Source organism: Mesoplodon bidens (genome assembly GCF_964165515.1).
Source record: "Mesoplodon bidens genome assembly, chromosome: 14".
Lineage (NCBI taxonomy): Eukaryota > Metazoa > Chordata > Mammalia > Artiodactyla > Ziphiidae > Mesoplodon > Mesoplodon bidens.
In genome coordinates this window covers 2,067,588-2,211,766 of record NC_138170.1, presented here as the reverse complement: position 1 = coordinate 2,211,766, position 144,179 = coordinate 2,067,588, and the positions used below count along the sequence as shown (strand labels likewise).

The window sequence follows — 144,179 nt, the reverse complement described above, 5'->3', positions numbered from 1 at the left end:
ACTTTCAGAGGTGTCACTACAGTGGGTTCTCGTGTTTGCTATCAGTCAATTATTAAGGATATGCTATGACTGCTGAGCCAGGAGTAGCTGGAGGAGTGGTGTCTACAGGACTATGGCCCCAGTCCTCTTTTTCTGGCATCATCTTCTGATCTGGTTCTGCACAGATTCCCATTTATGGCCCATGATGATCTGGGCTATTGTACATCATTCTGGTCATTTCCTAACAAAACAAGTAGTTAACGGGGGACAAAAACAAGGTAAGGACCCCATCATGAATAAAGAAAAGAAAAACACTGGGACTGGACACATCCTCTGGCCAACCAAGAGCCAGCCACACTGACCCTGTCTACTCTCCACCTGCCATCCTCACTTCCTGTGCCTATTAACAAACGACTAGGTTGGGATCCAAAATGTCATCAGAATTGTGAGCAGTCAATCTAAAGAGAAGGGCTTCAGCTTTTCCTCTTGGTCACACTGAATGAAGAGAGGAAGTTTCCCTCTCCCCAAACTACCAAGGGAGGAACAAAGAGACTCATGTATTGAGATGCAGAGGCCTATAGGAAGGGAAGACACATCTCATTATAAAGATAGCTTTTGAAGCAGATTACTGAAAAGCCCTCCAGTGCCTATATGAACTACAGGAGATGAGAATCAGTGAGAAGTGCAGGACAAAATAGGGGTAAAAGGAGGAAGCCTGCAGTCTCATCCTTTCTCATGTCAAAGATATGTCACTTGCATTGAGTCAAGTAAGCACATATGCAAGGTAGCTGGAATGGAGTCTACAAGAGACTGTGGGGAGACAGGAGGGAGGCAGAAAGAGGAAAGTGGGGTAGAAAAGCAGAAGCCAGAGTTATGTCTCTTATGGGGGCATCTTTGGTATCACCATATCTCTTGACCCTTGTGTCTCCCTCCCTCCCACCCTCCCTATCCCACCCCTCTAGGTGGTCACAACGCAGCAAGCTGATATCCCTGTGCCATGCAGCTGCTTCCAACTACCTTTCTACTTTACATTTGGTAGTGTATATATGTCCATGCCACTCTCTCACTTTGTCCCAGCATACCCTTCCCCCTCCCCATATCCTCTAGTCCATTCTCTAGTAGGTCTGCGTCTTTATTCCCATGTTGACCCAAGGTTCTTCATGACCATTTTTTGTTGTTTGCTTTTTACATTCCATATATATGTGTTAGCATACGGTATTTGTTTTTCCCTTTCTGACTTACTTCACTCTGTATGACAGACTCTAGGTCCATCCACCTCATTACAAATAGCTCAATTTCGTTTCTTTTTATGGCTGAGTAATATTCCACTGTATATATGTGCCATATCTATCATTGTATGTATGTGCCATATCATTCATCTGTTGCTGGACACATAAGTTGCTTCCATGTCCTGGCTATTGTAAATAGAGCTGCAATGAACATTGTGGTACATGACTCTTTTTGAATTATGATTTTCTCAGGGTATATGCCCAGTAGTGGGATTGGTGGGTCATATGGTCGTTCTATTTGTAGTTTTTTAAGGAACCTCCATACTGTTCTCCACAGTGGTTGTATCAATTTACATTCACGCCAACAGTGCAAGAGGGTCCCCTTTCTCCACACCGTCTCCAACATTTATTGTTTGTAGATTTTTTGATGATGGCCATTCTGACCAGTGTGAGATGATATCTCATTGTAGTTTTTTTTTTTTTTTTTTTTTTTTTTTTTTGCGGCACGCGGGCCTCTCACCGCTGTGGCCTCTCCCGCTGCGGAGCACAGACTCCAGACGCGCAGGCCCAGCGGCCATGGCTCACGGGCCCAGCCGCTCCGCGGCACGTGGGATCCTCCCGGACCGGGGCACGAACCCGCGCCCCCTGAATCGGCAGGTGGACGCCCAACCACTGCGCCACCAGGGAAGCCCCTCATTGTAGTTTTGATTTGTATTTCTCTAATGATTAAGGATGTTGAGCATTCTTTCATGAGTTTGCTGGCAATTGGTATATCTTCTTTGGAGAAATGTCTATTTAGGTCTTCTGCCCATTTTCCAATTGAGTTGTTTGTTTTTTTGATATTGAGCTGCATGAGCTGCTTGTAAATTTTGGAGATTAATTCTTTGTCATTTGCTTCATTGGCAGATATTTTATTTCCCATTCTGAGGGTTGCCTTTTCATCTTGTTTATGGTTTCTTTGCTGTGCAAAAGATTTTAAGTTTCATTAGGTCCCATTTGCTTTTTTTTTTTTTTTTTTTTTGTATTTACTTCCATTTCTCTAGGAGGTGGGTCAAAAAGGATCTTGCTGTGATTTATGCCATAGAGTGTTCTGCCTATGTTTTCCTCTAAGAGTTTTATAGTGTCCGGCCTTACATTTAGGTCTTTAATCCATTTTTATTTTATTTATATGTATGGTGTTAGGGAGTGTTCTAATTTCATTCTTTTATATGTAGCTTTCCAGTTTTCGCAGCACCACCTATTGAAGAGGCTGTCTTTTCTCCACTGTATATTATTGCCTCCTTTATCAAAGATAAGGTGACCATATGTGTGTGCGTTTATCTCTGGGCTTTCTATCCTGTTCCATTGATCTTTCTATTTTTGTGCCAGTACCATACTGTCTTGATTACTGTAGCTTTCTAATATAGTCTGAAGTCAGGGAGCCTGATTCCTCCAGCTCCACTTTTCTTTCTCAAGACTGCTTTGGCTATTTAGGGTCTTTTGTGTTTCCATACAAATTGTGAATTTTTTTTTCTAGTTCTGTGAAAAACGCCAGTGGTAGTTTGATAGGGATTGCATTGAATCTGTAGATTGCTTTGGGTAGTAGAGTCATTTTCACAATGTTGATTCTTCCAATCCAAGAACATCGTATATCCCTCCAACTGTTTGTATCATCTTTAATTTCTTTCATCAGTGTCTTATAATTTTCTGCATACAGGTTTTTTGTCTCCTTAGGTAGGTTTATTCCTAGATATTTTATTCTTTTTTTTTTTTTCGGGACGTGGGCCTCTCACTGTTGTGGCCTCTCCCTTAGCAGAGCACAGGCTCTGGACGTGTAGGCTCAGCGGCCATGGCTCACGGGCCCAGCCACTCCATGGCATGTGGGATCTTCCTGGACTGGGCCACGAACCCATGTCCCCTGCATTGGCAGGCAGACTCTCAACCACTGCACCACCAGGGAAGCCCTGGATATTTTATGCTTTTTTGTTGTGATGGTAAATGGGAGTGTTTTCTTAATTTCACTTTCAGATTTTTCATCATTAGTGTATAGGAATGCAAGAGATTTCTGTGCATTAATTTTGTATCCTGCTACTTTACCAAAGTCATTAATTAGCTCTAGTAGTTTTCTGGTAGCATCTTTACGATTATCTATGTATAGTATCATGTCATCTGCAGACAGTGATAGATTTATTTCTTCTTTTCCAATTTGTATCCCTTTTATTTCTTTTTCTTCTCTGATTGCTGTGCTTAAAACTTCCAAAACTATGTTGAATAATAGTGGTGAAAGTTGGCAAACTTGTCTTGTTCATGATCTTATTGGAAATGGTTTCAGTGTTTCACCATTGAGAATGATGTTTGCTGTAGCTTTGTCATATATGGCCTTTATTATGTTGAGGAAAGTTCCCTCTATGCATACTTTCTGCAGGTTTTTTAACATAAATGGCTGTTGAATTTTGTCAAAAGCTTTGTCTGCATCTATTGAGATGATTGAATGGTTTTTCTCCTTCAGTTTGTTCATATGGTGTATCACATTGATTGATTTGTGTATATTGAAGAATACTTGCATTCCTGGGATAAATCCCACTTAATCATTGTGTATGATCCTTATAATGTGCTGTTGGATTCTGTTTGCTAGTATTTTGTTGAGAATTTTTGCATCCATGTTCATCAGTGATATTGGCCTGTAGTTTTCTTTCTGACATCTTTGTCTGCTTTTGCTATCAGGGTGATGATGTCCTCGTAGAATGAGTTTGGGAGTGTTCATCTCTCTGCTATATTTTGGAAGAGTTTGAGAAGGATAGGTGTTAGCTCTTCTCTAAATGTTTGATAGAATTCGCCTGTGAAGCCATCTGGTTCTGGGCTTTTGTTTGTTGGAAGAGTTTTAATCACAGTTTCAATTTCAGTGCTTGTGATTGGTCTGTTCATATTTTCTATTCCTTTCTGGTTCAGTCTCGGCAGGTTGTGCATTTCTAAGAATTTGTCCATTTCTTCCAGGTTGTCCATTTTATTGGCATAGAGTTGCCTGTAGTAATCTCTCATGATCCTTTGTATTTCTGCAGTGTCAGTTGTTACTTCTTCTTTTTCATTTCTAATTCTATTGATTTGAGTGTTCTCGCTTTATTTCTTGATAGTCTGGCTAATGGTTTATCAATTTTGTTTATCTTATCAATGAACCAGCTTTAAGTTTCATTGATCTTTGCTATCATTTCCTTCATTTCTTTTTATTTCTGATCTGATCTTTATGATTTCTTTCCTTCTGTTAACTTTGAGGTGTTTTTGTTCTTCTTTCTCTAATTGCTTTAGGTTTTAAGGTTAGGTTTATATTTGAGATGTTTCCTGTTTCTTAAGGTAGGATTGTAATGCTATAAACTTCCCTCTTAGAACTGCTTTTGCTGCATCATATAGGTTTTGGGTCATCGTGTTTTCATTGTCATTTGTTTCTAGGTATTTTTTTATTTTCCCTTTGATTTCTTCAGTGATCTCTTCGTTATTCAGTAGGGTATTGTTTAGCCACAATGTGTTTGTATTTTTTACAGATTTTTTCCTGTAATTGATAGCTAGTCTCATAGCATTGCAGTCGGAAAAGATACTTGATATGATTTCAATTTTCTTAAAGTTACTGAGGCTTGATTTGTGACCCAAGATATGATGTATACTGGAGAATGTCCCATGAGCACTTGAGAAGAAAATGTATTCTGTTGTTTTTGGACAGAGTGTCCTATAAATATCAGTTAAGTCCATCTTGTTTAATGTGTGATTTAAAGCTTGTGTTTCCTTATATATTTTCATTTTTGTTGATCTGTCCATTGGTGAAAGTGGGGTGTTAAAGCCCCCTACTATGATTGTGTTACTGTCGATTTCCCCTTTTATGGCTGTTAGTATTTGCCTTATGTATTGAGGTGCTCCTATTTTGGGTGCATAAATATTTACAATTATTATATCTTCTTCTTGGATCGATCCCTTGATCATTATGTAGTGTCCTTCTTTGTCTCTTGTAATAGTCTTCATTTTAAAGTCTATTTTGTCTAACAAGAGAATTGCTACTCCAGCTTTCTTTTGATTTCCATTCACATGGAATATCTTTTTCCATCCCCTCACTTTCAGTCTGTATGTGTCTGTAGGTCTGAAGTGGGTCTCTTGTAGACAGCATATATATGGGCCTTGTTTTTGTATCCATTCAACCAGTCTGTGTCTTTTGGTGGGAACATTTAATCCATTTACATTTAAGGTAATTATCAATATGTATGTTCTTATTACCATTTTGTTAATTGTTTTGGGTTTGTTATTGTAGGTCTTTTCCTTCTGTTGTGTTTCTTGCCTAGAGAAATTTCTTTAGCATTTGTTGTAAAGCTGGTTTGGTGGTGCTGAATTCTCTTAGGCTTTGCTTGTCTGTAAAGGTTTTAATTTTTCTATCAAATCTGAATGATATCCTTGCTGTGTAGAGTAATCTTGGTTGTAGTTTTTTCCACTGCATCACTTTAAATATGTCCTGCCAGTCACTTTTGGCTTGCAGAGCTTCTGCTGAAAGATCAGCACTTTAACCTTATGGAGATTCCTTTGTGTGTTATTTGTTGTTTTTCCCTTGCTGCTTTTAATATTTTTTCTTTGTATTTGTAAGTTTGATTTGTAAGTGTCTTTGCGTATTTCTCCTTGGGTTTATCCTGTATGGGACTCTCTGTGCCTCCTGGACTTGATTAACTATTTCCTTTCCCATATAAGGGTAGTTTTCAACTATAATCTCTTCAAATATTTTCGCAGTCCCTTTCTTTTTCTCTTCTTCTTCTGGAATCCCTATAATTCGAATGTTGGTCCGTTTAATCTTGTCCAAGTGGTCTCTGAGACTGTCCTCAATTCTTTTCATTGTTTTGTCTTCATTCTGCTATGCAATAGTTCTTTCCACTATTTTATCTTCCAGGTAACTTATCCGTTCTTCTGCCTCAGTTATTCTGCTATTGATCCCTTCTAGAGAATTTTCAATTTCATTTATTGTGTTGTTCACCACTGATTGTTTGCTCTTCAGTTCTTCTAGGTCCTTGTTAAATGTTCCTTGTATTTTCTTCGTTCTATTTCCAAGATTTGGGATCACCTTTACCATCATTATTCTGAATTCTTTTTCAGGTAGACTGCCTATTTCCTCTTCATTTGTTAGGTCTGGTGTGTTTTTCCCTTGCTACTTCATCTGCTGTGTGTTTCTCTGTCTTCTCACTTTGCTTAACTTACTGTTTGGCGTCCTCTTTTCACAGTCTGCAGGTTTGTACTTCCTGTTGTTTTTGGTGTCTGTTCCCAGTGTCTAAGGTTGTTTCAGTGGGCTGTGTAGGCTTCCTGGTGGAGGGGACTAGTGCCTGTGTTCTGGTGGGTGAACCTGGATCTTGTCTTTCTGGTGGGTGGGTCCACGTCTGGTGGTGTGTTTTGGGGTGTCTGTGGCCTTATTATGATTTTAGGCAGCCTCTGTGCTAATGGGTCAGTTTGTGTTCCTGTCTTGCTAGTTGTTTGGCATAGGGTGTCCAGCACTGTAGCTTGCTGGTCATTGAGTGGAGCTGGGTCTTGGCATTGAGATGAAGATCTCTGCGAGATTTTCACCATTTGATATTATATGGAGCTGGGAGGTCTCTTGTGGACCAATGACCTGAACTTGGCTCTCCCACCTCAGAGGAAAAGCCCTGATGACTGGCTGGTGCACTTACAGCCTGTCATCCACTCAGCTCAGAATAAAAGGGAGAAAAAGAAAGAAGAAAGAAAGAAAGAAAGAAAGAAAGAAAGAAAGAAAGAAAGAAGATAAAATAAAATAAAATAAAAGTTATTAAAATAAAAAATAATTATTAAAAACACTTTTAAAGTAATAAAAAAGAGAGAGCAACCAAACCAAAAAACAAATCCAGCAATAACAACAAGCACTAAAAACTATACTAAAAAAAAAAAATAGAACTCTAGGAGAAATGGTAAAAACAAAGCTATACAGACAAAATCACACACAGAAGCATACACATACACACTCACAAAAAGAGAAAAAGGGAAAACATATATATTTATCATTGCTCCCAAAGTCCACCTCCTCAATTTGGGATCATTCATTGTGTTTTCAGGTATTCCACTGACGCAGGGTACATCAGGTTGATTGTGGAGTTTTAATCCACTGCTCCTGCGGCTGCTGGGAGAGATTTCCCTTTCTCTTCTTTGTTCGCACAGCTCCTGGGGTTCAGCGTTGGATTTGGCCCTGCCTCTGCGTGTAGGTTGCCTGAGGGCATCATTTGTTCACTCAGACAGGACAGGGTTAAAGGAGCAGCTGATTCAGGGGCTCTGGCTCACTCAGGCCAGGGGGATGGAGGGGTACAGAATGCAAAGTGAGCCTGCAGAGGCAGAGGCCAGCGTGACATTGCAACAGCCTGAGGTGCACCTTGTGTTCTCCAGGAGACGTTGTCCCTGGATCACAGGACCCTGGCAGTGGTGGGCTGCATAGGCTCCTGGGAGGGGAGGTGTGGATAGTGACCTGTGCTCACACACAGGATTCTTGTTGGCTGCAGCAGCAGTCTTAATATCTCATGCACGTCTCTGGGTTCTGTGCTGATAGCTGCAGCCATCGCCTGTCTCTGGAGCTCCTTTAAGTGGCGTTCTTTTTTTTTTTTTTTTTTTTTTTTTTAGTTTCTGCTTTATAACAAAGTGAATCAGTCATACATATACATCTGTTCCCACATCCCTTCCCTCATGCATCTCCCTCCCTCCCACCTTCCCCATCCCACCCCACCAGGCGGTCACAAAGCACCGAGCTGATCTCCCTGTGCTCTGCAGCTGCTTCCCACCATCTATCTAGCTTACGTTTGGTAGTGTATATATGTCCATGCCTCTCTTTGGCTTTGTCACAGCTTACCCTTCCCCCTCCCCATATCCTCAAGTCCATTCTCAAGTAGGTCTCTGTCTTTATTCCCGTTTTACCCCTAGGTTCTTCATGACATTTTTTTTAATTCCATATATATGTGTTAGCATACGGTATTTGTCCTTCTCTTTCTGACTTACTTCACTCTGTATGACAGACTCTAGGTCTATCCACCTCATTACAAATAGCTCAGTTTCGTTTCTTTTTATGGCTGAGTAATATTCCATTGTATATATGTGCCACATCTTCTTTATCTATTCATCTGATGATGGACACTTAGGTTGTTTCCAGCTCCAGGCTATTGTGAATAGAGCTGCAATGAACATTTTGGTACATGTCTCTTTTTGAATTATGGTTTTCTCAGGGTATATGCCTAGTAGTGGGATTGCTGGGTCATATGGTAGTTCTATTTTTAGTTTTTTAAGGAACCTCCATACTGTTCTCCATAGTGGCTGTACCAATTCACATTCCCACCAGCAGTGCAAGAGTGTTCCCTTTTCTCCACACTCTCTCCAGCATTTATTATTTCTAAATTTCTTGATGATGGCCATTCTGACTGGTGTGAGATGATATCTCATTGTAGTTTTGATTTGCATTTCTCTAATGATTAATGATGTTGAGCATTGTTTCATGTGTTTGTTGGCAGTCTGTATATCTTCTTTGGAGAAATGCCTATTTAAGTCTTCTGCCCGTTTTTGGATTGGGTTGTTTGTTTTTTTGCTATTGAGCTGCATGAGCTGTTTATAAATTTTGGAGATAAATCCTTTGTCAGTTGCTTCATTTGCAAATATTTTCTCCCATTCTAAGCGTTGTCTTTCTTAATCCCTTCTCCTCGCACACCAGGAAACAAAGAGGAAAGAAAAACTTTCTTGCTTCTTTGGCAGCTCCAGACTTTTTCCTGGACTCACTCCCGGCTAGCTGTGGTGCACTAGCCCCCTTCGAACTGTGTTCACACAACCAAACCCAGTCCTCTCCCTGGGGTCTGACCTCCGAAGCCCGAGCCCCAGCTCCCAGCCCCTGCCAGTCCCAGCAGGTGAGCCGACAAGCCTCTCAGGCTGGTGAGTGCTGGTCGGCACCAATCCTCTGTGAGGGAATCTCTCCACTTTGCCCTCTGCACCCCTGTTGCTGCACTCTCCTCCAAGGTTCTGAAGCTTCCCCCCTCCACCACCCACAGTCTCCGCCCGTGAAGGGGCTTCTAGTGCGTGGAAACCTTTCCTCCTTCACAGCTCCCTCCCACTGGTACAGGTCCCATCCCTATTCTTTTGTCTCTGTTTTTTCTTTTTTCTTTTGCCCTACCCAGGTACATAGGGGAGTTTCTTCCATTTGGGGAGGTCTGAGGTCTTCTGCCAGCGTTCAGTAGGGGTTCTGTAGGAGTTGTTCCACATGTAGATGTATTCCTGATGTATTTGTGGAGAGGAAGGTGATCTCCACGTCTTAGTCTTCTGCCGTCTTGAAGCTCCTCCTCAAAGCAATTTTAAAGTTCAAATATTTGCTTCTAGGATATTTCAAACATTAGCAAGTTTTCTGTCTTTGCAGCTAGGAGTAATGTCTGTATGTCCTTTCTATAAGAAACAGGTAAGGTTTCCATTTACTCAGCAACATATAAGTAATGGATAGATGAGATGGGCATGGAACTTACAAACTATATTGTTTGTGGCATAAAATTTACAGTTCTTTTCTTTATTTCCTCAAGGTTATTGTATTTCATAATTTGTTAAGACTCAATTTTAATTTTAAGGATCAGAAAACATTTATAGAACTACCCTTTGGGTACAAATAACACTCCAGTGATGTTACTGAACAGTACAAACCCAACACTTTGAGTCCTTGACAGTACTCTGACTAGAAATGGCACAGGCTGTGTACTGACTTTGCCATTCATTATGCAACCTTTGAATTAATAAGATGGTGTTTTTCTATGATGATCTATAATTATAGTTTTCATTAATCTAACTCAAATTGGTTTCTACTGTAGTAAGTACAAAATAGCTGCATTTTAGTCTCTCTGACAAACAAAGCAAGGTCCAATCTCTTCCACATAAGCCAGAAACAAGGTTGTAAGATTGGGATGACATGAGTGTAGTTGAATGGCCTGAGGTTGAAACGTGAGAAACTTAGGGCTATGTTCAGGGAAAACTTAAAAGCCAAGCAGGGAGTCTACCTGAGGGATCAATACAAAAAGGCTAGATAAATCTTCAGGCAATGGGTAGCATTTACAGGTTCTTTTTATACAGTACCCATGGCCTTAATTAAAAATTTAGAAACCTCACCAAAATATGTTGGCTTTTTTTTAAAAAATGAGACTCAAAGTTCAAGATGAATCTCAGCCTAGATTTTCTGGAAGTGGACCTAACCCTAAAGTCTTTAGAGTTAACTTTTTTTACCTGGGGCGTTTCTCTGGTGTTATGAACTGAATTATGTACTCCTCAAATTCATATGTTGAAGCCCAAACCCCCATTGTGACTGTATTTGGAGATAGAGCCTTTAAAAAAAGTAATTAATATTAAGTAAGGTAATAAGGATGGGGCCGTAATTCAATATGACTGGTGTCCTTCTAAGAAGAGGAAGGGATACCAGGGATGCAAACACCACAGAGAAAAGGCCAATGTGAAGGCACAGTGAGAAGACATCCATCTGCAAGCAAAGAAGAGAAGATTCAAGAGAAATCAAATTTATCAACACCTTGATCCTGAACTTCCAAATTTCAGAACTCTGAAAAATAAATTTGTTGTTTATAAAATAAGGTAAGAAAAATAATCACAATTTCTGAAAGAACAGCTCACTGAAAAGGGAGCCTTGATAAACCATTTTGTGAAAATTCCATATGATCCTATTAGACTTCCTCACTTAAATAGTATTAAGGATATGAATACTTAAAGGAATACATTGACAATTTTCATTAAAGATTTTGAGGATCAGAGCCTCACAAGCCATCAGAGCATGTGAACATGGGCTGATTCTCATTTAAAAGAATGTTTAATAGTTTGGGGTTTTTTTTGGTTTGTTTTTTTTACTCAGCTTCTTGGCTTCAAGGACCCCAGTCATATTGCAAGAAACTTTGTCGAGCTGTTTTGGGAACAGACTGATTTGCCAAGTACAATTAACAACTGCAAAGTATTGTAAAACACAGACATTCATATATGTAGGTCCCAAACTCAAAGCATAAAAAAGATTTTTTTTTAAATAAAAGGAAAAGACAACCCTTTTACCTTCATTTGCAAAGGCAGTGTTGCATACTAGAACTTTTACCCAGAAGATTTAGATTTCCTTACCAGCAGTGCCACTACCCAGTGGGAGGGACCTGGCAGTGTTTAACCCCTCTTAGCCACACCTTTCATTTCTACAAAATGACGGGGTTGGAATAAGTGACCTCTAAATTGACTCTTTTCTGTTCTAACCCAGAGCCTCTCAGACATAGTAAAGGATTGGGAGCTTCATGTTGAGTGGGCAAAGACAACAGAAAGCACCATTTATGAAGGCCATCAAAGACACCAGCAGATATGGAGGCTTTGTTTGTGTCTCCCAGTGTGGGAGAGCCACTTGCCAGCCTCTGAGTTGCAGTACTGAGTTTCCACCTGCAGATTTAAGCTTGTTACACAGGCAGAGCTCCAACCAGCATTAATGGAACTTGTGTGCACACATCAATGCTGAGAATGGTGGCTGTGTTTCAGAAACCCCCAGTATGGAGCTGAAAGGAAAACTGTGGCTGTAATTTAAAACTTGCCTTTTGAGCAGACTGAATTATATATAAGAAGGAATAAAATGTCCCAATTTTATTGCTTCCCTGAAACACTTACATTTCACCTTACTGGGGAAATGATAATTAGGAACCTAGGTTTTAGTGAATTAACTCTCTAGAAATGATGGCCTCAAAAAACAAAAGAATGGCCCATGGTTGCCCACTGTTTCTGTTTTTACTGTATGGTTTGTCTCATCACACGATAATTATCTGGGATACCATGCAACAGAAGAGAATGCAGAACCATTTAAATAAATAATTGTTTTTGTTTGTTTTCACTACTGCAGAATTTACCGAATTAGTTGTACCCTGGCATGGAGCTTTGCAAATCTCAGTCAAGAAATCATTTAAATTGCCTTTGCAGTTTTTTATAAAAATTAATTTGGATGAAACCTTCAAGATGGCAGAGGCATAAGATGTGGAGATCACCTTCCTCCCCACAAATATATCAAAAATGAACCTACTGAACACTGGCAGAAATCCACAGACTTCCCAAAAGGCAAGAAACTCCCCACATACATGGGTAGGGCAAACAAAAAATGAAAAAACAGAGACAAAAGAATAGGGATGGGACCTGCACCTCTGAGAGGGAGTTGTGAAGGAGGAAAAGTTTCCACACACTAGGAAGCCCCTTCACTGGTGGAGATGGGGGTGGGGGGAAGGAAGCTTCAGAGCCATGGAGGGCAGTGCAGCAACAGGGGTGCATGAGGCAAAGTGGAGAGATTCTCCCACAGAGGATCAGTGCTGACCCACACTCACCAGCCTGAGAGGCTTGTCTGCTCACCCACTGGGATGGATGATGGCTGGGAGCTGAGGCTTGGGCTTTAGAGACCAGACCCCAGTGAGAGGACTGGGTTTGGTTGCATGAACACAGCCTGAAGCGGGCTGGTGCACCACAGCTAGCCAGGAGGGAGTCTGGGAAAACGTCTGGAACTGCCTAAGAGTCAAAAGACAATTGTTTCAGAGTGTGCAAGGAGAGGAGATTCAGAGCACCACCTAAACAAGCTTCAGAGACAGGCATAAGCTGCAGTTATCAGCACAGACCACAGAGATGGGCATGAAATGCTAACACTGCTGTTGCGACCACCAAGAATCCTGTGTGCAAGCACAGGTCACTGTCCGCACCTCCCCTCCTGGGAGCCTGTGCAGTCCGCCACTGCCAGGTCCTGTGATCAAAAGACAACTTTCCGGGAGAACACATGGTGCAACTCAGGCTGTTGCAATGTCACACTGGCCTCTGCCACTGCAGGGTAACCCTGCATTCCAATTATAACTACCATACCATCCCTCTTCCCACCCTGAGTGAGCCAGAGCCCCCTAATCAGCCGCTCCTTTAACCCCCTCCCCATCTGGGTGAAGAACAGATGCGAGAGGGTGACCTACATGCAGAGGCAGGGCCAAATCCAACACTGAAACCCAGATGCTGTGCAAACAAAGAAGAGAAAGGGAAATTTCTCTGTGCAGCCTCAGGAGCAGCAGATGAAATATCCACAATCAACCTGATGTACCCTGCACCTGTGGAATACCTGATAGACAAAGAATCAACCCAAAATTGAGGCAGTGGACTTTGGGAGCAACTGTAGACTTGGGGTTTGCTGTACGCAACTGACTAGTTTCTGATTTATATATTTATCTTAGTTTAGTTTTAGCACTTTTTATTACTGGTGGAATTATTTATTGGTTTGGCTTCTCTCATCTTTTTAAATTACTTAATTTTTTTATTTTAATAATTTTTATTGCAATAACTTTAATTTATTTTATTTATTTTTCTTTATTTTCTACCTTTTCTTCTGAATTGTGTGGCTGACTGGGTCCCGGTGCTCTGGCCAGGTGTCAGGCCTGAGACTCTGAGGTGGGAGAGCCAAGTTCAGGACAACGGACCACCAGAGACCTCCCAGCTCCACGTAATATCAATCAGCGAGAGCTCTCCCAAAGATCTCCATCTCAATGCTAAGACCCTGCTCTACTCAATGACCAGCAAGCTACAGTGCTGGATACCCAAAGCCAAGCAAGTAGCAAGGCAGGAAGACAACCTCACCCATTAGAAGAGAGGCTGCCTAAAATCATAATAAGGTCACAAACACCCCAAAACAAACCAATGTATGCAGACCTCCCCATCAGAAACACAAGATCCAGACTCATATATAAGAACACAGACACCAGTCCGTTCAACCAGGAAGGATAAACAACACACTAAACAAACCTTACCCACTGGTGGCACACACCAAAAACAACAGGAACTACGAACCTGAAGCCTGTGAAAAGCAGACCCCAAACACTGTAGGTTAAGCAAAATGAGAAGACAGAGAAATATGCAGCAAATGAAGGAGCAAGGTAAAAACCAACCAGACCAAACAAATAAAGAGGAAATAGGCAGTCTACCTGAAAAAGAATTCAGAGTAATGATAGTAAAGATGATCCAAAATCTTGGAAATAGAGGGGAAAATACAAGTAATGTTTAACAAGAACCAGAAAAACTAAAGAGCAAACAAGCAATGATGAACAATAAAATAAATGAAATTTAAAATTCTCTGGCCATCATCAAAAAATCTATGGCCATCATCAAAAAATCTAGAAACAATAAATGCTGGAGAGGGTGTGGAGAAAAGGGAACACTCTTGCACTGCTGGTGAGAATGTGAATTGGTACAGCCACTATGGAGAACAGTATGGAGGTTCCTTAAAAAACTACAAATAGAACTACCATGTGACCCAGCAATCCCACTACTGGGGATATACCCTGAGAAAACCATAATTCAAAAAGAGACATGTACCAAAATGTTCATTGCAGCTCTATTTACAATAGCCAGGAGATGGAAACAACCTAAGTGTCCATCAATGGATGAATGGATAAAGAAGATGTAGCACATATATACAATGGAATATTACTCAGCCATAAAAAGAAACGAAACTGAGCTATTTGTAATGAGGTGGATAGACCTAGAGTCTGTCATACAGAGTGAAGTAAGTCAGAAAGGGAAAGACAAATACTGTATGTTAACACATATATATATGGAATTTAAGAAAAAAAAATGTCATGAAGAACCTAGGGGTAAGACAGGAAGAAAGACACAGACCTACTAGAAAATGGACTTGAGGATATGGGGAGAGGGAAGGATAAGCTGTGAGATAGCGAGAGAGAGGCATGGACATATATACACTACCAGACGTAAGGTAGATAGCTAGTGGGAAGCAGCCGCATAGCACAGGGAGATCAGCTCGGTGCTTTATGACCTCCTGGAGGGGTGGGATAAGGAGGGTGGGAGGGAGGGAGACACAAGAGGGAAGGGATATGGGAACAGATGTATATGTATAACTGATTCACCTTGTTATAAAGCAGAAACAAATAAAAAAAAAGAACATATTGAGAGTCAGACTGTCAGAACACTGACACCCTGGTTCTCACTTAGGACCTGTGAACCCGAAATGGTCCAGTGTGTTCATGGGTCACTGCCTCACTTCAGGCAGATCTCTAAAAAAACAATAAAAATAAAAATAAAATAAAATTTTCTAGAACGAATCAATAGCAGAATAACTGAGGCAGAAGAATGGATAAGTAACCTGGAAGACAAAATAGTGGGAATAACTACCACAGAGCAGATTAAAGAAAATAGAAAGAAAAGAATTGAGGACAGCCTCAGAGACTTCTGGGACAACATTAAACGCACCACCATTTGAATAATAGGGGTCCTAGAAGAAGTAGAGAAAAAGAAAGGGACTGAGAAAATATTTGAAGAACTTATAGTTGAAAACTCCCCTAATATGGGAAAGGAAATAGTCAATCAAGTCTAGGAAGTGCAGAGAGTCCCATACATGAAAAATCCAAGGAGAAATATGCCAAGACACATATTAATCAAATTATCCAAAATTGAAATACAAAGAAAGAATATTAAAAGCAGCAAAGGAAAATCAAAAAATAACATACAAGGGAATCCACATAAGGTTGACAGCTGATCGTTCAGCAAACTCTGCAAGCCAGAAGGGAGTGGCAGGACATATTTAAAGTGATGAAAGGGAAAAACTTACAACCAAGATTATTCTACCCAGCAAGGATCTCATTCAGATTTGATGGAGAAATTAAAACCTTTACAGACAAGCAAAAGCTAAGAGAATTCAGCACCACCAAACTAGCTTTATGACAAATGATAAAGGAACTTCCCTAGGCAGGAAACACAAGAAAAGGATAAGACCAACAATAACAAGCCCAAAACAATTAAGAAAATGCTAATAGGAACATACATATCGATAATTACCTTAAATGTAAGTGGATTAAATGCAACAACCAAAAGACATAGACTGGCTGAATGGATACAAAAAGAAGACCTATATATATGCTGGTTACAAGAGACCCACTTCAGACCTAGGGACAAATATGACTGAAAGTGAGGGAATGGAAAAAGATATTCCATGCAAATGGAAATCAAAGGAAAGCTGCATTAGCAATTCTCATATTAGACAAAATAGACTTTAAAATAAAGACTATTACAAGAGACAAAGAAGGACACTACATAATGATCTAGGGATCAATTCAGTACAAGAAGAAGATATAACAATTGTAAATATTTATGCACCAACATAGGAGCACCTCATTAATAAGGAAAATGCTAACGGCCATAAAAGAGGAAATCAACAGTAACACAATCATAGTAGGGGACTTTAACACCCCACTTTAACCAAAGGACAGATCAAGAAAAATGAAAATAATTAAGGAAACCCAAGTTTTAAATGCCAGATTAAACAAGTTGGACTTAACTGATATTTATAGGACATTTCATCCAAAATCAACAGAATACACTTTCTTCTCAAGTGCTCATGGAACATTCTCCAGGATTGTTCATATCCTGGGTCACAAATCAAACCTTGGTAAATTTTAAATAAATTTATTTATTTATTTTTGGCTGAGTTGGGTCTTCTTTCTGTGCGAGGGCTTTCTCCAGTTGTGGAGAGAGGAGGCCACTCTTCAGCGCGGTGCGCGGGCCTCTCACTGTCACGGCCTCTCCCGTTGCGGAGCACAGGCTCCAGACGCGCAGGCTCAGTAGTTGTGGCTCACGGGCTTTGTTGCTCCGCGGCATGTGGGATCTTCCCAGACCAGGGCTCGAACCCGTGTCCCCTGCATTGGCAGGCGGATTCTCAAACACTGCGCCACCAGGGAAGCCCCCAAACCTTGGTAAATTTTAAAAAATTGAAATCATATGAAGTATCACTTCTGAAAGCAACACTATGAGACTAGATAACAATTACTGGGAGAAAACTGTAAAAAATACACACAAATGGAGACTAAAAAAAAATACACTACTAAAAGGATTCCCTGGTGGCGCAGTGGTTGAGAGTCCACCTGCCAATGCAGGGGACACGGGTTCGTGCCCCAGTCCAGGAAGATCCCACATGCCGTGGAGCGGCTGGGTCTGTGAGCCATGGACGCTGAGCCTGCACGTCCGGAGCCTGTGCTCCACAACAGGAGAGGCCACAACAGAGAGAGATCCGCATACCGCAAAAAAAAAGAAAAACAAAACAAAACAAAACAAAAAACACTACTAAATAACCAAGAGATCACCGAAGAAATCAAAGAGTAAATCAAAAAATACCTGGAAACGAATGACAATGAAAACGTGATGGCCCAAAACCTGTGGGATTCAGCAAAAGCATTTCTAAGAGGGAAGTTTATAGCAATTCAATCCTACCTCAAGAAACAAGAAAAATCTCAAATAAACAATCTGACCTAACACCTAAAGCAATTAGGGAAAGAAGAACAAAGAAAGCCCAAAGTTAGCAGAAGGAAAGAAATCATAAATATCAGATCAGAAATGAAGAAAATGATAGCAAAGATCAATAAAAATAAAAGCTGGTTCTTTGAGAGCATAAACAAAATTGATAAACCATTAGTCACACTCATCAGGAAAAATAAGGGACAAGATTCAAATCAATAGAAATAGAAATGAAAAAGTAGAAATAACAACTGACACTGCAGAAATACAAACAATCATGAGAGATTACTACAAGGAACTATATGCCATAAAATGGACAACCTGGAAGTAATGGATAAATTCTTAGAAAAGCACAAGCTTCTGAGAGTGAACCAGGAAGAAATAGAAAATATAAACAGACCAAACACAAACACTGAAATTGAGACTGTGATTAAAAAGCTTCCAACAAACAAAAGCTCAGGACCAGATGACTTCACAGGTGAATTCTATCAAACATTTAGAGAAAAGCTAATACCCACTCTTCTCAAACTCTTCCAAAAGAAAGCAGAGGGAGGAACACTCCCAAACTCATTCTACGAGGCCACCATCACCCTGATACCAAAAACAGACAAACATGTCACAAAAAAAGAAAACTACAGGTCAATATCACTGATGAATATAGATGCATAAATCCTCAGCAAAATACTAGCAAACAGAATCCAGCAGCAAATTAAACGCATCATACACCATGATCAACCTGGGGAAAATGCAAGGATTCTTCAATATATGCAAATCAATCAATGTGATACACCGTATTAACAAATTGAAGGAGAAAAACCATATGATCATATCAATAGATGAAGAAAAATATTTTGACAAAATTCTACACCCATTTATGATCGAGACCCACCAGAAAGTAGGCATAGAGGGAACTTACCTCAACATAATAAACACCATATATAACAAACCCACAGCCAACATCATTCTCAATGGTGAAAAAATGAAACCATTTCCACTAAGATAAGGAAACAGACAAGGTTGCCCACTCTCACCAGTATTATTCAACATAGTTTTGGAAGTTTTAGCCATGGCAACCAGAGACGAAAAAGAAATAAAAGGAATCCAAATCAGAAAAGAAGCAGTAAAACTGTCACTGTTTGCAGATGACATGATACTATACATAGAGAATCCTAAAGATGTTACCGAAAACTACTACAGCTAATCAATGAATTTGGTAATGTAGCAGGATGCAAAATTAATGCACAGAAATCTCTTGCATTCCTATACATTTATGATGAATAATCTGAAACAGAAATTAAGGAAACACTCCCATTTACCATTGCAACAAAAGAATAAAGTACCTAGGTATAAACCTACTTAAGGAGAGAAAAGACCTGTATGCAGAAAACTATAAGACACTGATGAAAGAAATTAAGATGATACAAATAGATGAAGAGATATACCATATTCTTGGATTGGAAGAATCAACATTTTGAAAGTGACTATACTACCCAAAGCAATCTACAGGTTCAATGTAATCCCTATCAAACTACCACTGGCATTTTTCACAGAACTAGAACAAAAATTTCACATTTTTTATGGAAACACACAAGACCCCGAATAGCCAAAGCAATCTTTAGAAAGAAGAATGGAGCTGGAGGAATCAGGCTCCCTGACTTCAGATTATACTACAAAGCTATATTAATCAAGAGGGTATGGTACTGGCAGAAAAACAGAAAGATAAATCACTGCAACAGGATAGAAAGCCCACAGATAAACCCACACACATATGGTCACCTTATCTTTGATAAAGGAGGCAATAATATACAGTGGAGAAAAGACAGCCTCTTCAATAAGTGGTGATGGGAAAACTGGACAGCTACATGTACCAAAATGAAATTAGAACACTCCCTAACACCATACGCAAAAATAAACTCCAAATTGATTAAAGACCTAAATGTTAGGCTAGACACTATAAAACTCTTAGAGGAAAACATAGGCAGAATACTCAATGACAGAAATCATAGAAAGATCCTTTTTCACCCACCTCCTAGCAAAAGGGAAATAAAAACAAAAATAAACAAATGGGACCTAATGAAACTTAAAAGCTTTTGCACAGCAAAGGAAACCATAAACAAGATGAAAGGACAACCCTCAGAATATGAGTAAATATTTGCCAATGAAGCAACTGACAAAGGATTAATCTCCAAAATATACAAGCAGCTCATGCAGCTCAATATCCAAAAAAAACAAATAACCCAATCCAAAAATGGGCAGACCTAAATAGACATTTCTCCAAAGAAGATATATAGATTACCAAAAAACATATGAAAGGTTGCTCAAAATCACTAATCATCAGAGAAATGAAAATTAAAACTACAATGAGGTATCACTTCACACCAGTCAGAATAGCCATCATTAAAATATCTACAAACAACAAATGCTGGAGAAGGTGTGGAGAAAAGGGAACCCTCTCGCACTGTTGGTGGGAATGTAAATTGATACAGCCACTATGGAGAACAGTACGGAGGTTCCTTACAAAACTAAAAAGAAAACTGCCATATGACCCAGCATTCCCACTACTGGGCATATACCCTGAGAAAATAATAATTGAAAAAGTGACGTATACCATGGTGTTCTTTGCAGCATTATTTATAATAGCCAGGACATGGAAGCAACATAACTGTCCATCGACAGGTGAATGGATAAAGAAGATGTGGCACATATATACAATGTAATATTACTCTGCCATAAACAGAAGCGAAGCTCAGTTATTTGTAGTGAGGTGGATGGATCTAGAATGCTAACACATATATATGGAATCTAAAAAAAAAAAAAAAGGTACTGAAAAACCTAGGGGCAGGGCAGGAATAAAGACACAGACATAGAGAATGGACTTGAGGACACAGGGATGGGGAAGGGTAAGCTGGACAAAGTGAGAGAGTGGCATTGACATATATACACTACCAAATGTAAAACAGATAGCTAGTGGGAAGCAGGTGCATAGCACAGGGAGATTAGCTTGATGTTTGTGACCACCTAGAAGGGTGGGATAGCAAGGGTGGGAGGGAGGTTCTAGAGGGAGGGGATATGGGGATATATGTATATGTATAACTGATTCACGTTGTTATACAGCAGAAACAGAGACAACAATGTAAAGCAATTATACTCCAATAAAGATGTTTAAAAACAATTAATAAATAAAGTATAAAGAAAAATTAATTTGATGATCAAGCAAATACCATCAGCACACAATATGCTCCATGTATAGAATATGATATAAGAAGTCAAGCATTTGACTCGCATTTCAGAGCTTTGTGGTGTGAGATATTACTTTTAAATAGTGGTAAATAGAGTATATATATTATGTAGAAAAAGGTTATGCTGAAAGATGTCCTTAGTTTATCTGAATATCCAAAAGAGGCCATTTTCAGTCTACTGACTTTTAAATGTCCTGAATTTCCTTTTTTGAATGCAACAAAAAAGGGCAAGTAACATTTATTAAGTGCCTCTCTGTTTAGGGTACCATTTTAAATATTTCATTTATTCAATCAACAAATATTTATTGAGGACTTCCCTTGCAGTCCAGTGGTTAAGACTTCGCCTCCCAATGCAGGGGATGTGGGTTCGATCCCTGGTAGGTGAGCTAAGATCCCACATGCCCCGTGTCCAAGAAAACAAAACAAAGTAAAACATAGAACAGAAACAATGTTGTGACAATTTCAATAAAACTTTAAAAATATTTATCTATTTATCGAGCACTGACTTCTTGCCTGTCACAGTATGAGGTATTGGGCATAGCGAGATACAACCTTACCCCACCTACACGCTCATGGACCCCACACCCTAGAAGAGGAGGCAGAAATTGAATAAACACACTCATCCATATATGATTATAAATTGTGAACTATGTGATTTTTTTAAATTATAAAATGCTCTGGGAGAGTGTAACTGGGAGAGAGAGAAGGGAAACCCTCCTGGAGAAAATTGTTAATTGAGCTGACATATGAAATGTTTCCATTTGGCAGCTAGAAGAAGGAAGAACATTGCTGACAGACAGAGAACATGAGCAAGGGCTTTGGAGGTAGATACAATCCCTATCCCCATTTAACAAAAGGGTAAACTGATGCACAGAGGGATTAACTCACTTTACCTAAGGCAATGCAGCTAGTAAATGACAAGGTAGGAGTCAACTACATGTTTAATGCCAGAACTATAATAATAGAAAATAATTTAAAATTTCTTCTCAGTTACGACACTGGTGAGTTTATCGCATCTCATGCTTCAGATCAAATGCCTCTCCTCTGCAGGTATTAGAAAAAAATTTCCCACATCAAGTGCATCATCTACAATACCTGGGCAAATCATCATTGTCATTATTATTATTTGCCTCCTTCAGAAGCTCCAGACATTGGAGAACTGCCAAGGATGGAGATATGAAGTTCATGGGACCAGAAGAATCGTACCATAAATCCTGATGCCATTTTGAGAACAGTAAAAAGCAAACAACCCATAACATTATACAGCAAGAAGATGAACAAATGTCACCTTCCCGTTGAGTATCAGAGTAAAGTGCATTATATAAATAAAAGGCTGACCATCTAGTACAAAGGATACAAAGAACAACTGATGAAAAACAGGTGAAAAAAATTAATCCCACTCTCCTAACTGAATGAACCAGATTACACAGTAGATATCTATGGAGCTGTCAGAGGCATTCTGACCAGGTTCCACTGCTGTTCAGTGTCCATTTTTACTATTTTTTCCTAACTAGCACCTAAAAATTTAATGTTATTAATAAGGATATCGCCAAAGTCATACAGCCATATTTAGAGTTAAGAACGGAATTTGCGAATGCTGGTAAGACTGGATCTGTGCCAGGTGTTAAAGGGTAATTTTCAAAAAAAAGGTAAAATCACAACTTTCGTACAGATATAAAATAAACATATGTTAAATATTTTATTTAGCTCGTTACTCAGTGAGAGAACAAGATGGGAAAATTGGTTCAAAATGAGAAGAAAAAGAAGAGATACATCTATAGGTAGGATATATTAAAATGAATGTGCAAATGGAGGCAAAACTGGCCTCATCCATGTCAGAGGAGGATAGTCAGTTGAACTTCTACTGGATAGGACAGAATTTGCATGTCTATGAACAGGAATTATTTTTCATTGCTGTTAGTTACCTGCAATTTATAGAGTGGCAAAATAGCACAAAGACAGTGGAAGTCTAGAATCAGATAACCCTCACGATGTGCTCTAGAAAGTACATAGCGTTCCATTGAGACACAGATTTTACCCTTCACAGATGAAATAACCACCGTGGCAGAACTGATTATTTCAGTCAGATCCCTGCATAATGTAAGGTGAAATAAAATTTTTCAATAAGAGGCTTAATTCTCCCCGTTTAAAATAAGGGAAGAGATGCCCCTCCCCTCCTTTTTCTTAGAGAATTGACTTTAGAAAACTTAAAATGGTAAGTACTTTCTTCTCACTTTGAAATCTATATAAATCTTTTTGAAAACTAGATAGGCTTTTTGTCAGGTGTATGACTCAGGAATGTCTTTTTCAAGGACTTAGGAGCCATCTTTTTGAAATGCTAACAGCAAGGGAGATAGCGCTCCTATTTCTGTGGAAGACTAATAGCCTAACTTTGGTGAGTATCTTCCCCCAAATTTGCAAAACTACCTCTTGTCATACAGATAGGGAAATTTGTTTTTCCTTTGTATAGAGCCAATTAGTTAATACAGATGATCACCCTGATTACCAGAAGTTAGAATGAAGTGTGTGTGACCAAGGGTACTGTCAAGTCCTCTTGAGGATTAGTTATTGAGAGCATGTATGGAATGGGTTGTGTCTGTTGACGATATAAGGGGGTGAGGTTCCTTTCTGTCTTTGCACTCTCTTAGCATATTGCCTGTGTTGCACATCACATTCTGGCTTAACGATTATTCAATAATAAAACCATTTTATTTCTCTAGTACCTTTGTGGAGAGCTTATCCGTGTTGGGAGAAAATTCTGCTGTTAGTTATATTTCCTCATCGATAATCAACCTACCCAGGTGTACACAAATCCCAGAAGCATCCAGCCAGATAAGAGTCCTGTGAACCAAACTGCTTGCTTCTGCTGGTCATTGCCTTCTTGCCTCTAGACACAACTTGGACCCCTTCTGCAATCACCAAAAGAACAATGAACAAGTTGCACCCATGCAAGCATACGGTTGTGTATATGGGATGTTGTATGCCACGGTTCCCCAACGCCCGGGCTGCAGACTGGTACCAGTCCATGGCCTGTTAGGAACAGGGCCGCACAGCAGGAGGTGAGTGGTTTGTGAGCTAGGGAAGCTTCATCTGCCGCTCCCTATCGCTGGCATTACTGCCTGAACCAACACCCCCCACCCCCCCTCCCTGGAAAAATTGTCTTCCACAGAACTGGTCCCTGGTGCCAAAAAGGTTGGGGGCCACTGATGTATGAAATCAGGAGGACTGAGGACACAAGGAGGTCCAGGAAAAGGGAAACATTTGGAACAAAGATAGCATCCCTTGATTGTAGTTACTGTGATTGCCAAGCGTGGAAAGTTGGCTTCCCAAATATGTCCAACACAACCTGTTGAGAGACAAATCTGAGTATATTGCTTACCACAGTTCAGGGAGAAAACCATCTAGCACTGCCTTGGCAACATTTAAAAAGGGGAAAGGTAAGGTCAGAATGTACTGAGATTTGGAAGATTTATTCAAGGCATATCTTTCCAGGGGGGTTGAGGGGGCAATCTGGGGGGCTTGATTAGAATTGTTAAGGATTATAATACAATAGTCCAGGATTGGTGGAAAGAGTAAGGTAAAGATTTTTAGGAGAAGGATTTAAAAATCATAAGGCTTAAACTGTCTGTTGATATTTTCCACTGAAGAGTTGATGGGTCTTTTGGGAACTTCCTATAATGAATAATCAGGCCATTTGCCTGAGTAGTAAAGTTATACTACTAAAGACAGAGGAAAAGCACAAAGTCATATTAATATAGACAATAAGGCACAGCTTCAATTCTTAATGTCCATGATGAACCGTGGGGTAGATAGTTTTGATTATTAGGAGTTCAGGCCAAAACTCAGCTATGTAGGAACTATTCTGTTTCTCTAACTCAGTTTGCTTTTTTTTCTTTTGGATTCTGTTAAGTTTTTAATATGCATACTTATTAGTATTACCCTGAATACACACACAAGGTTTCTGGAGCAGAACAGATTAACCATGAAAACAAAAAATACAGGAAGATTTATTTTCCCACAACCTCTTATTATACTGGAAAATTAATCTCAGACCATTCAGGTCCACTTTTCCTAGGGCTGCATCTAAATTTCAGGTGCTTTCAAAGTATAAGGCACAGAGAGGGAGCCATTTCTGATTTTCTATGCCATTTGCTTTCCAAAAGCCCTCCCATCTGGTCCTGTCATTTGTCCATTGTTTACTCCTGAGATATCCCTTCTCCCTCTCACCTGGCATGTTCATCCTGAAGCAACTTCTCTCTCATTTCCATGCTAAGGGATAACTGCAGCTTTGGATTGAGTATGGACAGTGAGGCTATCCAACTGTCCCTCTTGATCCAGATTCAACTTGTAGCCCTCCTCCTCTAAGTCCTCTGTCTCCCCACAGGCCTATCGAGGACACATGGTACAAGGCCCCTCTATATGGGCCATGCCTCACACGTTTCTGCTCTTATCTCTTTCCCTGTGTCTCTACTCTAGATCTCCCAGCCCAGGAAATCTTAGGAGATGGGGAAAGCCCTTGCTGCTTTCAAACATTCTCTCTGTGTCTCTTCTATATCAAGGTTTCAAAACCTTGGCACCATTAACATTCTGAACCAGATAAGTCTTTGTAGTGGGGGCTTGTCCTTTGGATTCTAGGATATGAAGGAGAGCAGAATATGTCACCCCAAAGTGTGTCATTCTGGTACATTGGTTATTTTGAATTAAAGTTACTTAAGAAACAGCCAGTGCAAGAAGGACACTCTGACTCTTCTTCACCCCCTGAGAAGGAGGAAATAAATTCCCCATGTGAAAGGTATCCTCCATGTACCAGCAGGCAAAGAGACGACCTTATCGCCAGAGATAGGGAATTTAGGGCCAAGAAGGCTGTGTAAACAAACCTTGTTACTTCTTCACTAATTTACTACCCCAAGCCCAAACTTCTTTACCAATTCTTCCCAAATTTATTGTTTCTTTGTCTAAAAAGTAGAAGAGCTGCCTGCTTTGATCACTTCTTTGAGTCATATTTTTATGAGCTCCTCTACATAAAAAAAATTAAGTTTGTTTTTCTCCTGTTAATTTATCTCATGGCAATTTAATTAGATCAGTCAAAGAAACCAGAACGGAAGAAAGGAAAAGTTTTCCACCCCCACAGATGTTAGCAGCATCTACACACACCCAGTAAATATCTCTTAGTTGTGACAATCTGAAATGTAAAATGCTTCCTTCTGGAAGAAAAATAACCCCAGGTTAAAAACCACTAAAAACCTGAATTTTTGTGAAAAACAAAACAAAACACAGAAGTAAAGTCCCTGAGTATTTCCTTCCTGCTTGCTTCATTTCTCCCCTGAGATACTGAACTCAGGAAAGTTTCCCTGTGTGAATGCAGCAAAGGAAAGGGAAAAGAAATTTGGTGGGGAGAACACAGATTAATATCTGATAATTACCTGAACACGCTATCTCATTCTGTGCGACTCAAGATCACCCGTGGCTCATTAAAAGTGCAGAATCTCAGGCCCCACCCCATAGCTACTGAATTAGAATCTTGACAATCCAACTAACAAGCTCTCTGCATTATTCTTATGCTGTGTAGAAATAAATGAAGACCATCCAAATGAAAACACGCAGAGGTTTAATGTTTAGAGCTTGCTATAGCAAGGAAATCAGCCACCATCACTTACATTTGACTCTAAGGCAGTCAGGGGAGTGGCAAAGCTTTACAGTGGAAAAAAAAAAGGAAAGCTTAAGATATATCTTGATTGGAGGTTATTGATGCAGGAAAGCTGGATGAGGCTAACTAGAAGTGGAGCATCCTATGTGACTGGTTTGTGAACATATTTCACTTTATCTGGTTGGTCCTGGGTTGGAGGTGGGGGCAAAAATTAGTGAAGGTGGCAGTTATTGACCAAATTCTAACTGTTCTGGGCTGATTGGCTCCCCAGGCTGGTTGCTATAGAGGTGTGGGTCAGGTTTTATTGTCCTATATAGACTGGCCAATGTCCATTGGTATATTTCATATCTCAGCCACTAAAGCTTGAGAATCATTGTTCTTTCCAAAATATCTGGCTGAGCCTCATCCTACAAATTTGAAGAAGGTGCCCCTAAGGAGCCGACGGTTTAGCAGAGGAGAATGACACGAAAACTACCTGCCGTGCAAACTAACTTAGGGAGAGGGCCATTAGGGAGGCCAAAACAAGATGTCTTGAGAACAGAGAGGAGGGAGTAATTTCCTCTGACAGGGATATCAGGGAAATTCATGCTCCCAGATGGTGCAGCATGAGTATTGAGCTTTGAAAAATCAGTGGGATTTCAGTACAAAAAGGGGAACTAAGGTAAACCTGCTATTTCTGAAAAAATAAAAGATTTTTAATCAAAGGAGAGAGTCTGCAGGGCTCAAAATAAAATCTGGTCTCTTTAGCTTGGAAGGAAGGGACTGATCATACAATTCTCCTAGCAGCCCACATATTGTCTTGCACTGTATCTGTCTCCGTACCAGAAAAGGTATAAAGGCCAGAGTCAGTTACAGACTGCTAATTCAGAACAAATCACCCCTTGCCTTTTGGCAGGGAGCATCTCTGCCTCTGACCAACCCTTAAAGACTACAGATGCTCAAATAGCAGCACAGATGTAACAGAAAGAAACCTGGGAAAGAGCCAAATCCTAGAAGGGGAAAGAAGGTGAAACTGTCATATAAATAACGTGCAGAGAATGAAGAAGGGACAAAGAGGAGGGGTCGGAATGAAGAATGGAGCCAACAAGGGACACACACACACACACAAAGTTGAAGCAAAATGTAGAAGGTTGAATGAGAAAGGAAGGACCAGAGGAGGAAAAACCTTCCGAACAGAGAGTCCATCACGAGCCCAGGAGGGAGAAGGAAGTAAAATCTCCATGGGGAAAGTAAAGGGGTAATGGACTATTTTATATCACTGAGATTACAGAAAAACAAGCAGAGTAGCAAATGATCATGTCTCCAGTGCTATATCCCCTCAGTGTAGAAAGTCCTAATGCTCAGGTCCTGTTAACTGACCATCCCCACCCATAGCCCAGAACTGTAAAGCCCATTGGTCGGAGCTGTCTCACAGGCTCTATTCTAAAGGTAATTTGTATGTAGCATTCATGACATACCTATGAAAGTGGTAAGTTTTACTAATATCTGCATTTTACAAGGCATAGGCACGTTAAGTAACTTGCCCCAAACCGAAGTAATGGATCTGGGATTGGTCGGAGCTGTGCAATGAGTCTCAGAGCAGGGAGAAGGGAGAGGAGCATCGGGGCAGTTAGCACAGGGATCAGCTGAGGACTTCCTTCCCAGGGATAAAGGGAATACAGCAGCCTGTCTCTGCCCATCTCCTCTCCTGAGCCCATAGTTCTTCTACCTTTACTCCTTTCATTCCTGGGTATTCAACTTTTATCTTTATAATCTGAGGAGAGCAAGGGGGGATACAACTAATCTTCCAAGCTTTCTTGTCCTCCAAGAGATATGTTAAAGTCAGATGCTCTTAGATTTTAATCAAAGTCCATATAGGGATATTCCCTCAAATCCACAACACTATTTTTACCTAATTCCTTTCTCAACAGAAAAATTCTGTGTCCAATTAATTTTTTTTAGTGAATATCCCGAAGCAAAGAGTCATTGCACATTAGTCAGGCAGACACAATTTTCACTGAGAGAACTAACCCCCAGCTAAGGGGTAAATTAAATGCATTTAGTCTTTCTTTGAGGGAAAATCAAGGAAGAAAATTGATATTTGACCACAGCTGCTTTATGCTAGGCACTGGGATAAGCACCTTTATATAAATTCATACTTGATTTGAATAACACTGGCAAATGGGCACTATTATCCATAATTGACAGCTAAAACACTGAGGATAAGTGGTTATCAAACCAAGCCACCTCACCAGAAATGGTGGAACTGAAGCCTAAGCTCTGTTTTGATGAATCTCAATCTTCTGCTCCCTTTGCATTTATAACAACTTATCTCTGCCCACCTAGGAGCTCAGCCTTCACAGTGTCTCCTTCGATTCCCATAGAACCTTGCTCCTTGGAAAGAATTTGTTGCTAATCATTTAAAATAGTGTATTTTCCCAAATGTGCTCTAGAGAACACTAGTACTATCAACTATGAGTTCCATAGGTAAATAAATTTGGAAAGCACTGGGCTAAACGAACAAACATGTATTTTCACTGGAGAATTCTCAAAGCCTTGATCATAGTTATGCACATTGTGAAATAAGAAGTGGATAAAGCAATAGGATGGAATGGAGTATTGGGAAGTTATGTTATGATTCTCCAAAAGGGGATATTGTGAGACAATATAATGCAGTGGTTAAGATCACAGTCTCTGGGGCCAGATTCATTAGTTTCCAATCCCAGATCCATTACTTCGGTTTGGGGCAAGTTACTTAACCTGCCTATGCCTTGTAAAATGCAGATGTTTGTACAACTTACCACTTTCATAGGTATGTCATGAATGTTACACACAAATTACCTTTAGAATAGAGCCTGTGAGACAGCCATGAAAATGTGCCTCTCAGATCTCCTGCTGCAGGGAGCAAAAGTTGACTGACAGCCCCAGCTGCCAGCCCTCTGGGTCCACCATTGCATTTGTGCTGAGACCACAATTTCTCCCTGGCAGTGCACAGTGTGTGTACCAGTGTAAGCCCATTCCTGTGAGACATGAGACTTCTAACAAGTGACTAAGCTGTGGTGTGCCCATCCTCAGTGAAACTTCCTTAGCACTGCACTGTAATCTAAGATTCTTCCTATTCAATCCACCTTTTTTCTTCCTTTGCTTCTCTGCCTGTGCCTGTTTCTTTCCCTTCATTCATTAGGTATTTCCCTAATAAACCTCATGTGCATCCAACCCCATTTTGGCATTTGCTTCCTGGAAGACCTGAACTAACAAAGGCTGGTACAATCAGGCATAACCCACAAAGTTAGTTTGCCCATAGAGTCTGTTACTCAGGAAGCACCTTATGGGACACATTCCATGCAACACATCTTGGTAAAATAGTGAATATATCTGTATGTTAATTTTGCCAGTAGGTAGAGATACTTTAGGTATTTGTTGTTGGAGAGGAAAGTAGGGAGAGAAGAGCAGAAGAATCTTCAAGGTAATCCAAAATCAAATTCCATACCAACTAGCTACCCAACTTAGCACATATGACTGTCTCTATCTGAGATAGTAAATAGACTCTGCTGGCATCTGGAGACATGAAATAATTTGTAAAACTTTAAGTTCTCTTCCTGCGTTAGGACTCTGTGAAATTAGCTTCATTAGAACCCAATTTTCCCTGGTAAGACTAGAAATAAAATGGGGGAAAAGGCAAGGATTGTATAATGCCAGTTCTCAGTCATACATTCATCAGCTCATTCACTCATTTAACAAACAAACATTGAGATCTCAATATGCACTGGATTCATTCCTAGGTGCTGAAGATAAAGGTTCATGAGTCAGATGAAGAAACAACTTTTAACAAATATGATAAATGTTGTAAGAGAGAATTAAGTTCTACAAGAGCACAGAGGAGAAAGAACTTGACCTAATACTGAGAAGGACTCTTTTAGGGTGACAAGGAGGGAGAGGGAAATCCACACAAAGAGAGAGCTGTGTGAAGACTGGAAGTGTGAAAGAGGAAACACAGATTGCTCAAAAGCCTACGCTGACCGTAATGTCTAGGGTTCATTATGAGGACAGACTGTAAAGACAGGCAGAGATCAGATCACAATGGGCTTCCTAAAGCACCCTAAGGATTGTGCACTCACTTAGGATTCCAATTAGCCAGCTGGACATGGTGAAATAATTGATGAGATTTTTGAAGATAATGTTGATAAGGATGTACATATACTGACATTTGGGGAATTTATTGGAAAAACAATTTTAAAAACAGTTGGCAGTATCTACTAAAATTGTACATCTGCAGGCTCTAAGACACAACTGTAATACATGCACCTGTGTATCAAAATAAAAAGTAAAGACTTTTCATGCCCCCTCGCCAAAAAAAGGATTTTCCACTTCCCCTGTAGAAGAGACAATGAACCATACAGTCCTGCTTGAAGTTGAGACACAAACACTCAACATGGGAGCACTGAAAACCTCCCTTGAGTGGATTGGGCCCAAACTGGTAGTTGCAAGACCCTATCAGTTCATGACATGGGTGTAATAAAGAGGGAATGGAGCACATGTGAATGTACATGGGAATGTATGTGTATTATTGCTTTGTCCCCAGAAGAAAGTAAGCCCATTCCACTGAAAATCATCAGTATGGAATTGATTTGAAGCACTTACAAGTAATAGAAATACCCATGTTTTCTATCATAACCATAAAACGTACTAACAAACTATGACTTCAGGGAGAGTTGAAATTTCAGAAAGCCCACTGAATTTTTCCCTCTAACAAGTACCAGAGTAAACTGAAGTTAATCAAAAGAATAGAAAAGTTCTAAATTTGAAAAAAAAAAATTAGTTTTAGAGTCCTTGAACCATATGACTGTTCTTTGTGCCCTCATTTCATTCTGTGTTCAAAAATTTTAATCCCCATTTTAAAAACCCATGCATATTTTTTGAACTGAGTTTAAATGTTTCATCATCACAAATTTCTGAGATGTTTTCTGCTCAAGAACTGATCATTAGTGAATTCACTTTGTATTCTAGTGGCTGTCAAGGTTAGTTCTGAAGGTGTTACATTGAGTTTTGACATTAATTGATGAACACTTAAACTAAGCATAACTCTGCTCAGATTCAGAACAGCAGAAATTAGAAAGATGAATTTCAGGAGATGAATCAGGAGATGAAACTTCAGAATCACTACCATTGAATGATCAGAGCTCAATGACCTTCACACTGAAGGCAATAAGGAATCCTGGCTGCTGTCAAGCATAGGGTTCTGGTGAGGGGGAAAAAAAGTTATTCTGCATGTGTTGAACAAAGCTGGACCAAGTCAGCAGGTCCAACTTCACAGTCCTATGTCCTGGGAATGGATGAGAACTAGGTTTGCCTTATTTTTACTAAAGAGCATCTCCACAGTGTGGAGAGGAAACTACTTAGGTTGAAATAATAAAGAGTTCTTATTTCTATCACTACCAAAATATTTGTGAAAATGGAAATTGTCAGCCTTAGGCTAGCAGACAGGAATTGGGGCTGTGAAATCCCATCAACTTTGACAAGCAAGTATTAAATAAATTCATGGAGCTAAGAGCGAAATAGAGCAGTTTTCCTTGGTAACAATAGGTACTTGCCTATCTAAGCTACTTGAATAGCTCATGGGTAGTTCAGTAAATTTTTTGATATACAAAGTTTTCTGAAAACAGGAAAACATGATGAAAAGATGATTAGACAGGTTAAAATCAATAAATATTCAAAATCCATAACTGCAATACTAGCGTGGGTCCAAACTTCTAGGGTATCACATTCTTGGAATCAAAATCCAGTCAACACAAATGACTTTCCTTCCACTTGTTTTACTCTTCAAAGCTCCACAAGGGAGGTTTGTTTTGTTTTGTTTTTTAACCTAACTTACAAGCTTTCAGTTATTCATGAGAAAGACCATGTGCTAAAAGGTATGGAGGAACACAGAGGAACTTAGAAGGTTCTTTGAAAACAAAAAAGTAATTAGTGGGCTTCCTTGGTGGCACAGTGGTTGAGAGTCCGCCTGCCGATGCAGGGGACACGGGTTTGTGCCCCAGTCTGGGAAGATCCCACATGCCGCGGAGTGGCTAGGCCCATGAGCCATGGCTGCTGAGCCTGCGCGTCCAGAGCCTGTGCTCCACAATGGGAGAGGCCACAACAGTGAGAGGCCTGCATACCGCAAAACAAAACAAAACAAAAAATTAGCTAAGCTTTTAGGAAATATTGAATTTGTTAAAATAATAGCCACACCTCCTCTAGCCCTGGCATAGTGTTAGCACCTATATACTCTTATTTCTAGGAAGGATCAAGGTGGTAAAGAAAAAGGATGTGGACCTCACCTCCTCCCACAAACACATCAAAAATACATCTACACGTGGAACAATTCTCACTGGAAACTGTCAGAAGAACTCCTACAAACAAAGCTATAAGAAAGATACACATGCAATCAAGTAGGAAGGGAAGAAAAGTGATCAGGTCAGGACCTGTGCCCCTGGGAAGGGAATCAGAGGAAAAGGGAGATTACACAGACAGACACCCACCCTGGGGAGTGAGTGGCTCAAGCCAGACTGGGCTCCCCAGTCCTGGGGCCTACACATGGGAGAAAAGCGCACTTGGCTGGTTGGAGGACCACTGGGAAAAACAGAAGGGCTGTGGGAAGCCTGGACTCAGCTCATGAGGAGTGCTCACTCACTGGCTAGCTCCTGAGGCAGGGCAGAGAGAGGTCTGCTCTAGTGGTTGCATTGTTTCCCATGACGATCTTGCCATGCACCCCAGCCCAAGCTGAACAAATGTGTCAGCCCCACTGACTACACATCACAATGTGGCACTGGATCTGGGGCAGCCACAACCAGGAAAAGACCACGGGATGTGCAGAAGACCTGGTCCCAGGGCAGAGACTGGGCAGGGTGCAGTGGCCATTGTTGGTGCTTACTCAAGCAGCCCAATCTCTGATGGTAGCCACTCACCCTCCATTACCTGCTGAGAGTCCACATGGACCCTTCCAGCCCTGCAGAGTTGTTCCACATCAGAGTAGGGGTGGCAGAGGCTAGGGGTAGTGATCACTGTGAGGGACAAATAGGAATTAATCCAAAGGCTGCATCTGAGCAGAGTCATGGGCACCTACACAGGCAGCACATCAAACCTCTATCAGCACAGAGACCTCACTTACTTCAGCACTCTCTTCTTTTAGGCAACAGTCCTGGTGAAGGGAAAGGTAAAAAAACACACACACTTAAACGGAATGGAGCCAGGTCAACCTGACCCTCAGGGCTTCTCTTCCAGCAAATTAGAATCCCCCCTGAGAGAGTGGTAATGGTCACGAGCTGAAGGGAAGTCTCACTCACACTTGATGCCAGCTCTAGCCCTTCCATATCCAGCTGCACCCCCTACAAACTGCTGCCATCACACCCTGAAGAAAGACGTGCCTTGTGTCCACATCAAACCTAGCTCTCCCCTAAAGACATTGGGCACATGTTTCAGACTACAGGGATGTTCCCACATATGGACACCCCTTTGAGACCACAATAGGTAACTGTTTCACATAAATTCATAGAGGCAGAGAGAGTTAAGCAAAATAAAAAGGCAGAGGAATTACTCTCAATTGAAAGAACAAGAGAAAACCCCTGAAGAAATAAAAAATAAAACAGAAATAAACAATTTACTAGACAAAGAATTCAAAGCATTGGTAATAAAAATATTAACTAAATTAGAGAAAAGAATTGATGTACACAGTGAATATTTTAACAAACAACAAGAAAATACTTTTAAAAGACCCAGTCAGAAATGGGGAATTCAGCTCAGAAGCAGTGCATTAAAGCTCCACAATCAACTTGATGTACCCTGCATCTGTGGAATATATGAATAGACCACGAATAATCACAAATTGAGGAGGTGGACTTTCAAAGCAAGATTTATGATTTTTTCCCCTATTCCTCTATTGCGGTGTGGATGAAAGGCTCTTGGTGCTGCAGCCAGGAGTCAGTGCTGTGCCTCTGAGGTGGGAGAGCCAACTTCAGGACACTGGTCCACAAGAGAACTCCCAGCTCCACATAATATCAAACGGCGAAAATCTTCCAGAGATCTCCATCTCAACACCAGCACCCAGCTTCACTCAACGACCAGCAAGCTACAGTGCTGGACACCCTATGCCAAACAACTAGCAAGACAGGAACACAACACCACCCATTAGCAGAGAGGCTGCCTAACATAATAATAAGTCCACAGACACCCCAAAACACACCACCAGACATGGACCTGCCCACCAGAAAGACAAGATCCAGACTCATCCACCAGAACATAGGCACTAGTCCCCTCCACCAGGAAGCCTACACAACCCACTGAAACAACCTTAGCCACTGGGGACAGACACCAAAAACTACGGGAACTACGAACCTGCAGCCTGCAAAAAGGGGACCCCAAACACAGTAAGATAAGCAAAATGAGAATTTAGAAAAACACACAGCAGATAAAGGAGCAAGATAAAAACCCACCAGACCTAACAAATGAAGAGGAAATAGGCAGTCTACCTGAAAAAGGATTCCGAATAATGATAGTAAAGATGATGCAAAATCTTGGAAATAGAATAGACAAAAGGCAAGAAACAGTTAACAAGGACCTAGAAGAACTAAAGATGAAATAAGCAACGATGAACAACACAATAAATGAAATTAAAAATACTCTAGATGAGGGGCTTCCCTGGTGGCACAGTGGTTGAGAGTCTTCCTGCCGATGCAGGGGACATTGGTTCGTGCCCTGGTCCAGGAAGATCCCACATGCCATGGGGCAGCTGGGCCGGTGAGCCATGGCCGCTGAGCCTGTGTGTACGGAGCCTGTGCTCTGCAACGGGAGACGCCACAGCAGTGAGAGGCCCACGTAACACACAAACAAAACAAAACAAAACTCTAGATGGGATCAATAGCAGAATAACTGAGGCAGAAGAACAGATAAGTGACCTGGAAGACAAAATAGTGAAAATAACTACTACAGAACAGAATAAATAAAAAGGAAAGAAAAGAACTGAGGACACTCTCAGAGACATCTGGGACAACACTAAACACACCAACATTCGAATTATAGGGGTTCCAGAAGAAGAAGAGGAAAAGAAAGGGACTGAGAAAATATTTGAAGAGATTATAGTTGAAGACTTCCCTAATAGGGAAAGGAAATAGTTAATCAATTTACATATTAATAAAACTCAAAAATTAAACACAAAGAAAACATGTTAAAGCAGCAAGGGAAAAATAACACACAAGGGAATCTCCATAAGGTTAACAGCTGATCTTTCAGCAGAAACTCTGCAAGCCAGAAGGGACTGGCAGGACATATTTAAAGTGATGAAGGAGAAAATCCTGCAACCAAGATTACTCTACCCAGCAAGGATCTCATTCAGATTTGATGGAGAAATTAAAACGTTTACAGACAAGAAAAAGCTGAGAGAGTTCAGCACCACCAAACCAGCTTTACAACAAATGCTAAAGGAACTTCTCTAGGCACGAAACACAACAGAAGGAAAAGACCTACAATAACGAACCCAAAACAATTAAGAAAATGGGAATAGGAACATACATATCGATAATTACCTTAAATGTAAATGGACTAAATGCTCCCACCAAAAGACACAGATGGCTGAATGGATACAAAAACAAGACCCATATATATGCTGTCTACAAGAGACCCACTTCAGACCTAGAGACACATACAGACTGAAAGTAAGGGGATGGAAAAAGATATTCCATGCAAATGAATATTAAAAGAAAGCTGGAGTAGCAATTCTCTTATTACACAAAATAGACTTTAAAATAAAGACTATAAGAAGAGACAAAGAAGGACACTACATAATGTTCAAGGGATCGATCCAAGAAGAAGAAATAACAACTGTAAATATTTACACACTCAACATAGAAGCACCTCAATACATAAGGCAAATACTAACAGCCATAAAAGGGGAAATCGACAGTAATACATTCATAGTAAGGGACTTTAACACCCCACTTTCACCAATGGACAGATCATCCAAAATGAAAATAAATAAGGAAACACAAGCTTTAAATGATACATTAAACAAGATGGACTTAATTGATATTTATAAGACATTCCATCCAAAAACAACAGAATGAACATTTTTCTCAAGTGCTCATGGAACATTCTCCAGGATAGATCATATCTTGGGTCACAAATCAAGCCTTGGTAAATTTAGGAAAATTGAAATTGTATCAAGTATCTTTTCCAACCACAACGCTATGAGACTAGCTATCAATTACAGGAAAAGATCTGTAAAAAGTACAAACACATGGAGGCTAAACAATACACTACTTAATAATGAAGTTATCACTGAAGAAATCAAAGAGGAAATAAAAAAATACCTAGAAACAAATAACAACGGAGAAACGACGACCCAAAACCTATGGGATGCAGCAAAAGCAGTTTTACAAGGAAAGTTTATAGCAATCCAATCCTACCTTAAGAAACAGGAAAAATCTCTAATAAACAACCTAACCTTGCACCTAAAGCAATTAGAGAAAGAAGAACAAAAAAGTTAGCAGAAGTTAGCAGAAGGAAAGAAATCATAAAAATCAGATCAGAAATAAATGAAAAAGAAATGAAGGAAACGATAGCAAAGATCAATAAAACTAAAAGCTGGTTCTTTGAGAAGATAAACAAAATTGAAAAACAATTAGCCAGACTCTTCAAAAAAAAAGGGAGAAGACTCAAATCAATAGAATTAGAAATGAAAAAGGAGAAGTAACAACTGACACTGCAGAAATACAAAAGATCATGAGAGATTACTACAAGCAACTCTATGCCAATAAAATGGACAACCTGGAAGAAATGGACAAATTCTTAGAAACGCACAACCTGCCAAGACTGAATCAGGAATAAATACAAAATATGAACAGACCAATCACAAGCACTGAAATTGAAACTGTGATTAAAAATCTTCCAACAAACAAAAGCTCAGGACCTGATGGCTTCACAGGCGAATTCTATCAAACATTTAGAGAAGAGCTAACACCTATCCTTCTCAAACTCTTCCAAAATATAGCACAGGGAGGAACACTCCCAAAATCATTCTATGAGGCCACCATCACCTTGATACCAAAACTAGACAAGGATGTCATAAACAAAGAAAACTACAGGCCAATATCACTGATGAACATAAATGCAAAAATACTCAACAAAACATTAGCAAACTGAATCCAACAACACATTAAAAGGATCATACACCATGATCAAGTGGGGTTTATTCCAGGAATGCAAGGATTCTTCAATATACACAAATCAATCAATGTGATAAACCATATTAACAAATTGAAGGAGAAAAACCGTATGATCATCTCAATAGTTGCAGAGAAAGCTTTCGACAAAATTCAACACCCATTTATGATAAAAACCCTGCAGAAAGTAGGCATAGAGGAAACTTTCCTCAACATAATAAAAGCCATATATGACAATCCCGCAGCCAACATCATCCTCAGTGGTGAAAAACTGAAACCATTTCCACTAAGATCAGGAACAAGACAAGGTTGCCCACTCTCATCACTCTTATTCAACTTAGTTTTGGAAGTTTTAGCCACAGCAATCAGAGAAGAAAAGGAAATAAAAGGAATCCAAATAGGAAAAGAAGAAGTAAAGCTGTCACTGTTTGCAGATGACATGATACTATACATAGAGAATCCTAAAGATGCTACCAGAAATCTACTAGAGCTAATCAATGAATTTGGTAAAGTAGCAGGATTCAAAATTAATGCACAGAAATCTCTGGCATTCCTATACACGAATGATGAAAAATCTGAAAGTGAAATCAAGAAAACACTCCCATTTACCATTGCAACAAAAAGAATAAAATATCTAGGAATAAGCCTACCCAAGCAGTCAAAAGACCTGTATGCAGGAAATTATAAGACACTGATGAAAGAAATTAAAGATGATACAAATAGATGGAGAGATATACCATGCTCCTGGATTGGAAGAATCAATATTGTGAAAATGACTCTACTACCCAAAGCAATCTACAGATTCAATGCAATCCCTATCAAACTACCACTGGCATTTTTCACAGAACTAGAACAAAAAATTTCAAAATTTGTTTGGAAAAACAAAAGACCCCGAATAGCCAAAGCAATCTTGAGAACGAAAAACGGAGCTGGAGGAATCAGGCTCCCTGACTTCAGACTATACTACAAAGCTACAGTAATCAAGACAGTGTGGTACTGGCATAAAAACAGAAAGATAGATCAGTGGATCAGGACAGAAAGCCCAGAGATAAACCCACGCGCATATGGTCACCTTATCTTTGATAAAGAGGCAGGAATGTACAGTGGAGAAAGCACAGCCTCTTCAATATGTGGTCCTGGGAAAACTGACAGGTACATGTAAAAGTATGAGATTAGATCACTCCCTAACACCATACACAAAAATAAGCTCAAAATGGATTAAAGACCTAAATATAAGGCCAGAAACTATCAAACTCTTAGAGGAAAACATAGGCAGAACACTCTATGACATAAATCACAGCAAGATCCTTTTTGACCCACCTCCTAGAGAAATGGAAATAAAAACAAAAATAAACAAATGGGACCTAATGAAACTTCAATGCTTTTGCACAGCAAAGGAAACCATAAACAAGACCAAAAGACAACCCTTAGAATGGGAGAAAATATTTGCAAATGAAGCAACTGACAAAGGATTCATCTCCAAAATTTATAAGCAGCTCATGCAGCTCAATAACAAAAAAACAAACAACCCAATCCAAAAATGGACAGAAGACCTAAATAGACATTTCTCCAAAGAAGATATACAGACTGCCAACAAACACATGAAACAATGCTCAACATCATTAATCATTAGAGAAATGAAACTCAAAACTACAATGAGATATCATCTCACACCATCCAGAACGGACATGATCAAAAAATCTAGAAACAATAAATGCTGGAGAGGGTGTGGAGAAAAGGGAACACTCTTGCACTGCTGATGGGAATGTGAATTGGTACAGCCACTATGGAGAGCAGTATGGAGATTCCTTAAAAAATTACAAATAGAACTGCCATATGACCCAGCAATCCCACTACTGGCCATATACCCTGAGAAAACCATAATTCAAAAAGAGTCATGTACCAAAATGTCCATTGCAGCTCTATTTACAATAGCCTGGAGATAGAAACAACCTATGTGTCCATCATTGGATGAATGGATAAAGAAGATGTGGTACATTTATACAATGGAATATTACTCAGCCATAAAAAGAAATGAAATTGAGCTATTTGTAATGAGGTGGATAGACTTGGAGTCTGTCATACAGAGTGAAGTAATTCAGAAAGAGAAAGACAAAAACCGTATGCTAACACATATATATGGAATTTAAGGGAGAAAATGTCATGAAGAACCTAGGGGTAAGACAGGAATAAAGACACAGACCTACTAGAGAATGGACTTGAGGATATGGGGAGGGGGAATGGTAAGCTGTGACAAAGCGAGAGAGAGGCATGGACATATATACACCACCAAATGTAAGACAGATAGCTAGTGGGAAGCAGCCGCATAGCACAGGGAGATCAGCTCGGTGCTTTGTGACCACCTAGAGGGCTGGGATAGGGAGGGTTGGAGGGAGGGAGACGCAAGAGGGAAGAGATATGGGAACATATGTATATGTATAACTGATTCACTTTGTTATAAAGCAGAAACTAACACACCATTGTAAAGCAATTTTACTCCAATAAAGATGTAAAAAAAAAAAAAAGAACTCTACAAACAAATGCTGGAGAGGGTGTGGAGAAAAAGTAACCCTCTTGCACTGTTGGTGAGAATGTAAATTGATACAGCCAGTATAGAGAACAGTATGGGGTTTCTTTAAAAAACTAAAAATAGAACTACCGTATGACCCAGCAATCCCACTACTTGGCATATACCCTGAGAAAATCATAACTGAAAAAGCGACATATACCACGGTGTTCATTGCAGCACTATTTACAATAGCCAGGACATTGAAGCAACCTAAATGTCCATCAACAGAGGAATGGATAAAGAAGATGTGGTACATATATACAATGTAATATTTGTCATAAAAAAGAACGAAATAATGCCTTTTGCAGCAACGTGGATAAACCTAGAGATTTTCATACTGAGTGAAGTAAGTCACACAGAGACAAATATGATATGATATCGCTCATATGTGGAATCTAAAAAAATGTACAAATGAACTTATCTACAAAACAGAAATAGAGTTACAGATGAAGAAAACAAACTTATGGTTACACGGTGTAAGAGGGGGAAGGATAAATTGGAAGATTGGGACTGACATATACACAGTACTATATATAAAATAGATAACTAATAAAGACCTACTGTATAGCACAGGGAACTCTACCCAATATTCTGCAATAGTCTATATGGGAAAAGTATCTTAGAAAGAGTGGATATATGTATATGTATAACTGATTTACTTTGCTGTACACCTGAAACTACGACAACATTGTAAATCAACTATAGTTCAATAAAAAAAAAATTTTAAATATTGCCAACTGTAAGTATGATAATTTGATTGTGACTATTTTTTAATAATATAGTCTTTATGTTTTAGACATACCTGAAATATTTTGGATGAAACACCATGTGTGTGACATATTTTGAAATAATGTATAAAGAGAGTAGATAGGAATAGAAATGAAACAAGTTGTCCATGAGTTGAAGATTATCAAAGCTGAATAATAAGAGTTCATTAAATTCTTCTGTGTACTTATTACATATGTTTGGAAATTTTCCATTATATAATTTTTAATTAAATTAGGTCAATTGGATAACCATACAAAAATTAATTTGACTGTCATCTCACTCCATACCCCAAAAATATCAACTCTAGGTACATTATAGATCTGTATCCATAATATACTATCAGAGACTATATTTTTGACGTTGGGGTATATAGAAAGATTTCTAAAATAAGACACAAAAGATAAAGGAAAGGATAAATAATTGGTTTACATTAACATTAAAAATTTAAGAATTTCTCTTCACACACACAAAAAAACAAAAACCATTAAGAGAGTGAAAAAGCCAACCACAAGGTGGTAGAACATATTTGCAATATGTATAACAGTCAAAGGGCTCATATACATAATACATAACAAATAGCTATGTGCCATTAAGAAAAAAAACAAGTAATAGAAAATGGATAAGAGACTTGAATAAGAAAGTCACAAAATAGGAACTTTAGGTAGGACATATGGGTGTGTGTCTGTGTGTGTGTGTGTGTGTGCGTGTAATACATACATATATATTATATATATTATTTATATGTATGTATGAATAAGGGCTCTTATTCATTAGTAATCAAGGAAATTCTAATTAAAGCCATCAGGACCCAGAAGGCTAAAAGTAAGACAATTGACAATACCAAGTGTTAGCAAGGATAAAGAATCATGAAAACTTTTATACATGTAAATTTATGGAAGTATAAATTTAGGTGGCTACTACCTTGGGAAGCTGGCATTTTCCACTGAAATTAAAGATATGCATAATCCATGTCCCAATATTTCACTCATAGGACAATACCCAACAGAACTGTGTGAACATTACTCTGAGCAGGTATAAGTTTTAATAACTATATTATTTGCAATATGGCTGTGAGATAATATATATATATATATTTCTATTATAGGTCCCTATGGAGCCTTCCCAGGAACAGATCCCCATGTCCCCTGCCTCTTGTTTTTAGAAGAGCTTTAGCCTCCTAAAACCTTCCCTGAATGACAATGAGCAAATTTAATCAGAGAAATGCAGACACTAAGGAAAAGAGTCAAGCAAGAAACAATAATAGTAGTTTAGCTATAAGACAAAGTCAAGCACTTCTAGTTCCTCCTTAAAGGTTATAGATAATATCCTGAGCCATATCCTCGAGTTGTTTGCAGATACTAAAACCCCCAACAGGTGAAAGAAGTTAACTCCTGACCACCAGCATGTAGACCCCAGACCAGCTGGAAATAGAAGGTTGATGATGTTGACTCTGAAACACCATTGTTACCTCACCACCAACAAATCAGAATATCCATGAGCTGATCAAGCACCCTGCAACCCTCTTCCTCACATTGCACTTTAACCTTTCCCTGAAAGCCAACAGGGATTTTGGGTCTTCTGTGCATGAGCCTCCCATTCTCCTTTCTTGGCCCTGCAGTAAATATTGTACTTTCCTTCACTACAACCCAGTGTTGGTAAATAGGCTTTGCTGTGTGTTGGGCGAGTGGACTCAAGCTTGGTTCAGTAACAGTCTCTGCTCCTGGTTCCTGGCACAGAGCTCCTGAAATCCTTGTACTTTGATTTGAATAGGATTTTAATAGACTTTCTCCAAAGAAGCCAACAGGTATGTGAAAGATGCTGAACATCACTAATCAGGGAAATGCCAATCAAAACCACAATGAAATATCACTTCACATCTGTTAGGATGGCTGGTATCAATCAGTCAATCAATCAATAGTCAACAAGTGTTGGCAAGGTTGTGGAGAAAGTGGAATGTTTGCACACAGTTGGTGGGAACGTGAAATGTGCAGTTGTTATGGAAAACAGTATGGAAGTTCCTCAAAAAATTAAAAATAAAACTACCATATGATCCAGCCGTCCCACTTCTGGGTATTTATCCAAAAGAATTGAAATCAGGATCTTGAAGACATATTTGCACTCCCACATTTATTGCAACACTCTTCACAATAGCCAAGGTATGGAAACCACCTAAATGTCTATTGTCCAATGAATGGATAAAGAAAATGTGGTATATAGAGACAATGGAATATCATTCAGCATTAGAAAGGAAGGAAATCCCACTATATGTGACAAAATGGATGAGCTTTGAGGACATTATGCTAAGTCACAGAAAGGTAAATACTTCCTGATTCCTCTTACATGAGGTACCTAAAATAGCCAAACTCATAGAAGCAAAAAGGAGAATGGTGATTGCCAGGGCAGGGAGGAGGAGGAATGGGGAGTTAAAGTACAACAGGTAAAAAGTTTTGGTTAAAAGGAAAAAGTTCTAGAGATCTGCTGTACAACATTGTGCTTATAATTAACAATACTGTACAGTACACTTAAAAATTTGTTAAGAGTGTAGATCTTACATTAAGTATTTTGAGCATCATTTTTTTTTTAAGTAATTTCCAACAAGCCAAACTGTAGGGATAATTTGGCTAATAGCACCTGACCACCGGGAGCATGACCCCCATGTATATCATGACCCTTTGGGCCCACGACAAGAGACCTTCATAGTAAGTGCTCAAAAATAGATACTGAAAAAATGAAAACAAAATTAGGTCCATACTTTTGTGGATGTATTTCCACAATAAGTGTTTTTAATTCCTAAAGGAGAGAGTGATAACTTATTAATACTACTTCTCTAAATTTGTTCTCTGAGAAAATCTGATGTAGGTATGGCTTAAAAATGAAAATATATCCATTACTTATAACAAGAGAGAATGAAAAGTAGCTCTATTATGAGAAAGGAGGCAATTTCCAAAAGATTGACACAATCCTTCTGTAAGTAGCACATTTCTCACTAGAGGGAGCTCAGAACCCACTGATCAATGGCTAGAGGAGCAGAATAAAATGTCACCACTAGGGGATAAACGATTTCCAAAAGCTGGGAATATTTCATATGCCAATTTTCTTTCAATTATTAACCGCTTCAATTTTAAATTATATAAAAGATGAATAATGTAAAGTTTCCTAATAACCAGTTGATTAATTTAATAAGCTAGTATTGTAAATAAGTATAGTGGGGGCAAATAAGATATATGGCATTATTCATGCCCTCTTGGGGGAAGAAATTCCTCGTATTCATGAGAAAGGGCAAATAATATAAAGTAGTGATGATTATGGGTACCTAAAAAGGCTTCTTGCTCTCTTGTTGCTCTTCACCCGTTTCTAAAGGTAACTCTGTGGGGCTGTCCTTCTTATCTCTGTGCTTCTTTTTAAATTACATCCCCATTTTTCAAATACATTTTTTTTCTTATGGACCAACGTATTTAACCAGGTTCGATTGAAGCCTTGATGCTTGGAAGCAATCATTTGATGTTTGCTTATTTGTGCACCTATCATTTATGTGCAGATTCTACTGTGTAGATTTTACTGTTTAGCTTTCAGAGACAATCTCAAACACACACACACCTGCGGTTTTTTGCTTGTGTTTTGTCTTTTTTAATTCTTGGTTGGAGAGAGAACTTCACTCTCTCCGGAAAGTAGAAGAGCAGATCCGGTCCCAGCCCAGGATGTGGGCATAACGCCTGATTCCCAGATACGGTTTGCACAAAGAGAGCCTGTGAGTGCAGCTTTCCGTGGAACTCACCTCCGGAAGTCAGCGAGATTCTCTGCAACCATCTGCGCAAGCTAGCCTTGCAAAGTAAAGACAGCGCTCTACCTACCTCAGCCTGGGAACCGAACTCTGTCGAACAGATCGAAGGAAGCAAAGCACGCATGCGCATGGAGAAGCTGGAGTTGAAGACGCGCGGGTCGGGCGCACGTATGCGACGGAAAGGCGGGAGGCGGAAGCGCGCGCCTGGGTGGTTGCTGTAGCCCTGGGTTAGCCAGAGCCGGAAGTGAGCCTGCTATGGCTCACAGGCCGAAAAGGACTTTCCGGCAGCGCCGAGCGGACTCTAGTGACAGCGACAGCACCCAGGAACCATTTGCTGAACCCGGGACGTCGGGGGAGCAGGCAGACCTGGGCCCTGCGGAGGAAGGGCTGCCGTATGGAGGAGGCCGCGCGGAAGCGGCGGAACTACCCCGCCGGGCCCGGGGTCGGGGCCGCGGCCGGGTCTGGGCCAGTTCCCGGCACGCCGCGAGAGCGGCTGCGCGTTTGGACGGAGGCTCGGACGTCCCAGGTGACGCGGGGCAGCAGGATGGGTGCCCGGGGCAGCAGGGTGGGTGCCCGGGGCGGGGTGTGGGGAGGATGGGGAAAGAGCCCGCGAGGTTCTCTAAAGGTTTCTGCAACCTTTTGCCAGCCACGAACAACGATGAATCGCGGAGATAACCTGCCTGCGAATACTGGCCTGCTGCCTGCATCTCCGTATTGGGCCCCTTGGGGGAGTAGAAAGAATACTGCATGGTTTGGGCTTGTCCGTGTTTGCACTGTCAGATAAACCCTCACCAATTATATATAGCTTTAGTGCTGCACTTTATGCTTAGAAGAACCTAAATCGTCACAGAAGAGTTTAAAAATTCCTAATACTCCTAGGTAGGTGAAGATACTTTCTGTCCCCAATTCTTTTCCTCGAAAACAAGCAAAACGATACACTAGAAAAATTTAGGTGACAGGCTTTGGGACATTTTCTATTGCGTTTTGTTTTTTAATCGGTTATTTAAAGAAAAGATAAAAATAGTAATATATGCCACTAACAGATTGGTGACCCTGTAGAGTACCAATAATGGTGTTAAATACAATGTAGTAATTTTGAAGTACCTTTGCGTTCTTAAAAATAGAATTCAAGCAGCATAAACTTGTTTACGTAAGATGTGTTCTAGTTTGAATTCTAGTTTGAATATGGTTAAAAATAAAACTGTATAGTTAGGAAAAGTTAGAAATAAAAACACAGGAACAAGGACTTGGAAGGAACTTGTATAAGTAGGGTCTTGAAGTTTAAATACATTAACTTCTGACTCAGACACACATAAAAATATTTGAGATTATGTTTCATTCTAAAAGGAACTTCTAAAAAAATTCAATAGTGAAGCTCGTAGTAAAGGCCCTGAAAGCAACCAGCTTCTCCAAATAAATGGCACTTTTTACCTACTTTTGTCTGCAAACCATGTTTCTCCAGGATACCTAACACTCAGGTTTAATGAACTGAGGTAAGCCCCGGCCTGTTGACATGAGTAGAATCTCCAGTTTGTCACCTGTGGATGATGCCACCAATAGAATGATGATTCAGCATTTCTGGCTTGTCACAGGATGAAATAACCATGTAGAAAACAAACCTATGTTGCTAATGATATGTTACATAATTTATTGTTATTTTCAAGACAGTATACATGGTATAATTTCAATAAATAAAAAAGTATCTGTAAAAAAAACTATAGTTTTTCGTTAGTCTTGAGGTAAAAAAGTTTTCTCCCCACTATTTTTAGTCCAAGTGATTTTGGTGATTTCTTAGTCAGTGTTATAATCACCTGTTTATCTGAAGTTCTGATGACTTTTAAAATATTTTTTTCTTTATGTAAGAGTCATCTGGTTAAACTTTAATGGGGCGGGGGGGGGGGGGGGGGGGGCAGGAGTTGCCTCTTCTCTTGCCTTCCAAAACAGTGAAACAGTGGTTCTCAAACATTTTGGTCTTAAGAGTACCCTTTTGGTCTTAAAGGTATACCCTTTATACTCTTAAAAATAATTAAGGATCCCAAAGAGCTTTTGTTTCTGTGGATTATATCTATAATATTTACCATCTTAGGAATTAAGATAAATTTTTATTAATTCTTTTTAAAAATTAACTCATTATATGTAGGGATAAGAAACATTTTTATGAAAAATAACTTTTCTGATAAATAGTAAGAGTGACGTTTTCAATTTGCAAATCTCTTTAATGTCTGGCTTAATGGAAGACAGCTGAATTCTCACAGATATTTCTGCATTCAGTCTATTGAAATGTGTTGCTTTGTTTGAATGTATGAAGAAAACCACAGATAGATGACTAGGAGTACTTAAGAGCCTTTTTAGTTCATTAAAGGTGTTCTGCTTTAATATTACAATGAAGCTCAAAAAGTAATAGGTTCTTGGGGCTTCCCTGGTGGCACAGTGGTTGAGAGTCCGCCTGCCGATGCAGGGGACACGGGTTCGTGCTCCAGTCCGGGAAGATCCCACATGCCGCAGAGCAGCTGGGCCCGTGAGCCATGGCCGCTGAGCCTGCGTATCCGGAGCCTGTGCTCCGCAACGGGAGGGACCACAACAGTGAGAGGCCCTCATACCGCAAAAAGAAAAAAAAAAAAACAGTAATAGGTTCTTAAAGGTTAGTTTGCAGTGTGTGTCGACTGAAGAAAATGCACAACGTGAAAGTTTGTGAGTTGTTTTATTTGGAGCAAAATGAGAACTATAGCCCAGGAGACAGCGTTTCAGGTAGCTTTGAGAAACTGCTCCACAGAGGTAGGGGAGAGGTCAGTGTTACATATGATATTAGTGAAGAGGGGTTTGTGCGGTCAGACACACATTTTGGCAGAACCTTGCTGCTAGTCATGAGGAGCAGACATCACCATTAATGATTTTAGTGCTTTTCCAGATATGAGGAGTTGTAAGGATCGGGCTTATAAAATCTTCTGAAAATATCTGTCTGAAGGCCTGTTCTGCCAGTTTTTCCCAAAGCACAGAGTACCTCATTCCTCATCTCTGCCCTGAACTCCTTTCAGGGTGTGTTGAAAATCAGCAGCTACAGCAGTTTGTGACTTAATCCTTGTAGATGCAGAAGGCAAGTGCTAAGTTTTAGTTGGCATGAGGAAGCTGAAACCATATCAGTCAATTCTTTGTACTCCACTATAGTAAAATCTGTCGGTGTGTTTTGCACTTTGAATGGCTTTTACCCATGCATGATTGGTAACATCATGCATTGACTCTTTGGAAAGTAGTGGTTCACCCAGTTGCAGTTCTTGCAAGTGTTGGTACAATTTATTACAATGTCAAAAAAAATCTCTTAATGCTACTACTGACATCATCAGTCTTTAAGTATTGGAAAGCTATCAAGTTCACAGTAGAGGGTGTGCTTTCCCAAAATTATAGACTTCACTTGCAACCTCTAATCTTGAAGTGGTAGGCACGACTTTGCTCGTTTTTAAGAAAATGTTTGTCAGATACCCGTGTCTGAATAACTAGAGTTTGTCTGTCATTCTTTCAAGTAGAAAGGTTTTCCTCCTCGAAGACAGTGGTTAAGTTCAACTTGCAGCTCATCACACAAGTGCTTTACCTTGAGGCAACCATTGCATTTCAGTATGCGCCAGAAGTGCTTTATGCATGCTTCCATTTTGATCCACAGAATATTAAAAAGATATGTACTCAGGGCCAAAATTTAATAAAATTAATTTTTTATTGCTTCATTAAGGACAATAAGTGAAACTGACTATTTTTCTTGCTAGTACAAGGTGGAAAAGAATACAGTGGATGCTTCTGCAGATTGGCATCACTGTTACGATTCATACTAAAAAATTAGCAGTTTTACCCACCAATGGAGTAAAAAGGGCAAGTAACATGTTAATGTTGTGATGAAAGTAATTTGGGTTTTCCCTCAGACCCGCTGAAAGGGTCTGAGGGACCTCCAAGGGTAGATGAATCATACTCTTAGAACCACTGCTCTGGTGTAACTTTACTTCACTTTAAGAAGATGTAGGAGTTGTCATAAATAGCAGTAGCTAAGAAAGATATAAGCTACAGCTATATTCCTTGTCTTTTACACTTGATCTTAGCCAAATGGCCAAGAAGTGATATATTGCTTTGTCTTTTAATTCTTGATTTTTACTCCAGCTTTTTTGAAATTTATATAGGTTTTCTAATTAAGGAACATTCTTAATATAAGAGTACTTATTTATGCAATCTTAAATCTTAAGATTATTCACAACTATTACAAAATATTTGTGAACTAACAAGCCCTTTTTTGTCAATAATACCATAAATTCCTTTACATTTTGCTCATTCAATTCTCACAATACCTCTGTGGGTGTTCTCTCTTAATGCTGTCTTTGTTTAATAGGTTAATTGACTGTGTCCTTTCCAGAATCACACAGTGGAAATAGATCCATGATTTGGTTTGAGGCTACAGTACTCATTATAGTACTTCTTACCACCAGCCATTGAAATGTAACTTAGTATTTATATTACAAGAGCCTAAATTCCAGAGTTGGATGAAATTAGATTGAAAGCCCAGCTTCTCCATTTAGTAACTTTGTGACATTGGACATGTTATTTAGCCTTTCCAATCCTTAGTTTTCTCATCAGTAATAACATTTACTTTATAGAGTTGTGAATGTTAAATGAAATAAATCTTGTAAAACAGACTTCAGTGTGCCTAGCACATAGGAAATGTACGTTAAGTATTCTTTTCTTTTTCTATTTATTCACTATCACTATTTTTCTTTTTTCATTTAAATATTCTTTCACTTTTTGTCATTTTCTTTTTTCTCTTATGTTCCCTTTCCTCTTTTCGTTTCATTCTTTAATGAAGGGAGTATTTTACTAGTTAAGTAGATAACACAAATAGGATACATCCTTGTACATTTATTAGACCATCCATTGATTTCAGAAAGAATGGAAATTAGAGAAAGATCTGCATATCTACTTTAAATATGTAGAGTAAAATTAAAACACCATATTTTACATATGCCATGTGTTGTTCACAATTTCAATTATTGATTCCAACATCTTGACTCTTTCTTGTTATATTCAAGAAAACATCCTGTTAGAATCCAGAGCAGTTGATCTTTCAACAGACGAAGAGGATGGAACACATCATTCTTCAGAAAGTGAAGATGATCAGAGTTCATCTTCCAATACCTCTAGCTCTCTGGAAGAAGAGTTTACATCACTAGGTTGGTAACTTTTGAATTTTGTTTAAGAACTTTATTTCTAGGCAGCTGAAAGCGCAGACCCCAGAGACGGGGGTGGGACGATGGGGCTGCTGTTGCTGCCACCAAGAGACCTGTGTGTGAGCGCAGGTCACTGTCCATGCCCCCCTTCCGGGGAGCCTGTGCAGCCCGTCACTGCCGGGATCCCGGGATCCAGGGACGGTTTCCCTGGGAGAGCGCATAGCGCGCCTCGGGCTGGTGCTACATCACGCAGGCCTCTGCCGCCGCAGGCTTGCCCCGCACTCTGTGCCCCTCCTTCCCCCCCAGCCTCAGTGAGCCAGAGTCCCCGAAGCGGCTGCTCCTTTAACCCTGTCCTGTCTGAGGGAGGAACAGATGCCCTCCGGCGACCTACAGGCAGAGGCGGGGCCAAATCCAAAGCTGAGACCCGGGAGCTGTGAGAACAAAGAAGAGAAAGAGAAATCTCTCCCAGCAGCCTCAGAAGCAGCGGACTAAAACTCCACAATCAACTTGATGTACCCTGCATCTGTGGAATACATGAATAGACAAGGAATCATCACAAATTGAGGAGTCTGAGCCGCGTGGATGAAAGGTTCTTGGTGCTTCAGCCAGCAGTCAGTGCTGTGCCTCTGAGGTGGGAGAGCCAACTTCAGGACACTGGTCCACAAGAGACCTCCCAGCTCCACATAATATCAAACGGCGAAAATCTTCCAGAGATCTCCATCTCAACACCAGCACCAGCTTCACTCAATGACCAGCAAGCTACAGTGCTGGACATACTATGCCAAACAACTAGCAAGACAGGAACACAACGCCACCCATTAGCAGAGAGACTGCCTAAAATCATAAAAAGTCCACAGACACCCCAAAACACACCACCAGACGTGGACCTGCCCACCAGAAAGACAAGATCCAGCCTCATCCACAAGAACATAGGCACTAGTCCCTTCCACCAGGAAGCCTACACAACCCACTGAACCAAACTTAGCCACTGGGGACAGACACAAAAAACTACAGGAACTACAGACATGCAGCCTGCAAAAAGTAGACCCCAAACACAGTAAGATAAGCAAAATGAGAAGACAGAAAAACACAGCAGGAGAAGGAGCAAGATAAAAACCCACCAGACCTAACAAATGAAGAGGAAATGGTCTACCTGAAAAAGAATCCAGAATAATGATAGTAAAGATGAAGCAAAATCTTGGAAATAGAATAGACAAAATGCAAGAAACAGTTAACAAGGACCTAGAAGAACTAAAGATGAATCAAGCAACGATTAGAAACACAAGTGAAATTAAAAATACTCTAGATGGGATCAATAGCAGAATAACTGAGGCAGAAGAATGGATAAGTGATGTGGAAGATAAAATACTGGAAATAACTACTGCAGAGCAGAAGAAAGAATAAGGAATGAAAAGAACTGAGGACAGTCTCAGACCTCTGGGACAACATTAAACGCACCAACATTCGAATTATAGGGGTTCCAGAAGAAGAAGAGAAAAAGAAAGGGACTGAGAAAATATTTGAAGAGATTATAGTTGAAGACTTCCCTAATATGGGAAAGGAAATAGTTAATCAAGTCCTGGAGGCACAGAGAGTCCCATACAGGATAAACCCAAGGAGAAATACGCCAAGACACATATTAATCAAACTGTCAAAAATTAAATACAAAGAAAAAATATTAAAAGCAGCAAGGGAAAAACAACAAATAACACACAAGGGAATCCCCATAAGGATAACAGCTGATCTTTCAGCAGAAACCCTGCAAGCCAGAAGGGAGTGGCAGGACATATTTAAAGTGATGAAGGAGAAAAAACTGCAACCAAGATTACTCAGCAAGGATCTCATTCAGATTTGATGGAGAAATTAAAACGTTTACAGACAAGAAAAAGCTGAGAGAGTTCAGCAGCACCAAACCAGCTTTACAACAAATGCTAAAGGAACTTCTCTAGGCACGAAACACAAGAGAAGGAAAAGACCTACAATAACAAACCCAAAACAATTAAGAAAATGGGAATAGGAACATACATATCGATAATTACCTTAAATGTAAATGGACTAAATGCTCCCACCAAAAGACACAGATTGGCTGAATGGATACAAAAACAAGACCCATATATATGCTGTCTACAAGAGACCCACTTCAGACCTAGAGACACATTCAGACTGAAAGTAAAGGGATGGAAAAAGATATTCCATGCAAATGGAAACCAAAAGAAAGCTGGAGTAGCAATTCTCATATAAGACAAAATAGACTTTAAAATAAAGACTACTAGAAGAGACAAAGAAGGACACTACATAATGCTCAAGGGATCGATCCAAGAAGAAGATATAACAATTGTAAATATTTATACACCCAACATAGGAGCACCTCAATACATAAGGCAAATACTAACAGCCATAAAAGGGGAAATCGACAGTAACACATTCATAGTAAGGGACTTTAACACCCCACTTTCACCAATGGACAGATCATCCAAAATGAAAATAAATAAGGAAACACAAGCTTTAAATGATACATTAAACAAGACGAACTTAATTTGATATTTATAGGACATTCCATCGAAAAACAACAATACACATTTTTCTCAAGTGCTCATGGAACATTCTCCAGGATAGATCATATCTCGGGTCACAAATCAAGCCTTGGTAAATTTAGGAAAATTGAAATTGTATCAAGTATCTTTTCCGACCACAATGCTATGAGACTACATATCAATTACAGGAAAAGATCTGTAAAAAATACAAACACATGGAGGCTAAACAATACACTACTTAATAACAAAGTGATCACTGAAGAAATCTAGGAGAAAATAAAAACATACGTAGAAACAAATGACAATGGAGACACAATGACCCAAAACCTATGGGATGCAGCAAAAGCAGTTCTAAGAGGGAAGTTTATAGCAATACAATTCTACCTTAAGAAACAGGAAACATCTCAAATAAACAACCTAACCTTGCACCTAAAGCAATTAGAGACAGAAGAACAAAAACACCCCAAGGTTAGCAGAAGGAAAGAAATCATAAAAATCAGATCAGAAATGAATGAAAAAGAAATGAAGAAAATGATAGCAAAGATCAAAACTAAAAGCTGGTTCTTTGAGAAGATAAACAAAATTGAAAAACCATTAGCCAGACTCATCCAGAAAAAAAGGGAGAAGACTCAATAGAATTAGAAATGAAAAAGGAGAAGTAACAACTGACACTATAGAAATACAAAAGATCATGAGAGATTACTACAAGCAACTCTATGCCAGTAAAATGGACAACCTGGAAGAAATGGACAAATTCTTAGAAATGCACAACCTGCCAAGACTGAATCAGGAAGAAATAGAAAATATAAAAAGACCAATCACAAGCACTGAAATTTAAACTGTGATAAAAAATCTTCCAACAAACAAAAGCCCAGGACCAGATGGCTTCACAGGCGAATTCTATCAAACATTTAGAGAAGAGCTAACACCTATCCTTCTCAAACTCTTCCAAAATATAGCAGAGGGAGGAACACTCCCAAACTCATTCTACGAGGCCACCATCACCTTGATACGAAAACCAGACAAGGATGTCACAAAGAAAGAAAACTACAGGCCAATATCACTGATGAACATAGATGCAAAAATCCTCAGCAAAATACTAGCAAACAGAATCCAACAGCACATTAAAAGGATCGTACACCATGATCAAGTGAGATTTATTCCAGGAATGCAAGGATTCTTCAGTATACGCAAATCAATCAGCGTGATACACCATGTTAACAAATTGAAGGAGAAAAACAGTATGATCATCTCAATAGATGCAGAGAAAGCTTTCAACAAAATTCAACACCCATTTATGATAAAAGCCCTGCAGAAAGTAGGCATAGAGGGAACTTTCCTCAACATAATAAAAGCCATATATGACAAACCCACAGCCAACATCATCGTTAATGGTGAAAAACTGAAACCATTTCCACTAAGATCAGGAACAAGACAAGGTTGCCCACTCTCACCATTCTTATTCAACATAGTTTTGGAAGTTTTAGCCACAGCAATCAGAGAAAAGGAAATAAAAGGATTCCATATAGGAGAAGAAGAAGTAAAGCTGTCACTGTTTTCATAGGACATGATACTATACATAGAGAATCCTAAAGATGCTACCAGAAAACTACTAGAGCTAATCAATGAATTTAGTAAAGTAGCAGGATTCAAAATTAATGCACAGAAATCTCTGGCATTTCTATATACTAATGATGAAAAATCTGAAAGTGAAATCAAGAAAACACTCCCATTTACCACTGCAACAAAAAGAATAAAATATCTAGGAATAAGCCTACCTAAGCAGACAAAAGACCTGTATGCAGAAAATTATAAGACACTGATGAAAGAAATTAAAGATGATACAAATAGATGGAGAGATATACCATGTTCTTGAATTGGAAGAATCAACATTGTGAAAATGACTCTACTACCCAAAGCAATCTACAGATTCAATGCAAATCCTTTCAAACTACCACTGTCATTTTTCACAGAACTAGAACAAAAAATTTCACAATTTGTATGGAAACACAAAAGACCCCTAATAGCCAAAGCAATCTTGAGAACGAAAAATGGAGCTGGAGGAATCAGGCTCCCTGACTTCAGACTATACTACAAAGCTACAGTAATCAAGACAGTATGGTACAGGCACAAAGACAGAAAGATCAATGGAACAGAATAGAAAGCCCAGAAATAGACCCACGCACATATGGTCACCTTATCTTTGATAAAGGAGGCAAGAATATACAGTGGAGAAAGGACAGCCTCTTCAATAAGTGGTGCTGGGAAAACTGGACAGGTACATGTAAAAGTATGAGATTAGATCACTCCCTAACACCATGCACAAAAATAAACTCAAAATGGATTAAAGACCTAACTCTAAGGCCAGAAACTATCAAACACTTAGAGGGAAACATAGGCAGAACACTCTATGACATAAATCAGAGCAAGATCCTTTTTGACCCGTCTCCTAGAGAAATGGAAATAAAAACAAAGATAAACAAATGGGACCTAATGAAACTTCAAAGCTTTTGCACAGCAAAGGAAACCATAAACAAGACCAAAAGACAACACTCACAATGGGAGAAAATATTTGCCAATGAAGCAACTTACAAAGAATTTATCTCCAAAATTTATAAGCAGCTCATGCAGCTCAATAACAAAAAAACAACCCAATCCAAAAATGGGCAGAAGACATTTCTCCAAAGAAGATATACAGACTGCCAACAAACACATGAAAGAATGCTCAACATCTTTAATCATTAGAGAAATGCAAATCAAAACTACAGTGAGATATCATCTCACACCAGTCAGAATGGCCATCATCAAAAAACCTAGAAACAATAAATGCTGGAGAGGGTGTGGAAAAAAGGGAACACTTTTGCACTGCTCGTGGGAATGTGAATTGGTACAGCCACTATGGAGAGCAGTATGGAGGTTCCTTAAAAAACTACAAATAGAACTACCGTATCACCCAGCAATCCCACTACTGGGCATATACCCTGAGAAAACCATAATTCAAAAAGAGTCATGTACCAAAATGTTCATAGCAGCCCAATTTACAATAGCCCAGAGATGGAAACAACCTAAGTGTCCATCATCAGATGAATGGATAAAGAAGATGTGGCACATATATACAATGGAATATTACTCAGCCATAAAAAGAAACGAAATTGAGCTATTTGTAATGAGGTGGATAGACCTAGAGTCTGTCATACAGAGTGAAGTAAGTCGGAAAGAGAAAGACAAATACCGTATGCTAACACATATATATGGAATTTAAGAAGAAAAAAATGTCATGAAGAACCTAGGAGTAAGACAGGAATAAAGATACAGACCTACTAGAGAATGGACTTGAGGATATGGGGAGGGGGGAAGGGTAAGCTGTGACAAAGCAAAAGAGAGGCATGGACATATACACTACCAAGCGTAAGGTAGATAGCTAGTGGGAAGGAGCCGCATAGCACAGGGAGATCAGCTCTGTGCTTTGTGACCACCTCGAGGGGTGGGATAGGGAGGGTGGGAGGGAGACGCAAGAGGGAGGGGATATAGGAACATATGTATATGTATAACTGATTCATTTTGTTATAAAGCAGAAGTTAGCACACCTTTGTTAAGCAATTATACTCCAATAAAGATGTAAAAAAAACCTTTATTTCTAACATTAGTATTTTTCTATAGCAGTGTTTTTTTAAATTTAATTTTACTTTTTTATACTGCAGGTTCTTATTAGTTATCTGTTTTATACATATTAGTGTATATATGTCAATCCCAATCTCCCAATTCATCCCACCCCCTACCACGCCACTTTTCCCCCTTGGTGTCCTTGCGTTTGTTCTCTACATCTGTGTCACTGTTTTCCTTGCAAACCGGTTCATCTGTACCATTTTTCTAGATTCCACATATATGCATTAATATACGATATTTGTTTTTCTCTTACTGACTTACGTCGCTTTGTATGACAGTCTGTAGGTCCATCCACGTCTCTACAAATGACCCAGTTTCGTTCCTTTTTATGGCTAATATTCCATTGTATATATGTACCACATCTTCTTTATCCATTCGTCTGTTGATGGGCATTTAGGTTGCTTCCATGACCTGGCTATTGTAAATAGTGCTGCAGTGAACACTGGGGTGCATGTGTCTTTTTGAATTATGGTTTTCTCTGGTATATGCTCAGTAGTGGGATTGCTGGGTCATATGGTAATTCTATATTTAGTTTTTGAAGGAACCTCCATATTGTTCTCCATAGTGGCTGTATCAATTTACATTCCCACCAACAGTACAAGAGCGTTCCCTTTTCTCCACACCCTCTGCAGCATGTGTTGTTTGTAGATTTTCTAATGGTGCCTATTGTAACTGGTGTCAGGTGATACCTCATTGTAGTTTTGATTTGCATTTCTCTAATAATTAGTGATGTTGAGCAGCTTTTCATGTGCCTCTTGGCCATCTGTATGTCTTCTTTGGAGAAATGTCTATTTACGTCTTCTACCATTTTTTGATTGGGTTCTTTGTTTTTTTTAAATATTGAGCTGCATGAGGTGTTTATATATTTTGGAGATTACTCCTTTGTCCATTGATTCGTCTGCAAATATTTTCTCCCCTTCTGAGGGCTGTCTTTTCATCTTGTTTACAGTTTCCTTTACTATGCAAAAGCTTTTAAGTTTCGTTAGGTCCCATTTGTTTATTTTTGTTTTTATTTCCATTACTATAGGAGGTGGATCAAAAAAGATCTTGCCATGATTTATGTCAAAGAGTGTTCTTCCTATGTTTTCCTCTAAGAGTTTCCCATCTTACATTAGGTCTTTAATCCGTTTTGAATTTATTTTTGTGTGTGATGTCAGGGAGTGTTCTAATTTCATTCTTCTACATGTAGCTGCCCTGTTTTCCCAGCACCACTCATTAAAGAGACTGTCTTTTCTCCATTGCATATCCTTGCCTCCTTTGTCATAGATTAGTTGACCACAGGTGCGTGGGTTTATGTCTGGGCTTTCTATCCTGTTCCATTAGTCTGTATTTCTGTTTTTGTGCCAGAGCCATATTGTCTTCATTACTGTAGCTTTGTAGTATAATCTGAAGTCAGGGAGTCTGATTCCTCCAGCTCCGTTTTTTTCCCTCAAGATTGCTTTGGCTGGGCTTCCCTGGAGGCGCAGTGGTTGAGAGTCCACCTGCTGATGCAGGGGACACGGGTTCATGCCCCGATCCGGGAGGATCCCACATGCCGCGGAGTGCCTGGGCCCGTGAGCCATGGCCGCTGAGCCTGCATGTCCAGAGCCTGTGCTCCGCAATGGGAGAGGCCACAGCAGTGAGAGGCTCGCATACCACAAAAAAATAATAATAATAATAATTCTATTGAAACAGATTTTGAGTCATTATTCATATCAAAATAGTGAAAAAATTGGAAAAATGGTGCTCTTTTCCTTTAAATATGAGGAATATTTCTCTCTGTTAGTATTTTGTTTTCAATGTCCTCCTCTTTGTTTCTTTCAGTAAATATCCCTGCTGCAGCTTTTATTCAGGCAGCCTACCGAAAACGTGAATTGGCCAGGGCCCAAGAGGACTATATTTCTTTGGATGTAAAACATGCCTTCACCATCTCTGGTATGAAGAAAAACACTGAATATCCTGAGAGTGAGACTGATGATCATGAAAATATAATACCATTTACCCCGAAGCCTCAAACACTTAGACAAAAGATGGCTGAAAAAACAGGTACATATTTAATTTATTTATAATAAATGAACATTAAGGCATTTTTCATTAGAATATAATATTATGATAAAAATATCCATAAAAACATAATGTAGTATCTCCTATTCTAAAGGTTGTTTAAGTTATTTTTTTAATACCAATGTATTTACTGACATCATGGCTTCTAAAATACATGTCTGTATCAAAATGTTATCAAAGGGTACATGCAATAATAATGTTTACTGTTATCTGATCTCCACTTGATCTTTCTTGACAGGTTAAAAAATTTGTAGAGTTTCCTATTTTTGATATTGAAAACTTTCATTTTCACCTTTATAAGATTTTTTTTAACATAGAAACATTGGTAGGATTTTGGTGTCATGTGTTAAAATCTTCCCTGCTCTAGTAAAAAGTTTTCCTCAACCCATATTCCTTAGGTATCAAAGAACTATTTTCACATTTCTCATTTGTAAACAATAATGTTTTACCAAGTTTTTGTGATTTCAAATAATACTATTTCAGAATGAGACTTTTGGTTCCTATTAACCCAGAAATTATTTTTGCGTGTTTAGATTCTAAGGTAGAATTGAGAATCTCTGATAAAACCAAATGTTGCATTTTTTCCAAGCTTTTTCATATGTGAGACCATCATGTTTTGAGTGAGACAGTTTGGTGATAAATGCAGATTCTGAAGTCAGATTGCTAGATTCAGGTCCTAGGTTCAACACAGTCCTTAGATAGAGAACTGTGTTATGTAACATCGTGATATCTTAGTTTCTTTATTTATAAAGAGAGAGTAAAGTTTGAATTGTGAAGAAAAGGTTAACACATATAAAGAGCTGCTAAGCCATTTATAAGCTCCCCAATTGCTAATTTCTGCTGCTATTAGAATGGAAAAATATGGAATATTTATACATGAACTTTTTTTTTCAAGCAACCAGAAATGAAGAAACAAGTGAAGATAGTGAAGAAGATAAAAAATATCAAGATATTTGGGAAGAGCAGCAGATGAGAAAAGCAATTAAAATCACAAAGGTAATAATCTTTTATGCCATATGTATTAGTTTCCACAAACTTGATGGCTAAAATAACAGACATCTATTCTCTCACAGTTGTTGAGGCTAGAAGTCTCAATTCATGGTGTTGGCAGGGCTGTGCTCCTTTTGAAGGCCCTAGGAAAGAATTCTTTTTTTTTTTCCTTTTTTCCCCCCTTTTTCTTTTCTTAATTGAAGTTGAGTTGATATAACAGTATTGTGTTAGTTTCAGGTGTACTAGATAGTGATTGACTTTTATATACATTATGAAATAAATCACCATGATAAGTCTAGTAACAATCTTTCACCATACAAAATTATTACAGTGTAATTGACTACGTTCTTTATGCTGTATATCATATCCCTGTGACTTATTTATTTTATAACTGGAAGTTTGTACCTCTTAATCCCCTTCACTTATTTCACCCTACCCCCATCCGCCTCCCCTCAGGCAACGACCAGTTTACTCTTTGTGTCTATATTGTCTGTTTCTGTTTTGTTTGTTTCATTTTTTAGATTCCACACATAAGTGAGATCAAAGAGATTGTCCTTCTCTGTCTTGTTACACTTAGCATAATACCCTCTATGTCCATCCATGTTGTTGCAAATGGCATGATTTCATTCTTTTTTATGGCTGAATAATATTCAATTGTGTATATATTACCACATATTCTTTATCTATTTGTATATCAGTGGACACTTAAGTTGCTTCCATATCTTGGCAATTGTGAATAACGCTGCAATGAGCATAGGGTTGCATATAACTTTTCAAATTAACATTTTCGTTTTCTTCAGGTAATTACCCAGAGTGGAATTGCAGGATCATATGGTAGTTCTATTTTTAATATTTTGAGGAATCTCCATGCTGTTTTCCATGGTGGCTGCACCAATTTACATTCCCACCAACAATGCACAAGGGTTCCCTTTTCTCCACATCCTTGCCAACCCTTGTTGTTTGTTGTCTTTTTGATAATAACCATTCTAATAGGTGTGAGGTATCTTATTTTGGTGTTGATTTGCATTTCCCTGATGATTAGTGATGTTGAGCATCTTTTCATGTTTCTGTTGGCCATTTGTAAATCTTCTTTGAAGAAATGTCTTTTCAGATCCTCTGTGTATTTTTTGATCAGATTTTTTTGATATTGAGGTGTATGAGTTCTTTATATAATTTGAATATTAACAATTTATCACATATATCATTTGCAGATACCTCCTCCCATTCAGTAGAGTGCCTTTTTGTTTTATTGATGGTTTCCTTTGCTTGTGCAGAAGGTTTTTCAATTTGTAGTCTCATTTGATTATCTTTGCTTTTATTGCCCTTGCCTGAGAAGACATATCCAAAAAATACTGCTGAGACTCATGTTAAAGAGCATACTACCTATGTTTTCTTCTACTTTTATGGTTTCAAAAATGAGTTTTCTATATGGTATAAGAAAGTGGTCCAGTTTCATTCTTTTGCATGTAGCTGTCCAGTTTTCCCAGCACCATTTTTTTTATTTTTTTATTTTTTTTATTAGTTTCTGCTTTATAACTAAAGTGAATCAGTCATACATATACATCTGTTCCCACATCCCTTCCCTCATGCATCTCCCTCCCTCCCACCCTCCCCATCCCACCCCTCCAGGCGGTCACAAAGCACCGAGTTGATCTCTCTGTGCTCTGCGGCTGCTTCCCACTATCTATCTACCTTACGTTTGGTAGTGTATATATGTCCATGCCTCTCTTTCGCTTTGTCACAGCTTACCCTTCCCCCTCCCCATATCCTCAAGTCCATTCTCAAGTAGGTCTGTGTCTTTATTCCTGTTTTACCCCTAGGTTCTTCATGACATTTTTTTTTAAATTCCATATATATGTGTTAGCATACAGTATTTGTCTTTCTCTTTCTGACTTACTTCACTCTGTATGATACACTCTAGGTCTATCCACCTCATTACAAATAGCTCAGTTTCGTTTCTTTTTATGGCTGAGTAATATTCCATTGTATATATGTGCCACATCTTCTTTATCCATTCATCCGATGATGGACACTTAGGTTGTTTCCAGCTCCGGGCTATTGTGAATAGAGCTGCAATGAACATTTTGGTACATGTCTCTTTTTGAATTATGGTTTTCTCAGGGTATATGCCTAGTAGTGGGATTGCTGGATCATATGGTAGTTCTATTTTTAGTTTTTTAAGGAACCTCCATACTGTTCTCCATAGTGCCTGTACCAATTCACATTCCCACCAGCAGTGCAAGAGGGTTCCCTTTTCTCCACCCCCTCTCCAGCATTTATTGTTTCTAGATTTCTTGATGATGGCCATTCTGACTGGTGTGGGATGATATCTCATTGTAGTTTTGATTTGCATTTCTCTAATGATTAATGACATTGAGCATTCTTTCATGTGTTTGTTGGCAGTCTGTATATCTTCTTTGGAGAAATGCCTATTTAAGTCTTCTGCCCATTTTTGGATTGGGTTGTTTGTTTTTTTGCTATTGAGCTGCATGAGCTGTTTATAAATTTTGGAGGAATCAGGCTCCCTGACTTCAGACTATACTACAAAGCTACAGTAATCAAGACAGTGTGGTACTGGCACAAAAACAGAAAGATAGATCAATGGAACAGGATAGAAAGCCCAGAGATAAACCCACTCACATATGGTCAACTTATCTTTTTTTTTTTTTTTTTTTTCTTTTTGCGGTATGCGGGCCTCTCACTCTTGTGGCCTCTCCCGTTGCGGAGCACAGGCTCCGGATGCGCAGGCCCAGCGGCCATGGCTCACGGGCCCAGCCGCTCCGCGGCATATGGGATCCTCCCAGACCGGGGCACGAACCCGTATCCCCTGCATCGGCAGGCGGACTCTCAACCACTGCGCCACCAGGGAGGCCCGGTCAACTTATCTTTGATAAAGGAGGCAGGAATGTACAGTGGAGAAAGGACAGCCCCAGCACCATTTATTGAAGGGACTGCCTTCTCCCCCATTGTATATCCTTGTCGCCTTTGTTGTAGATTAGTTGACCATATAAGTATGGGTTTATATCTGGGCCCTTTATTCTGTTCCATTGATCTATGTGTCTGTTTTTGTGACAGTAACATACTGTTTTGATTACAATATAGTTTGAAATATGTAGTGTGAAACCAAGGAGCTTGATATCCCTAGCTTTGTTCTTTCTCAAGATTGCTTTGGCTGTTTCAGGGTCTTTTGTAGTTCCATATAAATGTCAAGATTATTTGTTCTAGTTCCATGAAATATTTCATTGGCATTTTGGTAGGGATTGAATTGAATCTCCCAGCAGAGAATTCTTTCTTGCTTTTTGTAAGTTCTGGTAGCTCCAGGTATTCCTTGCTTTGTGACTACATAACTTCTATCTCTACCTCCTTCTTCACATGGCCTTCTCTACGCTCTACTTTGTGTGTCTCTTATAAGGATACTTGTCATTGGATTTAGGGCCTACTTGGGTAATCCAGGATAATCTCATCTTGAGATTCTTCACTTAATTATAACCACAAAGACCCTTTTTCCAAATAAGGTCATATTCAGAGGTTCCAGGGGTTAAGATATAGACCTATCTTTGGGAGGCCATCATTCAACCCACTATACCATGTACATTATGTTCTTTTCCCACTAGATTATGAATACTTTCTACATATTGTAAGTCCCTTGAGGGAACCATCTTTTTTACTTTTAATTTTACAGTTATATGGTAGATGCCTAAATGTGAAGTTCAAACAAATAAATAGGGTTAAAACAAAACTAACAAACAAAAAAAGTATTATACTTGGGGTGGAAAGTCCTAGATTTGGGTTGTGGCTCTACCACTAAAATACACTCTCCCTGAAGTCAAGAATTATTAACTACTTTTTTCCGTGTTATATCCCATAGTGTCTAATATTGTGAGAGCTCAATAATTATTGGTATGACTTTGAGAAAATAATTTCATTTTTCAAAATCTCAGTTTTCTCATCAATAAAGTGCGAATAATAAAGTGGGAATGATAATGTTACCTACCTGAGTAGGTGGCTGTAAGGCTCAAAGTTATAATGGTCTAATCTAAGTCAAAGTGCTTATAAATTGTATAACAAACACAATTTTTATTTTTAATCTTTTTAACAGGAGTGCTTTGAAAGATTTTTTGCTCTTTTAAGCAAGAAAGTATTGTACGATCTTCCTGTTATTAAAACTAAAAAGCTAAATAAAAGTAAGCCTTCAGTTACAACTTAGAAGTCTCTGAGCCATTTTTTTTTTTTTAGTTATTTGCAGTCTGAATTTTTTTGCTATTAGTAAGAACTGGTAAATATTTGCTTGGTTTTTTTCCTTCCTTTTTTTTTTCTTTCTTTTGTTCAGATGTGCGTTTTTTGAACTTTTCTCTTAAGGTAATGGCCAAGAGTAGTATTACTAATAGAGAAGATGAACATTTTTATGGCACTTATTACATTTTTCTCTGTTGTCTTCTAGAGAAAATTTAGATCACTCTGTAATGCCACTGTTATTATGGGAATGTTCTACCGTAATCTTGCCAGCTTTAGGTATAAGTTCACTTGGTGAAAATGGAATCTCAAGTTTATTTGATTTGCATTTTTATTGCTGATGTGGATGCATTTACTGATTTCTTTATTAAAGTTTTACTTCATGCCACTGTATTCGTTTCCTGTGACTGTTCTAACAAATTACTACAAACTGAATGACTTGAAACAACCAAATCCTATTTTCTCACACTTTTGGAGGCCAGAAGTCCAAAATCAAGGTGTTGATACGGCTACACTCCTTCCAAAAAGCTCTAGAGGATAATCTAGTCCTTGACTATTTTAGCTTCTGGTGGCTATTGGCATTCCTTGGCATATAGCTGTATCTCTCTACTCCATCTTCACATCACCTCCTCTTTTTGCATCCCAAACTCTCTCTCCTACTCTTCTATGAAGCTACATGTAATTACAGTTAGGACTCATTTAGATAATCCAGGATAAGCTCCTATTCCCCAGAACCTGAACTTAATCACATCTTTTGCCATATAAGGTAATATTCATTCACAGGTTTGGGATTTTAGAACCTGGGCATATCTCTTGGAGATCACTGTGTAGCCTCTATAACTACTTAACAGTGGTAGACAAAAGAATGTACAATCTTTGCAGGGGAGAGACAGCTAAACAAAAGAATTATAGTAAAATCTTACAAGGTTCTGTGACAGAATTCTATACAGGGTTCTGAAATAGCACAAAGGAACAAGTGAGTGGTCAGTTTTATAGGCGAGAGGGTGGATGAGAAGGTTTGGAAAAGCCTGTAAGAAAATGGTCAAATTTGAATGAGTCTTTGAAAGATGTTTATGATGTAAGAGATTTGAAGCAAAAGAGCATATCAGGGGTGAAGACATGAAGTTTGAAAAGGCCTGGTTAATTTGGGAATTTGTAGGTATGATTCGAACTGAAGAGGAGACTTGGTAAGAATTGATGTGAGAAATGATCAAGTCTCATGGAAAATATAAAAAGTATAGTTAAGCCATTGAGTTGACTAATTATCTGGTCCACTTCTTCACATATCCTTTTCTAAAACAGGTTCTTCAGAACCTTTTCAACATTCTAAGCATGATGGTGATGAGTGAGTTACGATGAGCCAGAGGACAGTAATATGAAATGTACTGAGTTACAACATGTATTAGCTAGGAATACATTCCTCTGCAAGTAACAGAAAACCCAAATAATGGTGGCTTAAAGAAAATTAAAAGCTTTACCTAGAAACCCACCAGCAGACTTCCATTTGCTTTCCTTTCATTAGACTGGAGTTAGGTGGCAGCATCTATCATGAAAAACCGGTATTTGGTTTCTTGTTGTTTTAATTTATTTTACTGAAGTATAGTTTATTTACAATATTGTGTTAATTTCTACTGTACAGGAAAGTGATTCAGTTATACATATATATACATTCTTTTTCATACTCTTTTCCATTATGATTTATCACAGGATATTGAATAGAGTTCCCTGGGCTATAGAGTAGGACCTTGTTGATTATCCATTCTGTATATAATAGTTTCCATCTGCTAATCCCAAACTCCCAACCTGTCCCCCACTCCCCCTTGGCAACCACAAGTCTGTTCTCTATGTCTGAGTGTGTTTCTGTTTTGTAGATAAGTTCATTTCTGTCATATTTTAGATTCCACATATAAGTGATATCATATGGTATTTGTCTTTCTCATTCTGACTTACTTCACTTAGTATGATAACATCTAGGGCCATCCATGTTGCTGCAAATGGCATTATTTCATTCCTTTTTATGGCTGAGTAGTATTCCATTGTATATATGTACCACATCATCTTTATCCATTCATCTTCAATGGACATTTAGGTTGTTTCCATGTCTTGGCTATTGTAAATAGTGTTGCAATGAACATTGGGGTGCATGTATCTTTTTGAGTTATAGTTTTCTTTGGATGTATGCCCAGGAGTGGGATTGCAAGATCGTATGGCAACTCTATTTTTAGTTTTTTGAGGAACCTCCATACTGTTTTCCACAGTGGCTGCACCAATTAGCATTCCCAACAACAGTGTAAGAGGGTTCCCTTTTCTCCATACCCTCCAGCATTTATTATTTGTAGACTTTTTAATGATGGCCATTCTGACTGGTGTGAGGTGATACCTCATTGTAATTTTGTTTTGCATTTTTCTAATAATTATCAGTATTCAGCATCTTTTCATGTGCCTGTTGGACATCTGTATGTCTTTTTAGAGAAATTTCTATTTAGGTCTTCTGCCCATTTTTCTACTGGGTTGGTTTTTTTTGTTACTGAGTTGTGTGAGCTGTTTGTAGATTTTGGAAATTAAGCCCCTGTTGGTTACATCATTTGCAAATATTTTCTTCCAGTCTGTAGGTTGTCTTTTCATTTTGTTTATAGTTTCCTTTGCTGTGCAAAAGCTTATAAGTTTGATTAGGTCCAACTTGTTTATTTTTGCTTCTATTTCTGTTGCCTTGGGAGACTGACCTAAGAAAACATTGGTATGATTTATTTCAGAGAATGTGTTGCCTGTGTTCTCTTCTAAGAGTTTTATGGTGTCATGGCTTATATTTAAGTCTGTAAGCCATTTTGAGTTTATTTTTTGTGTATGGAGTAAGGGTTTGTTCTAACTTCATTGATTTACATGTGACTGTCCAACTTTCCCAACACCACTTCCTGAAGAGACTGTCTTTTCTCCATTGTATATTCTTGCCTCCTTTGTTGAAGATTAATTGGCCATAGGTGTGTGGGTTTATTTCTGGTCTCTCTCTTCTTTTCCATTGAATCCATATGTCTGTTTTTGTGCTGGCACCATGCTGTTTTTATTACTGTGGCTTTCTAGGATTGTCTGAAGTTTGGGAAGGTTATACCTCCAGCTTTGTTCATTTTCTTCAGGAGTGCTTTGGCAGTTCTGGGTATTTTATGATTCTATATAAATTTTAGGATTATTTGTTGTAGTTCGGTGAAAAATGGTATGGGTAATTTGATAGGGATCAGATTAAATCTGTAGATTGCTTTGGGTAGCATGGCCTTTTTAACAATATTAATTCTTCCAATCCAAGAGCATGGGATATTTCCCATTTCTTTAAATCATCTTCAATTTCCTTTATTAATGTTTTATATTTCTCAGCATATGTCTTTCACCTCCTTGGTGAGGTTTATTCCTAAGTATTTTCTTTTTTGATACGATTTTAAAAGGGATTGTTTTTTTTTTTTTCTTTCCCTTTCTGGTATTTCATTGTTAGTGTAAAGAAATGCAACCAATTTCTGTGTGTTAATCTTGTATCGTGGCTACCTTATGAATTTGTTTATCGGTTCTGCTAGTTTTTCTGTAGGTCATTAGGGTTTTCTACATATCATGTCACATAATGACAATTTTACCTCTTCCCTTCCAATTTGGATCCCTTTTATTTCTTTTTCTTGTCTGATTGCTGTGGCTAGGACTTCCAGTACTATGTTGAATAGAAGAGGTGAGAGTGAGCATCCTCGTGTTGATCTAGATTTTAGCGTGAAGGCTTTCAGTTTTTCACCATTGAGTATTATATTGGCTGTAGGTTTGTCATAGTTTTTATTATGTTGAAATATGTTCTCTCTACACCCAGTTTGGTATGAGTTTTTATCATGAATGAATGTTGAATTTTGTCAAATGCTTTTTCTGCATCTTTTGAGATTATCAGGTAGTTTTTGTCTTTTCTGTGTCAGTGTGGTGTATCACATTGATTGATTTGCATATTTTGAACCATCCTTGTGACCCTGGGATGAATCCAGCTAGATCATAGTGTATGATCTTTCTTATGTGTTGTTGGATTCAGTTTGCTAGTATTTTATTGAGAATTTTTGCATCTGTAATCATCAAAGATACTGGCCTGTAATTTTCTTCTTTTGTAGTGTCTTTGTCTGGTTTTGGTATCGAGCTGATGGTGGCTTCATAGAATGTCTTTGGGAGTTTTCCCTCCTCTTCACTCTTTTGGAAGAGTTTAAGAAGGATCAGTATGAGTCCTTTTTTGTGTGCTTGGTAGGATTCGCCTGTGAAGCCATCAGGCCCTGGACTTTTGTTTGTAGGGAGTTTTTTTATTACAGATTCTATTTCACTTCTAGTGATTGGTCTGTCCAAAGTATCTATTTCTTCTTGATTCAATTTTGGTGGGATGTTTCTAGAAACTTGTCCATTTCTTCTAGGTTGTTCAATTTGTTGGCATATAATTGTTCATAGTATTTGCTTATGTTTTTTTGTATTTCTTCAGTATCAGTTGTGATTTCTCCTCTTTCATTTCTCATTTTGTTTATTTGATTCCCCTCTCTTTTCTTCTTGGTGAGCCTGTCTAGAGGTTTGTCAATCTTGTTTAGCCTTTCAGAGAACCAGCTCTTGGTTTTATTGATTTCTTTCTATTGTTTTTGTAATCCCTTTTTCATTTATTTCCTCTCTGGTCCTTATCATTTCCTTCTTTCTGCTTACTTTGGGTTTTGTTTGTTCTTCTTTTTCTAATTCGTTTAGGTGTTAGGTTTTCATTTGAAATTTTTCTTGTTCTTTGAGGGAGGGAGGCCTGTATCACAATGAACTGATCTCTAAGAACTACTCTGCTGTAGCCCATGGATTTTTGTAAGATTGTATTTTCATTGTCATTTGTCTCAAGGTATTTTTTAATTTCCTCTTTGATTTCATCGTTGACCCATTGGGTTTTTTGGTAGCATGTTGTTTAGTCTCCATGTGATCTTTTTTTTTTTTTTTCGCGTTTCTTTTTCTGTGGTTGATTTCAGTTTCATGCTGTTGTGGTTAGAAAACCTGCTTGAAAACATTTCTGTACTCTTTAAATTTGTTGAGGCTTGTTTTGTGCCTCAGTATGTGGTCAACCCTAGAGAATGCCCCATGTGCACTTGAAAAGACTGTGTATTGGGTTTTTTGGAAATAATGCCTGAAAATATCAATTAAGTCTAAATGCTCTAGTGTATCATTTAGGATCTCTGCTGCGTTATTGATTTTCTGTCTAGAAGATCTGTCCACTGATATGAGCAGGGTGTTTAAGTCTCCTGCTATTATTGTACTCCCATCCCTTTTTCCCTTTATGTCTGTTAGTATTTGTTTTATGTATTTGGGTGCTCCTATATTGGGTGCATATATGTTGACGAATGTAATATCCTCCTCTTATATTGATCCTTTCATCATTATATAGTGTTCTTCTTTATCTTTCTTTATGGTCTTTGTTTTAAAGTCCATTTTGCCTGATATGAGTAGTGCTACCCCTGCTTTCTTGTCATTTCTGTTTGCATGAGATATCTTTTTCCATCCCCTCACTTTCAGTCTGTGTCCTTCACTCTGAAGTGGGTCTCTTGTAGACAGCATATGGTAGGCTCTTGTTTTTTAATCCAATCTGCCAGTCTGTATTTTTTGATTGCAGCATTTAGTCCATTGACATTTAAGGTAATTATTGATAGATATATATTTATTGCCATTTTTAACCTTGTTTTCCGGTTGATTTTGTATTTTTTCTTTGTTCCTTTCTTTTTGTTTTTCCTTTTGTGGTTTGATGATTTTCTTTTGTATTATGCTTATTCTCTTCTTTTTGGTTTTTGTGAATCTGTTGTATGTTTTTTGATTTGTAGTAACCCATATGGTTTTCAAATATGTTAACCCATTACTATATCTACTTGCTTTAGACTGATGATAGTCATATAGGCTCAAACACATTCTAAAATTTAAAAATCTACATTATTTTACTCTCCTACCTGGCATTTTATGATTTTGATACCCTCTTTTACATCTTCATGTTTATCCTTTTTCTGTTCATTTTGCTTATCATCCCTTTCATAAAAATGTTTGTTTTTTAATCTGTATACTGGCTTAAGTGATTTACTTTCCATTTTTGATTTTCTCTTTTATATAGATTATTGCTTCTTTTCTATTTAGAGAAGGCCTTTAATTATTTCTTTTAGTATAGGTTTAGTATTGCTGTTATTCTTTTAGTTTTTGCTCTTCTGAGAAATTCTGTCTCTTTCCTATTCCAAATGATAATCTTGCTGAGTAGAGTATCCTAGGTTGCAGATTTTTTTCCTTTCAGGACTTTGACTATATCTTGCCACTCCCTTCTGTCCTGCAATGTTTTCTATAGGAAAATCAGGTAATAGCCTTATGGTGGTTCCCTTGTAATTAACTCTTTTTACTCCCTTCTGGCCTGCAATGTTTTCTATAGGGAAATCAGGTAATAGCCTTATGTGGGTTCCCTTGTAATTAACCCTTTTTTTTCTTGGTGCCTTTAGAATCCTCTATCTTTAACTTTTGCCACTTTAATCATAATATGTCTTGGTGTAGGTCTGCATGGGCTCATCTTGTTTGGGACCCTCTGTGCTTCCTGTGCCTAGATATCTGTTTCCTTCTTTAGGTTTGGGAAGTTTTCAGCCATAATTTCTTCAAATACATTTTCGATCCCCTTGTCTCTTTCTTCCCCTTCTGAAATTCCTATTATGCATAGATTGGCACGCTTTATATTTAATATTTTAAAAACTTTTATTGTGGACATATAATAATACAATGAATCCCCCTCTGTGGACCATCATTCAGCTTCAAAAATTGCCAACTATTGGCTAATTTTGTTTCATCGATGCCCTCATGTACTCACCCTGCCCATATTATTATGTTTTAGTTAATAGACTTTTTTTTTTTAGAGAAGTTTTAGGTTCACAAAAAATTAAGCAGATAATATGCAGCATTCCCACCTCTCCCTCTTCACCCAGTTTCTCCCATTATTAACATCTTGCATTAGTCTGGTACATTTGTTACAATTGATGAACCAATACTGAGATATTATTATTAACCAAAGTCTGTAGCTTATGTTACAGTTCACTCTTTGTGTTGTACAGTTCTATGAGCATAAGCTGTTTATTCCACAATTTATAGAGTCAATTATCCCTAAGACCATAAATGTCTGGACTAAATCTAAACTGCCTTCTAAATCTTTAGTCCAGGAATCAGTGAAGTGATAAAAAAAAAAAAGCCCTTGGAACTAATTGAAAATTGTAAAGTTGAGGAAACAGCAGACCATACTAAAAATCACCAGTCCTGGTACATAAAAGCAACTGTAGCGCAAGTCATCTTTGCCCAAAGTGTGGGTGGGGCTGTGGGCTGGGGAGGAGCCTGTATCCTGCCCTGGCCCTTATGGGCCTGGAGGAGACAGAACCCACTCTTCAAGGAACAGTAATTTTAATTGAAGCAACATTGTTGAGGCAGCAGGAGCAGGAAGGAGAGCATAGAACTTTCCACAAGCATGACTGGAGTCAGAACCTCAGAGGTCCTTGCGGCAGGGAAGAGAAGCCTTTGAGTCAAGTACTGAAGCTCAGTGCTTTGGCCTGGGTGCTATACATGTCACTTCTGCTCAGACTTCCTTAGCTGCAAGGAGGCATGTGGCTGTGCCCAGCTTCACGGGAGTGCGGAAGTATCCTACCTTAACGGCAGTGTCCATGTACTCCAGTTGCTGGGGCCTCCACGGACTGTGACCCATGGAGACTGCTGCTGCCGTTAAGTCCCAGAGGTGGGGATGGGGGAGAGGTTCGGGGCAGCTTCAAGGCCTGGACCCCACAAGTGGGTGGCCCTGGCGAGGGCTCTGGAGCTCTGCAGGGCACAGCCCTCAGCCTGTCCCTGAGCCACCAGCTCACCCTCCGGCCTGAGGCCAGAGGGCCTGGAGGGCCCCAGGGAGAAGGCTGCGATCCTCCTCTCTCTGCACTCTCCACAGCGAGGACCACTGCCAGGCTGATTGTTGGCAGAGCGGGACCTCTAACCACTGGCAAGCTTTGTATTATCCCATAGATCTTTTCTATTGCTTCCATTTTTTTCATTTCTTTTATATTGGCTTTCTGTCTGCTGTTCTGATTGGGTGATTTACATTATTTTGTCTTTCAGAACACATTCGTTCTGCATTATTCAGTCTGCTGTTTATTGCCTTTAACTCAGCTTTCATCTGGGCAACTGAGTTTTCTAATTTTTCTTGGCTCCTCTATATAGTTTCTAGTTCCTTTTTACAGTAATATGTATTTCAATTATAGTCTTTCTTAATTCCTTCAGTATTTTCACTATCTCCTTTTTGAAATCAGTATCTATTAGATGAAGATGTCTGTTTCACTGTTTGTTCTTTCAGGGCAATTCTCTTGATCTTTTAATTGGAAGTGGTTGTTCTGCTTCTTCATTTTACTTATATTTCTCTTACTCTGTGAGTTTAGGAGAAACAGTTAATTACTGTGGTCTTGGAGGGCTATTTTTATGTGGGAGTATCCATGTGTAGCCTGCATGGGTTTAATATATTTGGTGGGAGGGCTGTTTTTAGTATGGCTGCCTCTTTCCTCAGTGTGTGCTGGCCATTATCACCTTAAAAGGGGGTGTGACTGGTGTTGTGGTGACCCGAGCCTGAACTGAATGTTGAGCGGATCCTCCTCTTTGCTCTGTGGTTGTCACAGCCCTGTTGGAGGCAGCGTCTACCCCCTAGTTGTTGGAGTAGAAACCCTCAGATCTGTTTCTGATGTGCGGTGTGAGATAGGTGGAATTGGAGCACTCGCACTGAGAGAGGAGCCACTGAGTGTTCCTCTCCCAGAGCTATCCACTGTGAAGTGCGCTCCATGGTGTCACCTGAAACCCACTGTGCAAGCTAACAAAGTATACTGTTGGTGGCATGCCCTTGGCCCCACCTCAACTTTGGGAATGCAGGCAGTAGTCCCTGGTGTCCCTCAGGCCCTGTGTTTACAAAGCCACCAGCTCAAATCAACCAGTGCAGATCCACTGAAGTCAGGTACCACGACTGCAGTAGTTGCACACCTGGACCCGCCATGGGAGCTATGGAAGCAACCCAGACCCTGTCCCAGCCTGCATGTGCATGCGCCCACAGAGCCCACAGGTGCTAAGTCCAGACCCATCAGAGCTGCAGGAGCACCCGTTGTCCATTCAGATATCGTGCAGTCGCTGAGTTTTTACAAAACCAGTAGCCGTGGCATAAATCTGCAGATCACACAGTCATGGGGAGATGGCTTAGATTTCAGCCCTGCTTCCTAAGTTGTGTGACCCCTGGTAATCAACTCGGATTTCAGCCCCGTCTCCACTTGTGGGCAACCCCCTGGCACTTGCATGCCCCCAGAGCTTGTAGAGGTGGTGCCAAGCCAGCTGAGAGTGTGCAGAGAAAGAGGCTGCTATGGCGGCCCTGCCCCTCCCTTCACTCATATGCACATTAACAGTGGGGTTTCAGTGGCAGCCCCACTCCCTCTGTGAGCATGCCAGGTGTGAGGCTGCTATTGGCAGGCACCACCCCTCCCTTCTCACACCCCCTTAACAATGACACTTCGCTTCTATGGCGGGCCCAGGCTTCTTCCATGTATACCCACCGGTTGATGCTGTACCACACTCCAGCCACTTCCTACTGTCTCCACACAGCCAACCCCAGTCCTTCGCCTGGGTCTGTCCTCTAAAGTTGGAGTATCAGCACCCAGCCCTCATGTGCACCAGCCGATGTGCATCTCAGGCTGGGGAGTGCAGGGCAGTGGCCCAGACCATCTGTTCTGGTCTCTCTGTGCAAACTGGCTGCTGCTGTCTCCTCTGAGCCTCTGAAGCTCCCTTTCTGTCCCACCTGAGGGGGCTTCCAAGGTATGGGAACCTTTTCCTCTTTCATGACTCCCTCCCAGGGACACAGGTCCCATCCCACTTCCCTTTTTTTCTTTTTCTTTCATCCTACCCGATTACATGGAGATCTTTCTTGCACTTTTAGGTTCTGAGATCTGCCAGGTTCAGTAGGTATTCTGTGAGAATTGTTCCACAGAGATGTATTTTTCATGTATTTGTGGGTGGAGGTGACCTCCATGTCCTTCTATTCTGCCACCTTGATTGGAGCCTCCAGTATGTGGTTTTTTGAGAGTATATTAGATCATAAACAGAACTAGCTATATAAACACTGAGAACCAAGCTTTTGTGAAAAATAAGATTTTGTAATTTGCCTCTTGCACATGAATTTAAAGTTCTAACTTTTAAAACTGTGTGCAAATTTTAAAAACGTTTTATTACAACCATAAAAAATGTCAGAGGCATGGAATTTTGAGCTGGTGAGACCTTGGTGTATCCAATCTGCTTTCATGCTATTAATATTTGTAAGACTAATGAATGTTGAAAACAATATAAATTTTCATATTATTTTTAGGGACGAGAGATAGATCTTTCTCATAGCAGTGAATCTCAAACAGTGAAGAAGTTTGGTGCTTCCATTTCATTTCCACCAGTAAATTTAGAAATTATAAAGAAGCAACTAAATACTAGGTAAGTAATATTAATTTTAAAATTTATATTTGTCATAGACATTTAATAGTGAAAAAAATTAGCACTATAATCTTTTTAACTATTAAATATTAGTATTAAAGAGATTTATAGGAAAAAGTTAGCATCACCTGTTACCACATTAATATAACTGATTTCCTTTTTTTATATGTCTTTTAGTGTTTATAATAAATATATATAGTATAGTTACAATCAATAAAATCAAGTTCTGCTTTTTTCACTTACTATTTTTGTTAACATTTATCTGCATTGTTAAATAGCCTTTAATTTTTAAAAATAATATGTCGGGAGTGTTGGCAGCAAGATGCCAGAATAAGAAGCCCTAGACCTCATTGCCTCACAGAGATACCAACTTAACAACAACATACTGTCCAAAAAGCTTTTATGAGCACTCCAGGAATCAGGAAGCTGTGGTACCCCAGGCAAGCTCAAAGTCCAAAATACCCACATTGTAATGGGTAAGAAAAACCATTTCATTCCAACTGCATCTAGCCCCTCTCACAAGCCAGCACTGCTTTTGATGGAGAGAAAAAACCCAAGTCATAGCTTTTCCATTGGGAAGGAGAAAGAAGTGTGGAACACTGTCTTTTGGAGGTACTGCCCAAGGGACTTGTTTCTGTCTTGTCTGTCTCAGAGCACTGATGGGGAACCATCATACATTAAATACCTGAGGACAAGAAAGAGCTAAGCAGCCTGTTGCAGAACCGGAAAGTCTGCAGTACTACAAACACCAGAGGGAACAAGAGACTACAGAATCCTGAAAAGGAAACCCACAAATCTCTATAACTAGGAAATTTCATATAGAAGCCCAGAGAAGGCGCATCCCCCAGGAAAGGTTTGAGAAGACACTCTTCCCCACACAACACCACTGGGAGTCTCCAGTCAAGCTGATTGAAATGCACTTAAGAGAAACAGCTTCATATGGGGGAGAAACTCCCCTTAAGTGCATTTTCAAATACACAAAACACAACAAAAAGATAACCAGATACATGAAGAAACAAGGAAACATGGCCCAATCAAAGGGCCAAAATTAATTCCAGAACTAAAAGAAACAGAGGTCTATGAATTACCTGACAGAGAATTCAGAATAGTCTTCTTAAAGAAGCTTAATGTGCCATAAGTGATCACAGACAACTAAAGAAATCAGGGAACTGATACATGAACAAGGTTGGAATACCAACAGAGGTGGAAACTGAGAAAGAACCAGAGGTTCTAGAGCTGAAAGTGTAATAACTGAACTAAAAAATTTACTGAAGGTAGCAGACTATATCAAGCAGAAGAAACAAGTGAGACCTCCGAGAGTGATCATTTGAAATTACCAAGTCAGAGTAACAAAAAGAAAAAAAAAAGAAAAGTGAAGAAATCCTAAGGGATTTATATGATGCTATCAAGCAGAACAACATATACATTATGGGAATCCAAGAAGGAGAAGAGTAGCAGAATGGGACAGAGAGCTTATCTGAAGATATAATGGCCAAAGCCTTAACGGCCTGAGGAAGGAAATGGGCATTCAACTTCAAAAAGTTAAAAGGACTCCAACAAGGATGAATACAAGGAGGCTTACACTGAGACGATTATAATCAAACTTTCTATATACAAAGAATTTAAAAAGCCACAAAACAAAAGCACCTCATCATGTACAAGAGGGCCCCATAAGATTAACAAGAGACTTCTCAACAGAAACATTACAGGGGCCAGAAGGGAGTAGGATGATATATTCAAAGTACTGAAAGAAAGAAACTGCCAACAGAGATTACTGTATCCAGCAAAACTGTCCTTCATGTATGAAGGAGAAATAAAGAACTCAGGTAAACAAAGCTGAGGGAGTTCATCACACTAGACCTGCCTTAACAAAAATTGCTGAAAGATATCCTTCAAGTTGAAATGAAAGAACACTAGACAGTAGCATGAACCATACAAAAATACAAAGTTCTCTGGTAAAAGTAAATATATATATAAATACAGAATCCAGTAATACTGTAAGAGTGGTGTAAAAATCACTTTTAATATAGAATTTTAAAGGTAAAAGCACAAAAATAACTATAACATGTTAGTGGATACAAAATTTTTAAGTGTAATCTGTGATATCAATAACAAGAGGTGGAGGGGAGATATAAAGAAGTAGAGTTTTTGTATGTGATTGAAGTTAAGATGTTGTCAGTTTAAAATAGATTACTAGAATTATAAGGTTTTTTTTGGTAATCTCCATGGTAAACATAAAGAAAATACCTATAGAAGATAGGCAGAGGAAAATGAAAGCGATCCAGAGCACATCACTAAAAAAAAATCAACAAAACACAAGGCAGCAACAAAGTGAGAGAGTGGCGTGGACATATATACACTACCAAACATAAAATAGCTAGTGGGAAGCAGGTGCATAGCACAGGGAGATCAGCTCGGTGCTTTGTGACCACCTAGAGGGGTGGGATAGGGAGGGAGGGAGACGCAAGAGGGAAGACATTTGGGAACATATGTATATGTATAACTGATTCACTTTGTTATAAAGCAGAAACTAACACACCATTGTAAAGCAATTATACTCCAATAAAGATGTTAAAAAAAAAAAAGAGGGAGAGGCACAAAATAACTACAAGACAGACAAAAAACAATTTAAAAATAACAGTTGTAAGTCCTTCCATATCAGTAATTACTTCAAATGTGAATGGATTATATTCTATGATCAAAAGCCATACAGTGGCTGAATAGGTTGGGAAAAATAAAAGAAGCAAGATCTGGGAATTCCCTGGTGGTCCAGTGGTTAGGATTCTGTGCTTTCACTGCCTAGCACCTGGGTTTGATCCCTGGTCAGGGAACTAAGGTCCCACAAGCTGCACAGCCAAAAAATTTTAAAAAGCAAGAGCCAACTATATACTATCTGCAAGAGGCTCACTTAGATTTAAGGATACATATAGGATGAAAGTGATAGGATTGCAAAAAGATTCCATGAAAACAGTAAACAAAAGAGAGCAGGAGTGGCATTACTTAGAGAAAAGAATTTTAAGTTTAAAACTACAAGAGAGGGCTTCCCTGGTGGCGCAGTGGTTGAGAGTCCGCCTGCCAATGCAGGGGACACGGGTTCGTGCCCCGGTCTGGGAGGATCCCACATGCCACGGAGCTGCTGGGCCCGTGAGCCATGGCCGCTGAGCCTGCGCATCCGGAGCCTGTGCCCCGCAACGGGAGAGGCCACGACGGTGAGAGGCCCACATACTGAAATAAATAAATAAATAAATAAATAAATAACTACAAGAGACAAGGATATTATGTAATATAAAAGGGTCAATTTATTGGGACAATATAGCAATTTTATATATATATATATATATATATATATATATACACCCAACAGTAGAGCACCTAACTGTATAAAGCAAATATTGACAGAGCTGAAGGGAGAAATAGCAATATAATAATAGTATGAGACCTCAATATCATACTTTCAAATAATTGATGAAATAGACAGAGAATCTTAAGGAAACAGTGATCTTGAACAAAGCTAAATGAACCTAACAAATATATGGAATGTTCCACCCAACAGCAGCAGAATATACTGTCTTTTCAAGCACACAGACCATACTCTGCAGGATAGATCCCACATTAGGTCACAAACAAGTCTTAACAAATTTAACGTTGAAATCATACCTTTTCCAAGCACAGTGCAGTGAGACTAGAAATTGGTAACAGAAAGGGAAAGGGAAAATTCACAAATGTGTGGAAACTAAACATGCTCTTGAACAGCCAATGTACCAAAGAAGAAATCAAAATGGAAACTATAAAGTATCTTGAGGCAAATGAAAACAAAAACACCAAAAGTTATGGGATGCAGCAAAAGCAGTACTAAGGGAAGTTTATAGCAATGAACACATTAAAAAAAAAGATATCAAATCAACAGCGTAACTGTACCTCAAAAAACTTAAGAAAGAACAAACTGAGCCCAGAGTTATCAGAAGGAAGGAAATAGTAAAGATTAGAGCAGAAATAAACATAATAGAGCATAGAAAAACAACTGAAGAAAAATCAAAACTGAAAGTTTTTTTTTTTTTTTAAGATCCAAAAAATTGACAAGCCCTTAGCCAGGCTAAGTGAAAAAGAGAATAGGTTCAAATAACAAAAATAAGAAAGAGAAACGTTACAGCTAATGCCACAGAAACAAACAAAAAGGATCATAAGATACTACTCTAAACAATTATACACCAACAAACTAAATAACCAAGAAGAAATGGATCAATTTCAAGAAACATACAACCTACCAATACTGATTTATAAAGAGATGAAAAATTTGAACAAATCTGTTACTAGTAAGGAGATTGAATTAGTAGTCAAAAACCTACCAACAAAGAAAAGCCCAGGACAGATAACCTCACTGGATAATTCTACCAAACATTTAAAGATGAATTAACACCCATCCTTCTCAAACCCTTCCAAAAAACTGAAGAGGCAATAACATTCCCAAACTCATTCTATGAGGTCAGCATTACCCTGATCCCGAAATCTCAGACAAAGATAGTACAAGAAAAGAAAGTTAATAAGCCAATATCCCTGATGAATATTGTTGTAAAAACGCTCAATAAAATACTAGCAAATGTAATTAACAGTACATTAAGAGGATTATACACATGACCAAGTGGGATTTATTCCTGGAATACAAGGATGATTCATAAGAAAATCAGTGTGGATAGTACATTAACAGAATAAAGGGCAAAAACCACATGATCATCTCAACTGATACAGAAGACACCATTGACAAAATTAAGCACACTTTCATCATAAAAACCCTCACCCAACTAGGAATAGGAAGAAATTACTTGAACATAATAAAGACCATATATGAGTAGCCCACAGCTAACATCATATTCAGTGGTGGAAAACCAAAAGCTTTCCCTGTAAGATCAGGAACAAGGCAAGGATGCCTATTCTTGTCCCTTCTATTCAAAGTATTAGGAGTCATAGCCAGAGAATTCACGCAAGAAAAGTAAATTGATAAATAAATAAATAAAAGACATCCAAATAGGAAAGGAAGAAGTAAAATTATCTCTGTTCACAGATGATATGATCTTTTATGTAGGAAAGCCTGAAGACTACACTTACACACACACACACACACACACACACACACCCTGTTAGAGCTAATAAATCTAGCAAATTGCAGAATGAAATATCAACACACAAAAATCAGTTGTTTCTATGCACTAACAATGAAAAGTCCAAAACTATATACTTAGAAAACACTCATTTACAATAGAATTAAAAAGAATAAAATTTAGGAATTAACTTAGTCAAGGAGGCAAAATATTTGTACATCAAAAATTATAAAACATTGCTGAAAGAAATTGAAGACATAAGTAAATGGAAAGACATCCCATGTTCATGGATTAGAAAACTTAATACTGTTAAAATGTCCATATTACCCAAAGCAATCTATAGATGCAGTGCATTCTCTATCAAAATCCCAAAGGCATTTTTTGCAGAAATAGGAAGAAATCCTGAAATTCATATGGAATCTCAAAGGACCCAAGAAAGAAAAAGCACTGGCAACAAAAGCAAAAAGAGACAAGGGGGACTACATCAAACTATACTGTTTCTGCCTAACAAAGGAAATCATCAACAGAGTGAAAAGGCAACCAACGGAATAGGAGAAAATATTTGTAAACCATATATATGATAAGTGGTTAATACCCAAACTATATAAGTAGCTCATGTAAGTCAACAACAGACTATCCAACTGAAAAATGGGCAAAGGACTGGAATAGACATTTTGCAAAGAAGACATACAAGTGGTGAACAAACCTGAAAAGATGCTCAACATCACTAATCAGAGCATTAACAAATCGTAACCACACTGAGCTATCACCTCAGAAATTGACTAGTACTGTCAAAGATAGAGAGAAAAGGGAACTCTTATACACTGTTGGTGGGAATGTAAAATGGTCAGCTGCTATGGAGAACAATTTCTGAAAAAGTTAAAAATACAATGACCATACGATCCAGCAATCCAACTTTTGGATATATAGCCAAAAGAATTCAAAAGAAAACAGTTCAAGAGATATTTGCACATTACAGCATTTATTTACAATAGCTCGGAGGTAGAAGCATCTTTAATGTCCATCAGCAGATGAATGGGTAAAGAAGATGTGGTATTTACACACAGTGGAGTATTTATTATCAGTGGTAAAAAAAAAGAAATCCTGTCATGCCACAACATGGATGAACCTTGAGGACTGAGTGAAATAAACCAGTTACAAAAAGATAAATACTGCATGACTCTACTTTTATGAGGTATCTAAAGTAGTCATACTCTTAGGAACTGAAAGTAGAATGGTGGTTGCCAAGGGTGGGGGGAGATGGGGAGTTGTTGATCAGTGGGTATAGAACTTCAGTTCTGCAAGATGAAAAAGTTCTAAAGATCTGTTATACATCAATGTGCATATCGTTAATACTACTCTAATATACTTTAATGGTTAAGTGTAAATTTTGTTGTTTTTGACTACAATAAAAAATAATAAGCATATTAGTAATATTTTGTTCATCGATACAGTTAGTATATCATGATTTATTTAAGTATTTCTCTGTTGGATGTTGACATTTTGATTTCTAAATTTGTCTTATTATAAATAATGCTACAGATGTTCATTATGAATGTTTTGTTCCTATAAGTCACTTAAACTGTTATTTTCTTTTTTTTATGAATGTATTTATTTATTTTTGTCTGTGTTGGGTCTTCATTGTGGTGCACGGGCTTCTCATTGTGGTGGCTTCTCTTGTTGCGGAACATGGACTCTAGGCACATAGGCTCAGTAGTCGTGGTGCACAGGCTTAGTTGCCCTGCAGCATGTGGGATCTTCCCGGACCAGGGCTCAAACTCGTGTCCCCTTCATTGGCAGGCGATTCTTAACCACTGCACCACCAGGGAAGTCCCAAAATGGTTATATTACTTCTTAAGATAAGTTTCTGGGGAAACTTAACTGCAGCAAAAGTTAGGCATATTTTTATGGTTGTTGATACAAATACATTTCTAAAGCACAGCTAACCACTCATTATCTATTGCGATTAATAGTTATCTCTTAAAAAGTATTAATCTCACGTTTATAAATGCTATTTTTTGTTAAAAATAAGGCAAACCCCGTAATAGGTTGTCTTGTTTTAAATATTTATATATTTTCTGTTTTACTATTTAGGATCTAGTGTGCATCTTTAGATATATGAAAGAATAAGTATGACAGTAAAAGTCTAATTAGTCCTTACAACATTTAATACAAGGAGAGAGCTTGGTTCTCCTGCCACCAAAGCAAGTATTCTTAAAGAACATTTTCATTGCTTTTTTTTTTTTTTATACCTGGGAATTTTTTTCTGGTACCTTGGAATAGGTTCAGAATTTTCTCCCCTGTATCTTTTGTATAAATCAGGTTTACAGTAGCTTCATTCCTTGATCACATTGCAACTAAAATATGTTGGTCATGGTTTATTTAAATGATTTGATGCAGAAAAGGACCTTTTGTAATATTTTATTGTGAAATATATGAAAATTTTAGATGTGCCATTTTTTAGATTTCAGGTTATCTCTGTTTTCTAGGAGGTTGGCAAACTGCCAGCCTACAGCCCGTTTTTGTATATAAGGTTTTATTGAAACATAGTCATGCTTGTGCAGTGTATTGTCTATAGCTGCTTTTGTGCTACAACATAAAATTGAGGAGTTACAACAGCAACCATCGAGCTTCCAAAGCCTAAAATGTTTACTGTCTGTCCCTTTACCAAAAAGGTTTGCCAGCCTCTGTTCTAGGTCATTGTTTTTCAGTAGTGATGTTAAATGATGAGATTATTTTTATTAAAGATGATTTTTTGTAATGTTTTCACTATCATTTCATCTCCTTCTGATACAGAGCTAGAATTATAGATAGTTGCATCTAGAATCACATATAACTCAGAATCTTTTTTTTTTTTGAGATTGTGTTTGAGTTGTCTTGCATGAGTAATAGAACAGAAAAAAGTAGCAGACCACTGATACAGATTAGCATTTCACTTTCTCCAGATAAATGTTATTTTTAACTTTAGTGTACTTTATTCTTTTTATTAACCGGGTTCTTTATTTTAAAAGAAAATATATTTTATAGTTTAAAGACAGAAAATTCAAACAGTACAAAAGCTGATACAGAGAAAAGGAAGTCATCTTCCCCAGAGAAAACCATTTCTACCAGTTTCCTATGTTTCCTTACAGAAGTAATATATATGTATGTCTGTATAAGCACATATGTACTTATATATTGCCCCATTTTTAATACAAAATTGAAGCACACTTATATACCCTGTTCCATACCTTGTTTTTCCATATATGTACTTACACATTTACTGCTGTAACCAGTAATACTACACTTAAAGCATTTTGTTAATAATGCTGGCTGGGCTTCCCTGGTGGCGCAGTGGTTGAGAGTCCGCCTGCCGATGCAGGGGATGCGGGTTCGTGCCCCGGTCTGGGAGGATCCCACATGCCGCGGAGCGGCTGGGCCCATGAGCCGTGGCCGCTGAGCCTGCGCGTCCAGAGCCTGTGCTCCGCAACGGGAGAGGCCACAACAGTGAGAGGCCCGTGTACCACAAAAAAAAAAAATAATAATAATAATAATAATAATAATAATGCTTGCTGTACATTATTATCTTGATTTATTTCTTAACTGCCTCTATTTTTTATATAAAGCAAGGAAAGATTTTCAGAGACAAATGCAGTAGTCATTGTTCAAGGGAAACTTGAGAAGAGGACATTTGGCCTAAGCAAGTGCTTGCTAATGAGTTTTCATTTTAGAGGAGGTTAGCAGAAGTTTAATTTTTTTAATTGTTTGATTCAAGTCCAAATACTATGAATTTGTTATTTCATTTAGTTAATTCTCTAATTCTAATGTGCTCAGAGTGTCAAATATTAGTGTAAAACACATTCTGGATTTTTTGTGTGTTTCTTATTTCTCCATTGGCATGTATATGTAAGGGGTAAGTGAATTTTAAAAGATAAGCAGATGTTGAATTGTATTTGAGAGTCTTTTTATGTTACATCAGTTGATACATGTGATATTCACAAGAGCTGAAAGAAACTGGGCTTTCTGAACATCAACAGAGCAGTATAGGGGCTACAGCAACAACAGAGGGAATGAAGTGCACCTCACGGAACATCAAATTCTAATGACAGGGCTTCCCTGGTGGCGCAGTGGTTGAGAGTCTGCCTGCCGATGCAGGGGACATGGGTTCGTGCCCCGGTCTGGGAAGATCCCACATGCCACGGAGCGGCTGTGCCCGTGAGCCGTGGCCGCTGAGCCTGCGCGTCCGGAGCCTGTGCTCTGCAATGGGAGAGGCCACAACAGTGAGAGGCCCGTGTACCGCAAAAAAAAAAAAAAAAAAAAAAATTCTAATGACAAAACAGAAACCATTATGAGTCACAAAACAGATAAATTATTACCAAAATAATTTATAAATTATAAAGTTTAATATTAAATTTTAATGTTAATTTAATATTTAATTTTATTAATATTAAATATTTATTGATATTTAATATTAATATTTAAATATTATTAAAATGTTGGTTTTAAATATTAAATTTAATATTAAATATTTTAATACTTTAATGATTATAAATTATAATATTTATAATATTATAAATTACTAAATCATAACATGCTCATATGGTTTTAATACCAGCTCAGATACCCATATTGCAAGGAAGACCACAGATTGATTTAACAGTAACTCCACATGGACTCCTGTGTTTCAAATATAAAACCACTGATTATTGCAGGAACTCACCTTGTTTATAAAATCTGATCAATCCACACTTACTAACTTCTCCTCTAAGACTAACTTATGATTAGCTCCAGCACCTAAAAATCTTTAAGTGTCCTTTCCTACCTTTCCCTTTGAAACCTCTTTTATCCTGGTGTTTTCCTTTGCTCTACAAGTCTTATAAACCCAGGTTTATATGATTGTCAGTTTCCTTGGTGGTCTTTGTAAGGTAGATTTGAAAAAATTTTTCATTAGACTGCTACTTACTATAATAGAAATAAAAGTTTGTAATATAAAACGATTTTTATTTATTTTTATTTTATATTTATTTAGATTAACATTACTACAGGATACTCACCGCTCACACCTGAGGGAATATGAAAAATACATAGAAGATGTCAAGAGCTCAAAGAGTACCATCCAGAACCTAGAGAATTCATCAAATCAAGTTCTAAATTTTAAATTCTATAAAAGCATGAAAGTTTATGTGGAGAATTTAATTGACTGTCTTAATGAAAAGGTACATGTCTATAAATATGTAATCATTTTCTTTTTATGGAGAAATTCTCTTACAGTGTGATTTTTTTAAAAGTCTAAATCCCATAAATAAATATTTCATCTAGGACTCTTCCTACATATTTTTGACATACTGGAGTATTAAGTATTCCCTCGATGTTGGACAGTTAGGTGTTTTTTGTAATCATTTTGCAACTTATAAATAGCAGTATAAATTTTTTAAATTCCATCTGTTTAAGAAAAGTTCCTAGAAAGTAAATTATTAAGTGAAAGGGTCTAAATATTTTTAAGGCTTATGGAACATTGCTAAATTATCCTCCAGAAAGGTTGTATCAGTTTCTAGTTTACTACATTAAAAAATGGTTTTTGGTTTTACATATTTATTTTGATCTCAAACAAACCTTTGTTTTGTTAATGTAGTTTTTCTTCTTTTGAATTATTTGTGTCCTTTGCCCTGCTATCTTCTTGGTTTATATGGAGGTTTTTTGTGGGGGTTTTTTCCTTTTTTCTTTTTCCAGTATATGGTGAACAGTTCTTTATTGCTTAAAAATTTTAGTGCTTTATCCTATTTGATGTAGGTAAGCATTCCAGTTTGCCCTGTCTTTTGATTTTGTTTGCAATGTTTTTTTTCACATTAGATGTGTTTTTTTGTTTTTAATTTTTTTTATTGAAATATAGTTGATTTACAACGTGTTAGTTTCTGGTGTACGGCAAAGTGATTCAGTTATGTATATGTATGTTCTTTTTCATATTCTTTTCCATTATGGTTTATTACAGGATATTGAATATAGTTCCCCATGATGAACAGTAGGACCTGGTTATTTTATATATAGTAGTTTGTATCCACTAATCCCAAACTCCTAATTTATCCCTCCCCCACCCCCTTTCTCTGGTATTGTTTTTTGTGTCTGTGACACAGAAGTATGTTTTCTGTGTCTGTTTCTGTTTTGTAAATAAGTTCATTTGTATCATATTTTAGATTCTGCATATAAGTGATATCATATGGTATTTGTCTTTCTCTTCCTGACTTATTTCATTTACTGTGATAATCTCTAGGTCCATCCATGTTGCTGCAAATGGCATTATTTCATTCTTTTTTATGGCTGAGTAGTATTCCATTTGTGTGTGTGTGTGTGTGTGTGTATGTGCATGCGTGCGTGTGTACACCACATCTTCCTTATCCATTCATCTGTCAGTGGACCTTTAGGTTGTTTCCCTGTCTTGGCTATTGTAAATAATGCTGCTGTGAACATTGGTGTGCATGTATCTTTTCGAATTAGAGTTTTCTCCAGATACGTACCCAGGAGTGGGATTGCAAGATCATGCGGCAACTCTATTTTTAGTTTTTTAAGGAACCCCCATACTGTTTTCCATAACGGCTGCACCAGTTTACATTCCCACCAACAGTGTAGCAGGGTTCCCTTTTCTCCACACCCTCTCCAGCATTTGTTATATGTAGACTTTTAGATGTTGATCATTGTGACCAGTGTGAGGTGATAGATACCTCATTGTAGTTTTGATTTGCGTTTCTCTAGTAATTAGCAATGACATCAGATGTTTTGAAATTTTTGTGTTAATCAGATTTATGAATCATTCTTTTCCATTATAATTTTTGTTTTTGTTTTATACGTACTAAGTCCTTACACTGGGGTCTTAAGTTGTCCTTTTTTTAAAGTAGACTAATCATTTTAAAAATACACTTTCTGCATTACTTTTAATTTACTTTTAAAATATTACCAAATAATTGTATTTTCTCCCCTATTATTTTAAGTTGACTACCTTTAATATCACTTGGTCATTACTTTTCTGAAATATCTATTACAGTGTAACTTTCTTCATTCATCCTTGAAGAATTACACTGTCAAAGGCTTGAATCCATAGCATTAGCTATGGAACATCATTGGAGTGGGTGGGATTGTTGCCCAAGAAATATAAAAATGCCAGTTTCAACTAATCACTCAATTCTGCTTGACAGCTTTCTTACTTGTCTGGTTAGGTCTCTTCAGTTCTCTATTTTTTTCAAATTTTACCAGTTTCCTCAAGTGTTCCCTACAGTCTGCCCCACCTCAGCCTGTGAAAAATAGCTGCAGTCATCATTTCCTCCTCCTCTTTTAGCTCAAAAAAGAATCCTTCTTCTTATCTATCTACTTTTACCATGTTCCTGACTCCAGCCCATTAGGTTTTATTATTTATGATATTTATAGCTGTTTTAATACAGTAAGTTGATTTTCTAGTTTTATTAGTATTAAAAGTATTGGAAGCTAGGTCTGTTCCTCACAGTGTTCTTTTAACTGAAATGAGATGGTATAAAAAATGTTTCTGTATATGAGAATTGAGCATGTAATGTGCTTATATATAAATATTATATTTTATAATTCATTAATGATGACCCACAAAATGTTACTTATATATGTATTTCAGATTATCAACATCCAAGAAATAGAATCAGCCATGCATGCACTCCTTGTAAAACAAGCCATGATCTTTATGAAACGCAGGCAAGATGAATTAAAACATGAATCAGCGTATTTACAAGAGTTATCACGTTAGTGTTTTTCATGTTCAATGTGATTTTTTTATTCATTAAGCTAAATTATCAGCTAAAAGATAACAATATTTTTATTCCTGTATAAAAAATGTTTTTTGAGTATTTTCCCACTAACCTTTCAATTACCCCCTTCCAAAAATCCCAGACCATTTAAGCTAGGGCTTCAAAATGTCTTAAATGCAGTCTAAAACTAAAACATGAAAATTATAACTTCTAATCATTTAGTATTTGAAACAAAATATTTATAGGACCATTTAATGACTGCTTGGAGATGACTTGAAATAAATATATAGACTGTGTCAGAAATATAACTCTATAAATTTTCCATAGCCCGTCCACAGATTGTTTGTGGAGGTTAAAGAAATTCTGGTGGGTTCACTATAGAATCATCTGTAAGATCTCATTATATTAATAAAAGATTTGGATGCTTCCCTTTAGTTGTCACACTGGTTTTGTACTTTCAGAGATGTCTTCCATTGATTAAGGTGCTGTCAGGGTATAGTGAAAGAAATGGGCCATAGCATCAAGTAGATGATAAAAGCAAAATCAGAATGACTCAAATACATGACATTCAGTTGGTCATAAATTACAGTACATGCTAAAATAGGAAATAATATGAATGACATATTGGTAATGCAAATGTTTCTAGCATTTGATTATAGGGACAGAAAAAAAACTGGTGAAAACTGATGAAAAAGAATACTAGGGAAAGAAACTTTCTATTAAATTTTGTTACTGTTCTCAAGTGCTGAACTATATTCACCAGACAAGGTACATTTTCGTAGACTAGCAAGCTCAATGACTGTTAATATTGCGATAGGGAGTTAACATTGCAATTTCATTGCATGATGAAATATGCAATTTAAGCATATTCTATGTGTGTGTTTATATATACAGATATGTATATATACCTAAGATATAACTTGTTTTCAAAGTGTTTCACTGTATTTCTTTTGAGAATTTGCAGTATGAAATCAATTTTATTCATTAACAGGCAAAGCTGAGACGTCAACAAATAGAAGCTTGGCTATAGATGAAAAAACTCAATGGATTTTAGAAGAGATTGAATCTCGAAGGTAACTATATAAAGACTTAAAGCATCATTGAGCAAGTATTTTTTCTACTTAAATAAAATTAACCATATAGTATAAATAACCATAACCTTAGCATATTAATTTGTGAGAATGATGTAAAACCAAAATTTATGGTTTAAAGATGCACTGGTATATTTGGATCAGTCAGAAGGAATGGGTAAAATGGCATTTATCAGCCTGGGAATGGCTCATACCTAGAAGCCGGTCCTAATTACATTGTTACCTGCTCTTCCAAATCTGGGTAGGCTATGGGAATGTCTTACAGGAAAAAAGAGGGAGAACCAGTTCAGATTAATGAAGCTAAAATGTCAAAAATATTAATATAAAATTGCATGCAAATGTGATGGTTTATTTCTGGGTATTTTAAGTAAATGATGACTTTTTGTTTTAAAGCATTTCTTTTCAACAGGAGCTATTTGTTTTTTATTTATTTTTGGTTTATTGCAAAATATAGGGCACAAAGAAGACAAGCAAGGGTTCTTTCTGGGAATTGTACTCATCAGGAAGGAACATCTAGTGATGATGAACTATCTCCAGCAGACATGATGGACTTCCAAAAAAGCCAAGGTCAGTTATCAAGTTTCTAATGTGTCTTGAAGTATTGAAATGCTGGAAAATGCTTTGCTGTGATTGCCCTTAATTATTTAAGCTATGTAAAACAGTTGGTAAAATTCAGGAAAAGAGGAATACATTTTTTTTCCAAATAAGACTTGTCCTTTCCTCTGAAAAAATGGATAAAATGGAGGAGCATGATGAGTATTCCTGAGTTTTCTCCATCAACCTTTTTCATCTCCTGTTATAAAAGGAACCATGAACATTTTTGGCTTCATTTCTCTACTGCATACTTTCTATATTATAATTTTTAATTTAAAATAATTGAATATAGTAAAGCCCAGTTTTAGCATTATAAGAAGGTAAAATATGTGTAGTTGAGTGTGGGCTTTACAGTCAACCAGATGAGTTCAAAGAAGGGATCTAGTCTGTGTGATCATTGGCAGATTCCTTGACTTCACTATATCTGATATTGTTGTTTGTTTGCTTGTTCTTTGTCTGTAAATAGGTAGGCTAGAAACACCTACCTTATAGGGAACATAGTTATGATGATGAAGTGAGGTAATGTATTTATAGTGTTTTGGCATATAGCAGGGGCTCAATAAACGGCAGACTTTATTAGTGTCAATTGTTACTAAAGTGTTTTTTTAATAAAACCTAATTTATATGTTAACGTCAAAGGATAGTTTTCAGCTCAGTTGATTACATAAATTATATGTAACTATGTTTATAGGAAGCAAACTTCAAGATCACAAACTTAAAATGCATAATATACAGAGACTCATTTTCTTCACAGGTGACATTTTACAGGATCATAAGAAGATTTTTGAAGATGTACACGATGATTTTTGTAATATCCAGAATATTTTATTGAAATTTCAACAGTGGCGAGAAAAGTTTCCTGATTCTTATTATGAAGCTTTCATTAGTTTATGCATTCCGAAGCTTTTAAATCCCCTAATACGATTTCAGTTGATTGATTGGAATCCTCTTAAGGTACATAAGCTTATCATGTGAAAAAAATAATCCTGATCACATTTAGTTACTTAAATCCTCTAGTTATCAGGTTAACTATAAAGTACCATTCCTTTAGAGTTGGAATTGATAATTTGTGCTTTGGAGTAATAGTCTGCACTCATCTTTTCTTGGTTCTCATTCTGTTTTTAAGGCTGAGTGACACTTAACATCAGTAAAGGAAACACTTTTTCTTTTAAATCTTCTTCTATGATAAGTTGAAGATCACTCAAAAAAGTAAAGATAGTATTAGACCTTAAGAGTTTTACAGTCTGTTTGAGTGAAATTCAAAATAGGTACCAAGAGTTCTGAAGTTGGAGATGACATAATGGGAATACTTGGCTAGGAAAGCTACAATGAAGATGAGGAATTTAAATGACGATTTGAAGGATATATAGAATTTAAACAGGAAGACAGAGGAAGGAAAAGGTATTTTATAAAGGTACATAGGGAGAAATATTCGTTTAGTAGACTGCATAGATCCTAAATTAAGAGATATGAACTTGTTTTGATAGATAATGGGAGGCGTACATGATGAAGGTAATGTTTTAGGAAGCCCTGAGCAACAGGCTAACTTGGAGGCTAGGGAGAAAGAGTTGAAGGTATATACTGAAAGGCTATTGCTGTAGCCCAAGTGCAGGGTGAAGAATTCCTCACGTGGGTTGATAGTGACAAAGGGAAGAGAAAGAAAGTGTTGATTACAAGGGAAGAGAAAGTGTTGATTACAAGTGTTGTTATGAAGTAAGAATCAGTAAAATACTGAGAATAACCCTAACACCAACACATCAGAAAGATGACCCCAAGGTTTGGAGTCTGAGTTATTAGTACAATGGTAGTTCAATTCATAAAAATGGTGACTTTTCAGAGAGGGGAACGGTTTTGATGGAAGTTCTACTTTATAGACAATGAAATGATGATGGGACATCCATGTGGATATGCCTGTTAAGCAAACAGAAATGAGAAAATGAAGAAAGACCTGAAAATAAAGATTTAACAAAGTAAAGGATGGATCCTTGTCGTTTATCTTCCTCTGCTCTAGTCATGCATGCCTTCAGGCTCTGTGTTAGGGCCATGCAGTGTTCATAATTTAGGAGCCAAGCTTATCCCTGAGAAAGTGGTAGATAGTTGGTCGGAAAGCAGCCTAGTTGTTAACCACTCCAGCTGAACTGAGTACTCTGTTACATCCAGCAAAGATCTGTTCATTCAGTTATTCAACAAATAATAATTGGCCATCTGCTGTTTGTTGAATAATAAGCTAAACCACATGCAAAGTATACATTTGTGCCAGTGAAACTCGAGAGAGCCAGAAGTGAATTTTGCGTGAGATAAGTGTATTTTTATAAACAAATTCCGTGGCTGTTTTAACTGCTGTTGTTATAAATGCATATTTTGCTCCTAACAGTACCTGCCATGTAGTAGGCTCTGAACACACAGTGGACATTTCTGGATATGAATGAATGCATGAAACGCAGTGTTCCGTCCTACTGCCTAGACATCATGTCTTAGTCATGTCATCCTGCCTAGCCTTGGTGGTCTAGTACTGTATACATTGGGTTAAAATATGGAATTATTCTCCTTTGATCATTAGAGAAGCTCTGGTAATTACTGAAAAGTTAACTATTTAAAAATAAACTAATGTTTAAGAATTTATTTATAACTTAGATAATTTTATTTATAAGTTTGATTCCATAGGTTTAAAACAGATGCCATGGTTCACATCTATAGAAGAATTTATAGATAGCAGTATGGAAGATTCAAAGAAGGAAAATCGTTCTGATAAGAAAATCTTATCTACTGTCATCAGCAAAACAATTATTCCTCGACTTACAGGTACTGTTTTGTAATCTTGATAAAATTAAATTGTTCTTTGGCAAAGTGTAAGATCATTAATTTCTGTTACAGTCACAAATTTTTTTAGACGTTTTTGAACACAACAACTGTAATATGCAGTAAAAAGCAACAGATGTTATAAGTTAAGCTGATTAAAAAATGCTTGTTTGTGCAAGTGATTGGCTATCAAACTCCTGATACTTTTGGATCTTTAGTATTTGTGACATTAGCATTACTTTTATTTTTATTTTTTTAATTTATTTATTTTATTTTAGGCTGCGTTGGGTCTTCATTGCTGCATGCAGGCTTTTCTCTAATTGGCAGCAAGCGGCCTCTAGAGTGCAGGCTCAGTAGTTGTGGCGCACGGGCTTAGTTGCTCTGCAGCATGTGGGATCTTCCCGGACCAGGGCTCAAACCCATGTCCCCTGCATTGGCAGGTGCATTCTTAACCACTGCACCACCAGGGAAGCCCTAGCATTACTTTCATTAGTTACTTTTTTATAAGTCATTTATTAGGGGCACACTTTCATCTCCTACATGTATTTCTTTCTTTCCCTTAACTTCTCCCCTTACGTTTCTTTTTTTTTTAAATTTTTATTGGAGTATGGTTGATGTACAATGTTGTGTTAGTTTCAGATGTACAGCAAAGTGAATCAGTTATACATATCCACTCTCTTTTTGGATTCTTTTCCCATATAGGCCATTACAGAGTATTGAGTAGAGTTCCCTGTGCTATACAGCAGGTTCTTATTAGTTATCAATTTTATATATAGTAGTATGTACATGTCAATCCCAATCTCTTGATTTACCCCTCCCCCCATCCCCTGGTAACCATAGGTTTGTTTTCCATATCCATGATTCTACTTCTATTTTGTAAATAAATTCATTTGTACCCTTATTTTTAAATTCCACATATAAGCGATAACATGTGATATTTGTCTTTGTCTGACTTACTTCACCCAGTATGGCAATCTCTAGGTCCATCCATATTGCTGCAAATGGCATTATTTGTTCTTTTTTATGGCTGAGTGATATTCCATTGTATATATGTACCACATCTTCTTTATACATTCCTCTGTTGATGGACATTTAAGTTGCTTCCATGTCCTGGCTGTTGTAAACAGTGCTGTAGTGAACATTGGGGTGCGTGTATCATTTTGAATTATGGTTTTCTCCAGGTATTTGCCCAGGAGTGAGATTGCTGGGTCATATGGTAGTTCTGTTTTTAGTTTTTTAAGGGACCTCCATAACTGTTCTCCATAGTGGCTGTACCAATTCACATCCCCATCAACAGTGTAGGAGGGTTCCCTTTTCTCCACACCCCCTCCAGCACTACTGTTTGTGGACTTTCTGATGATTGCCATCCTGACCGGTGTGAGGTTATACCTCATTGTAGTTTTGATTTGCATTTCTCTAATAATTAGTGATGTTGAGCAGCTTTTCATGTGCTTTTTGGCCATCTGTATGTCTTCTTCAGAGAAATGCCTATGCAGGTCTTCTGCCCATTTTTTGATTGGGTTATTTGTTTTTTTGCTATTGAGCTGCATGAACTGTTTGTGTATTTTGGAGATTAATCCCTTGTTGGTTCCTTCATTTGTGAATATTTTCTCCCATTCTGAGGCTTGTCTCTTTGTTTTGTTTATGGTTTCCTTTGCTGTACAAAAGATTTCAAGTTTAGGGAATTCCCTGGCAGTCCAGTAGTTAGAACTCCGTGTTCTCACTTCTGATGTCCTGGGTTTGATCCCTGGTTGGGGAACTAAAATCCCACAAGCCATGTGGCATGGCCCAAAAAAAGATTTTAAGTTCAATTAGATCCCATTTGTTTATTTTTGTTTTTATTTTCACTGGGAGGTGGATCAAAAAAGATCTTGCTGCAATTTATGTTAGTGTTCTGCCTATATTTTCCTCTAAGAGTGTTATAGTGGCTGGCCTTACATTTAGGTCTTTAATCCATTTTGAGTTTATTTTTGTGTATGGTGTGTTTCTTCTTTCTTTAAAAAACATTACTACATTTCCCTCACATCTGCCACCAGCACTCAGAAACCCTTGGGCATTGATTTTTGTGCTTCAGTCTGAAGACTTGTTTTATCTGAAATTGTATTTGATAAGGATCTGTTCCACCATGTCACTGAGAATGGATTCTGACAGCAAAGTCTGTAGAACTCTTAAAAGATGAAGCAACTTACTTTATAGTGCTTCTCAGCCAACTTGACTATACTTTAAAGATTTTTTTTTCATATAACTTTCAGTGCAATCATGGGTATCTTAGAAAGATAGTACTTTTAACTATTTACTTTTAGCTATTAAGCACTATTAATGATAGCATAGAATATATGTGCCTTATTTAAGTACTCATCTGAAAACTCCAAATTTTCACTTACAATTAAACAGTTCCTCAAATAAGTAGCATTATGAGAAATTAATACTGTATATTTACTCTCAAGTCCTATCCTGGATCTTCTTCATGAGCTCCCTGAGTAATTGCATACTCTCCTCTAGTGCCATCTATATCTGTGTTGCTCATTATGGTAACCACTAGCAATATGTAGCTATTAAAATATAAATTTCAAATTAGTAAAATTAAAATTCAGTTCTCAGTCACACTAGCCACATTTTAAATCTTCAATAGCCATATATCACTCATGGCTATCATATTAAATAGTGCAGATGTAAGATGTTTTTTTCCATCATCACAGAAAGTTCTTTTGGATGGTACTATTCTGCTTCATTTTAAATCAAAAAGAACTGGAAGAACAAGTCCAGATGTCTTCTTAGAGCACCAGATCTCTCTTATCAAAGTACCTTCTGAGTACATCTACTTGACAACTCAAACTCCACACGCAAAATCATACTTGTCATCTTTGCTGCAGACCTGCTCCTCTTATATTCCTTGTCTAGAAAATGGTACCTCCATCTACCCACATATTCAAACCAGAACTTTGAAGTCATCCACTCCTCCCTTTTTCTTACCTCCTTATATAAGCAATTGCCAAGTCTGTTTTTTTTTTCCTTTTTCTAACCCATTTTCTATACAGAAACCATGGTGATCTATCTAAAATATGTCTGATTCTGTCATGCCTCACGTAAAACACTTTAATTATTCTTAACTGTCTTTAGGATGAAGTCTAAACTCTTTAACATGCTTTCCAGGCCTTTCAGGATTTTGTCTCTGTTTAGTAGTGCTTTAGCCCCATCTCCTGCCAAGCTCGTTTCCTTCTTCCCCTCATTTCCACCTCTACTGGACTTCAGCTATATTCTCCTTGGCCTTTATATCTTCTGCCCTCCATCCACTTAACAAATCCCCTAACTCTACCTCTTTCATCTAGCTAACTTCTTCTCATCTTTCAGAACCCGGTATGGACATCACTTCTAGGAACTGGATTAGGCATACCTCTCAGGGTTCCTGTAGCACTCTGAACTCATACTTAGGGTGGCATCTACGCATTAAATTATAATTGCTTACCTAAACGTTTGTATTCGCCATTAGACAGAATTGTTCAGAGGCAGTTACCTCGTCTTACTTATTGCTTTGTTTCCTGTCGTTAATGTTAGGCGCATAGTAGGCTCTCAGTATTAGTTGACCAAATATTTCTGAGATTATTACAAGCCTAACCTTGTAGATGCCTGAGAAATCACTGTTTTATATTTGACTTGGGGTGTTTCTTTTTAACCTATTTAAATTTAAAAACGTTATTTAACATGTATTTTACAAGGGTCAAGCACAGTTGTTACTTCAGTGTATACAACAATGAACAAAATAATAATCCCTGCTCTCATGGAGCTTACATTCCATGCAGAAGACAAACGATAAACAAGATAAATAAATAAAATCTAGAGTATGTTGGTTAAAAGGGCCAAGGAGAAAAATAAAGTAAGGGAAAGAGATACAAATTATGAAAGAGTAGTGCAATTTAAAATAGGTTGGCCAGGGAAGGCTTTCCTGGGAAGGTCACAAATGAGCAGATTCCAAAAGGAAGTAAAGAAGTGGGCCATATGAATATCTGAGGTAACAGCATCCAAGGCAGCAGAAACAGCAAGTACAAAGGCCCTGAGGCAGGAGCTAGCCTGATTTGCTTGAAAAACAGCACATAAGCCAGGGTAACTTTAGTAGAGTGAGCAAGGGGGAGACTACGAAGAGGTGAGCAGGATGACTGGCTGTGTCATATGGGGCCTTAAAATCATTTGTAAGGACTTTTACTTAAGTGAAAGAGTGAGAAGCAGTTGGAGAGTTTAGAGCAGAGAAGTGACAAGATCTGCCTTAACATTTTAACAGAATTACTCTGGTTATTGTGTTGAGAATGAACTGTAGGCAGACCAGTTAGGAAGCTTTTGCAGTAATCCAAGCAACAGATGATGGTAGCTTAGGCTTGAGTGTTAAAAGTGGAGGTGGCTGGAAAGTGGTTGAATTCTGTATAAAGTATAAATATAAATAGGAAAGAGAAGGTAAGTGACCAGAGTCCTGAGGTACTCCAGCATTTAGAAAGTCAACAAGATGACAAGCAGACAGTAAAGGAGACCAGAGAGGTAAGTGGGACACGGAAGTAGTATCCTGGAAGCCAAGTAAAGAAAAGTGTTGTGATTGTTGCTGATAAATCAGATGGGGAGTAGAATCAACCATTAGATTTTACAAATGTGAAGGTTATCTGTGACTTGGTAAGAGTAGTTTAGGAGAATAGTTGGAAGTAAGGCCTAACTGAAGTGAATTCAGGAGTTTGAGGAGAGAAATTGGAGATAGGAAGTTTTTTGAGTAATTTTGTTATAAAATGAAGGAAAGAAATAAGGCAGCACTGGAGAGGAAAGTAGGGTCAAGAGAGGGATTATTTTTAATACAAGAGAAATAATTGTAGAGTGATAGAAAAGATCCAGTGGAAGTGAGAGGGCAGAATTCCAGGAACAGGATCTTCAAGAAAGCCAAAGGGGTTGGGGTCTTTTGTACAAATAAAGGGTTGGCCTTGGCAAGGAGTGTAGTGCTTCATCCATAGGAATGGGAGACAAGTTAGAGTTTATGAGTACAGGTGCTGGTAGCTGTGTAGATTCTGTAGGAGGAGCTCGTGGAGCTTCTTTTCTGATTGATTCTATTTTTCTTATCAAATGGGGAAGTAATCAGCTGAGAGTGAGAGCAAGTGTGGAGAAGAGAAAACGTAAGAAATATTCATCTGGAAGAGTAAAGTCCATTAACTGAGAGCAAGGAGTAAGGATAAGTCAGGAAATAATTGTCTAGGAAAGAGAACGGGCCAGGGAAACAGAATGTGATTGCTGGGCAGCATTAAGGGCTCACTGGAGTTTCATGGTGATCAATTTAGAGTGTATTTTTTTCCAGCCATGTTTTAGCCACATGGTTGCAGGCACAGATGCTGTGACAAGGTGATTTAACTAGGGTTGCAGTTGAGCCAGACTGCAACAAAAGAGAGTATATGCAAATACGTAATGGTACTGATTGTCATGGATTTTAAACCACATAAGGAGGAAAGTAGTGTTTGCTAAAGGCCTCAATTGTTTATATGTGACAAGCAAAGCTTAGTCTAGTAACTAAATTGTGCACCGCCAAAAATTTTTGTTTCAGACTTTGTAGAATTCATTTGGGATCCCTTGTCAACCTCACAGACAACAAATTTAATAACACAGAGCAGAATGATCCTTGAAGAACATTCCACTTGTGAAAATGAAGTTATTAGTAAAGGCAAACAGGTAATAATTTCTAGAATTATGAATTTCTTGATATATTTGTAAATCAATATAATTTATTATAAATCTTTGTTTACGGAATATGCAGAAGAAGTAATTATCAGAAGACTAGGATTGACCATTTTTTGCTCTTTACAGTTAATAAGATGAAAGAATACACCTTGATATTTCTGAACATTCTTACAGGAATGGTAATGCTTATAAAAGGATACACATACATTCAATAAGATCCAGATTATTACTTTCATTCTTATTAGCTTATTTCTCTCTGTTCAGTGGTCTGATTTGTGTTCTCATGGCCCAGCCAGCTGTCTTTCAGGTTTGTGAATATACAGTGGCCCTGCAGAGACGAAAAAGCATAAATATATTAGTGCAAATTCATTCCTTCTAAAAGAAAAAAATACTAATTACCTTTGTTTTTTGGCAAAAGTCTAGTAGTATTATTATGACCTTACTTTAACAATGATTTTTTTTTTTTTTTTTGGCGGTACGTGGGCCTCTCACTGTTGTGGCCTCTCCCGTGGGAGAGCACAGGCTCTGGACACACAGGCTCAGCGGCCATGGCTCACGGCCCCAGCCACTCCGCGGCATGTGGGATCTTCCTGGACCGGGGCATGAACCCGTGTCCCCTGCATCAGCAGGCGGACCTTCAACCACTGCGCCACCAGGGAAGCCCTAACAATGATTTTAAAACTAGGCTAACATTCATTATACTAACTAGTTTTCTATAATCTGCCAAAGTTGAGAACAGTAATCTCTTTGAGGATTCAAGCTTCAATAGGATAGATTCTCATCTTAGCATAATTTAGAATTGAGTTTCACTGAACATAAGACATAAAGAGGAAGGAACTTTTTAGAGGCTCTGTTGAGAGTGTTGAATCTTACTCTTATTGTAGTACTCTTTTTTATCATTCTGTTTGTTGATAATAATATTGTATACTCATGCAGTTAAATAAGTAAACCAAATTTACATTGAGTTTTAAGAGAATTAAGAGAGAGATTGACAGACTGGAGGGTACCCAGAGTGGAATAACCAAGGTGGTTGAAAAAGCAAGGAGACATGTCATATTCATATTCTGAACACCAGTAAGTTTTAGCACTTGGAATTGCTGTCATGAAGGAGGGAAGCTGTAAGAAATAAGAGGGAGAATAGGGATACCAGCATGATTCTGCCTTTAAGAAGCATGTTATCTTAGAGGAAACAAGATGTATATAAACTGTTATTTCAAATAGGAAGTAAGTGGGAGTGACAAGGAGCACTTGTTTATCTGATTCCTGCTCTGTACTAGGCACTCAGTCAGGTCTTATTCCTGTAGCATCCCACTTAGTCCCAGCAATCCTATTAACAACAGTGATAGCTTAATCTTACAGTTGAAGAATCTGAATCTTGAAAAGTTGTTCACAGTAAAGCCTTGAGTCAGAACTAGGATTTGTATCTTGGTTAGTCTTACTTTAAAGCCCAGGATCATCTCACTGACCACATTGCCTCCCCATGAGTGGCCCAGATAAAGGGCTATGAACCTCAAAAGAGAGGCAGGAGAGAGAAATTACTTTCTGCAGTGAAAGAATTTTTGTTAGATGTGGCATTTGAGCAGGGACCTGAAGGAAGGAATAAGATTTGAATAGTAGCAACTGATGGAGAAAGGGCATTTTCCACTTACCCCCAACAGGATAAAAACATGTGAAAATCATGCAGGAATTAGAGAGATTCAACTTAAAAGAAGATGTGCATAGAGATAGTGTTTATATTTGAAGAAGGAATAGATTTATTCTGTGTTATCATAAAGCATAGAACCAAGATTAGTAGGTTAGAGCTACAAGGAAGCAGCTATATAGTCCTGTATTTGCTCTCTGTGTGGGATTATTTAATTATAGCCCAAATGTAAATAGTGCTTTGCCATTTTTTTAACACTTTCACATTTTCTCATTTGAGCCTCACAACCTTGTAAAATGTGTTGACTTTAATTGCATTTTACAGGTGAAGAAGCTGGGGCCCAGAGTTCCAAGTCACTTTTAAAAGATTAAAGTGGCAGGCCCAGCGCTTTGTAACCACTAAAGTCTTTCAACGGTGTTATGGATTCACTCATGAAGTTTTTATACTGGTGATTTTAATTCTGGAAGCCCTCCCACTCTGAATGTTGAAAATGGGGTCTTTGCATCCATAGGAAACTAGAACTACATCAGGACTTTTCAACTTTGGCACTCTTGGCATTTGGAACAGATAGTTCTTTGTGGGAGGCTGTCCTATGCATTAAGTTCCCCTGGCCTCTACTCACTAGATGCCAGTAGCACTTCCCCATCTTGACAACCAAAAATATCTCTAGACTTATAAAATATTCTGAGGCATGGCAAAATTATCCCTACTTGAGAATCAGTGTACTACGTAATATTCCAGGTAAGTAACACAGTTTGCCAGTGAGCTCACTCTATTTTTTTCAGTGATATTTAAGAATTGAAGAGAATGAGAAAGGTTCCAGAAGAACAAGTCAGACAGCATAGTTCCTGACTTTGAAGTGAAAAGCAAATGATTCTGTAAACTAATGTCTGGTGAGAATAGTTTTGATTCTGGTTAATGTTCTAAAATAGATTATTACAGAGATGGATTACGAGCACTTAAAATAAGAAAGCAGTGTTTACTGTAATCTTTCATTGATGGGGTTCCTAAATACAAACAACTGTTTATCAAAGCATATTCTTCCATATTATCTCAGTTACTTTCACTGATAAATAAGGTACTGTACAGGTAGAGTAGGTAATATATTTAAATATGTTAAGATTTTCTTACAGATCAAATGGGAAAAGATATGGTATAGTTAGATATAAAGAAAACGGGTAGAGTATACCTGAAGAATACTGACCCATAGGGCCAGAATCTTCTCAGATTTGTCCTGTTCAATATTTTTATTGAACTGGATGAAGATGTAAAATACATGCTAATAAAATTTCTCAATGACAGAAAGCTAGGAATTCTGTCATAGATCTGTGGGTAATAGAATTAGAATCCAAAAGAATTTCAAAATACTGAGAAAATGGACTGACTCTCAAAATGTAAAAGGAATATACATATGTCCTACCATTGTGTTCAAAAATTCAACTGCATAAATACAAGATGGGAGAGGCACAGCTTTGAAGCAACATAGGTAACACAGAGAGGGATTATAATCGACCGTAAAGCCAATATGAGTCAACAGTGTCTCTTGAGTAGCAGAAAGAGTAATGGGAGTTCATCCTACTAGGTGTATGCTCTTTTGAGTAAAAATGTTGTATGTGCTTTCCTCACAAGTAAGACTTGCCTGGGTATTTTGCATTTAATTTTAGGTTAAAGTATATTAAATGGAGAGTGTCTAAGATGATATGGGAAAGAGAAAATGTAGAAAAGTGAGATATCAATCTTAAACCTGAAGAGTTTTCATATGGAAGGATGATTAGATTTGTTCTGCATGATCCTGAGAAGTAACCGGGACAACGTATGGAAGGTGTAGGGGAGAGAAGTTTGCTTCTCATTAACTGAAATCTAATAGTCCAAAGATGCCCGAAGTTATGCACAGCCTCAGGAGACAGTGCATAGTTTGGTTAACCGGTTAGTGGAAACGTGAAAGTGACATCAGATGAATGCTTAGATAGATTGGTAGTTTTCAAATTTCTTTTTCTATCCACAGAAACTTTTTCAAATAAAGCCTTACATACCGCTGTACACAGACACACACAGAAGTAATGCTGCGCTTGCTGTGGTGAGCACCTACTCTCCTCCCCTGAGGGCCTCAACATCTGCCCATGCCACCCAGGTTATCACTGTGGATATGCAGAGCATCATAAAAACTACTCGCTAGAGCTTTTAAGTGCCTTTTCAGAGCTGTTTTAGAGTCTCTGTATAGTGCTCGCTTCAGCAACACATATACTAAAATTGGAATGATACACAGATTAGGATGGCCCCTGTGCAAGGATGACACACAGATTCGTGAAGCATCCCATATTTTTATCATGTGTGTGAAACTTTTGAAAATTGTAAAGCATTATAGAATTTAAAGAATCTTTCAATAAGAAAATTAAAATAATAAAATAAGAATAAAGTCTGTATACAGAAGTGTGTGTAGTTGTTAAAACTTTACTCTTTAGAGAACTTTTTTTTTCTACCAAAGGTATTTTACTACTTGGAAAAGTTAATGAGCTCCGAGTTATAAAATATGTGAATTTAAGGGGTTTTTTTGTTTTAAACAATTATTTTAAAATAATGGCAAACTTACAGAAAACTCTCATGAATAAAAATCGCATATTAATAGGCCTTTTACCCAGATTGACTTGTCGTTTATATTTTGCCCCATTTGCATTAGTGTTTGCTCTCCCATTAGATATACACACGCACACGATTTTTTTTCTCCTGAACACTTTGAGAGTAAGTTGCGTATTTGCTAAGGATAGTCTGTTACATAACCATAGTACAGTTAGCAGTTTCAGTAAATTTAACAGTACTTAATCTACCATCCATATTCTACTTCTGTCATTTGACTCAGTAAAGTCCTTTATAGCATTTTTTAGAGAACTATTTTTAAGAAACAAAAATTAATATGGAAATATTTATCAAGGCTGAGTTTCAAAATCATTTACATTAAGTGGAAAAAAATCAAAACATAATTGTATTTTAAAAGAATTCAAAAGGGCTTCCCTGATGGCGCAGTGGTTGAGAGTCTGCCTGCCGATGCAGGGGACACGGGTTCGTGCCCCGGTCCAGGAAGATCCCATATGCCGCGGAGCGGCTGGGCCCGTGAGCCATGGCCGCTGAGCCTGCACGTCCGGACCTGTGCTCCGCAACGGGAGAGGCCACAACAGTGAGAGGCCCACGTACCGCAACAACAACAAAAAAAACATTCAAAATGTTTGAGAGAGTAAAAGAAAATTGAGTTTTTATTTGTTTTTAATGTTAATATTGATATGCAGCCATTTGAGGAATATGTTACAGATATTTAAGTGAAAAGAGAAACAGGACTTCAGTTAGATATACCTTTTATGAAAAAATATATTTGGTTGAATTCTACATTTATGAGTAACTTGCTTAGTATAGGGTATATGACAGCTTAATTTGTGCTACACACATTGTCACTGACCTAAAAAAATAACTTTCCCTCTAGTATGTAGTATGCCGTTTCCATTTTTCAAATATGGATTCCTTTTTTAAGTGTAAGATCAGTATCTTATTATAGAAATTTTTATCCTAGTACAAAGACTGATTCCATTGTAGGATATTTTCAGCCTACCTTTTATTTCAGAATTATAATACTGATGGACATGTACACTCGTATCCTACTTCTTCCACTTAAATATTAAACATTTAAATTTGCATGTTACTACAGTCTTCATAAACTTTAGCTAAATATTTCGTGCACTGGATGGACATAACATGATGTCCTTAAAAGTTCCCATAATTCAACGTTTTGGTTATTTTCAATTTTTGATATACAAACAATAAAATGAGTTTGCCAAAGTGAATATACTGTGTCAAAGGATATTGACAAACCAGTGAAGAAACCATATTTATAAAGCATCTACAAATCAATGAGAACCTAATTTAAATTTAAAAAAAAACAGATATGTAGATAAGCAGCTTAATTGGATACTTTGCAAAGGGGCATATCCAAATGGTAAATAAGAATATGAGAAGATGCTGAATATCACATTACTCAATAGGAAAATAAAAATTAAAACATAATAAAATATGACTACATACTCACCAGAATTGCAAGCCTTTAAAAACCCTAAAAATACCAGGATTTAGTAAGGGTGTAGAGAAACAGGATTTCTCATACATGGCTAGTGGGAATATAAATGGCATACCACTATTTCAGAAAACAATTTGGCATTCTGTACAAAGTTGAACATATAAACATGAACTGTATTCCAGCAGTTCTATCTCTACATATACCCATTAGAATTGTATGCCCATGCATACTAAAAGACATGTTCTACAAGAACTTTTATAGCAACATGATTCATAGTAACCGTTAAACTGAAGACCGTCTAAATAAATGTTCCATCATGCAACAGAATATTGTGCTGCAGTGAAAAGGCACCAACTACTGCAACATGCAACAACATGGATGAATGAAGTTCTCTTGTACCTAATTGATAGTTATTTTAACACCTAAGTCTGTGTGTACAAATTTGCACTATTCTGTTAAAATTGCTTCTTTTGGTAAACACATTTCTACCTATAACTATCAGTGATGCTTTTAAATTTTTTTAAAATAGGATTTAATTAAACCCATTGTTTCAAGAATGAAGAAGGCAATAGATGATGATGTTTTTATTCCTCTATATCCAATGAGGTAAGAGTTGCTAATTTCTAGATTTTATGAAATAGTTACTCCTGCAATACAGATTCATTTAAGAGTGTAATGAAAAAAAACTAAATGTATTAAGTGTTTACAAAACACATACCTATTAAGATGCAAATTGAGATTTCAACAAATATTTTTCAGTCACCTTTTATATTGCCGTGTATGATGTCTGGCACTTGGACATAGGTTTTAGGTTTTTTTTTTTTGGTTGGGCGTGGTGGTTAATGATATTCCTAAGAACATGACAGTTGGCATGGCAGAGTGGTTAGAAACAGATTCTGGAGCCCAGATTCACCATTACTAGATATTTGACCTTGGGCCTTTCTGTACATCAGTGTCCTTGTATATAAAATTGGGCATTAAATTAATGCCTACCTCACAGGACATTGTGAAGATGAAGAGAGTGCTCAGAACAATGCCTGACACGGAAAGCCCAGCATAAGGCCTGGAACATCACTGAGGGGCCAGAAACTGCATCTTTGAATTCTATATTTACCTTTAAATGATCAAACAAGTAGTATTTGATGCATATTCTTACATTTGCTAAGAAGGCATCATTTATAGTAATGGATCATGAACTGGAGCTGTAGAGTACTTACAGGATGGAAGAGCTGCATGGAAAAAAGAAAGGAACTTCTAAGCTTGCTACTTAACGTGAATACTGAAGAGATGCCTGCATGTAAAAATTCCCCCCCAGTAAGGTTTGTAATATTTTAGATAAGTAATATAGTCCCATGGTTAAAAAGTATGAATGTGTATTTTTAAATTTTGTTTATGTTTAAAATGAAAAGTCTTACTCCCTCCCATTCCTGACCTCCATCCACCCAGTTTTTGCCCTTCCTTCTCTGTACACATACATGCATGTAAGAATGCTCAATGTTGGTAAATTTTTTTACCTTTTCAGAATTTCTTTATGCAGTTAGAATTAAACACTTATAGAATTTTAATACTTATAATGCAATTAGAATTAATCTTATTTTCCTCTCCTTTTTTATATATTTACTTATAAAGTAAGTATACTGTAGTCATAACCATTGTTTTGTACCTTACTTTTTTGACTTAGTACATCTTTGAGATCTTTTTATGTCATCACATAAGTTTCCTCAGTCTTTTTTAAGCTGCACAATATGCCATTATATAGATGTACTGTAATTGATGAGCATGTAAGCAGTAAAACATTACTAACAATGTTGGGAATAATTTTATGGACATATTCTGTACATGTGGAAATGTATCTACAGAAGGCATTCTCAGACATGGATTTATTGAGTCAAAGTGTGCATGCATTTGTAATTTTAGTAGATGTCACCAGAGCACCTCCCTTTATATTCTGTAAAGGCTTAGTTTGGTTGATTTTTAAAAAAACAAAACCATTCAGGTTTTTAAACTCTGTTTCTGAAAGATGAACAGTCATTTGCATTTTCTTTTTTCTCTCTTTTGCTTCAAATTAGTGCTGTAGAGAACAGAATGTCACCACATTCAAAGTTCCAAGAAAGACAGTTCTGGTCAGGTCTAAAGGTAAGCAGAAAACGGCAGAAATAAAAATAATTGCTTTTATTTTTAAAAAGTTTACTATAGAGTGAAGATCAGCAAAATTCTGTAAAGGACCAGACAGTAAATATTTTAGGCTTTGTAGGTCATATGGTCTCTGTTGAACTGTTCAGCTCCGCCACTGTAGTACAAACAGTCATAGACAATATGTAAACAAATGAGCGCATGTCTTTGGTTCAGTAAACTTTACTATCATTTAAAATTATAAAAACCATTCTTGGGACTTCCCTGGCAGTCCAGTGGTTAAGACTCCACGCTCCCAATGCAGGGGCCTGGGTTTGATCCCTGGTCAGGGAACTAGATCCCCCATGCCACAACTAAGAGCCTGCATGACACAACTAAAACCCACCTGCCACAGTCCCACTTGCTGCAATGAAGATCCCTCATGCCTCAACTAAGACCTGACGCAGCCAAATAAATAAATATTTTAATACATACATAAATAAATAAACATTCTTAGTTCACCAACTCTACAAAAACAGGCAGTAAGGTTTATTTAACTCACAAGCCATAGTTGTCTCACCCCTGGTCTAAATGATACAGGATGAAGTCGGTGCTAAGTCAGTGGCAAAGGAAGGTAAGGAAAAGATGGATTCAAAAGATATTAATTACGTGTGAAGAATGTAGGGTATTAGTCAAGTTTTTGACTTTGGCAACCTGGTAACTTATGATGACATTCTTTGAGGGCATTGGAGGGGTTACGGGAAGAAGAAAAGGTTTGGGAGGAGAGATAAGATCTGTTTTGGACATAGTGAATTTAATATCTATGGGGCAAATGGAGGCAAATGGATATATGATTCTGAATTGCAGGGGACAGATCTGATCTGGAGATTTGGGAGTCAGCCACATATAGGCAGTATTTGGAGGCATGGTCATGAATGACAGCCTCTGAGGAGATTGCATGAAGCATGAGAAGAAGGCTAAGGATAGACCCTTGGGAGATGCTGAGATAAGAGGTGGGCAGAGAAAGTGGAGTCTTCAGAGAGGCCTTAAGAATGAGTTGTGAAACTAAGAATGGTCATAAAAGAGTGGCATCAGGGAAACTAAGTGAAGGGCTTTCAAGAATGAAGACAGAGTGTTAATGCCACTGAAGAGAATTAGAAAGAAGACTGAATTTTTTTTTACTGGATTTGATGATGATAAGGTAATGGGTGACCTCAGCAAGAACAATTTTGATAGGGTGAATCAATACTTGTCATGTGGTTGAGTCAGGAAAAAGGCTTTTCAAGAAGAGGGAGCAACATGAAAAATGACATTGTGAAAAGGCATTGCATATTAGTACAATTGGATGTAGTTTAGCACCTAGTGTGATAAATATATTACTGGAAAGAAAGTGGCAGATACCATAAAATTCACAGAAAGATCTGCATTTAGAGGAGGAAAATGCAACCCATGTTACTTTTATTAGATTTTCTTAAAAGTATTTTACCCAAGGTATCTCCAAAGTCACAGGTTATTGTTCATCTTATACTCTATATTAGAGCAGTGAGGTTCTCAGGTTTGATTGATTTCTCAAGGTCACACGTTGGTAACAGTAGCACTGGCTTTAACAGCAGTGCTTTTATGAATCCTGAGGTCCTGCGGTCTTGTATCTGATGGCGCAAGCCTCCAGGAGAGTATGGATTGAGAAGGAAGATGATTGATCAGGAAAGGCTCCAGCAAGGTAATTTGAAATAGATTTTGAGCGGTTGTCCTAAAAAGATGAAAATAGGATGAACAAATATATGGAGGTTGGAAAGAATCAAGTGTTTATTCAGAAATGTTTTCTGTTGATTCTAAAATTGACGGTTCCAACAGTGCCAATTGTAGTGAGAGTTTAAAAGAGTTTGACCAACTTTTTATGTTTGTTGGATACTATTACAGTTTTCCTTTGACGAAAAGGTACATAGTCACTTGACATTTTATTGTGTTTTAGCTCTTCCGCAATATTCTTCTTTGGAATGAACTCCTCCCAGAAGACACCTTGCAAGAGCTAGGACTAGGGAAGCTGCTGAATCGTTATCTTATTATAGCTCTTCTCAATGCCATACCTGGGCCAGATGTTGTTAAAAAGTGCAACCAGGTAAGTTGTATAGAAACTGATTCTAATTTTATCATTTTTAAAATTTAGTTATTAAAATCAATTTTGTAGCAAAATAATTAAAATTGTGGTACTCACATTAACAACAAATTAATTTAACAGACTAGAAACTCAGAAGAACCCAGTATTTAAAAAAAGTATACTGGGGCCTCCCTGGTGGCGCAGTGGTTGAGAGTCCGCCTGCCGATGCAGGGGATACGGGTTCGTGCCCCGGTCTGGGAGGATCCCATGTGCCGCGGAGCGGCTGGGCCCGTGAGCCGTGGCCGCTGGGCCTGCGCATCCGGAGCCTGTGCTCCGCAACGGGAGAGGCCACAACAGTGAGAGGCCCGCGTACCACAAAAAAAAAAAAAAAAAAAAAGTATACTGGTTAACTGTTTACAAAATGAATGTTAGATCCTCACCTCTCACTACATACCAATGTAAATTACAGGTGAAGTAAAGAATTAAGTGTAAAAAAATGAAACTATAAAATATTGTACTAAGAAGATAAATGACTATACCTGATGTTAAAGGAGTCCTTTCTGAACTTAAAAGCAAAAATGGTGAGAAAAAATAATAGATTTGACAAAAATATAAAACTTCATTAAACCAAAAATGTATCAGGATTATTTGATTATTGTTAAAACTGGAAGATGGGTTCATTGGGCTCACTATACTTATTTTTTCTCCTGTTGTTTATGTTTGAAATTTTCTATAACGAAAAGTTAAAAAGAAAGTTGAAAAACAGAGAAATAAGTTACAATGCATAACGAGGATAAATACCCACATTTTTAAAAAGCAGTAAACAATTCAAATATTCTTATTGAAAGTGACCAAAAGACATGCAACATGGTGAATTGCCTAATTCACCAAAAAAAGAATATGCAAAGATAACTTCTAAACATGTGGAAAATACTAACAGTACTAATAATCAGAGAATTGCAAATAATACAGTAAGGATATTGTTTTTACCTGTTATGCTGCAAATTTTTTGCTGTTATTTCCATTATAATTTCCAGTATTGTCATAAGCACAGGGAAACAACAGCCCCACATCATTCCAGGGATACCATTCATCTAGAACATATGGAGTGGCAATTCAGGGAAATAGTTTCTGCACTATGGAAAGAGGAATACAATTCTGGAGACTGTTTTGGCATGATTGATATAAAACCTTTAAAGTTTATATCCTTTTACTTAGCAATTTTACTTCTCGGAAATTATCCTATGTTAAAAAATCAGATGTGCATAAAGGTTTTTACGTACAAAGAATATTATTGTAGCATTATTTATAATAGAAGATAGTTGGAAAGAACCTAAATGTCTAAAAACATTAGTGTCTATCCATAAGATAAAAGTCATAAGGAAAAATTTTTAAGAATGTGGGAAAATATTTACATTCTTAAATAAATTTTTAAAAAATATAAATATATATGTAACTTTAGATAGCAGTTCCTAGACAACCTCCATTTTTCTAGCTGTGGTTATTTCATGTAGTTTTAAACTACATTATCTACCAGAAATTTCAATCATCATCCATCCTATGTGTGTTTCAGGTTTCAGTTTAGTTCTCTTTGACCATACGCTCTACTATGCAGAATTAAGGAAGAGGATATATGACATTCTCTCCACAGCTTGTGGCCAGAAAACCAGGCCAAGACAATGTGTTTATAAGTCCCAGGATCATTTATGGAAAAGCTAGATAGTTCCTTCAGAATTTTATTGAGACTTGTGGTACAAAACAAGGGGAAAGCGAGTGCAAATGACATTAAATTCCAAGCCAGTAAGAGCTGGTTTTTAAACTTTAAAAAGATACAGTTTGCATAATAAGACTTACAGGACTTTCTGCCTTAGGCAATCAGTGTGTCTGTATTTTTTCTGGATAATCGAAAAAGGTGATTAAAAAATAGGATAAATCATTTTCCTCAACTGCGTTTTCAGTGTTGACCAGTCAGATTTATTTTAGAAAGAGTGCATTCCAGAACTTTCATTTAACGTATTTTATAATATATATATGGTGCAGCTTTCTACTTTCTAGAAGTACGTACTGATCTTGATCTAACCAACTATAGCAAAACCAAGAATTTCTTTAAATAGTATGATCTCAGATTTTTCCTTGCTCCCATTCTCTCTCCTTTTTTAAAAAAATTCTTCCTTCTGCTATGAGGAAGTTTTTCTTTTCTTTTTTATTTTGTTAACATTTTTCTTTTTTTCCAAAACTTTTCCCCAAATCATGTATTACCTTTAGCATGATGATGATAAGTGTTGTTTGGGTTTATTTTCCCCCCAAAAGAAAAAAATGAATGCACATACATTGACTCTTTATGCTGCCATGGACATTTAAAGCAATGTATTAAATTACAAGAAAATCAAAACCATAATTAATTTTTTTCACTCAATGTATCTTAGAATGACCTTGATTTATTTCTTCATGTAGATTATACACAAACACACCCAATTTCTTACTGTGAAATCATATTAAATGTACCTATTTTATACAGTTGACCCTTGAACAACACAAGTTTGAACTGCATGGGTCCACTTCTACATGGATTGTTTCAATAAATACATACTAGAGTACTACACAATCCACAGTTGGTTGAATCCTTGGATGCAGAACCACAGATATGGAGGGCCGACTGTAAAGTTAATACACTGATTTTCGACTGCGAATGGGTCACTGCCCGTAAGCCCCTGCATTGTTTAAGGGTCAAATGTATGTATGTTAACTAAAAGTGTTTTGTGTCTACACATTTCTGGTGTTTAGTTATAAATGTTTTGTACAATTTAATCACTCAGGAATACAGAGTATTGAAAGTATTACAAGTACTAGGAAGTATTTATAAAGAGTAGTCTATTTTAAGCTCTCGGTATCAAAATATGATTTTTTTTAAAGTATAAATCCTTGACAAAAAAAAGGGGAAATTCTCAAAAGTTATTTAACCGTGAACTATAAAATGGAAGAATAATACTCAACCAACGTCAGTACTATAAGGATTGAATGTTAGCTAAAGTCCTTAGATAATAAATGTCATTATTAAAAATGATGTGTTTTGATTATCAGATAGCAGCATGTTTACCAGAAAAATGGTTCCAAAATTCTGCCATGAGAACATCTATTCCCCAGCTAGAAAACTTCATCCAGTTTTTACTGCAGTCTGCACGTAAATTATCTACAAGTGAAATCAGGTAATGCATATTTTATTTGTACCTCCATAAGCATAGTTTAGGGTTCCATTCTCAGCAATTTTTAGGAAGATTTGTACTTTACTTTTAAAAATCTAAGACTGTCACTGAAGAGTTAGGAGATATTTTCATGTATGATCTTTAGAATCACTCAATATTTTATATTCACACCTCATACATATTAGTTCATATTTTTAAATGTAAATCTCTTCCAAAATAAGCACTTCCAGAAAACTGTATCACAGGGGAATTTAAAATTAAAACTATAAATCAAAAGCCTCTTATCAAGCATGTTTTTAATGTCTTCTTAATTTTCCTAGCCATTTCAAAATCTCAACATTTGTTAAGTACAGGTTTGCAACCTGGCATTTACCCAGCAGTAGCTAGATCTCCGTTTTGGATTATCTCATTCACAGCACTAGATGTTTAAGGACTTAAATACAGTGGTATTCTGGTAAACCACCTCTCCAAAAAGAAAAACAATTAAAACCTTCAAATTGTAGCATTTGATGATATCTGTGGATAAATACTGCTGCCAGGATAGCCCATATAAGCTGCTGGTAGCAGCAAACCACAACTCAAATTTCTGATAGATTTGCTCTGTGCTTTTCTCCTTTTTTATAGTCATTCACATTAATATTTGCCAGAATACATCCACTAGTAGTCTGTATTGGAACTTCATGATTATGTGGAGAAGGTAGCATCTAAATATTTTATGCTATCTTAGATATTGGCATAAGGTAAAGTTTTTGTTTCAGATTAACTACTTATGATTCACTGTGCCCTTACACACTGCATTTCTAAAAGGGAAAATGCTTTTTTGGTTTTTTTTTCAGGGATGAAGTCAAAGAAATAATTCTTATTCTGGTGAAAATAAAAGCTTTGAATCAAGCAGAATCCTTCATAGAAGAATATCACCTAGACCATCTTAACTCAGTAATTAAAGAAGTTTGAGTGAACTTTATAGGAAAGTACTAAAATGAGGTTCTAATATAGTCACACTTGGCTTTTTGCTTGGAGAAAGAAGGAAAAAAAAAAAAAATGTGTTGCCACTTCTTTATTCCCAGTAATGGAGGCGAGGATTTGCAACACCCAAAAAGCAGGACTGTCTTTCCATTCCTTCCACCTTCTACCTTCTGGTATCATGAAAGGCTGGCCCTTTTTTTTTCAGTGTTTGCAGGAATTAGACACACAGGAACAGTAAGAGTTTAACATATTTCTATTTCCATTTGATTTTTCCATCAACTTTTCCAGCTTAAGAAAGGAGTTGAAGGAAGCTTGTTATAGCTGTTTTGGCTTTGGTTGGTCTTCTGTCCTGAACCATAAAAACCTCTTTTAGTTCTCTTCACTTTCACTATCTCTGTTTACAGATGAGTTTAAATGAAAGTCTTAATTGGGATGAATTACTTGTTAAGGATTCTGATTAAGGCATTATTTAGGGCTTTTGATAACTACTGCTTGTCAAATTGTTCTTCAGAAATGTGTACCAATGTATTGTACCAACAGAAGTCTAAGAAAGGCCAATGAATCTCTACCAGCAATAGGTATTATCATTTTTTTAACTCATTTGCACTTAATAGGTGAAAAAAATCTTATTTTAATGATTTGTTTTGGCTATTAGAGAGTGACTACTTGTTTTTTGGCCATTTATAATTCTTTTTGAAATATCTATTCATCTTTTTCTTATGGATTTGTAAGAGCTTTATATTTTAGAGATACTGATGTTCTGGGAATTCCCTGGCATCCAGTGGTTAGGACTCTGCACTTTCACTGCCGAGGTCACAGATTCGATCCCTGGTTGGGGAACTAAGATCCCGCAAGCCACACAGCACAGCCAAAAGTAAAAACAAAAACAAAACAAAAAACAAAGATACTCATGTTTTGGCTGTGCTATGTTATAGTTACCCTCATTTGCCATTTTCTTTAAATTTGTGTATGTTTTTGGTGTACTACGTTATCGCTTGTTAGGTAGTTACTATTTTTTGTTGTGGTTTTTTTGTCATTGGTGGTAGGCCTATACAGGAAACAAATATTTTAAATATTCAGCACAGGAACTTCCCTCGTGGCGCAGTGGTTAAGAATCCACCTGCCAATGCAGGGGACACGGGTTCAATCCCTGGTCTGGGAAGATCCCACATGCCACGGAGCAACTAAGCCTGTGTGCCACAACTACTTAAGCCTGCACACCTAGAGCCTGTGCTCCACAACAAGAGAAGCCACTGCAATAAGAAATCCCCATGCACCACAATGAAGAGTAGTCCCTGATCACTGCAACTAGAGAAAGCCTGCATGCAGCAACGAAGACCCAATGCAGCCAAAAATAAAAATAAATAAAATGAATTTATTATAAATAAATAAATATTCAGCACATGTGATTCATTTTCTAATGAAAAAATTTGTGTGATTAAGAAAGTGAGGCAAGGTCATTGAATCAAAAAGAAATTGAGGGACTTCCCTGGTGGTCCAGTGGTTAAGAATCCACCTTCCAGGGCTTCCCTGGTGGCGCAGTGGTTGAGAGTCCGCCTGCCAATGCAGGGGACACAGGTTCGTGCCCCGGTCTGGGAGGATCCCACATGCTGCGGAGCGGCTGGGCCCGTGAGCCACGGCCGCTGAGCCTGTGCGTCCGGAGCCTGTGCTCTACAACGGGAGAGGCCACAACAGTGAGAGGCCCGCGTAATGCAAAAAAAAAAAAAAAAAAAAAAAAAAAAAAAAAAAAAAAAAAAAAGAATCCACCTTCCAATGTGAGGGACTCAGGTTCGATCCTGGCTGGGGAACTAAGATCCCACATACTGTGGGGCAACTAGGCCTGCGTGCAGCAACTAGTGAGAGCCCCTAAACAAAGAGCCCCATGCACTGCAATGAAGACCCAGAGCAGCCAAAAAAAAAAAAAAAAAAAAAAATTCTTTGTGGCACTCTCAATAACTATAAAATAAAAACTTTGAAACATGCTATGTGTATGAGAATTTTAAAAAAAAATTTTTTTCAAAGTGAGTTTACTAAAAATTTTTGTTAAATCTTTTGTTTAAATAACTTGAGGGCCATCCTAAATGTATTATGCAAATTGTTGCCCAAAAGACAATCAGGAAAAAATTGATTATGTGTAGGATTTGAGCATGTGGCCTCTGACATTATCACCCCTAGTTTTGAAGCTGCATGTAATTTATTTTAGCAGATTGGTGTGTGATTTCTACTCCAGTGAAGACTCATGATTCACTGGTATGAACAGTTTTGTTTTTTTGTTTTTTTTTCGGTACGCAGGCTTCTCACTGTTGTGGCCTCTCCCGTTGCAGAGCACAGGCTCCGGATGCGCAGGCTCAGTGGCCATGGCTCACAGGCCCAGCCGCTCTGTGGCATGTGGGATCTTCCTGGACGGGGGCACAAACCCGTGTCCCCTGCATCAGCAGGCAGACTCTCAACCACTGCACCACCAGGGAAGCCCTGAAGAGTTTTTTAAAGTTTATTTTGGTTACACAAATTATGAAGAATAGAATCTCATCTAGAAAATTCAAGCCATTGCTAAAAAGGATTTAGCATTCTTACACAATTATGTTCCCAAAGGTAACTGCTGTTTTCATTTTGTTATCCTTTCAGACCTTTTCTCTACTTAAAAAGTATGTATGTGTGTATACACACACAAAGACCTTTGTTTTTTTATATAAATGGTAGATACTTTATTGTGTATGAAAGTTGTAACTTTTTCATTGTTAAAGTGTACATTTGAAATTTCCCTATAATTTTTGCATTTGTAATTAAAGGTGTGTTAGATGATCCCTTACATTTTTAACTTGGGCAGAGAGATTTCTCTTGCTTTTTGTAGAGTGGAAAATATTAGAACTGCTTTTAAAACTAAATTGATTAAAATTCCCAATAGTTTTAAACTAAATTTTATTATGTTTGGAGTTTGAATCTCAGTAATTTTATCCATCATATACTATATCTGAGGATATTCAAAAACGTTTGTGAAGCTTGCCTAATCCTCAGTGCAGAGTTCCTTTTTCCAACTCCCCCCCCCCTGCTTTTTTCCTGTTACTCTGAAATGTATGGAATGAAGGAGAGAAAACAACTAGCAAAAACAAATCTTTGAGTTAGTAGTTTATCTCACATCTCAGTTCTCTCCCTGGATTTTTTCAGCTTTTTGTTCACTTAAAGAATGTAAAATTTTTACAGAATCAGACAGATGACCTTTTTGTTTTTACTTCTTTCATATGGCTTTTAGGAACTTTCAATGGCCATGAAAACATACCTCAGAACAATTGAGTTTTGCATTTGTTAGGCTTGAGATGAAATGATATTTATATAGATGACTCCTAAGAAATACCATATGTGGTACAAAACCTGAAAAAGTTATTACAAGAAAAGAAAATAGACCAATATTCCTCATGAATATAGACATAAAAATCCTTAAAATATTAGCAAACTGAACCCAGCAATGTATATAAAAAGGAAAAAACTAATACATCATGACCAAATAGGGTTTATTCCAGGAAGGCAATTTGGGTCAACATTAAAAATTTAATCAGTATAATTCACCTATGAACAGAATAAAAGAGAAAAACCATACAATCATCTTAATGATTACAGAAAAGGCACTGGACAAAATTCAACACCGTCCCACAGTACAAAAACAGGAATATAAATTATTTAATAAAGAGCATCTGCAAAAGAACATCCACACTTAACATCATACTTAATGGTAAAATATTAAAGCAAGGATGTCTGCTCTCACCATTTCTGTTCATTCTTGTTCTGCAGGTCCTAACCATGCAAGCAGTCAAGAAAAAGGCATAAAGATTAAAACACAAGAGTCGTCATTCACAAATGACAAGATTGTTTACGTAGAAAACCTTATGCACTCTACAAAAAAAAAAAAAAAATTCAATCAGAACAAATAAGTGAATTTACCAAGATCTTACAGATATCAAAGTCCATGGGCATGCTAGTGATTTAACTGGAAACAAATTTTTAAAACAATAACACTTCAGTAGCAGTGAAAAACATCAAATTCTAGGAACAAATCTATAGAAAGACTTTACACTGAGGAGTACGAAAACTGCTGAGGAAAAAAAAAATGTTTAACCTAAATAAAGGCTCTCCTGGTGGCACAGTGGTTAAGAATTCACCTGGCAATGCAGGGGACACTCAACCGAGAAAAGACAGTCTCTCTCTTCAGTAAATAGTGCTGGGAAAATTGGATATTCACATGTAGAAGAATGAAATTAGACCCCTGTATTTCACCACTCACAAAAATTAACATGAAATGGATTAAAGACTTAAATGTAAGACTGGAAACCTTCAAACTCCTAGAAGAAAACAGAAAAAATTCTCCTTTACATGAGTCGTGGCAATGAATTTTTGTATATGACACCTAAAGCTCAAGCAACAAAATTAAAAATAAACAACTGAGACATCAAACTAAAAAACCTACAGAGCAAAAGAAGTGATCAACATATGAAAAAACAGTCTATGCAATGGGAAAAAGTATTGGAAACCACTAGTCTGATAAGGGGTTAATATCCAAAATATATAAAGAATTCATACAATGCAACAGCAAAACAAATAATCCAATTTAAAATGGGCAAAGCACCTGAACTGACATTTTTCCAAAGAAGATATATGCCAACAGGTGCATGAAAATGTGCTCAATATCACTAATCATTAGGGAAATGCAAATCAAAACCACAATGAGATATCACCTCACTTACTAGAATGACTACCATGAAGAAGACATGTGGTAACAAATGCTGAGGAGGATGTGCAGAAAAGTGAACACTTGTGCAGTGTTTGTGGGAATATAAATTGGTGCAGCCACTATGGAAAATAGTATTCAGATTTCTCAAAAAATTAAAAATATAACTGCCATATGATCCAGAACTTCTACTCCTGGGTATATAGCCAAAGAAACAAGAACACTATGTCAAAGAATTACCTACACCCTCAAGTTCATACTAGCATTATTTACAATAGCCAAGGCATGGAAAAAACCTAAGTGTCCATTGCCAGATAAATAGATAAGTTATGGTATATTATTCTGCCATAAAAAAGAAGGAAATCCTGCCATTTGCAACAACAAGAATGGATTTGAAGAGCATTATGCTAAGTGAAATAAGAGAAAGACAAATACTGTATGATCTCACTTATATGTAAAACTGAAACAAACACTCAAAAAGAGATCAGATTCCTGGTTGCTATAGACAGGGGGCAGGAGGTGGAGGAACTGGATGAAGGTGACCAAAAAGTACAACCTTCCAGTTGTAAGATAAATAAGTACTGGGGATGAAATATACAACTTGATGACTATAGTTAACACTGCTGTATAGTATACTATAAAGTTGTTAAGAGAGTAGATTCTAAGTTCTCATCACAAGGAAAAAATTTTTTTTCTTTTTGTATAAATATGAGATGATTGATATTAACTAAATTTATTGTGATAATCATTTCATAATATATGAAAGTAAAACCAGTAAGCTATATACCTTAAACTTACACAGTGCTCAATTATATCTCAATAAAACTAGAAAAAAATTTTAACAAAAACAAATGTTAGGAAAACTTTGTGACATTTTTACTTGCCCTTCCCCCACCCCTCCTTGATGTGCAGCTGTCTTGAAAATGACAGCTTCATTCTCAGTGTTGAACCTCAGTCCCTGTCTCTGGATGGTGCAGAGCAGACCTTATTCACAAATTATTGTATATGTCTGTATTCTAGCCTCTCTAGGGGTTCCTTAAGGACTGAAGCAAAGCACTCATTTCTGTTTTGCCTATCTCAAAACTCAGGCCAGAATGTAAGGCAAACCAACAATCCACAAATGCCTGGGTCAAAAGATTACAGTTGAGATACACGATAGACCATCTAAGGACTGGGAGAAAAAGCTGGGGGTGGGGAGTTACTTTGGGCAGTTAGGATATTCAAAAGCATATATAGGGAAATTCAGAAAGCCACAAATGTACAGGGCAAGAAGCATACTTTAAAAAGACCCAAAAGACCCTAAGCCTTCAATTCAGGCTAACTGTTAGGCTTAGTGCAAGCCTGGTTTAGTGTTGAGGGAGTACCCTAGAAAAGTGACAACCTGCAAAAACTGGGAGAGGTGTTTGTTTTAGCCCCTGAATTTTAAGGAAACCTATCAAAACACTATCTAAAGACAAGGTAAGAAACAAATTTCAGTGATCACACACAAGGAATATGTTCTTCGCAAAAATAATTTGAAAACATCATTAACCAAATGGACTACTACAGTCCAATAATCAAAATGAAGAAAACCCTAGGGAAGGAGGGAAAATCTTATTTCCAGAATCACATTAGAATATTTAAATGTCCAATTTTCAACAAAAATAATCACAATACATTCAAAGACACAGGAATGCATGGCCATCCAAAGGAACGAATTAAATAGAAACAATTGCTGCAGAAGTAGAGACATCAGAATTAACAAACAAAGACTTTGAATAACTGTCTTGAACATGCTCAAAGAGCTAAAGGAAAACATGGACAAATTTAAAAAAGGAACTTTGAAAAGGGATATATGAACAAAATGAGCATATCAATAAAGACATAGAAATTATAAAAGGGAAACAAATTCTGAGGATGAAAAGTACAACAACTGACATTAAAAGAAAGCACTAGAGGAGTTCAACAACTTGTATAAGCAGGCAGAAAAAAGAATCAGCAAACTTAAAACCAAGGCAATTACAATGATCATGCCTGTGGAGCAAAAAGAAAAAAAGAATGAAGAAAAGTGAACACTGTCTGCAAAACTGATCCAACACCATCCAAAAGACCAACATGTGCATTATGAATGTCCCAGAAGAAGAAAGAAAGGAGCAGAAAGAATATTTGAAGAAAGAATGGCCAAACACATCCAAAATTTGATGAAAGACATGAATCTGCAAATCCAAGAATCTCAATGTCCAAGCAGGATAAACTCAGAGGTGCACACCAAAACATATTATAACCAAACTGGCAAAAGACAAGGTCAGAGAGAATCCTGAAAGCAGCAAAGGAGGAGAAACCCCTCATGATCAAGATTCTCAAAAAATTTAACAGACAATTCTCATCAGAAACCATGGAGGCCAGAAAGCAGTGGGATGAGATATTTAACTTGCTGAAAGAAAAGTAGTGTCAACCAAGAATTCCCTATTAGCAAAACTGGCCTTCAAAAATTAGGGAGAAATACATTCCCAGATAAACGAAACCTGAGGCAGTTCATAGCTATTAGACTGTCCTACAAGAAATGCTAAAGGGAGTCCTTCAGGCAGAAGTGAAAGGACTCTAGGAAGTAACTTGAATCTACATCTATTTTGTGATTAAATAAAGACCTCCAGTAAAGGTAAATACATGGGAAAATATAGCTATTATTGTTGTAACTTTGTCTTGTAACTACTTTTTATCTCCTACAAGGCTTAAAAGACAAATGCATACAAAACAATTATAAATCTATAATGCATACAAAATAATTATAAATCTATATTGTCAGGCACACAATATATGAAGATATAATTTGTGACATCAATAAAGGGAGAACAAAACTTTATAGGAGTAGCAATTTTGTATGCTATTGAATTCAAATTAGTATCAATTCAAATTAGACTGTATAATGTTGACTATAATCCCCACAGTAACCACAAAGAGAACATTTAACAGTTATGCATAAAAGGAAATGAGAAGGGAATCATAATCGTTCACCACAAAAAACACAGAAGGAAACAGTAATGGAGAAAATGAGAAACAAAAAAAGTATAAGACATAAAGACAACAAATAAAATGGCAGAAGTTCTTTCTTATACTAATTTTTTTTTAAGATTTTTTTTTGATGTGGACAATTGTTTTTTAAGTCTTTATTGAATTGGTTACAATATTGCTTCTGTTTTATGTTTTGGTTTTTTGGCCACAAGGCATGTTGGATCCTAGCTCCCCAGCCAGGAATTGAACCCGCACCCTCTGCATTGGAAGGTGAATTATTAACCACTGGACTTCCAGGGAAGTCCCATACTAATTACTTTAAACGTAAATGGATTAAACTCTCCAAACAGAAGGCAAAGATTGGCAAAATGGATAAAAGAGAAATAAAAATAAATGATCCAGCTATATGCTGTCTATAAAAGACTCACTTTAGCTCCAAAGACACAGATATGTTGAAAGTGAAAGGATAGAAAAAGACATTCTGTGCAAATAGTAACCAAAAGAGAATTGGAGTGGGTATTAGACTAGTATTAGATAAAATAGACTGTAAGCCAAAAATTGTTTTAAGAAACAAAAATGTATATTACATATTGATAAAAAGAAGTCACTTCAGGGCTTCCCTGGTGGCGCAGTGGTTGAGAGTCCGCCTGCCGATGCAGGGGACACGGGTTCATGCCTGGGTCCGGGAAGATCCCACATGTCGCGGAGCGGCTGGGCCCGTGAGCCATGGCCACTGAGCCTGTGCATTCGGAGCCTGTGCTCCGCAACGGGAGAGGCCGCAACAGTGAGAGGCCCGCATACCGCAAAAAAAAAAAAAAAAAAAAAGTCACTTCATCAAGAAGATATAATTTATGTACCAACAAAGCCCCCAAAATATATGAAGCAAACATTGACAGAATTAAAGAGAAAACTGGATAGATCTATAAGAATTGTTAGAAACTTCAATATTTCACTGTCAAAAAATGGATAAAACCTTTAGACAGAAGATCAATGAGGAAACAGAAGACTTGAATAACACTATAAACAAACTAGACCTAAGGGACATATATAAAACACTCCACCCAACAACAATAAAATATACGTTTCTCAAGGGCGCAAGGCACATTCTCCAGGATAGACCATATGTTAGGCCACAAAACAATTTTCAGTACATTTTAAAAGACTGAAATCACTCTAAGTATCTTCTCTGACCACAATGGAATGAAGCTAGAAATCAATAACAAAAGGAAAAGTGGAAAATTCACTTATGGCATATTAAATATGGCAATTAAACAACACACTCTTTAAAAACCAATAAGTCAAAGAAGAAAGTATAAGGAAAACTTCAAAATATATGATCCAGCAATTCTACTCCAAGGTATGTACATATCTGGAGTATATATTTTCAAAATATTAAAACAACTCAAAAAGAAACTTGTATATCAGTGTTTATTGCAGCATATTCATAATAACCAAAAGGTGGAAATAGCCCAAGTGTTCATCAACAGATGAATGGATAAAAAAATATGGCATACATATACAATAGAATATTTAGTCATAAAAATGAATGAAATTCTGATACATGCTATAACATGGATGAATCATGAAAACATATTAAACAAAATAAGCCAGGCACAAAAGAACAAATATTGTATGATTCCACTTATAAGAAGCAGAATAGGTAAATTCATATAGAAAGTGAGTAGATACGAGCTTACCAGGAGCTGATGGGGAGAGACGAATAGGGAGTTATTATGTACTGGTTAGAGTTCCTCTCTGGAGTGATAAAAAAGTTTTGAAGATAATGGTGATGGCTGCGCAACATGAATGTAATTAATGCCACTGAAGCTGTACATTTAAAAATGGTTAAAATGATAAATTATATGTTATATATATATTATTTAAACATTTTTAATAACAATTTTATTATGGTAAAGTATACATATATATTACCACAATAAAACTTTTAATGTATTAAGATTTGTTTTTTCTGAGGGAAAATTCACAAGAATTTTAAAGAGAATCTTAGAGTAAAAACATGACTTGCTTTGTTGTTATGAGCACATGTACTTATGAGACAATCATACATTTGCACAGCTTTAGATCTCGAAATGTACCATTCATCTGCCCTTCTACCAAGAAGACTGCAGAGTGTTTATCAAGGTAAAAAATGAACAAGCTTTAATGGTTCTCTTCTGACAAGTTAAACAGAAGAAAAATATAGGATATAGGCTGTTAAAATTTTACTTTGAGAGGCTATCTCAGCAAGTAATCTAAATAAGTATATGATGGTATATTCATTGCTTTTTGAAAATAGTTAGATCGCTGTGTAACTTTTAGTGAAAGATCAAGGTAGCACTGAATGTTAAGAACCCCAAGCATTAATATCTAAATATTTCTCTCAAAAGAAATCTATTACTGGGGAAAGTGGCTGAATAGGTTAATTTGTCAGATGAATTATTCAAATAACCACTAGAATACCACAGGGAAAAAGACAAACCCTCAAGGAAGGAGAAAACAGGACAAGATGCAAGTAGTACAAAATGTTGAGAAACATATAGATGAGATATAAAACCACAAGAAAGAACAGAACAAGAAACAAGCAGAACAAAATTTTGAAAGCTGAAAAAGCATATGGATGGACTGGCAGACTCAAGAAAGGCAAATCAAGCCAGCAGTGGAGAAAGATGAGAATCAACACAGTTCACTTCTCACAATTGCCAGTCGGCAGATGCAGTACCTCAGGGGGTACTGGACAGTGGCTAAAATGAGAACCTGATGAAAACTATTTGGAGGTTATATTCCTGATATCCCTTTCCCAACTCCCCACCACTGCTTGTCTAGCCCTCCCCCACACCAGCCAAAGTCCAGAGGTTTATTCTCTAGAGCAGTTAAAGCAGTTTTCTGGACTGCAGGCACTGGGTACTAAGCCAAAAGTGTATGTGTGGGAGGGGATGGACAGGATGGCCATAAAAATGTAGAGTGCCAGAAATCCTGTTTTTCTCCAATATGGCAACTGGAACACTAGCAGACAAACCCTTAGCCTCCAGGAAGGAGATTGGAAACCTCTACTCCATAGAACCTGACCAAAGCAAGATATTCATGTGGAGGAGGGGACTACCAAAAAAGGCCCACCCAGATAACCCTAAAGCAAACCCCTTCCACAAGTCCAAGGCTTCTAATCAGCTTTATAGTCCACTATATGTCTACCATAAGTAGACAGCCAAGGATTGCCAGATGTCCTAGAAAAGCCTAAAACATAGAAAAAGAAATAAATACATGAGAAGAAATTTGGAGTTAACAGATTCTACAGAAAAACAATTTCAAAAGGAAGAACACAGGGACTTCCCTGGTGGTCCAGTGGTAAAGAATCCACCTTCCAATGCAGGGGACGTGGGTTCAATCCCTGCTCAGGGAACTAAGATCCCACATGCCGCGGGGCAACTAAGCCCGTGCTCCACAACTACTGAGCTCATGTGCCTTAACGAGAAAGTCCGCGTGCCACAAACTACAGAGCCCATGCACCACAACTATGGAGTCCACAGGCCCTGGACCCTGTGCCACAACTAGAGAGAAGCTCACACACTGCCAACGAAAGACCCACATGTCTCAATGAAGATCCTGTGTGCTATAACTAAGACCCAACACAGCCAAAAAAAAAATAAAGATAAATAAATATTAAAAACAAACACAAACACTATCACAAACATCCTCAATGGTAACAGAACAAATCCATAGACAAGAATATAAAATAAGAACCAAGTACTATACAAGAAAAGGAACTTTCAGAAATCATAAAGGGATCTTGAGATCTAAAAATATAGCAGAGTTGGAAGACTGAATCAAAGAGCTAAAGAAGAGATGGAGAGAGGGTAGGAAAACAGAGATCCAATCCAACATCAAAATATCAGTTCCAGGAAGAAGAGAAGCAGAGGAGAGGAAGTCAATGAACACTGAAAGTTTCCCAGAACTGAAACATATGAGCTACCACATGGAAAGGGTTCATCAAACACCTAAGATAATGAATAAAAATAGACCCACACCAAGGCACATCGCTGCAAAATTGCACTACCCTGAGAACCAAGGTATTCTACAAAGCTTTCAAGTCACATTCAAAGAGCAGAATCAAAATGGTTTTGGATTTCTCAACACAACTGGAAATAAGACAGTGAAGCAATACCTTCAAAATTCTGAGGGAAAATTATCTCCCACCCAGAATTTTATAAAATATCAACTATGATAGATATGCAAGGTCAAAAAATTTACCTATATATTGATACTTTCTCTAGAAGCTAACAAAGGGTGTGCTTCACCAAAATGGAAAACAATAAAGCCAATAAAATGGAAAATAAAAAATCCAGAAAACAGATCAGCACAGGAGAAGAGTAAACGCAAATCCCAAAAGCTTAGGCACAAAAACATAGATTTAAGCAGAATGATTCAAGAGACAGGTTAATGGTTACCCTCCCCAAGATCAGTGCTAGTAGTGTACTCTTTTAAACTTGAGGGACAGCATGCCCAGGTGAAACTGGTCCTAATTATCTGTAGGTTGGTCTTTACCATGTATGATTACATGCCAGCTTTCCATTCCGTCTCAGCTACAAGGATCAGCAAAGACACTCACATCACCCTATGGAAGTACTGTCTTGACCTACTCCTTTGAGCTAGAATTTCCTCATGGACTGAGAACAAGTAAACACAAAGAAGTCTACTCCCTCTGACCACATTTTTGTCAGACCATCAATTAGGCAGTCCACACTATAGGCCCTTCCAGATACCCTCTGGTGAGCCTTCTATTTAGCAGGACTCACTCATGACCTTAGCCATGAACTTCCTCAAAAGTGACTTTTGTAAACTCTCATGGAAGCTGAAGCCAGACTATGACCCAAAGACTTCGTTATGCTCTCCCTGAAGCTTTCATGTAATAATGACAATGTTGTCCTTTTATACCTGCCAACAGATTTTTCAAAAGTAAATATATTGTTTAAGAGTATATGTGTATGTAATAAAATAAAGAAATGCAAAGGAATGATTAACACAAAGTCAGGATAGTGCCTACATCTGGAAGAGGGGAGGGATGCAATTACAACACACAAGAGTCTTCTTAGATTCTAGTAAATGCTCTATTTCTTGACCTTCGATATTACAAATGTTTTACTTCTTAACCTGACGGTGGGTATATGAATGCTCACTTTATTATTACTCTTTAAATCATAAACTTTTTGAATTTATAATTTTTCACAAATTTAAAAAATCATCCTATCCACTTCCTTGCTCAGATTCCAAGCTCAATGAAGACCATTCTGGTAACAGTTTGACTCTATTGTAGCTGTACCTCCATTAAGAGAATGGACATCAGACCACTTGGCATGTACATATTTCTTTTTAAAGTAATAAACTGGTGTGCTAATTTTTAAAATAATATTCATAAAATAATGAAAGTTTGGTTGATTTAATGACTATGTCCTTATATATGAGACTAAACTGGTTTCTAAATAAATCCTCTGAGAGTCAGTATATCCTCTGCAAGTAACCAAACTCATTCTCAGATCAGGAATTTTTTGATGCTTCAATTTCATCCCATATTGCAGCTTCAATTTTTGAAGTGTCATATTCCCTCATCATATCAAACTCAAGCCATGGCTGACTCCACTTCTGGGCTTCTTTCATTTGCTCTTCAGTTAAACAAAGGTCAAATCTGATCCCCTTAATATTAAATTTTGGACGTTCCCAGCGTTTGGACCACGGCTTGGGCTTCATTTTTACTTTCAGCTAAGGAAGATATAAGGAAAGGAACAAATCAGGCTGATAGTTGCAAGCAAAAATTCTTCTAAAAGTTTTCTTTAAGATGATTCTTAGTTTATACTTGAACTTCCAGTTCCAAATGTACAACTTATACCTGATTCACAGGAACTTCTTGGCTAGGTTCTTGTGCTATTGGCTTCATATTCATATCAAAAGTGCTGTATTCAGGAAGGGCATCTCGCAAGTATAGCAAGCTATCATCCAGCCGCTTCTGTAATTTGACTACTTGGATCTCCTGGATTCGAGGATTATAAAGTTCAAAGCAAATCTCAACACCTAAAAGAGAAGAAAACATATTCTTATAATCTAAATTCAGATTCCTGCATACACCTCATACTATAAAAAAGCTATTTCATGAAGGAATTAGCTCAGGGTTTTGCATGTAGGAAATGTGATATAAATTTGTAATCTTTAAAATGAAGATTATTGAAAGAAATAGAAATGAACAAATCCATGTAGATTAAAAAATGAGAAAACCTGAATTAGAATGATAAAGTCTAAAGAAAACTGTCTTCTATAAATATACTGAGCCATTTATTTCTTCGATTTTGATAGTATTAAATTAGTTGGAAGTTTGAATAAATTCTTCACTTTGTTATGTTCTTGTTTATTTCCCAATTACTTAAATAAAACTCTGTCTTCTACATTTTGACTCTATCTTCTACATTTTGAGCAACAGAATTAATGATGCAAAAAGAGTAAGTACATTTTTAAGTTCTAACTTTGATTTAGAAGTCCTCTTAAGATGGCCTAGGTTTGTTAACACTCTGGAGCCCTCCACAGGAGAAACAACTTTGAGTTGTTTCAAGATGCTGACATATGGGCCTCCCTGGTGGCGCAGTGGTTGAGAGTCCGCCTGCCGGTGCAGGGGATACGGGTTCGTGCCCCGGTCTGGGAGGATCCCATATGCCGCGGAGCGTGGGCCTGCGCGTCCGGAGCCTGTGCTCCGCAGCGGGAGAGGCCACAACAGTGAGAGGCCCGCAAAAAAAAAAAAAAAAAAACAAAAAAAAAAGATGCTGACATAAAAGGTTAATATATATCATCTGTATCATCAAACATTTAAAGGGAAGAGTATATTCTGAGGTTTCCTGGAATAATCCCAAGAGAAATATAAATAGTAAAACATATGATCAACGTTAACATCAAGTGTTTAATATCAGGATTTGAGCCAGTGTCCACTGTACATCTATTCTGTTAGAGACACTGATTTAGGAGCTGTGCCTATAGCAAAATTAAAATAGGTAAAATCCTTCTCTTCTCATAAAGCCTACATTCTAGTGGACGACAAATGATAAATAAACCAACAAGGTACCTTCATATAGTGAAGACAATACAGGGTGATGACATTGTGACTGGGGAGGGGGCAAATTTATGTATGTATGTATGCATGCATGCATGCATGCCACACCGCATGGCTTTGGGATTAGTTCCCTGACCAGGAATCGAACTTGGGCCCCTGGCAGTGAGAGCACTGGGTCCTAACCAGTGGATCACCAGGGAATTCTCAGGGGCAACTTTATAAATAGTATAGTCAGGGAAAGCCTCTCTGAAAAGACAACATCTAAGCTGATACTATAAAGAGCCAAGAATGCTCCAGGGAGAAAGAACAGCAAATGCACAGGCTCTGGGGTCTTAACAAACCTGCCATGTTGGAAAAACTAGAAAAAGGTCCATTTGGCTGGAGCATAGTAACTTGGTGGGCCAGGAAAGTAAGCCAGAGATACTGCACAGTTGCAGGCAGGAGAAGATGGTGGCATGGACAAGAGTGGTAGCAATGGAGACGGAGAAACAGGCAAAATTGGGATAAAATTTTTGGAAATTGAGCCATGAAAACTTGCTGATTGACTGGATGTGTGAAAGAGAATAGCTAAAAATAGCTCCTAAGTTTTGGGTTTAAATAAATGGGTGTGGAGTGGTACAACTTATGGAAATAGAAAAAAAACTGTTAAAAGAACACACTGTGAAGGAAACAAAGAGTTCTGTTTTGAACTTGTTTTATGCTTATAAGATGCCCAAATGGAGATGTCAAATAGGTAGTTGTAGGTGCAAATTTGGAACAAGGAAAGGGTCAGTCCTTGACACATAAATCTGGGAAGTTAATACCACATGGATGGTATTTAAGGCTAATGGACTAGAAAGAATCATCAAAGTAGGAAGTATCAATGGGGAAGGCACAGGCAGGTCACAAACAGTCAAAATGTTAATGGTAGAAAATAGCAAGAGAGAACTAATACTTTTGTGTATTCTGTGTCCAGTACTTCATAGAGAACATCACAATAAACTGACCACAACCCTGGGAGGTAGAAACTATTATCTCAATTTTAAAGAAAAAAAATCATCTCAGGTCTATCACACCTTTGCTCCTGCCTTTCTGTTACAAGATTTCTCCAAGTACACAACCTGATTGTTGGCCCAAGTTTCTGTTATCAAGTTCTGCTGAGTTCCTACATCCACAGCACCACAGGTCATTATAGGATAAGGAAGACAGCAACGATTCTCACATGTTCAATTTCTTTCAATATACTACTTCACTGTTGGGGACCATGAAGCACACAACTTTAAGTATGAAAAATGTACTGTCCCTGCCAATTTTTTTGTCTTTATTTCTTAAAAAAAATTTTTTTTAGTTTTATTCATGTTTATTTTATTTATTTTATTGAAGTATAGTTGCTATACAATATTATATGTTACAAGTATATAATATAATGATTCACAGTTTTTAAAAGTTATACTCCAAAGGGATATGGGAACAGATGTATATGTATAACTGATTCACTTTGTTATAAAGCAGAAACTAATAAAAATATATATATATTAAAAAAAAAGTTATACTCCACTTAAAGTTACTATAAAATATTGGCTATATTCCCCATGTTGTACAATATATCCTTGTAGCTTATCTTATACATAACAGTTTGTACCTCTTAATCCCCTACCCCTATATCACCCCTCTCCTCTTCCCTCTTCCCTCTCCCCACTGGCAACCACTGGTTTGTTCTCTATATCTGTGAGTCTGCTTCTTTTTTGTTATATTCACTAGTTTGTTGTATTCTTAGGTTCCACATAGAAGTGATAACATACAGTACTGGTCTTTCTCCATCTGACTTATTTCACTTAGCATAATACCCTCCAAGTCCAACCATGTTCCTGCCATTTTGATTCATAATTTTTCTAGAATTTTACCACTTGTTCCCCTATCTTATTAGCATAGCAAATATAATTTTGTGTTTTAAAAAATTCCTCCAATTCTTATAAAACTAATAATTGTGGTGACTGTTGTAATATAAAGCAAAATGGGGACCATTCATTTTAGGAGAAAGTTAACTTGCAAGGACATCATTATGCTTATCTTAATGTTTTCAAGGGTTATTTGCTCCTAAAATGAATGCCCCCGTACTGCTTTATAGTCACTTGTCTCCTCCTTTGATGTTGCCATGATTTGGAAAGTCTACTTCTAATGGTTTTTGTCCCTGTAACAAAAGAAGCCTTCAGGAGAAAGCAAAGCACCAACTGTATTTACTCAGCAACCTCAATTCTCATACCATTCTTAGGCCACAGGCTCCATGTCATCCCTCCAAGCTCCCTTTCACTTTCAAGTTCCAGATGTCTTCACCCAGGATGCAGAAAATAAAAAAGACTCCTGAGATAACATTTTCCAGAAAATCAAAATAATGAAATGAAACCTACCTTGTCCTTCAATAGTATTCCTAAGGATAAAAGTAGCTCCAAGTCCTGTTCCTGATCTCTGGATGCAAATTCCCAGAAACTGGCTGGTTTTTCCATTGGCATATGGGTCAGCAGTAGTAACACGAAGAATGCTTCCTCCAAATTCAAAAGGAAAGTGAACTTTTACATGAGACACAGAATCAAACAACAGCATTTCCAGGTAACTTCAAACTTCCTAAATATTTTAATATAATATTAGGAATAAGTACCTCATATGGGCAAAACACAGACAGGTGAAAAACAATTTTCTCTTTGTCAAGAAAACTAACCCTCCAACCACTAATAATAAAAGCATCCAGCTCTTACTGACCAACATAGAACTCTGGAATGTGGAGTATTTTTCTCCTTTCTAACATATCTTTTCTTTCTATTTGAAATTTCAGAGGATTTGTTCTTCCCCTTGGAGGAATGAATTCAGGACTCAAGAACCTGTGAAAAATATAGAGTAAAATAAATTAAAAGCAAACTTAAAAGATCACTACAAGAGAAACCATTGCTTTACCAAAAAAAGTGAAAGATGAGGATGCTGACATGTTTTATTCTTCCTTCTCTAAATAAGAGAAGTCCATCTTATTTCTAAAATTGTTGTCAATTCTCATGAAAATAGCTAACAATTTCTGAGTACTCACCCGGCATTGTGTTAAAAGCTTTATTAAACACCTATAGCATAACTTAATCCCTACAACAACAAGGTGAGTTTGGTGTCATCATCTCCTGTTCACAGATGAAGAAAATGAAGCTTGGAGACGGTAAACAGACCTACTGCTACATTAGCTATAGACTTATCAAGCCAAGATTAACAGACTTATTACTACACTAGCTATAAACTTATCATGTCTGTCAGATTCCAAAGCTTGTGAGCCACAGGCCTCACACTGAGTTGTACATGTTATAGTAAATTATGTTGGAAAAGACATAAACATATAAATCATTAATTGTAAACTAACTTTAAAAATAATCTCCCTATTAGCAAACTGATTTTAAAGTCATTATGAAATATCTAATCTGTAGAAAAGTATAAATGACATTACAATGAAAATATATGTCCCTATCACCCATCTCAAGGAATAAATTAACAATGTAGTTGAAGCCCCTGTGCACCCCTCCCTACCCCCATAGTTAATTACTGTGGGGTAATTAACTAAATTTGGTGTGATGATGATTCCTACGAATTTCTTCCTTTTCTTCAATTTCCTACTTTAAAATGTTTCAAACCTACCAAAAAGATGAAATAGTAATACAATGAACACCCATATATACTTCACCTAATTTCACCTACTGCCAACATTTTGCCATATTTGCTTTATATGTACATATAATTTTTTTCCAGAACCATTTGAAAATGTCAAACAGCAAGGCATTTCATCCCTCAAACTTTAGAAGGCTTCTGCTAAGAATAAGGACTTTCTCTTACATTTATCACAATACCTTTATGACACCTAAGAACTTCAGCATTAATTCAGTAGTATAATCTAATACAGTTCATATTTAAATGTACCTAATTGGTCCTGGAAAAGGTCTTTCATAGCTGTTTGTTGCTCAATCCAAGCTACAATCAAGCTTCACATATTATATCTGGTTGTTAGTCTCTTAAACTAGTACTCTTCCCCATATTTGTATTTTTGTAACATTGACTTTTTTTGAAGAGTCAAAGCTGATCCATCCCTGGATTTGAATTTGTTTACTGTTTCCACATGCCTAGACCAAGGATAAACATTTTTGGTAAAAATATTACAGAGGTGATGATGTGATCTTATTCCATCACATCAGGAGACACATAATAGCTTGAATGGCTACTGGGAAAACTAGGTTTGATTGCTCTGTGAAAGTAGAGAATTTCCCCTGTATATTTTTTTCTACTTTACATATGTATGTATGCCTGGGCAATACAAAAATGCTACCATACTTGTCAATTCCTCTGCAGGTTGCTTTTTTCACACATCATAGTTGAAGTTCATCCATGGTAACTCTAGTTCATTCATGTTTCACTGCTGTATAATAGTCCATTATGAGAATGTATTTGCTCATTCACCTACTGAAGGATATCTAGGCTGCTTCTACACTTTTATTACAAACATTACTTTTGTGTTCATTTTTGTACATGTCTCCTTGTACATATTACTTTCCTTACGTTGTATACTGTCTGGGTGGGAAGGTACAGACAGCCTCAAACTTACTAACTTTTGTCAAATTGTTTCCCAAAGTAGTTACTCCCATTGAACTGAATTATATTGTGTTGCCATTTAACAGAAATATTCCTTTTCCACCTTAAAAAAAAAGTTGTACCGAGAAATCTTTTCTGAATCTCTAGGTTCCATAAATTCAAGTTTATTTCAACTTAGAACCACAGGATATTTTAAATATTAAACACAAATACATATGCAGAGATAATCAAATCAACAATATAGAGCCCTTTCATAAAGCCTAAATCACACCAATTTTCCCCCCTAAAATGCGCTTTTTAATAAGGTTGTTATACAATTCTACAGAAACAGTTTCTGCAAATCCTAGATCATCCAAATTTACACGTACCTACAAAGTTACCACTGCCTGCTTAAGTGAACCAGGCTTTTAAGCACACTGTTTTGAAGAGCAAATTTCAGAAACAAATTAGTAGAAATTTTTACCACCGTATCGCTTTTTCAGAGACACTAAAACACAGTTAGTTGGGAAACTAAAACAGGGTGAGTTCTGGCCAGTCCATTTCACCTAGGGAGAAAAGATCCGTTCCTTAACGTCAACAGGTAAAATACAATGTATTTCACAGAAAAATTCTCGATACGGGCCAAAGAGCTTCAAATCTGGGGAATCCCTACTTGAAATTCTGATCTAATATGACTGCAGAGAAAGTTCAATGCCGGCTTGGGAGAAGCGACGAAGTCAAACCTGAGTTGGGTGCGCTTCACGCATTCATTAATCCTGCACACAAGCTCTTACCTGGGAGTTCCAGACCCCAGGATAAGACCCGTTTCAGACCTCGGAAGCAACTACAGGTTCTAGAGCGCACAGACCCAAAAGGCAGGAATCGCGTCCAGGTCGGGGCTCTCACCTGCTTTCCCGGCGCTGGGGACGGCGCTTGTCCACGATAATCGGTTTCGGCGGTGGCTGGAACGCGCCGGGCTCAGAAGGTCCAGTGATCTGCCGCCGGCTCAGCCCCGCGAGGGCCTCTGCGGGAGCGCACCACAGAAGTCAAGACTGCTCGCGCCAGCCCAGAGCTCCCGCGAAACCTTGCAATCGCCCCCAATGCGCGGTCCCACGAGAGGCCTCCTCCCATGTCGCCCCTGACTTCCAGAATCGCCTCCCCCTAGCCTGACCCTAAGCTCCTTCTGTCCCCGGCTAGCAAGCCCCGCTGCACTTACGGCAGGCGACAGAGGCCGGCGCAGGGCGCAGAGCCCAGGCGCATCGAAAGCTCCAGCCCAGGGCCATTGCAGCCCGGCAGCCCCTGGCAATAGCGGCCGCCATGCTTGCTCCCTCAGTCGAGACTACAACTCCCAGTAATCAGTGCGACAAGGTCGCGGTCACCTGAGCCAGATGGCGCCTGCTAAGGGACAAAATAGCCAAGTCTTTCTCCTCCCAACCCACCCCCACTCCCCACAAGGGCCCGGACATCTTAGGGAACGTGCGCTGTATTTCTTTAGTTCTCCGCATATGCCAAGTTACATCCCTCTACGGGAGAGTTCTCTCAGCCTAGAAAGATTTCCTCCCTCTTTGAATCAACTCTATCTTCAATTTCTCAGGCAAGACTTCAGTATGTCAAAATTCTCATTATAGGCTCTCATTCTTCCATTAGCAGCTCTGATGTCATTTGCAATTTTAATTTTTAATTTAACTTAATTTTTAATTACTTGTGTAATTATTGGATTAGCGTCTAACTCCACCATTATACTGTGAGCTCCTGAGGACATGGAGTTTGTCTTTTGCTCACCATTTTCTCTCAGCATCTAGCTGGTCCTCACTCTTTGTTGAATGCAAAAAAAGGAAAAGAAAATGGTTCCTGACAGAAGGGGTGGCACAAAGTCCCTGAGACTACGGAGAGCATTACTCCCTTGAGGAGCTAAACTTGAGTTTGGGCTGAGCAACTCTAGGTAGGGATTATATTACGCTGAAAACTGGGTTCACCTTTTGTTGGGTGTCAAGACAAGAGACACAACCAAGCCAATATCAGAAGGAAGGATGTATTACTTACAGCAAGTAAGGGGAACACCTGGGATCTTTCCCAAAGCAGTGTCTCCCTGCACAGCAAATTTGAGGAAATCTTAAGCTAAGAGTACATGCATATTCATGAAGGGGTTGGGCCATTTATGCATATGCATGAAGGGGTTGGGTCATATATGCATGAAGGGGTTGGGCTATATATGCATATTCATGAAAGGGCTTGAAAAGGAGAATCCAGCATAGAATGTTGCAGCTAAAAGCTAGCTAAAGCAGTTTTAGTCTCCATTATTTTATGTTCTACTCACTTTCTTTCATCTGCCTCCCACAAGTGATTTCTTTTCCTAGTTAATAGCTTTTACAAATGATTACTTATTAGTTAGTGTTATATTGTGCACCTTGTATTTTTCCTCCTTTGAAACGCTCCCTAACACTCCCTTCCATTGTGAGCATTCTTCTGTTGTGGAAGGGGGACCCCTTCCAGGGCTCTTGTCTAACACTCAGAAATGACTTGTGGAGGAGACAGGGGCTGACAAAGCCAGGAACTGTATTGAGAAGGGGCACCTGGGCAGAGAGCAGCAGAGCAAGGGAACCCAGGAGAGCGCTCTGCCACAGGTCTTGCAGTCTCAGGGTTTGTGGTAATGGGGTTAGTTTCTGGGTTGTCTCTGGCCAATCACTGTAATTCAGGGTCCTTCTTGGTGGCACATGCATCATTCAGCCAAGATGGATTCAGTGAAAAGGATTCTGGGAGCTTGGTAGGACATATGGACAGGAGTCTCATCTCTCCTTTTGACCTTTCCCAAATTCTTCCAGTTGGTGGTAGCTTGTTAGTTCTGCATTCCTTACCAGGACCTCCTCTTGTAAGATAACGTATGCAAGTGGTTACTATTATGCCTGGCCAAGGTGGGTAGTTTCGGTCAGTAGTTCCCCTAACAATTCCCCACTGAGAGACTTCATACTCAAGATACTTCTTGGGAATTGGGGCAGAGGTTTCTTTCTTCTGTAACTACTTCCTGCTGAGAGTGGGCGTAGTCCTGCCTTGTAGAGCAGAAGTCTCTCTCTACCTGATCTAAATCAAGTTATCCCATGTCTGAAACCAGCTTCCACCCTTGTAGTAACAACAATTTATCCTGAAACTGTTGGACCCTGTAGGAGATAAACCTTGTAAGCAGTTGAAATACACAGGGGCCAAACAGGATTGTCATCACTGGGCCCAGAAAAGGAAGGCAAAATTTGGGGTGAGGGCTGCAGGGTGTGTGACTTTCTTCTGATTGGTTGGTGGTGAGGTAACAGGGTGATGCTCCAGAAATCTTGCACTCAGCCTGAAGTTACCATTCTCCACTTGGTTGGGGGCCCCAGTTCTGCATAAGAACTCAAAGATATTGTTATGTATACTACTTGAGGAGGAACCAGGACCCTGCCCCAAGGCTGCATTTTTGTTTCTTGACTTCTCCTCCTTTCTGTATTCCCTCCCTTTCCTGATTAGTAATGGTTTGAATCTGCCCTTTGGAACTCACGGAAGGTCAAGGAAGCTGAATGAAGCCTATTTCCTAAAAACAAGAAACAAGGGACACAGAAAGGTTTTTGTATCCAAGGGTGCCCCCACAGGGTCCTGCTCAGTTTCAAGATCACAAAATGGCTTAAGCCCAAAATGTCTTCTCTTATGTCACAAAGCTGTAATTGGTTCTTTTCCTCTGGGGACCCCCTACCCTATCTGCTTCTAATAGGTGTCAGAGATGAAAACTAAAAAGGTAAATTGTAAGTCTTATTAAGAAATTTGAAATGTGTACTCTCAGCAATGCGTGCCACTGGAAGGATTTCACACTCAGAGTTGTTGTAGTCCGAATGCAGGTTGGAAAATAATTTCTAGACACAAGGCAGAATGAAAAGAAGATAGAATTTATTAGATGGAAGGGTCACTGCCAGAACAGCGGGCCAACTTCCTGATAGCCAGGGGGAGTTGACCCTGAGCAAGGTTTTCTGGTCTGTTTTTATAGCCAGGGAACAAGAGAACCTGGGAATTATCTGCTGATTGGGCAGGGTATGTATACTTACAGTGTGCAGAGAGTGAGAAGAATGGGACAATACCTTTCCTTATTTGAGGTGGGAAAGGGACAGGGCATCCTGCTTGGGAGGGCTCTGGGACATTGTAATGGTCGCCATGTGACATAGTGATAAGAGTCCTGTAACTCTTTGTTCCAGCAATATTGGCCCTTTGACTTTATCTTGTTCTTTGTCCTTGGAGCATCACAAGAGTGAGATGATTACTTAGTTACTTATTGGTCATTCCAGTTGAATTAATGTCCCAAAGTACCCAAACTCAATGTGTCCATATTGAATAGACTATGTTCACCTCCAAACTTCCTCCCCAGTATTAGCTATCTCAAGGAATGACTTCAAAATCCAATATGCTGCTTAAAGCCAAAAATCTCATTGTCATTTCTGATTCCTATATGTCTCTCCCTAGGAAAAGTTCCTAAAGCTACACCTGGCACCATCAACTATCTCAAATACCTTAAACTGTCTCATCCTCCCATCCATATTGCTAATCCAGGTTACCATCCTTTCTCCTCAGGATCACTGCAAACCACTGTAACTGTCTTCTCATTGGTCTTCCTGCCTCCAGTTCCCTTCAGTCGTTCTCCACATAAAAACCAAAAAGATGGCTCAGAAATGCATACCTAGTCCTTCCACAGTTTTCAGTTGACAGATAAAAAATCAGATTCTCAAAGAAAGCGAGCCATGTTCTGAGGACAGAATTCAAACTACTGTGAGGAGGGACAAAGTCTTCTTTTAACTCCAGCTTCCTTGATTAGAACAGAATTTAACTTATAATAGCAAGGAATTACACAACTAAAGTTTCAGATTAGCTAAATTTAGGCTCTCTCTGCCCACCCAAAAAGGATAATTCAAACCTTTAAGAGAGGTAAAAAGGGAGGAGAGGCAAAGATAATTATGACTGGTAGCCATGTTCAGAGATCAGGCTTGTCTAATTCACTTGCACTTTACCTCAGAAGATAAAGATGGTGAGATGGGATAGGGCCACTGGTCCTAGATAGATTAGCAGATTGAGCTGCTACAGAAGGACGGGTGGATGGGAGTTGGAGGAATACATGATGTGTGGGCAGAATCCCATGCCTACTCTTAGGCATATGGGAAGATAAATGGGGAAATCTCTATAGCATACCAACTATGGAAAGAGATGGCTGCAGGGATCAGCCCTAGACTACCCAGAATTATTTTTACTAGAAAACTGAATTTCACTAAGATATGAGGAATACTAGCTTGAGAAGTATGTTTTATCTGAAAGAAAATATTCATAAAATGTAATGACTTAGACTTATACTTTCTTTTTAGGTATTTGTTTATAGACACATATCATGCATTTTAATCAACATTACCTCGAAAATCATGGAAGGAAAATAACAATTTACTAGAGACGAAGTATTTCTAACTGTATAATAATGTTGATTGGTTTGTTATCACAGAAGTAACACATACTTGAAGGAACTGGGATTTGATTTTCCCCTGCTTACAAGTGAATAAGTTGTTTTTGTCTCATAGACATTGGTAGAAGACATGAGACTCCTGAGACAAAGGACTTTATTACTGATGGCACAAGAAGTAAGCAGCATCAGCATCAGCATGTTTGCAAACATTTCCTTTGCCCCCAAACCCCACAGGTTGACACCATGGGCACAGATGCAATGGGTTTGCTTCACAGCTGAGGAACACTGAACTTAGTAAATCCTTTGCTTTTAGAGCAAGCAGTAAACAAGCCTGTGCTTTGTCCTGGTGAGACATGGACATTTATCCCTCAAGGTTGCTCATTGTAAACTCAATCTTGAGAAATGGTCTGGATAGCATAGCTACTAAGACACGTAGGAGCTCAAGAGACCCATGGAAAACTCTCTCCCAATAATACTTCATCTAGGAAATGTGAAAAAAACTAACAAGGAAAATCTACCTCCTAAACTTTGAGAAAGGTTTATGGACAGCCACGGGAATCACACTTAAAGTTCAGGTGATAATATTTTTGAAACTGGGACACAAATACTCCTGTTAGGTACACCTAAAACCTCTCACACATTCTCGACCTCATGGTTTGGGGTTGGGATTACTCTCTCAGGGGGGTCACTGAGGGGCCCCCATGTCCCAAATTCTCAAGGACAATCCTTCAGGTGTCCCAGAGATGGTGGTAATGTCCTCCATCTTTGAACATGGTGAGAGTTTCCTCACAGAGCCTGTCCACTTCTAAGCCCTAGCCTCTTCCCCAGCATGCTGTAAAACCTGAGCAAGTCACAGAAAAGGTTTGGAATAGCAGAGCTTCCAGACTATCAGTGTGCTGGATCCTCAAGGCCACAGGCAGCCTTGGCTGGAGAAGCATGTAACACAGTGGTCTGTATGTATTAGTGGGATATTTCCCACAGAGGCTACTAATCCATAGGGATATACGCCATGAGTGGTTCCCAAACCTGGCTGTTCCCTCTCAGTCTCTTGTATTGGATTTTTATCTGTACCTGTTTCCTGGCTTGCTGGGTATTCCCATACAGTCTCCCACAGGGATCTCAAATTCAATGTGTTCCTAATTGACTTAATAATTTCCTACCTATCCAGGTCTGCTCCTGCTCCTGCATTTCTATCTTGATGGATGAAATACTCAGCCATCCCACTGCCCAAAGTACAACCTTGGGAATCTTGATTGACTCCTCCATCTTGCTTATCTTGGATCATGCATCTAAGACCAACTCTTGTTGATTTTACTACATAAATATTCCTTATACCTGTTCTTTCCCCTGAATTATTTGCCACTTCTCTGGCTTAGCTCTTCATCATTTTTCCAGTAGATCTGCAATATCTTCCTTACTAATCTCTCTTCCAGGGATTCTCAAAGGAGATGTTATTGGCATTTGGAGAAAGACAGTTGTGCATTTGTGCAAGATGGTTCCAGCATCCAATGACTGCATGCATGAAATGTCAGTAGTGCCCCCTAGTTGTAAGAACCAACCTCTCCTCCCACACGTGGTGCTAGAAAGGAGTTAATGCTGATCAGAGACCCAGGGATATCAAGGGGCAAAGTAGAGACACAGGAACCATCAGGGCTGACCTGAGCCTAATCTGAAGGCAGGAACCTGTGTCCCTGATGGGGCTCCTAGGGTAAGAATGTGGTTCCCCCTGGGGTTTAGATTCAGCAGGCACTGAATCTCTACTCCGTACCTCGTCCTTCTTTAATTGTCTTCTCTTTCAAATTTTCCTCTTCTTACTCTACACATTAACCTCAGAGATTGTTTTCACTTGCAATATCCAAATGTCATGTAAACGTCAATTTCTACCAAACTTGAATCTCTAGCCAAGATATCTCTTTTGACCTTGAAATTTTGTATATATTGAAATTTAGTATATAAAAAGGGTGGCTATTCAAATCTGTTCAGAAAGGTAAATTATTCAAAAAATTGTATCCATACACACAGAGAAAAAGTTTAGATCCTTAACCAATTATAGAAGTATGTTCCTTTTGGTTAAAGAAATTGATATAAAAATTATAAAGTCATAGAAGAAATATAAAAGGAATGTATATTTGAAGATTCCAGTTTGATGGTGACATAGGAAGATACTGAATTCACCTCTTCCCACATACACACTGAGGCTATAGCTACATATGGAACAATTTCCTCTGGAAGAAACCTAAAGGCTGGTTAAGCAACAACTGCACACTGGTAAATAAGAAGAAAACCACACTGAAGTGGGTAGGAGAGGCTGGGATACAATCTCATTATAAACCTCATCCCCAGTTTATAACGCACAATCAAGAGGGAATTCAAAACCTGGAGCTTCTCTCTGAAGAGTGAAGGATTTGAACCCTATATTGGGCACCCCAAGTTTTAAGACCTGCACCAGAGAGATGAGCCCCCAAAACATCTATCTTTGAAAAACAGTAGTACTCGCTTCCACAAGACTGTAGCTATCTGAGAAACGGGTCTTCAAGAACACACCTGCTCCAGGGCCCAGGGCAGAGACAGCCTATCCCACCCAAACTAAGAATCTACTAGAACAGTCTACCAGGATGCTGGGTTGGAGACTGGTGGGCACTATCTTCGCTCTCTCCCTCTATCTTGCTATAGCTGGGTGGGTGGATGGGAGAAAGGGGTGAAGTTGCTCAAAAATCACAAACTTTCAGTCACAAAATTAAAAGAAAAAAAAGCAGGCATGTAAAATTCACTTGAAACAAAAATGAAAAACTATGAGGTTGATAAACCTGATCACAGGTGTACCTCATTTTATTGCACTTTGCTTTATTGTGCTTCACAGATACTGCCGTTTTTACAGATTGAAGGTTCTGTAGCAACCCTGCACTGAGCAAGTCTATCAATGCCATTTTTTCTAACATCATTTGCGCACTTTGTGTCTCTGTGTCACATTTTGGTAATTCTCTCAATATTTCAAACCTTCCACCAGCAAAAGAATTATGACTTGCTGAAGGCTCAGATGATGCTTAGCATTTTTTGTCTATAAAGTATTTTTTAATTAAGGCATGTACATTGTTTTCTTAGACATAATGCTATTGCACAGTTAATAGACTACAGTATACTGTAAATATAACTTTTATATGCACTGGGAAACCAAAATATTCGTGTGACTCACTTTATTGCAATATTCAATATACTGTGATGGTCTGGAGCCAAATTTGTACTATCTATGAGGTATGCCTGTATATCAATACTGATACGAATAACAGAAGTAATCATAAACAAAATTAAAGACTGAGTAGTTATAACCAAGGACTACTATCCAGATTATACAAAGAAATCATACATATAAAATAACACACATACTTCAATATTGAACTGTAGAGAATATATTAATAAGCATTCAGAGAAGAAAATAATATAAATGACCATGAAATATAAAAACAATTTCAATCTGGTTTGTAATCAGGGGAATTAAAATTAGAGCAACAGTAAGATTATTTCTTCAGAGAGAGAATATAAGTGGAGACAGGTATTTACTCCACACATTGTTAACAGGATTTAATATTTAAGTACTGAGGTAACAGGAAATTTGGCAGTATCTTACAACTTAAAGTATACATACTCTTTGACTCAATAATTCCACATCTTATCCACTCCTAAGGAAAACTCACAACACACACAAGAATGTTCATTGAAGAAATGCTTGTTATAACAAAGAATGGAAAGAAATTTGATGGTTAAGTATAGTGTGACAAATCAACAGCTAAACATACTGTGGTTTGTTCTATCCTAAGACATTACACAACAGAATTAAAAATCACTTACCTATGTATAGTATCATGTCATCTGCAAACAGTGACAGCTTTACTTCTTCTTTTCCAATTTGGATTCCTTTTATTTCCTTTCCTTCTCTGATTGCTGTGGCTAAAACTTCCAAAACTATGTTGAATAAGAGTGGTGAGAGTGGGCAACCTTGTCTTGTTCTTGATCTTAGGGGGAATGGTTTCAGTTTTTCACCATTGAGGACGATATTGGCTGTGGGTTTGTCATATCTGGCCTTTATTATGTTCAGGAAAGTTCCCTCTATGCCTACTTTCTGCAGGGTTTTTATCATAAATGGGAGTTGAATTTTGTCAAAAGCTTTCTCTGCATCTATTGAGATGATCATATGGGTTTTCTCCTTCAATTTGTTAATATGGTGTATCACGTTGGTTGGTTTGCATATATTGAAGAATCCTTGCATTCCTTGAATAAACCCCACTTGCTCATGGTGTATGATACTTTTAATGTGCTGTTGAATTCTGTTTGCTAGTATTTTGTTGAAGATTTTTGCATCTATGTTCATCAGTGATATTGGCCTGTCATTTTCTTTCTTTGTGACATCTTTGTCTGGTTTTGGTATCAGGCTGATGCAGAACCCTAAAGATGCTACCAGAAAACTACTAGAGCTAATCAATGAATTTGGTAAAGTAGCAGGATACAAAATTAATGCACATAAATCTCTGGCATTCCTATACACTAATGATGAAAAATCTGAAAGTGAAATCAAGAAAACACTCCCATTTACCACTGCAACAAAAAGAATAAAATATCTAGGAATAAACCTACCTAAGAAGACAAAAGACCTGTATGCAGAAAAGTATAAGACACTGATGAAAGAAATTAAAGATGACACAAATAGATGGAGAGATATACCATGTTCTTGGATTGGAAGAGTCAATATTGTGAAAATGACTCTACTACCCAAAGCAACCTACAGATTCAATGCAATCCCTATGAAACTACCACTGCCATTTTTCACAGAACTAGAACAAAAAATTTCACAATTTGTATGGAAACATAAAAGACCCCAAATAGCCAAAGCAATCTTGAGAACGAAAAATGGAGCTGGAGGAATCAGGCTCTCTGACTTCAGACTATACTACAAAGCTACAGTAATCAAGACAGTATGGTACTGGCACAAAAACAGAAATATAGATCAAGGGAACAGGATAGAAAGCCCAGAGATAAACCCACGCACATATGGTCAACTTATCTTTGATAAAGGAGGCAAGAATATACAGTGGAGAAAAGACAGCCTCTTCAATAAGTGGTGCTGGGAAAACTGGACAGGTACATGTAAACGTATGAGATTAGAACACTCCCTAACACCATACACAAAAATAACCTCAAAATGGATTAAAGACCTTAATGTAAGGCCAGAAACTATCAAACTCTTAGTAGAAAACATAGGCAGAACAGTCTATGACATAAATCACAGCAATATCCTTTTTGACCCACCTCCTAGAGAAATGGAAATAAAAACAAAAATAAACAAATGGGACCTAATGAAACTTCAAACTTTTGCACAGCAAAGGAAACCATAAACAAGACGAAAAGTCAACCCTCAGAATGGGAGAAAATATTTGCAAATGAAACAACTGACAAAGGATTAGTCTCTGATATTTATAAGCAGCTCATGCAGCTCAATAACAAAAAACAAACAACCCAATCCAGAAATGGGCAGAAGACTTAAATAGACATTTCTCCAAAGAAGATATACAGACTGCCAACAAACACATGAAAGCGTGCTCAACATCATTAATCATTAGAGAAATGCAAATCAAAACTACAATGAGATATCATCTCACACCAGTCAGAATGGCCATCATCAAAAAATCTAGAAGCAATAAATGCTGGAGAGGGTATGGAGAAAAGGGAACACTCTTGCACTGCTGGTGGGAATGTAAATTGATACAGCCACTATGAAGAACACTATGGAGGTTCCTTTAAAAACTAAAAATAGAACTACCATATGACCCAGCAATCCCACTCCTGGGCATATACCCTGAGAAAGCCATAATTCAAAACGAGTCATGTACTAAAATGTTCATTGCAGCTCTATTTACAATAGCCAGGACATGGAAGCAACCTAAGTGTCCATCATCGGATGAATGGATAAAGAAGATGTGGCACATATATACAATGGAATATTACTCAGCCATAAAAAGAAACAAAATTGAGTTATTTGTAGTGAGGTGGATGGACCTAGAGTCTGTCATACAGAGTGAAGTAAGTCAGAAAGAGAAAAACAAATATCATGTGCTAACACATATATGTGGAATCTAAGAAAAAAACAAAAAGAAACTGTCATGAAGAACCTAGGGGTAAGAAGGGAATAAAGACACAGACCTACTAAAGAATGGACTTGAGGATGAGGGGAGGGGGAAGGGTAAGCTGTGACAAAGTGAGAGAGTGGCATGGAAATATATATACTACCAAACGTAAAATAGATAGCTAGTGGGAAGCAGCCGCATAGCACAGGGAGATCAGCTCGGTGCTTTGTGACCACCTAGAGGGGGTGGGGGTTAGGGAGGGTGGGAGGGAGGGAGACACAAGAGGGAAGAGATATGGGAACATATGTATATATATATATATATATATATATATATATATATATATATATATATATATATAACTGATTCACTTTGTTATAAAGCAGAAAGTAACACACCATTGTAAAGCAATTATACTCCAATAAAGATGTAAAAAAAAAAAAAAGTAAAGCAATATTGAGAACTCCCTGGTCGTCCAGTGGTTAGGACTCTGCCCTTTTACTGCTGAGGGCTAGGGTTCAATCCCTGGTCAGGGAACTAAGATCCTCCCAAAAAAAGAAAAAAAAAGGCAAAGCAGTATCATACACTGTTATATAAAAAATAAGTAGAGTGAAAAGAACTGCTTGCCTTATAACGGAAAGGAAATATTTGGTAACATTTGGTAAAGGGTGAGTAGTCATGAAGGAGTTAAACTGTTAACCTTTTTTTTTTTTTTTTTTTTTTGAAAGCAGGGAGTCCTAACCTCTGAACTGCCAGGGAATTCCCACGTTTAACTTTTTTTTTTTTTTTTTTTTTTTTTTTATAATAAAATGTTCTTTTTTTTTTTTTTTTTTTTTTTTTCTTTTTTTTTTTTTAATTAGTTTCTGCTTTATAACAAAGTGAATCAGTCATACATATACATCTGTTCCCACATCCCTTCCCTCATGCATCTCCCTCCCTCCCACCCTTCCCATCCCACCCCTCCAGGCGGTCACAAAGCACCGAGCTGATCTCCCTGTGCTCTGCGGCTGCTTCCCACTATCTATCTACCTTACGTTTGGTAGTGTATATATGTCCATGCCTCTCTTTCGCTTTGTCACAGCTTACCCTTCCCCCTCCCCATATCCTCAAGTCCATTCTCAAGTAGGTCTGTGTCTTTATTCTCGTTTTGCCCCTAGGTTCTTCATGACATTTTTTTTTTAAATTCCGTATAGAGTCTGTCATACAGAGTGAAGTTAGTCAGAAAGAGAAAGACAAATACCGTATGCTAACACATATATACGGAATTTAAAAAAAAAATGCCACGTTTAACTTTTTGAGAGTTTTGTTACAATACACACCCGTAATATTACCGTAAGAAAATTAAAATAAAAGAATATACCCGATGTCACCCCTTCCCTTTCCTCTTCAGGAAAGGGAACAAACCGTGAGGATGAAGAACAAAACATAAGCAATGACATCAGAAATGAATCCTTCAGCTTGAGTTTTCTCCCTTTTATCCTTTCCAAAGGAAAAAAAGAACAATCAAGAGCAAGCAGTCAGCCCACCAGGTGGCACTCCTGGCCAGATTCACACTCAGAAAAAAGCACTACAGCTCATTAGGATTTTTGAAGCCTGGCGCTATTTAGAAACACTTCTCTGGTAACATACAATAGAAATGGCCCCTGAAAGTGTAGTCTTAAGCTTCTGCCATTTGCCTTTGTTGAGATTAGGAAGTTTATTCCTATTTTGTTGATGGAGAGATTTCTCCCACTCCCCACCCAACAGTCGTTCAGGAGAATATATTTCTTATAATTACATTCCGCAAATTTAACAAAGCACTTTGGAATCCATTAAGTAATATTTCTCAAAGAAAGCATAATTCACAAAAAGTTCTTAATTAGCTAGTACCATACAACTACTCAATCAGAAGTGATTATCATCCAACTGATAATGGCCTCTAACCCTGTAACTATTCAACACACAAGAACCAGCTTTCCAGTTGGTGCGGGGCTTCTCTCTGTGATGAGGATACTAGAAAGTTGATGCTACCTATACTGGAATAAATCAGATATGGCTTAAGTGTAGATTTGAGGTTATTTTTATTCCTGCTTTGTGTGAGGGGTTCAGTGTCCATGGAGATTTTTAATGGTCAAAACAGCAACAATTATGTTGTATCATTGTGCTTCTTAGATATCTAAGTGGAAGTGGTGAGTTGGCAGTTTATATAAGTCCCAGGCACAATAAAATCATCTGAGCTAGAGATAGGGTCCTTGTATGGCTATTAGCATAAATGACGCCATCTTGGGCCCATAGAGTTCC

At 37.8% G+C, this 144,179-nt stretch overlaps 2 protein-coding genes across 4 annotated transcripts; one reads left to right on the top strand and one right to left on the bottom strand.

Annotated features, from left to right (window-relative positions):
* The first annotated feature begins 44,884 nt into the window (after positions 1-44,884).
* GCFC2 (GC-rich sequence DNA-binding factor 2) lies at positions 44,885-110,963 on the top strand. Of its 3 annotated transcripts, XM_081253760.1 has the most exons (17): positions 44,885-45,205; positions 49,740-49,880; positions 57,881-58,102; positions 59,016-59,116; positions 73,743-73,858; positions 83,963-84,149; positions 86,567-86,690; positions 87,688-87,769; positions 88,242-88,354; positions 89,136-89,335; positions 91,033-91,183; positions 96,747-96,871; positions 103,112-103,188; positions 104,652-104,718; positions 106,667-106,813; positions 109,874-109,998; positions 110,832-110,963. In XM_081253760.1, the coding sequence occupies exons 1-17, from the start codon at positions 44,935-44,937 to the stop codon at positions 110,947-110,949; spliced, it is 2,367 nt and encodes a 788-aa protein (XP_081109886.1). In that variant the 5' UTR covers positions 44,885-44,934; the 3' UTR covers positions 110,950-110,963. The 3 variants fall into 3 exon arrangements, with proteins under 3 accessions (XP_081109886.1, XP_081109887.1, XP_081109888.1); XM_081253761.1 differs by lacking the exon at positions 89,136-89,335 and having other exon boundaries at positions 91,046-91,183; XM_081253762.1 differs by lacking the exons at positions 96,747-96,871; positions 103,112-103,188; positions 104,652-104,718; ... (1 more) ...; positions 109,874-109,998; positions 110,832-110,963 and having other exon boundaries at positions 91,046-91,129.
* Positions 110,964-124,201: 13,238 nt separating this feature from the next.
* On the bottom strand, positions 124,202-131,650 carry MRPL19 (mitochondrial ribosomal protein L19; the record flags this gene model as incomplete). Its single annotated transcript, XM_081253763.1, has 6 exons — positions 131,542-131,650; positions 131,232-131,349; positions 128,493-128,611; positions 128,144-128,278; positions 124,551-124,732; positions 124,202-124,423 (listed from the first exon to the last, which is right to left on the bottom strand). The coding sequence occupies exons 1-6, from the start codon at positions 131,642-131,644 to the stop codon at positions 124,202-124,204; spliced, it is 879 nt and encodes a 292-aa protein (XP_081109889.1). The 5' UTR covers positions 131,645-131,650.
* Positions 131,651-144,179: the final 12,529 nt, after the last annotated feature.

Coding starts and splice junctions, on each gene's coding strand:
- GCFC2 (XM_081253760.1), top strand. CDS start 44,935: ATGGCTCACAGGCCGAAAAGGACTTTCCGGCAGCGCCGAGCGGACTCT. Junction 45,206..49,739: donor CGGAGGCTCGGACGTCCCAG/GTGACGCGGGGC, acceptor GTTATATTCAAG/AAAACATCCTGTTAGAATCC. Junction 103,189..104,651: donor ATTCCTCTATATCCAATGAG/GTAAGAGTTGCT, acceptor GCTTCAAATTAG/TGCTGTAGAGAACAGAATGT.